Source organism: Hibiscus syriacus, unplaced genomic scaffold (assembly GCF_006381635.1).
Source record: "Hibiscus syriacus cultivar Baekdansim isolate YM2019G1 unplaced genomic scaffold, ASM638163v2 tig00112738_pilon, whole genome shotgun sequence".
Classification (NCBI taxonomy): domain Eukaryota; kingdom Viridiplantae; phylum Streptophyta; class Magnoliopsida; order Malvales; family Malvaceae; genus Hibiscus; species Hibiscus syriacus.
In genome coordinates, this window is record NW_024063392.1 from 2,010,539 (window position 1) to 2,131,872 (window position 121,334).

At 35.4% G+C, this 121,334-nt stretch overlaps 4 protein-coding genes and 2 pseudogenes across 4 annotated transcripts; 5 read left to right on the forward strand and 1 right to left on the reverse strand.

The window, feature by feature from the left end:
• Positions 1-7,515: 7,515 nt before the first annotated feature.
• On the forward strand, positions 7,516-15,093 carry LOC120183143 (annotated as a pseudogene).
• A 21,152-nt stretch (positions 15,094-36,245) lies between these two features.
• Positions 36,246-41,084, forward strand: LOC120183144 (acetolactate synthase small subunit 1, chloroplastic-like). Its single transcript, XM_039187903.1, has 12 exons — positions 36,246-36,503; positions 36,889-37,102; positions 37,176-37,259; positions 37,455-37,523; positions 37,781-37,864; positions 38,297-38,446; positions 39,139-39,225; positions 39,630-39,734; positions 39,813-39,935; positions 40,263-40,415; positions 40,660-40,725; positions 40,857-41,084. The coding sequence occupies exons 1-12, from the start codon at positions 36,259-36,261 to the stop codon at positions 40,938-40,940; spliced, it is 1,464 nt and encodes a 487-aa protein (XP_039043834.1). The 5' UTR covers positions 36,246-36,258; the 3' UTR covers positions 40,941-41,084.
• A 159-nt stretch (positions 41,085-41,243) lies between these two features.
• Positions 41,244-42,934, reverse strand: LOC120182948 (2-alkenal reductase (NADP(+)-dependent)). The gene is made up of 5 exons (XM_039187763.1): positions 42,579-42,934; positions 42,313-42,493; positions 41,980-42,146; positions 41,818-41,900; positions 41,244-41,721 (listed from the first exon to the last, which is right to left on the reverse strand). The coding sequence occupies exons 1-5, from the start codon at positions 42,798-42,800 to the stop codon at positions 41,343-41,345; spliced, it is 1,032 nt and encodes a 343-aa protein (XP_039043694.1). The 5' UTR covers positions 42,801-42,934; the 3' UTR covers positions 41,244-41,342.
• Positions 42,935-49,237: 6,303 nt separating this feature from the next.
• Positions 49,238-99,478, forward strand: LOC120182892 (annotated as a pseudogene).
• A 10,727-nt stretch (positions 99,479-110,205) lies between these two features.
• On the forward strand, positions 110,206-112,333 carry LOC120182893. Its single transcript, XM_039187730.1, has 2 exons — positions 110,206-110,242; positions 111,978-112,333. The coding sequence occupies exons 1-2, from the start codon at positions 110,206-110,208 to the stop codon at positions 112,331-112,333; spliced, it is 393 nt and encodes a 130-aa protein (XP_039043661.1).
• Positions 112,334-112,450: 117 nt separating this feature from the next.
• LOC120182894 (zinc finger BED domain-containing protein RICESLEEPER 2-like) lies at positions 112,451-113,856 on the forward strand. Its single transcript, XM_039187731.1, has 3 exons — positions 112,451-112,608; positions 112,690-112,824; positions 112,899-113,856. The coding sequence occupies exons 1-3, from the start codon at positions 112,451-112,453 to the stop codon at positions 113,854-113,856; spliced, it is 1,251 nt and encodes a 416-aa protein (XP_039043662.1).
• The last annotated feature ends 7,478 nt before the right edge of the window (positions 113,857-121,334 follow it).

Consider the following 121,334-nt stretch of genomic DNA (forward strand, 5'->3'; position numbering starts at 1 on the left):
GAGTGGGGTAATTCCTTTCATGTGGTTTCAACTGTCTCGATGCATACGCTACCACCTTTCCTTCTTGCATTAATACACACCCCAACCCGTTATGGGATGCGTCACTGTATACTACAAAATTCTTGCCAGATTCCGGTTGAACCAATATCGGAGTTTCCGTCAGAATTCTCTTTAAAGCTTCAAAGCTTTCTTGACATTCAGAAGTCCAAACAAATGGTACGTTCTTTCCCATTAGCTTTGTTAGAGGCAACACAATCATCGAAAAATTCTTAACGAATCTTCGATAGTAACCGTCAAGTCCAAGAAAACTCCGAACTTCAGACACATTCTTAGGAACTTCCCAATCCATTATAGCTTTAACCTTCTGAGGGTCTACTCTAATCCCAACTGCCGAGATCACATGCCCTAAGAAAATTACTTCGTCTAGCCAAAATTCACATTTAGACAATTTCGCATAGAGATTTTTATCCCTAAGAATTTGCAAAACTAGCCTCAAATGTGTGCTGTGCTCTTCAATGGACTTCGAGTAAACCAGTATGTCATCAATAAAGACAACAACAAACTGGTCCAGATAGGGCTGAAAAATCCTGTTCATAAGATCCATGAAAGCAGCAGGTGCATTCGTTACTCCGAATGGCATTACGATGAATTCATAATGACCATATCTCGTTCTGAAAGCTATTTTTGGAATATCTTTCTCCTGGATCTTCAATTGATGATAACCCGAACGTAGATCGATCTTCGAAAATACCGAAGCTCCTTTTAGTTGATCAAACAAGTCATCAATGCGCGGAAGGGGATACTTGTTCTTGATGGTCACCTTATTAAGCTGTCGATAATCAATACAGAGACGCATTGATCCATCCTTCTTTTTAACAAATAACACCGGAGCTCCCCATGGTGACACACTTGGTCGAATAAATCCTTTTTCTAACAAATCCCGCAATTGATTCTTTAACTCTTGCAATTCTTTCGGAGCCATCCGATAAGGTGCCATTGCAATTGGAGCGGTTCCTGGCATTACTTCGATTTGAAATTCTACCTCTCTATCCGGAGGTAATCCTGGCAACTCAGCAGGAAAAACATCAGGGAACTCTCGAACTATTGGAATCTCCTCTAACCTTTTCTCTTGAGCTCTTGAATCAATCACATTTGCAAGAAAACCCTGACATCCTTGTAGCAATAATTTCTTGGCAGACATCACTGATATTACATTTGCTAAAGGATTACACATTTCACTGATCACAGTAACTTCTATTCCTTTTGGACTCTTCAGGGTTACCTTTTTCAATCTACAGTCGACATTCCCATAATAATGAAACAACCAATCCATTCCCAGAATCACTTCAAACTCGTCAAAGGGTAATTCCATCAGATTAGCAGGGAATTCAATTCCCTGAACCTTTATGGGACACCCCTTACAGACTTTGTCCACCTGAGTACTATGCCCTAACGGATTAGTTACTATCATCACATTACTCGTAGCTTCTATAGGAATCCTCAACTCCTTTACTAACTTACTTGTAATATAAGAATAATTAGAACCCGGATCAATCAACACCAATACTAATTTATCATACAACTGAAAAGTACCTGCTATAATATAAGGGTCATCACGGTCTTCACTTGTCTTTAGGTTGTATACTCGAGCAGTGGATCGAACTTCAGGTTGAGCAGAGAATTCAGACGGGTTCCTTCCTCTGCCTCTTCCTCGTCCTCTTTGGGAGAAAGAACCAGCTCTTCCAGATGGTGCTGGCTCACCAACAATCAATGGACAATCCCGGACAAAATGTCCGGCATCTCCGCATCGAAAACAAGTCCCAGCAGCCATACGACAAGCTCCATAATGGTTTTTCCCACAATGCTGACACTGTCTCCCTTGACCCGGAGTAGATCTCCCAGCACCAGATTCCACTGACTGCGTCTGTCTAGGTCTTGCCTGACTTGCTCCCCTAGCAGACGATGCAACTGATTCTGATCTAGTTTGCGATCGAAATCCCGAGTCTCTTCCCCTTTTTGTTGGTACTGAGCTAGAAGAATTAGTCGTCCTCTTTGATGTCTGAAATCTTAAGTCTCCAAATCTTTCATTCTGAGCCCTTTCAAGAGCTTTTGCACGATTGATCACCTCCTGGAACGAGGACAAGTTTAATACTATCAACATTTCTTTAAGTCTAGGGCGCAAGCCCTCCACGAACCACTCGCAAGCATCTTTTTCAGTAGGCACAAGCTCAGCTGCAAACCTGCTCAGCTTATTAAACTCACATTCGTACTCATATACAGAGCGGCTCATCTGCTTCAAATTCATAAACTCCTGCTTCATTTGTCGGATAAACTGATCTCCAATATACTTGTTTTTAAATTCTTCTAAAACAAAGACCAAGTCAACTGGTCGGTTGACATTCTCATGGTGACGTTCGTCCACCATATCCTCGCCTGACCCCTCAATAAAGACACAGCTCCATCTAATTTCTCCACTTCGGAACAGTGGAGACCATCTAACATGATTTTCAAATCATTCAACTAAAGATCCGCTGACACTCGACCTTCCTCAGCTTCTCCCTTAAATTCGGGAGCTCCTAAACTTCTCAACTCTTTTGCTACATTAATTCTTTGAGTTAGTGGAGCAGAAGGTTGAAGACGCGTCAGAATAGCGTCTAACGTTCTGAAGAACGTATCTTGATCTTGCACAGGCACTCCTTGAGATGCCTATTCTTCACCTTGCCTGGCCAGAGCAGGTGAATTACTGCTTTCAGCATGCCTATCTTCTCCCGCTTCACTTCGGGAGCTATTATGTCCGGACATCTAATAAGAATAAACACATTGTTCTATTAGCAAAACAACATACTCATACTATACCAGATCAGAAGTTCTCGCTATTTGTTGGCATGTATTCCATTTAAAGACTCTATAGACTCTGGTTTATGCCTAGAATCGGCTAACCATAGCTCTGATACCATTAAATGTAACACCCCCAACCCGTACCCGACCCGGATACGAGTCAGAGATACTACATTGACTTTAAAATACAACTTTTGACAAATAATAGCAAAATATTTGAACTTATATTAAGAAAATACCATAATATACATATTGTAATATAAGTTTATCAAAATATTCAGAGCATACACAACTTAACCCTTTAATTACATGCCAACTGCCATTTACAAAACAAAATGACCTACTGATTAAGTTGCTTCTGATCTGGTGGTTGCAGGAGTAATGTTGTCAAGCTGCTTCACCTGTCTCGTCTATTTTCTCGGATCCTACGTGTGAAACACTCACACGCTAAGTCATCGACTTAGTGAGGCAATAATAATAACAAGGCAATGTAATGTAATAAAAATGTCATGATCATATGAGATGAGATGCAAACATGTACTTAATCAATGTAGTATACATCATCAATATCCATACCTGTAAACGTATGACTGTAACATTCATGAATCTGTATTAATAAGTTTATTGGCCCATGATAGCATATTGAGAACCTAAGGTATCGGAGTAATGTGAGGTTGTGCACTATGCTGTCACCACAGCTCGTATAAATGCACCGAAGTGCCCCGTAGAATTGCACCGTAGTGCCATATAATGATGTCCATAAGGACCACATAGAATTCCTTAAGAATCATACATATACTATGGATCAAGTATGTGTCTTTCAAGACTTCACACATGTTCCAAAGAATATACATATGTCCCAAAGAACCGCGTAGAATTGCACCGTAGTGCCATATAATAATGTCCATAAGGACCACATAGAATTCCTTAAGAATCATATACATATACTATGGATCAAGTATGTGTCTTTCAAGACTTCACACATGTTCCAAAGAATATACATATGTCCCAAAGAACCGCGTAGACCCTCTACCCTTGGCATGCCAACTATACCTATAGTTCTCATCTACATAACATGGGCTTTTACATTTCACGTAGTCTATATCGCGTAGACATGTAATTCCTTACCTTTTCACATAGCTCATAACTTTTCCCACATATTAATGTCATATAATGCATTTTATATGAACTCATGTCATGTCTCATAATACAGAATATGCTCATGTACCAAGATATAAAATCTAGACTTATCACAAGTCTAGAATGGAGTATATTTCTATAATCATGCTATGCATATGCACTCACCTATACTTCTTTGCCTTTTCCTCGATCGATCCTACTTGTAGATTGTTCCCGAACTTGTGTAGGCTCGGTATCTACATAAACATAATTTTCAAGATGATCATCAGATGTCTATGTCTTGAAATTAAGCTTTAATAGCTTACTAATTTAAGAAATTAATAGCTTAGTCTTTCTTTCTTTTCTTCTTTTTTTTTCTTATGGGGGAATCGGTTCCCCCTGGGGGTATCGATTCCCCTCCAACATTCTGGAAATTCATATTCGTTGAGGGGGTATCGGTTCCCATTGAATGGGTACCGATTCCCCTAACCCGAAAATCCTATTTTGAGCTCGAAAATCCTTTCATTTCAGCTCAAATATACATATTTCAATCCCTTTAATACTCTTAGCTCTCATACACTTACTTAAACTAATTATTATCCATTCAATACCTCTAAAACTAAGAAAACTACTCATCCATATAGAATTGAAGAATCTTACTCCAATTCCAACTTGTTATAATTTCAATTCTATTACTTCATACTTCTTAATTAGCTTATTGACAAGTCAAAAATCTTATTCAAACATCAAAAACTCATCCATATCAAAATTTCATCTAAAAACTCATTTTCCAAATCTATCTCTAAAACACTTATCTTGTTGTTTTAATGTCATATAAGCTTTCCTTTAGCTTATATAACATCCAAACTTTCATTTCCAATCTTAAAAATCAAAGAAACTACCAAGGTTCAGCTTCTTACCTTTACTTGCAAGCTCCACGTTTGGAGAAGGAAGAGAAGAAGATAAGAAAGAAGGAAGAAGAAATGAGAGGATTCTGGAAACCTAATGCCCACGTGGGTTCTAATATAATCCCCAAGGAATATTTAATTATTTCATTTACTCAATTACTCTTTTACCCTCTTAATTCCCCTTCTTTATAATTCAATCCTACACCAAATAACTCAAATAGATCATTACACTCTTCCATCATTTTACTTAAATTACCAAATGTTGAAACTTTGCAAATTAATCACTAACCCGGCATGGAGGATGTTACACTTTACATGTCCGTAACAAAAGCGACGCCGAAAACGTCGTTTGCCAGTTGCTTTCGTCGCACATGGATCTGTTCATTCTTGGTTTTCATTTAGTCGAAGCTCGCAATTTACTTGAGCAACATCGACATATTAGTGTCCATTGTATTCACCGTTCGACTGACATTTCGGCTCATGGTTTGGCACAGTATGCATTATCACTTTCTAGGTTAATTTTTCGGCTTGACGTTGTCATCGCCAGTCATGCCTAATATATAAATTATCCTTTTCCTTTAAAGAAAAATAATTAAACAAAACTTTATCTTATTCAGTTTTTCAATTTATATACTTAATTAATCCTTATTCTTTTTAATGTTTAATTCCTTAAAAGCAAAAGACGATGAAGATAGTGATTTAAATCACTCGTATGTTTGACGTGGTTCCGTTCATTTTCTTTAGTAGTCAGTCTTTTATTCTCGTCTTATAATGCGTAGGTACCAGGTCCACCACTTGAGTTGGACTATATGCTTTATTGATATAATTTTGTAGGTGTTTGGTCTAATAAAATAAGATTATAATAAATATTTATAAATAGTGGCGAGTAAGGTCGTATTCATTGAGATCTATAATAATTATATTTATTAAGTGAAACAAATAAAAAAGTGATTATATTTATGGGTTTTAAGATTAAAAAAAACGAATAATTTATTAGATCTTAAAGAATACGATCTTACTCACCACTATCTTAAGATAAAAAAAAAGGTGATTATATATATGCTTGAAATTCTAAACTATTTGTTCTGATTCATCAATTTGATCATTGATGTAAGTATAAATTTTAATGTTTCTTATAGATTTAATATAATTATCGATGAAGCATTTAAAAATTAATTTCTTATTACCTTTCGATTTTAAGGTGAGCACTGTTAGTAAATTAAATAACTAATAGAAGAAAACTTAGATTTCAGGGTGGACACTTTCAGGATGGATACGAAAAATATCAGGGTGGACACTATCAATAAAATAAGTAACTAATCGAATAATTATAGATCCATCATTATTAATATCAACAAAAAACCCTAAACTAAAACACTAAAACTCAATTTGTCAAATAGTATTAAGAATAAGAGAGATCTAAATTTAGATGACAAACACACACAATCAAGATTTACTCAAACTATATCACATTCATAACATGAATTGCAACCTATACCTAGTTATGTTATTTTTCACAAGTATTAGAACAATCAAATAGTTCTGAGTTTAACAAATTATTTGTCTGAGTAACTATATTTAGTGAGTTGATTAAGCTCTTCATCTTTATTCTATCACCCATTAAAAGTACTTCAATTTTTTCTTCTAAGGTCTCTCTTTCTCTCCTAAATTATAATCGTTTAAGGTTTTGATTTTTCCCTAATGATATAATAAATCATTTCTCTTAAATTATCTCTTCAACCTTCCTTTTCTTTAGAGATTTATATTTTTTAAGTGAAAGACAAAATAGTTGGTTAAAGAATATCAACGTGAAAATAGAAGGTTAAAAAATATCAACGTGATCAAATAATGTCAATTTAACCGTCTAACTATGTCACCATCTATGTGATTACAGTAGCAACCGTGTGATTGATTTGTTACAAAACAATAATATTAATTACCATTCCGTTACTTCTGAAAAATTAGTATCAATAACAGAAAGGTACTCCTATCTTAGTGACCATTTATATGTAGTTTACCAATATTTTACCCCTACAATTTTTACTTCTGAGTACTTGGTCAAGTAAAGACCCGTCAACTTCTCCAGTGCTTCAGCCCCTTCTCTTTCTCCCTCTCTGGCTCGGCTACCGCTTTCTTTGTGCCAACAAACTGGTTGCAGATTTTCCAACTTTTCAATTCTTTAAAGGGTATGCTTCATTCATCCTTTCAGTTCTTGATTCATTAAGTTTATGCATATCCTCAGATTTTATGGTTCTCAATCCACGGTTTCAGATATTTCAAATATAGTTTTCATTTCGTTTATGCTATTGGAGATTTTAATCAATGGCTTTCTAAGTTCTTAAAGGGGGATTAAGATTTGTCTCAAATGGTTCAACAAAACTCTACCTAACAAGTGGGAATAATAAGAAGACTATTTGATTGGGCAATACCCTTTCTTTCCCCCAATACCCTTTCTTTCCCCCCCTTTTACTCTGTATTAGTATTATGTTGTGATGTTCTTTGGCTTTGATCTGAGTATTTTTGGTAACTGTGCATTATTATGCTTGTGCAATCTTCCGAGTTACTATTTCAGACAGTAAAGTGTTTTCACGTGTTATTCATTCTATTTCTATCTTTATCTGCAGACTGGCTAAGTCAAATTGCCAGGGTCACTTTTTCTGTATGATAAGGCTGGAATTATTTGATTATGGCTTCGAGAGCAATCTTGCGGAGGAGGAGCTACATTACAATTCCCAACTCGGCTTACTTCCCTGATTTGGGGCTTTTCTAGTTTTGAACATAGACAATCGTTTACATCGAGGATTCACAAGGATCGCCCTGGGTTGCTAGCCGTCCTTATCCTAATTCTGATTTTAAGAAAGCCATTTTACCTTCAGTTCTAAAAAATGAGCTATCGAATAACCTAGCAGCACAACATTGTAGCAATAACTATTCCGGAATCTCAAGCTCGGGTTATCAAGTGGGAAATTTAGAATTTGGATTTCCATTGGGAGGCCGATGGTTTTCACAATCTGTGCGTTCAGCTTCGACTGCCACTGCTGGTAAACCTGATAGTCATGGGAATGAACAACAGGCTTCTAAAAAGGTGAAGGAGGCTTCGCCTGAGGAATGTGATCAAGCAGTGGAAGGCCTGAGTACAGTGAAAGCCAAAGCCAAAGCTAAGCAGGTACAGGACTCCAACAAAAGTGCACAATCATTCATCAAGAAACTATGGGCTCTGATTCTTGGCATTGGACCTGCCTTGAGAGCTGTTGCTTCTATGAGCAGGTTTAAACTTTTATAGTTTGTTTATGGATGAACTGATGTAATTGTTCCGATACTTATTATTAATACCATTCTGCAGAGAAGACTGGGCAAAGAAGCTTCGCCATTGGAAGGATGAATTTAAATCTACAATGCAACACTATTGGTTGGGTACAAAGCTGCTTTGGGCTGATGTTAGGATAAGCTCAAGGTTGTTGGTAAAACTTGCTAGTGGGAAAGGTCTTTCTAGAAGGGAAAGACAACAGCTTACTAGAACGACAGCTGATATTTTTAGGCTAGTTCCTTTTGCCGTCTTTATCATAGTCCCATTTATGGAGTTCTTGCTACCAGTATTTTTGAAATTATTTCCCAACATGTTCCTTCAACCTTTCAGACAAGATGAAGAACAGGTAATTGTTTCTTGCATTTTTCCATTAATGAAGCATTTATCTGGTTTTAGTATCATTTTTTTTGTGGTATCTATGGCTTTAGAGATAGCCAATTTATGCTAACCTGGTGTTCGTGATCGTTCTGATTGTTTATGATAGAAAGGGATATTTTTTATTACTGTGGCTATCTGCTTTTTATAACAGTACTTTGTGAAGTTTCTAATAACAATCCACTGAAGTGGAGTTTATTATACATATAAAATAAGATTGTGGTCTCAGTTGATATGCTTAACATATAGGAAGCATTGAAAAGACGGCTAAATGCCAGGATAGAATATGCAAAGTTTCTTCAAGATACAGTGAAAGAAATGGCAAAAGAAATCCAAAACTCACGGAGTGGAGATGTTAAAAAGACAGCAGAAGATCTTGCTGAGTTTATGAACAAGGTATCCTTTTCTCTTAATTTTACTCTTCATGGCATAAAAGGAAGCTGATTCTCCTGTTTTGTTTTTAGGGGAAATTTATTTTGGTTTTTCATTTAAGTGAAAGATATTGATGTGTGATTCATTATGGTATATGAACAGGTTAGAACTGGTGCAGGTGTATCCAATGATGAAATTTTAGGCTTTGCCAAGTTGTTTAATGACGAACTTACTTTAGACAATATTAGCAGGTTCGTACTATGTCTTAATTATCCCACACTTCATCTCTTCAATGGATGTGTGTGCATGTTCTTTCCTCTTAGATGGAATAAGAAAAGAGGGATTTGTTTTGTTTTTCAGTTTATTGTTTCCATACACTATGATGATTTTAGTTGCTTCCTTTGTTGTTTACAGGCCTCGTTTAGTGAATATGTGCAAATATATGGGTATCAGTCCATATGGTACGGATGCATATTTACGATACATGCTCCGGAGAAGACTGCAAGAGTAAGACTCTGCCTTTTATTTTGGGGATATTTACATGATGCTTAATTGCTTAGCTATCACAGTTTGAGCTAAGTTTCTTTGTCTTTATCATTATTGCTTTATAAAAAACTAATGGTTGTTTTAGAATCAGGAAGGTGACAAGGTGTCATGAATGAGGGAGAAAACTTGCACAATTTCAGTTTTGCTTGATTTTTGAAAATTTGAATTGTTAATATTTGTATGTGTTTTGCAGAATCAAGAATGATGATAAGATGATTCAAGCTGAGGGTGTGGAGTCCCTTTCAGAAGCAGAGCTACGACAAGCTTGCAGAGAGCGGGGGTTACTTGGATTACTCTCAGTGGAGGAAATGAGGCAACAGGTTAGTGTCTATCTTTTCCATCAACTAAAAATTAGGTGGCTTCATTCAGAAGTTTATTGAAAAATTTTTCAAGGATATTACAAAATGTGGCTAATTGGGATTAGTTTGAGGAGCTTCAAACAAAAGAACAACAATTTGTTATTCTTCTTTCCCAATAGTTAACAGCAGTAGGGTTTTATGGCATACCTACATGCATGCATACATACATTCATGTATAAAATTTTGATTACGTAGCAGGATTGTATGTTGATTAAAATATTTGTTTTGGCAACTCATTTCTAATTTTTACCTGGATTACTAATCACTGATACTTACAGGATTTTATGTAATGTCTTATCCTGTTTTGTGAATAACTATTCTCCTTCACAGTTGCGTGACTGGCTGGATTTATCTCTCAATCACTCCCTGCCCTCGTCTCTATTGATTCTGTCTAGGTAACTTTACATGAACACTTTTTTATTATTGTCTTGATTTTATTTGACTTAGGACTGCATACATAAATTTATTCCCTTGTTCTTTTTCTCTACAGAGCATTCGCTGTGTCTGGAAAAGTCAGACCAGAGGAGGCTGTTCAAGCTACACTCTCCTCTCTTCCGGATGAGGTTGTTGATACTGTTGGGGTTACAGCTTTAGCATCTGAAGATTCTGTTTCAGAAAGGAGGAGAAAGTTGGAATTCCTTGAAATGCAGGAAGAACTTATCAAGGTTTTTCCTGCTTTAATGCTTTACGTGATTTTGCAATCTCTTAGAAGAGAGGCAAACAGTTTTTCGTTCCATAGTCACATTCTTTTCCCGAGCCTTGAGATTTGTTGTTTGTCCTTTATATGATTCTCATTTTCTTTGCTCTCTTATATGATGCTGGTAAAGAAAAGAAAAGAAAAGAAAAACACATTTACATTGTGTCGAATGAATTATCATTTTATTTTATGTTAACTATCCAGAAAGAAAAAAAATATCATTTTTTCAAGGTTTAGTTCATGTAATATAGGCTGATGCCAAGGTGGATTACAATGAAAAATAAAAGGTATAAATCTTGAGGGTTTATTGGCAAAAACCTAGCTTTTGGATTGGGATTAGGATTGCAGTGCTTAATTTCCCTGCATGTTTTAAAGCACACAAGTTATTTTTATTTACTATTGGCATTTATATCTGAGAGTGTGAGATCTTAGGTTCTAGTTCTTTTGCATTTGATGTGTGTGGACTTCTTATGTATATTTAAATAACCAAATGTGTAGGAGGAAGAGGAGGAGGAGGAAGAGGAACAAGCCAAGTTGAAAGAATCTATTAGCAAACAAAAGGATGTGGCTCTGGAAGAGATGACTGTTTCCACAGCAAAAGAAGCACACGAATTAGCAAAAGCAAAAACATTGGAGAAACATGAGCAGCTATGCGAGCTCAGCCGAGCATTAGCTGTTTTGGCTTCTGCATCTGTAAGGACCGGCTGTAATAACACATTCTATTTGTATCTTATATTTGATGCCTTGCACTCTGATTCTACACTTTGCTACTACTTTTTCAGTCAGTCAGCTGGGAGCGTGAAGAGTTTTTGAGACTTGTCAAGAAAGAGGTATTTAGTGTGAAATCTTTTTGGAGAATATGCTATTTATTGTTTCATCAAATCTCCGTTCCTTTTTATCAGGGGACATATTAACAAGTTCTTTCCTTAGTATAATTTCATCCATGTGCATGAGGTTTCCAGTAGGTGATCTTTGTGAATTGTTATCAGTTTATTAATCATGCATGCTCATTTTATGAATGCTGATTTTAGTTGCATAGGTCAGAAGCATTAAAGTTTGTAGACTAAATATGCTAACAGAAATGATCTCTTTTTCCTGCTTGCATTTCTTGTCCTGATTGGCCTAGTTCAAGCGGAACTCCTGGTGAGACCATTCAAGAAGGCATTACTACTCAAAATAATGCCTTAGCTCCTCCAGGCCTTTAATCTTTCTACTCACCTCACATGCAAATATCATGATCTTTTGGTAGAGAGTATGCTGAAAACATATAATCCAGTGTCTGCTTATATCAACTTCTTTTTTTGTCCAAGCCCCCCCCCCCCCCCCCCGATTTTCCAGTTCTATTTGAGATTTGAGAAACACTTTCCTTTCCCGCATTCCATATCCTATCTACCATCTATTTTGGATAGACTCAAAAAAGAATTTGAAAGAGAGATTATTTATGAATTGAAAGATGTTTTCTTCTTTCAAACTTCATTTAGTTTATGCTTATTTTGACAAACAACAAGACTTTCTTTTCTTTGTATTTTTTGTTCACCATGTTAATCTATTCATTGAATAAGTGATGAAACCAACAGGTTCTTGGCACTATTTTAAAAACTATTCAGGTTTATATTTTAGTTATATAGATATTATATTGCAATTCAAATTTAGTGCAATCTATTAAGATTCAAAGTTGGAACTAGGTCAGCAATTTTTGACCATATAATCCCCCATAAAATGACCGAGTTGCATTATTTGTTAACCTTTAAATTTGCATGATGTATGTGGCATGAACATGCAATGAAAACTGTGTTAGATTCAAATGGAAGAAATCGTTTTTAGAAACTGTTTATCAAAAGCCTGAATATAATGATCAAAACTCAGTCGTTTAAAACTTGTTCCACATTGTAAATGTGCTTGAAATTTTTATTCGGTTTTTTTAATTCAAGAAATGAGCACAAGCTCTACTTAAACTCATTCTTTAGCTTTGGCAAACTGACTTTGGTCACTTGCACCTTATGAGCTGCAAAGGTGACTTTCACTTAATGCGGAGAAAATTAAATCCCCTTGATCTTTGCTATATATGTACTATAATATAATCCTAAATCCTGTATATAAAATTTCAATAATATCCATGCCTCCTAATATTGTCTTAATATTTCTGATATCATTTAGGATTTTAAACTTACCGAGTTCCTTTCTGTTTTTCTTTTAACAATTTTATGTTGCTTTTGTTATTTTTTTATTCTTGGCACTTACCATTTTCAGGTAGAACTTTACAACAGTATGGTAGAGAAAGAGGGTACAGAAGACGAAGAAGAAGCTAAGAAGGCATACCAAGCTGCCCGAGAGCATAGTGACTATACAGCTCAGAAGGCAATTGGTGACAAAGTTTCCTCTGCACTTATAGACAGGGTAATAATTTCTGTATATTCTTCAGTTAAAACAGTTCAACTTCGATCTTGGTGCTCTAATATGTTAACTATCTCCGTCGTTAATTATCATATGCTCTTTTAAACCTGTAAAATAACACAGTATTTTAACCCCAAAACCCTGTTAACATGATTTTTCACATTTCAGGTTGATGCTATGCTACAAAGCTTGAAAAAGAAATTGATGATGTAGATGCCAAGATTGGAGACCGATGGCGGTTGCTTGATAGGTTTGTCCATTGCAACTGAAAAAAATTGCATGTTTTTGTTTTGCTTGTTGATTCTACATAAAACTATGAATTTCGAGCAGCACCTTGTCTAAGCATTCCTGTTTTGTGAACATGTACGGAATGTTTGTTAAACTAACCGATTAAGAATGTTGCTAAGTTAGAGAAGTAAGAGAGATCAACATAAGAAAGGTGCAACAATAGATGAATGAGTCTGTGCCTTCCTCTATATCTCTGATCACAGCATATATCTTGAATGCCGTATAAAGTGCATCCATAGCTGGAGCAATGTTAGTATGCTATTCTTTTAGCTGTGAATTTTATGGCTGTAAAAATGAACCCACAAGAAAAACCGTAACATCTTTGAAGCGTCTATACCTGGAATCACATCTCTGGGACTGTCTACTCCCCTGATTCAGAGTTGCCAAATATGAAAGTTGCCTCCTTTGGATAAAGCAACATTTGAAGGATCAGCAAATCTATTTAACGCTTTTGATGAAATATAAATTGAAGACATACCTACTAAAATCACTCAGACTAACCTCCTATTATTTAGCTAGATCAGGCTTATAACATGGCATTGTTCAAAAATTGGACATCCTATGTACCCAAGTTTTGATTGAATCCAGGACATGTCTTCACTGCTTGTTTCTCCCTGACTTTTTCCATTGTCTTTCTGGACTTTCCTCGACTCATTCAGTGAAGCATTCTCCTTATCTGAACTTGGCAGGCTTGCTTTCCAGCCTTCTTCAGTTAACTTTCTAGTTCCGCCTGCCTTCATGCTGTGTGAATGAACAAGCACTTTTTTATGCTTTCTCCCTGGGTCTTGGTCTTATTTTTGAAATGGTGACTTTTAGTGCAATAAGATTTTAATATTTTGTTAAAAGAGCTTATATTGGAAGCATATATATATATGTTGCCATGATTTTAACTTTTAAGTCCATGCTTGCAAGAAGAATTTGGGTTTTCTTTCTTTGAAAATTCTTTCCTGTAAAGTTCTCTACTGCCTTCAAGTGCTTTGAGCACAATTAAACAGCCTGGAAAGCACCTTAAATTCTTTAACAGTACTTTTATTATGGACACAATATTGTAGCAAATGGGACCTTAACAATTTTTCACACTTCCCTGAAGTATATACATTGATATGTCACTATCAACAACTATGTTTCACTTTTCTACATAAAATGTGGATCCTTTCTTTCCGTCTTATTCTATTTTTTTACTCTTATGTCACATAATGCATTACTTTCTCAATGGAAGGATTTTGTCAAATTTCTGTGTCCACCATTTGTATGGCAGGGATTATGATGGTAAAGTAACTCCAGAGGAGGTTGCCCATGCTGCTATGTACCTCAAGGACACATTGGGCAAGGAGGGTCTTCAGGAGCTTATTAGCAACCTCTCCATAGATCGAGGTTGGATTTTATTTTTAATTTTTCACTTTTTATTTTGTAGCATTACTTAAAGAACATAATTTCGGACATCTGGGAGCATAGTTAATTTTTTTTCGGCCTATAAACTTAGGTCCTTAAATTTTTCTTTAATATTCATGTGTAATTGCATACCATTACTGTTCAGACCTTAAATTCCCTTTGTTTTGCTTCTTGCCCTGAATTTCTTGCAACAGAAGGAAAAATACTCGTTGAAGATCTCATCAAATTAGGTGGTGAAACAGAAGATGCCGAGGATGACACTGCTGAAGCAGGAAGATCATAAGTTTTGTTGTGAAATCTTTTCGAAAGTATCATCATTAGTACATTTAATACAACATTGTTGTAAACTTAGAAATAAGGTAGCACTTGACTTTAGCATATGGTATGATGGTTTAATGTCACCTACTACAAACTGAATATATAACAAGTCGAACAAACATGAACCCTACAATATTCTTTATCGCAGATGGTTATAGTGAAACACTGGATATAGGAAATCCTCAACAACTGCTATACAAAACGTATCTTTGATTGTCATAGCATTGAACTACCTGAAGTCAATGCCAAGCTTTCTTCTTTCATCAGCAAGCATGGCGATGCTGTTTTAATGGTTGAAGAAGACAACACCGAGGCCATTTTATTCTTTTAACTTCATTGTTTTGATGATGGAGAAATCTGTAACGCCTCAAACTGATAGTCATGAAAGATTTGATTTTGTGTTTGTTTAACTGAAAATTGATCTAAAAAAATAATTTTCGTACAAGGAATTATATTTTATGAAAAATATTGGGTAAATTATTTTATATTTGATAAATTTTTATTTAAAAATTATCTATTATAATTATCAAATATAATAAATAATATTATTCATTATAAAAAAAGAATAATATTATTTTTAATAATAATTTAATTAATATTATTTATAATAAAAGTATTATTAGTTTATTTACGGTGTGAGTTACTTTATTTTTAATAAAAAAGAGAGGCCCAGGCCATTACAAAAGTTTATTAAGTGCGAATGAAGGCTGGATTATGAAGGTCACGATTTGAAATGGGAGGAGATTTCATGAGGTGCTTCCTGGAAGACATAACTCTGAACTTCATTACAAATAGCAAGTTTGGCGAGACCGTCAGTTACAATTGACTTCACGAGGAATGAAAATAAAATCAACCATTCAAGGTTTGGAGATAAAGTTAGCGATAGAACTAACCAGATAAATAGGGAAGAACATAACAGTCTGGCAGGGAAATAGGACATAACAGAGCATTCTGGGAGGCTTCTGCACAGTCAGTTTGACATTGGATCTTCTCAATTCCATAAGACCACGCTAGTTGAAGACCTTCAAAAAATGCCCCATAGTTCAGCTTCTAATGGAGTTGAGATCCCAACCGATTTATGGAAGCCTACTATCCAATCTTCATTGAAATTGTGAATAAGACCACCGACAAAACCATGAGAAGAAGAAATGTGAGCTGCTTCATCAGAATTTAGGGTACACCAATCAGCAGCAGGTGCATCTTTCCATTGGACAGGGTGGGGCAGGAAGTATCAACTGCATTTAGAGAAGGCTGGGTTGCGTTGATGAAATGTTGGGACCAGGATTTACCGAGGCTGATAATCTGATCATTAGAAAGATCGGTTGCCAGTGAAGAGGATGAAATTTCTTCGCTTCCAGATTTGCCATGTTATTGAAGAAAAGAAAACACGCCACGAAATGCTTGTACCATGAAGCAATTTGTAACATCTCAAATTTTGGGCTAATAGTTTCTGGTTTACTCGAGAGGTAAGTGGACCACGTAAAATTCTTAATTAAAGTTGTTGGGCTTAATTAGGTTGTCATTGGGTTCAATTAGCCATAAAAAGAAGATTTTTGGATAGTAGAAAGATGAGGAAGGATCAAATGTGCAAGTTTACCTTTTTAATATATGAAGACTTTTATATCTCTTCATTTCTTATCTCTTCCATTCTTCTTTCATTCTCATTCTCCCTCTCCTTTCTCTCCAAGCTCCATAAATCAAATGTAAGTTCTTTGAGCCATTTTCTACCTCTTTAAGTTTCATTTTTTTCTAAATCCTCCAACTTTGGTATGATAATTCAGTCTTGGGTTATTCTAGCTTAAGAAAAAGTGGGGGGTTTCATCCAATCATAAAGGAAAGGAGTATAGCTAAGCATAGAGCTTCATTTCGGGATTCAAACATCAATAGTGTATTTCTAATCTTTTGGAGTGTTAAGGCTTTTGTAAATATGAAAGAATTGCTAAGATTTGTGTACTCGAGCATTTTAGGGTTCATATTTGATTTCATACTTTAATATCGTTTTAGATGTAAAAAATGTGTTTTTATGACACTTTAAGACCCTAATTAGCTTTAGTACATGATTAGAAACCAACTAAGACCTCTGAGATGAATTTGGGTGTTTCCCAAGCCTAACAAGTCATTTCTAGGTTCAAGTATCGATAATGGATAAAAATATCAATACAGGATGAATTGGGATGAAATTAGGCAATTTTAGCAAGGAGTATCGATACTGAAGAGAGGAGTATTGATATTCCTTGATATCAATACTAGAGTTGTAGTATCGATATCGGATGCTCGGTATTGATACCGCGGGTATCCATACTGAATAAATTGGTATCCATACAGGAGAACTGGTATCCATACCGGATAAGTTGGTATCCATACCAGATGAACTGATATCTATACCGAAGGCTTGATATCAAAGTGGTCGAGTGACTTCAAGATGTCAAATAGACCAAGAGTGAAGAGTTTAATATCGATTGAGATCGAGCATCTAGCTCGGGTGTAGGAGGTTACTAAAATACTATTAGGGGCTAAAATTACCAAATTACCCTTATTGGCCGTAAGAGCTAATGATTATATGTAGTGGTAGAACTTAGCCCGTGAGGGACATAAATGACCAAAGATACGTAAAAACCCTCGCAAGAGTAGGTTACAACCGATGTAATCATAATAAGTGTAATATATCAAAGTATCTTCAATCGAGCACATATTAAATAGTTAAGAACGAGGATCGTACGATGATGTATCTACAAGTGGTACGATAAGTAAGTCAGATTCAGTAATAGCAGAAATCGTGTGCTTCGAGAATGTCAATAAACGAAGAACGTATAACCCTTCCTCTAATTCAAGGGGTATTGGAAAGAAGTACGATAAGAGCGATTACAGTGTCACTACCTAGTAAGAACCTGAGTCAGGTATCGGGCTAGCCAGTGTTATAGACATCAAACAAAAACACAGTAATCGTTTTAAAATCACGAAACGTATAGAGGTCTCTCTAAAGACAGAGAATGAATAAAACACCTTTAAATAACGAATGACCAGAATAGAGTCACTTAATAAAGTAACATAAGTAGAGACTATATCCTTGCATAACGTTTTAGGTAAGAGAACGAGTGAGTTGTAGTGTGTCTAGCTATGCTAGAGTGTAGTCATGCTACCTTAGTTTCCCTAGTGGGGCATCTTAGTGCGTGAGGTACTTTAGGGGCTAACTACGACGTGAGGCCAAACACTCACTAGGAGTGGGTAGTGGTGTCAGTGTTGTGAGGCCTTTGGGCCCTAAGATATGCATATATAGTTGTATTAGTCCAGTACAACATATATTTTTAAAGCTTGACTTGTTGGCTATGTGAGACCGAGCTAATGCTTTAGTTGAACGAGAATTGTACCAATGTTATGTAACACCATGTTCCCCCTCCATGATCTACCTGATGATTTTTTTATGACCATGAGATCATTCAGCAACTTAGTGGGAATTACATTGATGCTATGTGACATCGGGTTCCCTCGGTTAACTAGTGTCTGATGGCTATGTGAGACTAGATACTAGCAGTGTTGCATTCAAATAATGCACAACAAAGTCAGTATTGCATTCAGATAATGCACAACAGAGTCAATGTTACATTCAAATAATGCACAGGAGTGTTAGTGTAGCACTTAGAGGTGTCTCATGAGAGGCCTTTAGAAGAGGATTAAGGAAGCGTGAGACTCAAACTTCAATGATAGAACAATTGAACCTTAAGTAGGTAGCATGATTATGTTTATGAGACCCATAATGCTACTCTAGATTAGCGATTATAATGTTGGGCTTTTTAGGCTCAACGTTCGGATGTTTTCCGCTCGTAAGTCAGTAGCTAAAGTCGTTCGTGGAGCACTGTTGCAGCATGACTTCCAACATCTCCTTTAAAGTATTGTACTGTATCTTTAGTGGGCATATTATTCATAGAACCTTACTCATGTATTTAGATTTATAACTCAGAGTTTGTACTATTTTGATTTTAAATTATGTGTCACGGAGCTTCGATTTTTAAAGTGTTTTATAACTATTATTTGCGTCTTTATGACCATTCAGTATGTTTGAAATGAAATAACCAGGTTTGAAAATCAGGGGTTGCCTCGACGGCCTAATGTGATACTTTAGGCCTATTCAGGTTTAGGGTGTTGCACAATTGATGGGAGTCAAGTTCATCGAGAGCCAACTATTTCGATCAAGACTAAAGAAATTTTGAAGATATTGCTAGTGGATGCCGAGTGTCAAGAGCAGTATCGTTCTTGCAATCACGGAGAATGTGAAGGATAGACTCATCCACTTGGCCACAAATTTCGTAGATAGGGTCGTTAGTAAGGTTCCTCGAACATCTGTTAAGATTCGTGAGCAAGCGATGTTTATAAGCAAACCATAGAAAATATTTAATACGCACCTGAATGAGCAAGCGCAAGAGTTTAGACAACTTAAGGTCCACATCGTCCCAAGAATTCTTAACAGGAGGTTATAAGCAGATTTACAAGAGAACTCATCATGTTTACCATGTGACCAAATGCAACGATTTTCTCCTGAGTTGGAATTACGAGGGAGCACATTCATGAAATGAGGGAGGATAGATGTAACACCCTCAACCCGTATCCGACCCGGATCCGAGTCTGAGGTATCACATTGACATTTCAAAACTTTTGCTTGTACAAAATTAGTGAATAATTTAAAACTTTTTATAACATATAACTTATTCAAAACGTTTATAAAACTATTCAGAGCTTATACAATACATTGTTTTGAATACATGCCAACTAAAACTTTAGTTGTTAACATACATATTATTCATCTTTCTTCTGATCTGACATTCGGTAAGGAGAACTGACTTGTCTTGATCCACATTGCTCTTTACTCTTCTAACTTCTGTAACCTACGTGTGAAACAATCACACGCTAAGTCTATGACTTAGTGAGGCAATAAATATAATGTAAACATTTATAGTAATCATTTCTTACAACTCAATACTGTTATATGTAACAAAAACATACATACATATGTCATTATCATTAATATTCTTATCTCCTGTTCCTATGATCTTTATGTCCATATATATATCTGATAGACTTGTTATTATATCATCATGTCAATCAATTATACTCATTCACATAACCTTAACAGGTACTCACGTACCATATAAACATATATATATCATGTCATGTAAACATATCTATCGTAAATCAAACACACAAGCAACTATATCATCATCTTCATTCTTATCACTATCATTGATTCCTTTTATCGTATAATCTTATAATTACCATTTGTACCATCATATATCGCACATAACATTTCATAAGGACAAACATATCATCATATCCAGTTTATTAATATTATCTCTTTATTAGCCCATGGTAACACATGTGAGAACTGTAGATACGTGAGTCTATTGAGGTTGCACACTATACTGTCACCACAACTCGTATAAATGTCCCGAAGGACCTATCCAGAGGTCACAAAGACCCCGGTAACTATCTAGAGGTCATAAAGAACCTCGGTAACTGTCCATAGGTCCCGACGAACCTAGGTAAACTGTCCATATGTCTCAAAAGACATAGGTAAACCCTCGACTCTTGGCATGCCAACTATACCCTAGTCTCATATCACATAACATGGGCATCATTTAAACATTTCATATCACTGTTATTCTCTTCTGTCCATACCACATGTATGTGTAACCAAATATCTCATATCATATCACATGTATCACAAGTGCATGTATTTACGTAGATCGTTTCATATGACTTATATCATTTCTCATTTGTTCATGTAACTCGCATATCATATCATGTAACATATAACACATATACCCATAACTTCATATCACATACTTATATCAATTCACACTTAGTCACATGGGTCATTTCTCATAACATATACACATCACATATGTTCATGGGTATATCCCATAGCATATAAATAAATATAAACTTATATGTATTCATGTGTATACTTTCATCTAGCCTATATATCAATGTCATATAACTTATCTCATAACTTATTTGATATTCATATATATTCTCATCTTATAACTTATATTACCTATGAGCTATTCTTATATTACCCTATATCAACCATACTTTGTTTATCTCACTTTTCATATCATTCATTTAACACATATATGTCACTTTGCTTATAACACTTCTCTGGTTTTCATATGACGTGTAAATCATTGTCATCTCTTGTTCTCATATAATTCCATATAGTCACTTATCACTTATCACATAGTTTACATCCTATGATCATAGAATCATATCAATAACACATATACTCATGCACACATATAAATCATAGCAAACACATACCTCTATGAATTCATGCATTTTCTATTGGAAATAGACTTATCATAAGTCTTATTTTCCATTTAACATCATATACTAAATAATGTGCACTCACCTTGGCCTCACTAAGTTTCAATCCACTTTATGATTTCCTCTCTTCCGATCGAATCTTAACTTGATACACAACCTGGAACTTGTTTGTGTTCGATATCTACATAATTATACATTGATACATATCAGTATCCCATTTTTATAATCTAATCTATCATCTCTTAGACCAGAAGAAATGTCTATTTCAATTTCCCCTTGAAGTGCATCGATGCATGTTACAGTGCATCGATGCATTCTTTAACATGTGCATCGATGCACTACCCATGCATTGATACACAAATTACCTTCGATGTTTTCATTTTAAAGGGATGCATCGATGCACTCCTTATGCATCGATGCACCATTTGCATTCGATGTTTCTTCTTTAAAGAGTGCATCGATTTACATTCAATGTGCATCGATACACTTTGCCCAGAATTTGTATTTTAAGCCCGAAAATCCATTTAATTCAACTCAAATTCTTCATATTCAACCTTTCATATTCCTTACTTACATATACATATTTTGCCATCATTTCTACTCAATAATCACTTCTTAACCTCTATATCCTATTCTTCTTAAGAAATTCAAGAATCATACCCAAATTTTAACATGTTACAAATCCAATTCTAATACTTTATACATGTTAATTAGATTGATGACAAGTCAAATTCACTCTAAAACCTCATTAAAGAACCCTCTTTCAAGATTTCACTTATTAATCTCTTTTCTTTAATCCCCTATATTCTCTTCATCTTATTGTTTCAAGATAATTTAAGCTCTTCTTATGCTTAATTATAACCTAATAATCAAAACTCAACCTTAAATTTCAGCTAATAATCAACAAATAAAGAAACTCACCTTTGCCTAGCTTGAGCACGTTGGAGAAGAAGAAAGCAAGTGAAGAAGAGAGAGTTTTCATCTTCCTCTCCCCCACGTGTAATCTCCTAATAAGGGGAGAAAATATCTTCCTTGTCAATTGACCATTTTACCCTTTACTTCATTTAATAATTACCAACAACTTTTATGATTTATTTCCAAATAAATCATTGAACTAATCCATGGTTCTACTCTAGTCACCAAATTCTGAAACTTTACAATTTGATCACTAACCCGGTATTGAGGATGTTACAAATCTCCCCTCCTTTAAAGAAAATTTGTCCTCGAATTTTCACTGAACATATCAGTAAGAACATATCTTCTAATGTTCTCATGCTACATCCTTTACTTAATCTTTCCTTCCTTTATTCCATTATTCCTTATTTGTTCCAAATTGAAATCTCCTTATACATAAATATATTTCCTTTCATATTCATATACTCTTGTCTTATCACCTATACTCATCTCTATCTTCTCCTCCAATCTTATAACTCTATCACTTTTACTCTAATATCTAGTCAATAACATCTGTTCAATCTAGGGCACAAACCCTAGTTAACCAATCATATACATCCTACCTTTCATCATTTCTTAATCTTTGTCTGTACTTTAATACACATGATCTTTTCATATTACTTTATACTTCTCTTTCAATCCGTACTTTACCTCAACCATAAGTATCGTTATTTCCTTCACTATATCTCATTCATATGATTAACATATTTTTCAGCATGTAATCTCGTTAGCCAACGCTAACTCTTTCTTCTAGAGTACAAACCCTTATCATATCCACCCTCTTGCTTATACACCATACTATTTCTTTGTTTCAAATCCATAACTCTGATTTCATTCATTTTAAACGTATCATTGATGCACTTATTGTTAAACTCTTCTACATTCTAACCACAACATTTGATCTTTTAACGTTTCTTATGGTGACATTTGTCCACCATACCTAGATTTTCTCATAACTGAACTTCTCAATTTAATCTCCACTTTGGAGAACTAACCATCTAACATCTTCATATCATTTATTCAAATGTCTGTAACAACAGAACCTTTCTCGAATTCACCCTTGAACTTAGGTGCTCTTAACTCTTTTAACTATTTCTATACATTCATTCAACATCATGAAACATTCTCTAATCTTATACACGGCATTCCCTGGTTTTTCGCTCTTCTCCATGCCTGCCAGGGTAAGTGAATGCTATTACCTTCAGGTCTATCGCCTTGTGATTCACTTTGGAAGCTCTCATATATTCATGTGCTCATATTATTTCTTCTATCACATATCACGTGTGCATATGATCATCCAATTCATATCATATAACATATATATCTCCTAAATCATTCTCAAATATTCACTTATCTTATAACATAACAATTTAACTCTATAACAAGACAACACCCTCCTTACCCTATCAGATCAGAAATTTTCACTCTATGTTGGCATGCACACATTTTTAAAACTCATTTGACTTCGGTTTAAGCATAGAATCGGCTAAACATTAGCTCTGATACCATTAAATGTAACACCCCCAACCCGTATCCGACCCAGATCTGAGTCCGAGGTATCACATTGACTTTTCAAAACTTTTACTTGTACAAAATTAGTGAATAATTTAAAACGTTTTATAACATATAACTTATTCAAAACGTTTATAAAACTATTTAGAGCTTATACAATACATTATTTTGAATACATGCCAACTAAAACTTTAGTTGTTAACATACATATTATTCATCTTTCTTCTGATCTGACCTTCGGTAAGGAGAACTGACTTGTCTTGATCCACATTGCTCTTTACTCTTCTCACTTCTGTAACCTACGTGTGAAACAATCACACGCTAAGTCTATGACTTAGTGAGGCAAAAAAATATAATGTAAACATTTACTATAATCATTTCTTACACTCATATACTGTTATATGTAACAAATACATACATACATATATGTCATTATCATTCATATTCTTATCTCCATTCCTATGATCTTTATGTCCATATTATATCTGATAGACTTGTTATTAGCATCATGTCAATCAATTATACTCATTCACATATACCTTAACAGGTACTCACGTATACCATATAACATATATATATCATGTCATGTAACATATATCCTATCGTAAATCAACACACAAGCAACTATATCATCATCTTTATTCTTATCACTATCATTGATTCCTTTTATCGTATAATCTTAATTACCATTTGTACCATCATATATCACACATAACATTTCATAAGGAAACATATCATCATATCCAATTTATTAATATTATCTCTTTATTAGCCCATGGTACACATGTGAGAACTGTAGATACGTGAGTCTATTGAGGTTGTGCACCACTATGTTATCACCAAAGCTCGTATAAATGTCCCGAAGGACCTATCCAGAGGTCAAAGACCCAGGTAACTATCCAGAGGTAATAAAGAACCTCGGCAACTGTTCATAGGTCCCGAAGAACCTAGGTAAACTGTCCATAGGTCCCAAAGAACCTAGGTAAACTGTCCATATATCTCGAAAGACATAGGTAAACCCTCGACTCTTGGCATGCCAACTATACCCCTAGCTCTCATATCACATAACATGGGCATTATCATGTATAACATTTCATATCACTTGTTATTTCTCTTCTGTCACATACCACATGTATGTGTAACCATATATCTCATATCATATCACATGTATCACAAGTGCATGTATTCACGTAGATCGTTTCATATGACTTATATCATTTCTCATTTGTTCATGTAACTCGCATGTCATATCATATAACATATAACATATAACATATATACCCATAACTTCATATCATATACTTATATCAATTCACACTTAGTCACATGAGTCATTTCTCATAACATATATCACATCGCATATGTTCATGGGTATATCCCATAGCAATAACTTATTACCTATGAGCTATTCTTATATTACCCTATATCACCATACTTTGTTTATCTCACTTTTCATATCATTCATTTATCACATATATGTCACATTGCTTATAACACTTCTCTGGTTTTTATATGACATGTAAATCATTGTCATATCTTGTTCTCATATAATTCCATATAGCACTTATCACTTATCACATAGTTTACATCCTGTGATCATAGAATCATATCAATAACACATATACTCATGCACACATATAAATCATAGCAAACACATACCTCTATGTATTCATGCATTTTACTATTGGAAATAGACTTATCATAAGTCTTATTTCCATTTACATCATATACTAAATAATGTGCACTCACCTTGGCCTCACTAAGTTTCAATCCACTTTAATTTCCTCTCTTCCGACGAATCTTAACTTGATACACAACCTGGAACTTGTTTGTGTTCGATATCTACATAATTATACATTGATACATATCAGTATCCCATTGTTATAATCTATCTATCTCTCTTAGACCAGAAGAAATGTCTATTTCAATTCCCCTTGAAGTGCATCGATGCATGCTACAGTGCATCGATGCATTCTTTAACATGTGCATCGATGCACTACCCATGCATCGATACACAAATTACTTCGATGTTTTCATTTTAAAGGGATCATCGATGCACTCCTTATGCATCGATGCACCATTTGCATTCGATGTTTTCTTTTAAAGATGTGAACGATGTGCATCATTCGATGCACATTCAATGTGCATCGATACACCTTGCCCATAATTTTCATTTTAAGCCCGAAAATCCATTTAATTCAATTCAAATGCTTCATATTTCATCCCCTTTCATATTCCTTACTTACATATACATTTTTCCCTCATTTCTACTCAATAATCACTTCTTTAACCTCCATATCCTATTCTTCTTAAGAAATTCAAAAATCATACCCAAATTTTAACATGTTACAAATCCAATTCTAATACTTCATACATGTTAATTAGATTGATGACAAGTCAAATTCACTCTAAAACCTTATTAAAGAACCCTCTTTTAAGATTTCACTATTCCTCTCTTTTCTTTAATCTCCTCTATTCTATTCTCTTCATCTTATTTTTTCAAGATAATTTAAGCTCTTCTTATGCTTAATTATCACCTAATAATCAAAACTCAACCTTAAATTTCAGCTAATAATCAACAAATAAAGAAACTCACCTTTGCCTAGCTTGAGCACGTTAGAGAAGAAGAAAGCAAGTGAAGAAGAAGAGAGTTTTCATCTTTCTCTCCCCTACGTGTTAATCTCCTAATAAAGGGGAGAAAATATCTTTCCTTGTCAATTGACCATTTTACCCTTTACTTCATTTAATAATTACCAACAACTTTTATGATTTTTTCCAAATAAATCATTGAACTAATCCATGGTTCTACTCTAGTCACCAAATTTTGAAACTTTATAATTTGATCACTAACCCGATATTGAGGATGTTACAATAGAGGGTTGAAGGAGTTGCCGAAGCATGTTCCAATTTCAATTACTATTTTGGAGAACCAGATCGATGATAAAAGATTTTCATCAAAAGATGCTTCATTTTTTTCAAATACAGTAAACACCCAAGTTTAGGTACCCAAATATCCTGCCAAAAGCGAACGTTAGACCCATCTCCAACAGACCAAGAGATGAAACCATAAAAATCTTCCCAAACTAGCTATAAAGCTCTCCGTAGATGCGAACAGTTTGGTCTCGCGATAAAAGAGGGTCAAGAGGTGGTCATCTTGTATTTTTGCCAAAGAAGCTTAATATAGTAATTATCAGGGCGATTTGACTAAACTGACACCTTTTCGTCGAAATTCTCCCTTTCTAACATCCTTTGACTAATATTTCCCGAAGTAGTACCATTTCGGCTGAGGTGACACAAAGACGCATCCCCGAGGACACACTTTACCTGTGTTTATCCTGACTGGGATGCCACGCGTGTAAGGCGCATCCCCGGGGATGCGCTTTATATCGGTTCTGCTGAGTCGGATGCCACGATGGTATTTTTTTTAATAATAAAGATTTTAATTTTATTGTTATTATAAATTATTAATATATTATGTAAAGTGTTTCTGTTATAATTTAAGAATTATCGAATATATTTTTTAAATGTGTGTTAATGGTGGAGTGAATTTAGGTTTTAGTGTTATATGTTTCAGGGACTTTGGCATTCACCCATTCCACGCGACATTAATCAGATAGAACAATGGATGAAAACCAGCTTTGATCTTATTGTAGTTATAGGAAAAATGTATGAAATTATAATATTACACGTATGGTTATATATCTAATATTTTTTATTTTGATTATCGATATATTAATTTTATCACTTAATTATTTAAATGTTATCAATCTAGTCATATGTTATCAAAATTTAATGAAAATATTGATGCATAAGTTAATAAAATTAGTATAATTACACATTTAATCTTCAATACTTACATATTTTATCAATTTAGTCTTACTTTTAATTTAATTTAATAAATTTAATCCTCCAATCAGAACATGAAATGTGTCATCGTATACATAATTTTTTTATAACTTTTAATTTGTTTATTTAATATTTTTTCTCTACTTAGAAGGTGGAATTATATATTTAAAATTAATAATTAATTTTTATAAATAATATTAATTATTATATTAAATAAATATCATAAATAATTTTTAAATAAAAATTTTAAAAAAATTATTTAGGTGTACATACATTGAGAAATTATAGAAAATGAAATTACATTTAAATATTATAAACAAAAACATTCATTTAAATATAATATTAATTACATAAGGGTTAACAGTTATATGATGATAACAGAGCTGAACATTTTTTTCTATTGTGCCCGATGTTTCTACAATGCCCACATCGTTTTTGTTCTGTTGACTTCTCCTGAATATCCATATCACAATGTATTCTAGTAGATTTTGGACAAACTAAGTCCCTCAATAGTAATGGATATGGTACAATTGTAAGCCAAGTTTAAATCTCATCTGGGTCTATTTCGTTTCCTATGAGCGGAAACTCAAATTCATATACCTTGAATAATTGTGAAAGTTGGTATACGGGATCAACATAATTTTTGTAGTCCAAATGCGAATGTGAGCAAGCTACAATGACATGAGAGCATGGATATTTGATGCTGAAAGAAACCACAAACGTACCACCTATCTTACAGATTAACTTTGAAAGAGTTAGCTTTAATCCCTTACAACAGATGTGGCATTTCGGTTACACGAAACAATTCACGGGTACAAGAAAAATTTGTAACCAACATCCCATTTGATGTAACCACTTTTTTCTGTATATCAACTACTAGTCTTGGGTGGCAAATATGGCCGTTTTGCATCCAAGTAAGAGCTTGTCCACCGAGCTTTGCAAAGAGTAGACCCAAACGAAAATAAGTCATTTTGACCAACGCCGTGACTGGTAAATGACGCACCCCCTTTAAGGTTGAATGTATTGCTTCAACCAAGTTGGTTGTCATATGACCATATCGATGCCCCCCGTCATACGCATTTGTCCACATTTCTTTGCTGATGTCCATAATGTACTCGCAGCCCTTCTTATTTTTGCCAAACAGCTCTTGTAGCATAGACTCAAACCTTTGAGGTAAGAGTTCGTAACCTAAGCCATTAGGAATATGTAATAGTTAATATGAAATATAAATAAGTAATACAAAAATGATAGAAAAATTGAGAAAAAGTAACATACCATCCGCAATACTAACTGACGTTCATCGTTCTTCTTGTATTTTCCGTAATAGTTTGCAGCAATATGACGGACACAATAACGATGTTGAACATGTGGAGGTCTATACATTGTACCCAAAGACTCCATTACTACTTTTATCCCGGCTCCTCAATATGAAATAATGCATACTCATTCCCTGGTGACAACATGTAAATGTAAATTTTTAAGGAAAAAAGCCCAGGACTCAGTGTCTTCTCCTTGAACGAGGGAAAACGCAACAGGAAGAATATTACGGATTCCATCTTGGACCACAACCAATAATAAAACTTGCTTGTATTTCCCATACAAGAAAGTACTATCAATTTGGACAACTGGTTTACAATACTTGACACATTAATACACTAAGGGTAAGTCCAAAAGACACGGTGGAATTGGTAGCGATCGCGAACCATTCAATCATTCACGTAATGATGTTGAGTTTTGAACTCAACAATTGTCCCGGGATTGAGTCTTTGCACAACATGAAACCAACTGGGTAGTTCATTGTAAGAGGAATCCCATTCACCATGAAGTTTGAAAATGACATTCTGTTTTGCCAACCAAGCTTTTTATAGGAGACGGTGTACCCATATTGTGACTGTATAGAAGAAATCAACACTGTAACAGCTATATGAGAGATTTTCTTCACAATGGGCATGATTGCTTGGCAAATAATGTTGGAGTCCAAGTTGGGATGATCCTGGTTTATACCTCTTGCACAACACGTATGAGGACCGTTGTATCTGGTTAGTTCCCATAAGTTGTTCTTCCTCTTCCTCTTTGATACACGAGCCATCCATTGACATCTGTTGTCACGTTAGACGCAGTAGGAGACATATTTCTCCATGGTAGATCGATAAACTCGAGACTGAACTAAGTTACGAATATTGTAACTCTTTATTGCCATCATTGTTTCCTCCTTCGATGCAAACTCCATTCCAATATGTAAATCACCGTCGTTGACTGATGACTGAAGTCCATAGTTGCCAACATCAAGAAGATCCAGAAATTCAGGCTCGTACATTACGTCATAATCAACCCCGTACATATGTGCAGGAAGTTTGGTTGGTGTTGTATTTATTGGAATGTCATCCTCCTCATCATCAAAATCTACATTAAACTGTGGTGAGTCAGGTTCAACGAATAATCCCGTTTTAGCACCATCTGCACCTGGCTCCCGAAGAGGTTCTTCTAGTGGAGATGAGGGTTCCTCTGATAATCCAATGTTGAGGTCAAATAAGTTCCCTCTTGCGTGTCCTCCCCTTGAACTTGAGGCCATTGTATCATGTGGAATGTGAATAGACTATCGTTTTGATGGCATTTCCATATGTAAGTCGAAAACATTAGCAGATGAATGTCTGCCCCTTGAAGTAGAAGAGATGTTGCCATATGGATTATTGGTAAAGCCACGTGGGTTGAGATCATAAGCAGTTGGTGATGAATGTCTTTCTATTGAACTTGATGGCATAACATCTGGCGTTGGATCCACCAATTAATGATGTGAAATCATTACAGATCAGTTGTGTTGGGCTATCAACTTGATCAGCTTGATATGCAATGCCAAAGTGAGAGGAATATGAGAGACCATGAGAAGCACGAACCTCAATAAAAGTGGCATACATTTTAATAAGAGATTGTGAACTCCCCATATGAGCATCAACCATCATAGAAACATCATCATCATTGGAAAGCTAAAATGATGTATACGTGAGTGGAAAAAGTTCAGTAGGAAATCTATACTGAAGTGAAGATAATCTTCTCTGGCCAGCCACACGAATCTTTAACGAAATTTTTGTGATTAACTCCTCAAGAGTGATGTTTCTCTTCAAGGTTAAGGGGATATAATGATCTGACTCAAAAATAACCCCCTCTTCAGCTTCCTTAATTTCTCCATCATATAAAACAACAGAAGAAAGACAACTCTTTTTCAGAGAAATTTTTGAGAAATTTTTGAGAATTTTTGAGAAATTTTGAGTTTGTGAATATGAAAGCTTGTGAATTGAAGTTTGTTTTGAAAGTCCATAATACGTTGCGTATAATATGTTATCATTGCCCTATTATGTCACTCATGTCCCCCGAAGAACTATTCATGTCAGTACCTATTATTTCTGAAGGGACTTGGCAAAGTGGTGAAAGCGCGTTCCCGGGGGCGCGCCTTCCATTATTTTGTCAGAGAATATGTTATCATTGCCCTATTATGTCACTCATGTCCCCCAGGGAACTATTCATGTTAGTACCTATTATTTCTGAGGGGACTTGGCAAAGTGGTGAAAGCGCGTTCCCGGGGGCGCGTTCCTGGGGGTGCGCCTTCCATTATTTTGTCAGAGAATATGTTATCATTGCCCTATTATGTCACTCATGTCCCCTGGGGAACTATTCATGTCAGTACCTATTATTTCTGAGGGGACTTGGCAAAGTGGTGAAAGCGCGTTCCCGGGGGCGCGCCTTCTATTATTTTGTCAGAGAATATGTTATCATTGCCCTATTTTGTCACTCATGTCCCCCGGGGAACTATAGATGGATGGTAAAATCAGGTAAATTATAACCAAAATTTAAGTTTTTTGGAAGTTCAACAAGTTAAGGAAAAAATTATATATGGATAAATTTAAGTTCATAACTTAAATTAAAACGTTATGTGAAGTTTGAATAAATTGGATAAAATGTTATGAATAAATTGAATAAATGTGAAGTGATCAATTGGTTGTTTGAATATATTGAATAAAATGTTATGGATAAATTGAATAAATGTAAAGTGATAAGTTGGTTGTGACATTGAAATTGTATGGAATGAGCATCGACATGTTTTTACGAATAAATATGAAGTGATAAGTTGGTTTTAATGTGTATATTTTAATGTATATGTTAAGGATAAAATCATACATATGGATAAATTTAATTTAAATTTAAGTAATGTGAACTATAATTGGATTATAACTTTTAATTTTGAATACAATTGGAATATTAAGTTGAATTTAATGTTAAATTTCGAATACCATAATTTGTATTTTAATTTTAAATTTTGAATACTATAATTTGTATATTAAAACATTTAATTTTAAATTTGAATAAAAATAACATTAAAAATATTGTTCTAACAACCATGAAACATTTAAATAACATAACCAAATTACATAAATTTATGAAATATAACTATTTAAATAACAGTAAAATACAACTGGATCACCGATGTCGTCTTCTCAAATGAGTTCCACATGGCGGTGGTTGTCTATTTCGTTGAGGATTTCTTCGTGGAACTTGTTCTTCAGTCTCCTTATCTTCACTATCATCATCATCATCGACATTTTCTTCGGCTGGTGTTGTAGATGACGATGAAGGGCTTGTATAAAATAACGACCCTGGAGGAGTGCTACTAACAATCCCACCGCTCATAGAAAATTGAGAAAAGTGTGAAAACATTGGCATCGATGTCTGTTATCCAGATGGAGATTGAGGTGTTTGTGGAGAAGGACCACCAGCCAAATAAGATGCATATGAACCATATGCTGGATCATTAAACATAGCTGTATATGCACTCCATATGATGTCATAAAACCCTGCGGGCTAGGCATGTAACCTGGAAGGCTAGGAATGTAACCCTGCAGAGATGGCATATAAACTGGTGGGCTTGGCATATACCCCTGAGAAGATGACATCTAAACCGGATGGCTGGGCATCATCATTGGTGGATAGGGATGTTGTGGTGGGACTGATGCAGAACCGGTAGCGCCTTCTCTCCGTCCACGAGTCGGCGGATGATGATATTGAGACGGTGGACGTCTCTCTCGGCGCCTAGGAATGTTAACCCCTCGTGCTACCGCCGAAAGTAGAAACGACTTTCCATTTTCATTAAACAAGTCCATATAGTTATCCGTAACCATACGACTAGTTTCAGCGTAAAATTGTCGAGGGGCCAACTGTGCATACCGGTTCTCCCAAAGCGCAATCCAATCTTTGTGTCTCACCACCCATTTAACCTCTTTCTTGCCTCGTCTATCGATGTTATGCATGTCGTCTAAATTCCTAGGTGTTCCAGGAATATATTACATACAACCAAACTGACAGAGCACGCGATCAACTAGATGCCACTCAATAATAGTATAACAAATAAGAGGTACAATTGACATCCAAACCTCTAATGACCCACTCAGGTGGGGTGGGATGCAAGCCTTTACTTCATTGCTCGCATAAGGTATCCACTAAAACTGAAATATAAATATACAATTCAAATAAATATAATATTCTAATTATATCTAACATTTTAAATTAAAATATTCATATTTAAACAGATTTCAAAACATACCTCAGACCCAGCTTTTGTATCAATAAGTAAACGGATTTCCTCTAGTCCAGTAGATATATCTCTATGGTTCTTTCTTTTCATCGACCACCTATGAAATATAATATAAACTAAATATCATCATATGTAATTAAAAATATTTAAATCAAAATTTAGTTAAAAAATTACCTCAATAATAAGGGGAATACGTATGGTTCATTGACGATCGGGCATAAGAAAGGTATGCGGAACCACGCCCATGATTGCAGAAGCAGGAGACATCCACCGATAGCAGTTTTCTTATAATTTGTCGCACGACACATTTCTCTAAAGAGAAATGCCAAAACTGCAGCGCCCCAATTATATCTTCCAGCTTCATCAAAATCAATCAGATGCCGCAACCACATACAATGCACCTGGTTGCGAGATTTGTCGGGCATCAATATTCCTTCAATGATTCGTAGAATATAAGCCCGAGCACATGCCTTTACTTCATCATCTGAAACATTTTCATTCAGAACTTTAAAATTAGCTTTCAACCGTGATAAAGCTATTCTACCTCCATTAAACTCTGGCGGAGCAGCTCCAAGATACTCCATGCACATTGATTGCCAATCACCATCCGCCATACCACACATAATATTCTCATCGACGAGAAGCACTAGATGCATAGAGATATCATCCAATGTAATTGTAGCATCTCCACATGGAAGATGAATTGTGTGTGTCTTGGGCCTCCACCTCTCAATCAATGCAGAAATTAGGACATGTTTGAGTTTGCAACCACCAATAATTGTTGCAATATACCCGAACAAATATGACAAAATACGTTGCGGTGTCGTTATACGTGGGTTTTTAATAAAAGTCTCTAAAATATGATTAGTTTCCTAAATAATATGCATTATAAAAATTTATAATTAATATAAATTCATTATAAATTTAAATTAAAAATAATAATAAATATTAACATTAATTATAAAAAAATATTATCATATCACTAAAATGTCTGGAGATATGGTTTGCATCCAATCGCAGCAGCATTTCACTTTCTATTATAATTGTAGACAAAAAAATATAATTAGCACAAAAAATAATTAATTAATAAATTTAAATAAATAATAATTATATAAATATTATTTTAATAAAAAAATAATATTTATATAATTATATTACTATAAAATATAAAAACTATTTAAAAAATACTAACTTAAAAATAAATTTCTTACCACTAATAAGAAATTTAAAACTCAAATAGTTGGAGAATTTGAGTTATATAAGAGATGAGAAGATGATTTTGGTATGAAGAATGAGAGGGGGTTGAGGGGGTTTATATAAGGGAGTAGGAGGGGTAGTTGGGGGGAGGGGAACAAATGGGCAATTATAACATTTAATGGAAGGCGCGTCCCCGGGGATGCGCCTTACCCCGTGGCATCTGACTCAGTAGAACCCTGTGAAAGCACGTCCCCGGGGATGCGCCTTACACGCTTGCCATCCCAGTCAGCATAAACTCAGGTAAAGCGCGTTCCCGAGGATACGCCTTTGTGCCACCTCAGCCGAAAAAGTGTTACTCCGAGAAGATTGGTCAAAGGGTGTTACAGAGGAAATATTACGACGAAAAGATATCAGTTTAGTCAAATCGCCAATTATCAGAGTCCAAAGCGATGGCATAGTAATTTTTCATAAGATAGGAGGAATTATGCTGATGGAACTTACAGATATCGAGACCTCCACTTTTCTTGGGTTGAGCTAAGGCAACCCGATTAACAAAAGGTGTACCTCGAGAACTATCAATGGAGTTTCAAATAAATTGGTGAACCAATTTTTCAATGTCATTGCAAATACTTGGAGGAAGACGGCAAGTCTACATAAAATACGAAGGGATAGCCATTAGAACAAAATTGGCTAGAGTGGTTTTCCCAACAAAAGAGAGTGTGCGTGAACACCACCCTTGAAGCTTCTTTCTTATTTTATCAAGAATAAAGTTATAAATCTGAGTGGTTCGCTTGTGCACACCGACATGCCAAGATAGACTCCCAAGTCTGGGACATAGTTAATCTCAAGACGAGAGCTAATAGTAACGAAATTTCATTGTTACAATAAATACTATACAATGGTAACGAACATAATTTTATCACAATATACTTTACATGACACGGTTGTTCTAACAAATATGGTAACAAATAAATTTGGTCAGAATAAATATATCGTGACAAATTTAATACTTTTAGTGATAAATACTTTTGTTGAAACAATCGAAATTTCTTATAGTGCGACTTTATCTTTCCTCATTTTCATGGAATGAATGATCTTCCGATTGATTATTATGTTTTATGTGGTGCTTCTTTCATGAATGAAACCAGTATGGTTTGAGGCAACGAGACGAGACGTGATGTGTTTGAGGCGATTAACAAGAATCTTCGTGACAAGCTTGTACAAGACTGTACAAAGACTTATAGGCTGAAAGGTTGAGGGGCTAGGAACCTTGGGTATAAGCGCAAGAATTGTTTTATTTAATAAAGGATCAATATCATGCCTAGAGAAGATCTTACGGATGGTGCAGCAAACCGAATCACCAACAATGTTCCAGTGCTTTTGATAGAAATGAGCGTGTAAGCCATCCACTCCCAGGGATTTGAGCGGAGCCATATCAAAAAGAGCCTTCTTGTGTAAGTTACCTTCTTTTCAAGCGTTCCTCATTTTTCATAATATATTTACGTTGGTGTAATTAAGTTCGAGGAAGAAAAGATTTATTTACGTCGGTGTTTTCTTCATTTAAATTTATTTAAACAGTTGTATGTTAGAAAAAGTGGTGAACAACGAGTTAAAAATGATTTCTCTAGCTAGTCGTTTTACATAATTTAATATTTTTTTATTAATTTATAATTAGTTTTGGATTACTTTACTTGAATCAAACACTAAAAATAAAGAAAATATGTTTAAGTCTTAAATTAACCACAGAATCTGATAAAATGGGCTGTCTTAATTTTATTTGGCAACCTCATAATTAATATTTGATAAACATTAAATAAATAAAATATAGCGTCACATGGAACTCGTTGCAGCAAACTCTGTTTCTGGTCTCCTCTTCTTTAAACTTAAAAACGTTGCACTCTCCTGCAATCTCCTGACAAACCAAACCACCATACATGGCGGCGGCTTCACTCTCAGCCACCGTTCCGACGAAGAACTCATTTTTATCAAAGGGCACCGGTTTTATTCACTTTACTTCGAGACGAAGCAGCATTATGAATAACGATATCGGGTTCAAAGCTAAGGAGTTAGCTTTTGAATTCTCGAGCTCAAAGGCCTTTTATGTGCCCTTTGCCAATACTGATAAACCCAATGCAGCACCGCCTCTCACGGAGACTTTCTGCCCGGCCTCTGCTTCCAGGTTGGTGCTCACAATTTTCTTCTCAATCCTTTACTGTTTCATTCCATGGCTTTGCTGTTGCTTTTTTTTTTTTTTGGGATAAATCATCAATTTTCATTACCCCAGTAACCAGTCTGTTACAAGAACAGAACCTGCTACAAACAGCAGTGTTCTGTTATAGAAGAGTTGCATTTATTTTGTAATTAGAGCTTGAGCTTGTTTTATCCTTGTTCAATAGCTAGATCTTGTCGCAAGTCTGAAAATTTCAAATTCTCATAAAGTTTATATATTTTCTTTGTTATTTATATTAGTGATCTAATTTTAAAGTTTTTTAATATAACTTTCTAGTTCGGTATTTTTTACATAAATTCATGCATCCGTGTGAAATTGTATTGTGTTGTGTCAGGTTGAAAGGCCATACGATTTCAGTGTTCGTTGGGGACGAGAGTGGAATCATAAACAGGATAGCAGGGGTGTTTGCCCGAAGAGGTTACAACATAGAGTCCCTCGCTGTTGGCCTCAACGAGGACAAGGCTCTGTTTACCATCACCGTCTCCGGGACCGAAAAGGTTCTCAGACAAGTAGTTGAGCAACTTAACAAGCTTGTCAATGTCATCAAGGTCATAAAGTTCAACCTTTTAACTCATTTCAGTATGTTTGTGTTGCTGTAAACATATTTACCTTGTTTATCAGGTAGATGATATCTCAATGGAGCCACATGTAGAACGCGAATTAATGCTCATGAAACTCAACACCGATCCAACCACTCGTGCAGAGGTATTGTGTTGTTTGGAGCATCTGGTTTTTCTTACTATTCGAACATCTAAAATTATCCACTCAAGTCAACTAATTTTTTTGTGGCAACTTGATGGAAACTGTCCCCTTAAAGGGTTATTGGAAACTTTGATTTCAGTTCTACTTCCTTTTTGTACATCTGGGCATTCGGTCTCTAATCTGTACTATGCTTTTTAGATCATGTGGCTAGTAGACATCTTCAGAGCAAGCATTGTCGATACTTCAGAGCACTTCTTGACTATTGAGGTGATTTTTTTATCTTCTAATATTTCATCATTAATTTTATTTGTATATGCATGATTTTGGCAATTAGGCGAATTTACTTTTAAACATCTTTACAAATGTTAAAGTGACATTATGACTTTAAAGATGTAGTTTAAGAGAGAGAGTTCACAGAATATCGAATTTTAGTGTCCATATGGTGCAAGTTGTAGCATTCTATATAGGTAATGCTATATAGCTTTCTTGTTCGTCTATTATTTTATTGCATATGCACATCTCAGGTTACTGGAGACCCTGGAAAGATGGCAGCTGTTCAAAGAAATTTCAGCAGGTTTGGGATAAAAGAACTTTCGAGGACCGGGAAGGTACGAAATTCTTGCAAACTTGTATCATTATTTTCCTTGAAGTACAAAATGGTTTGTGTTTGAGATTCAATAGAAACTTTGATATTAGCATTTTAGAGTATGATTGGAATAAATGGACCTGACCATTGTGATATGTGACATAAGCCCTTGTTGAATTATGCATGAAAGAAACATTAAGTGGCATTATCAACTACTATAAAGTCTTCGGTTTTCTGTGATTTTAAATTCAAGTTGGGTCGTTCCACTATTTCCAATTGATTTTAAGTCCGATGCCTAACACCCAGATTACTCTAGTGTCATTCTTTTCAGTACTTACTGTGGATTTAATGTGAAAGTTCCATTGAATTATACTAATGTACAAAGATGGACCTGAGGTCTACCAAGCTATCAAATCATTATGTTCACTAAGGCTTGAACATGTCATCATGATAGATTGCTCTGAGGCGTGAGAAGATGGGGGAGACTGCTCCTTTTTGGGGATTTTCTGCTGCATCTTATCCAGATCTTGAAGATAGATCAACTAATGGTGCGGTAAGGGATGCAAAACTGCTAGTTAATGGTAATGTCAATACATACTCAAAGGTATGCACTTTTTTCTTCTACTATGAAATTTAATCATTACTTTTTCCAATCAAGTTGGGTTTTGCTCGCCCATCGCGATCGTGCTATCCAAGTTTGGTGTTTACCTTACCCAATGAAAAAGTAGAGAAGTATTTAAACCCTGTAGAATAAGATGATAGGTAAATCTACCCCATAATATGGCATACACATGATAATATATGATAAAAATTATTCTATCCTACTCTTAGATTTGTGCAGTCCAAACATAGGATGGGATGAGATGATATTTATCTCCAATCCACTTTCTTATCTTATTTTATCCTCTCCTCTCCATTTTGTTATGCACCATAGACACTCTAAAGTCAGAGAATGGAACCCTATCCGAGCTTTACCAAAGAATGAATACAGCTTGGAGTTGGATTATGGTTATGTTTTCTTGCACATTGAACAGAAACAAATGAAGTTGGGAAATTGGAGAAGTGACATTTACAAGATGTTGGTTTACTGAATATTTTCTAATTTATGTTTCCTAAGTCCCATCCGTGGATAAATCCAAAAGTTGCAAGCAGATTTGAATAGCATGGTCCATGTCTTTTGCTGAATCTGCATTATGAATGTTCTACACTCTTTATATATGACATTTTTGTACTTCCTCCATGCATCAAGTCTTAGGACATTGGAGAATCTCTCAAGTTTTTATTTGTTGCATGAAGGATGATGTATATCCCGTGGAACCTTTTGACAGCATCCCGGTAAATCAAGTTCTCGATGCTCATTGGGGGGTTCTCTATGATGAAGATGTAAGATACTTTTCTTTTTCTCCGATAGCTCTTTACATTATACCAATAATCTATTCCTCCTAGCCAGTCATTTGTCCTTGGTGATGTGAAGCAGCTTGTGGGTTATACATTTTTTGTACCATGACATGGTTAGTTTTGTTATTGTTTCTTGGTTATTAGCCATATATATGTTCTGTCCATTAGTTGCAAATTAAGCTTTTCATTTATCATTCACGGTGTTATTTCAATATTATAAGCCTGCTTTGTCTCGACCTTATCCTCATTTTTGATATCTAAATGGGTTATTCCATTGATCTTTATTGTTAGTTGATCGTTTTCTTGAACTATATTGGTAGCATTCACTTGCTGCTGTATTGAAATGCTTGTACCTTCATTTCTCATGTGTGTTTCATTCAATGTTTCAGTCAACCGGGCTTCGGTCGCACACTTTATCTATGACCGTGAACGACACTCCCGGAGTTCTAAATGTGGTTACTGGGGTTATTTCCCGAAGAGGCTATAATATTCAGGTCAGCTTGGTTTTGCTTCATGCTGCATTTTCTATGCCTTGTGTTTTTGCCGGGTAGCTCATGCAAGACTTATCGCAGAGTCTAGCTATGGGACCTGCTGAAAAAGACGGTCTTTCTCGCATTACAACTGTTGTTCCAGGAACTGATGAGCAAATAGGAAAATTGGTTCAGCAACTCCAGAAGTTAGTGGATCTTTACGAGGTGAGGGGCATATGATAAGAATTTTAAAATTCAGAGAATTCAGTTCGAGTAATCAAATATATCTGGAATGAATCTTTGAGGTAAAGAAACCAAGAAAAATGGAAAACAAAATAGCATTTAAACAACTCTCCTTTTTGTAAAACTAAATCTTTTATTATCTTTGAGCTTCATGTTGATAATATTTATGGAAAGTGTTAGTCTTGCTAAACTGCAGTTAGATGGTTCATATATAATTATGGATATATTCTAAATTGCAGTACTGGGTTTCTCTAATTCCGACTTTATAATCTGAATCAGCAAATAGCTTATCTCAATAATGTGATTCAGGTGCAGGATATGACACACTTACCATTTGCAGAGCGAGAGTTAATGTTGATAAAAGTTGCTACGAACTCTGCTGCTCGACGGGACGTCCTTGACATTGCAAGCATATTCCGAGCTAAAGTTGTTGATGTGTCTGATCACACAATTACTCTTGAGGTCAAATCTTGTTCTGCCTAAATTCACCTTCATGCATTTGATGAATTGCTGTCTTCACCTGCTATATAAAATGTTCAGAATCTATAGTTTGATGATTATTAGGCTTTTATAAGGATTATGTGTTATTTGGCCTTTTTTCCAGAATCATTGTGTCGATAAAGGAATTTAGGATTATGTTTTATTTGCCTTCTTCCTTTAATTTCTATCACCATCATCTAAGGTAGTCAAGTCCTTCTCTCTGCAGCTGACAGGTGATTTCCACAAGATGGTTGGTCTTCAGGGATTATTAGAGCCCTTTGGAATTTGTGAGGTTTGTTGCTTAAGTTTCTTCACAAGTTCTATAACTAGTTTATATCTATTATGTACAACCAGAGAAGAGGAAATTAGTTATATGGCTCTTCAACATTTGTTTATTTAGTTATTTCGTTTAATGTGTTGAAGGTGGCTCGGACCGGAAGAGTGGCACTGGTGCGAGAGTCGGGTGTGGATTCAATGTATCTCCGTGGATATTCTCTTCCTTTCTAGTTTACATTTCCTCATAGCTGCTGGTCCTGGCAAAGGCAAGTAAGGTCTGGAGTATCATTATACATATATATAAAGATCTTTGATGTAATCTTTACTCTGAGATTTCGATGCAAATCGATCTGTGTTGGTCATCTTTGCTTCTGAGAACAATAATTAAACTGTAAAGCATATCAGATGGATGAAAAGAATGCAGAAACAGTCTAAAACTCAATCATAAAACAAACAACTTTGGGACTGATGACTGATCGTCCCCATGGATCCATGCATGTGTTCTGTAGCTTTCATTTTTCTAGATCGAAACCATTTCCAAGTAAAGATTTATCGATCATCTTTGAAGAAAATGCTTGCAAGCTGATTGATCTATTCTACTAAACTAATACAAACTCATTAAGCAACAACATTTTAGTCTTTGGCTACACATATGACCTGCTTGCCGATATTTCTTCCAGAAAATAGTCCAACAAAAGCAGCTGGAGCTGTTTCTAAACCTTCATTCATATCTTCAATGTACACAATCTTCCCATGTTTAAAGTTCTCGGTGACATGTTCCAAGAACTGTGGGAACTTCTGCAAGTAATCGCTTTGCAAAAATCCTTGCATCCTGATGCGCTTGGGTACAACACAATACAAATTGTGGATTCCTTTCGTATCAGAGATACTATGTAATGACACCATTCCACAGACGGCTATACGTCCATGGATCCGCATGTTGAGCAAAGCAGCGTCCAAAATGGCACCGCCTACATTGTCGAAGTAGATATCGATGCCTTCGGGGAAGTATCTGTGCAGAGTTTTTATCCAACAAATGAATATTGGGCAAATGCAGCAACGCTATTCAAGTGCATCAAATTATAATTCGAGAAGCTGTACTACTGACCTTTTCAGAGCGGCATCTAGGTCTGTCTCCTCTTTGTAGTTAAAGGCTTCATCGAATCCAAGCTTGTTCTTTAGAAGATCAACCTATATGCCGAACTAATTCTTTCTTGTATTAGTTGTTGTATTTTCAAATGCTGCTCGCACTTTCGTACAAGAAACATACCTTTTGGCTACTTCCGGCACTTCCAACTACATAGCAGCCATGTAGCTTGGCAAGTTGTCCAACAAGCTGGCCAACAGCCCCTGAAGCCGCAGATACGAAAACATATTCTCCATTCTTCGGGCTGCAGATTTCGTAAAATCCGGCATAAGCCGTAAAACCTGGCATACCTGCATTCAACCTCTAACTCAGTAACGAATTTAAACATCATTAAGATAAATATGTCATTTGTCTTATAATGACCTACTTGGTTTGCAAGACATAAGTTCCAGGCAACATAACTAAAGTTTTTTTATTAATCTAATTTGTCAATAAAAACGATGAAATAGCAAGTACCAAGAAGTCCGAGATGGTAAGAGAGGGGGATAGAATGGTCGGGTTGGATCTTTCTGAGCTGCCAAGTGCTGCGGATCAAGCTGTACTCTTCCCAACCAGTGAGTCCCGAAATGAAATCTCCAGGCTTGAAATCTGGGTTATCAGAATCCAACACTTTCGCCACTCCAAATCCTTCAATGGCCTTCCACCCATCATCATCAGAAACGAAAACACATCCGTTATTTAGCTAAAAACATAAATATCCGATGGAGTAGGAGAGAGAATACCTGAGAAAGGACAAATGGGGGAATGTAAGAACCGTGAAAATCACGCATGCGACCTCTCATGTAAGGGTCGCAAGAGAGATAGAGATTCTTCACTAGGATGCCACCCGAACCTTTGGGAGCCTTCAGCTCTATTTTCCCCATCTTCATTGCCATGTCCGTCTCTTTGGGTGCTCCCTCTATGTACCTTTCCAGCACCACTTGTTTGTTCTCCGCCGTCACCATCCCCTTGCCGGCGAATCTCCGAATTCAATCGAACTCTCAACTCTGCGAAATGCCCAACTGTGCTTTTAAATGGCAACGATAGGCAATTAACTCCGCCCACCAAACTTTTGCAACCAATCCATCAATACTCACATTTGTTTCTTTGCTTTTGCTTGTATTCGCCTACACCAGTAAATCTACCTACCTCCATCCATCACTGTTACTTTAAAAATTCAATTCCTCCGTTTCAAAGTTGCTATTGTTTCATAAAGGGTAAATTACAAATTTCATCACTTAATTTTAACTCCACTCTTATGTTGGTCAATAAAATTTAGTAATTTTAATTTAATCTCTGAAAGTTTGAATTACTCTCATTTTGATCATTTTATTGATAAAAAATTAAGGAAGTTATGATATAATAGAAGACAATAAAATTACATCATTTTGAAAATATTAATTTACATTAAAACGATATTTTTTGTATCTCTTAAAATCATTTTTTCTCTTTTCTTCTTTATTCTTTTTCTCTATTTTTCTCTTATCTATCTAGATTTTGACTATTGTTCATAGCAACTGGCCATCGACATCGATCAATGGGTTCCAAAATTTTTAACTATCCGTCTTCCTAAATGTGAATTTAATATCTGTTTAATAGAAAAACACCTCAAATTTTATAAATCTAATGTTGAATATTTATGTTTATTATTTTTTCCGTATGTTGTTGGATTGAGTAATGAAAATATACCACTTCGTTTCTCAAGATGATTTTTTATCATTGGAATCTTCAAATAGAAACTCCGACCTTCATAGATCCACCAAAGTCGATAGTTGACTTTTTCTTGATTTATTTACATTTTCTTTCCTAAACCTTCAAATTTAACCCCAAAACTTTGTTTTTACTTAAACCTCATTTGTGTTATAAGCTTTGAAAAGAGTTGGAAAGAAGAGGGGAAACCCTATATTTAATTTTATTTCCACCCTTTAGTAACGCTCTATAAATTCATGTAAGGTCCCCCACCAAGTCTATTTTAGCGCACTTAATGCAAAATCTATGAATTCATAGTCATTGATCCGTTTGACAGACCTTAGAATAAAATTTATTTTAGCTTCTAATGGTTGAGATTGGATGGATGTTTGATGAATGGTAGGTTTGGAATGACAGCGGAAGAATGGGAACAACCCAAACGATGATTCCCATGACAGGGTGATCCATGGAGAATATAATTTAATAAAGAATTAATATTAATAAAATATTAGTTGGTATGTATATAAATATTTAAAATTAATAAAAATATCATGTCATTTTATAATTATAAAGATAACGGTCGAGTAATTAAAAATACTAAAGTTCTGTTTGGTGTGGTTTTCTAAAAGAACTTTTAATTAAAAGGCCCATTTTGTTGGAAATAAAACACTCACACAAATAACTTTTATTGAAACTCAAACAAATATTACAAGAGCACTATCACTCAAAAACAAGAACTACAACTCACTCTTATAAGACTATGCTTCTTCACTCACTTAGAAGCTCTTAATTTTTCTTGATGCTTAAACTAAAATGGGGATGAGTATTTATACTACTCAAGAACAATCCTACACCACACACATAAAATAATTTAAACCATTAAAGTCTACAAATACCTAACTCTCACCTAACTAAATTGATGTAAGCAATGGCATCTTCATCTAATTGATGTAAGCAATGACATCAATTTAGTTTGGGTTTGGGTTTAGGCTCCCATAATGGATCAAGTTTATGATCCAACACCCCCCCTTAAACTTGATCTTGTGATTCATAGTAAGTTCCTTAATCTTGTAAAGTCTTCGCTCGTCAGTGGCTTGGTGAAAATATTGGCAACTTGATCTTGTGACTTCACGTATTCAACTTCCACATCGTTTCTTACAACACACTCCCTTATATAGTGGCAGTGAATATCGATGTGCTTGCTTCGATCATGGAATACTGGATTCTTTGCTAAGGCAATGACTGACTTGTTATCGACACAAACCTTGGTAGGCTCTTTTTGTATCAAACCTATCTCCTTTAATAGATTTCTAAGCCAAATTGCATGAAAAACGCATGAGGTAGCAGCAACATATTCCGCTTCACAAGTGGACAATGTGACAATAGGTTGTTTCTTTGACATTCATGTGAAAATAGTATATCCCATGAAAAATACGAATTCGGTAGTGCTCCTTCGATTATCTATGTCTCCACCCCAATCACTGTCGCTATATCCAATAAGCTTGTAATCATTAGAAACTGAATAGAACAAGCCAAAGTCAATTGTACCTTTCAGATAGCGAAGAATTCTCTTTGCGACTTTAAAATGGGTGGTTGTTGAAGATTCCATATAACGACTAACCAATCCAACTGCGTGAAGAATACCAGGCCTCGTGCAAGTTAGATAGCGTAGACTTCCCACCAAACTTTTGAAGAATGTTGGATCTATACTTCGCCTTCTTCATGTTTGGACATCTTGATCCCGTATTCTGTCGATGTGTTTATTGGCTTACAGTTCTCCATCTTGAACTTCTTCAGGATCTCCTTTGCATAGCTTTCTTGTGAAATGAAAATTTCATCCTTTTGTTGCTTAACTTCAATGCCAAGGTAGTACGCCATGAGCCTCATGTCTGTCATCTCGAATTCCTTCATCATCACATCATTGAATTCATTATACATGCTTGGGTTGCTTCCGGTGAAGATCAAATCATCCACGTAGAGGTACATGATCAAAATATCTCCATATTTGATCTTGATATATAGAGCGTGCTCGTAAGGACACTTGTTGAAGCCATTCTCTTGGAAGTACTTGTTGATTCGGCTATTCCATGCCCTTGGTGCTTGTTTTAGCCCGTAAATAGCCTTCTTCAACTTCAACACCTTGTCTTCGTGCCCTTTGACTTCGTAGCCTGATGGTTGCTGAATGTAGACTTCCTCTTCAAGAACTCTATTTAGGAAGGTAGACTTTACATCCATTTGCTGTATCTTCCACTTGTTTTGAGCTGCCAAAGAAATGATTAGTCTGATAGTCTCCAATCGAGCAACAGGAGAAAATACCTCATCATAGTCAATTCTAGCATTTTGACTATAGCCTTTAGCAACTAGCCTCGCCTTGAGCCTTTCAATCTCTCCTTTGGCGTTTTTCTTTGTTTTGTACACCCATTTGACACCTATCACCTTATGTATCTTGGGAAGTAAGGTAAGTTCCCATGTGTCATTCTTCTCGATGGCCTTGATTTCTTCGTCCATCGCATCTCTCCATTTCTTTTCTTGTACCGCTTTTTGAAAGCTCTCTGGTTCACAATCGGCAAATAAACAAAATAATGTAAGATTATCTTGTCGTTCAGTTACCTCATCGAGATCTCTAAGGCTTCTTGTACGTTGCACAACTCTTTCACTTTGACTTCTACTTGACGATGACGAAGGTGATGAGTCTCCTTGAGTGGCTGATGTTGGTGAAGTGGGTGGAGTTTCAAGCTCTTGTTGAGGTTCACCTAGTTGTTCCCTCATTGTCTGCTCATCTTCTTCAAACCGAGGAAAGAAATTTAAGTCATCTGTATGAGAGTTAAAATCTCATTCTCATTCTTTGTTAAAAACCACATCTTGACTAATCACAATCTTCTTATTGTCTGGATTGTACAGCTTGTAGCCTTTAGAATTTGCATCATAGCCAATAAAGATAAAACTCTCGCTTTTATCATCAAGCTTCGTTCTTTTCTCGTCTGGTACGTGAACATGGGCTATACTTCCAAATGTTCTCAAGTGGGAAATGCCAGGCTTTCTTCCACTCCATGCCTCTTGTGGTGTCTTTCCCCATACACTTCTTGTTGGAGACCGGCTTGTCAAGTAGACTGCACACGCTACTGCTTCCGCCTAAAATTCTGTGGGTAGTTTCTTGCTTTTGAGCATGCTTCGTGCCATGTCGATGATTATTCTGTTCTTTCTTTCTTCCATACCATTTTGCTGAGAGGATCTAGGAACTGTCATTGGTCGACGAATTCCATTTGCTTCACAAAACTCTTGAAACTCACTGGAAGTAAATTCTCCTCCTCGGTCGGATCTCATGGCTTTGATCTTTCTACCACTTTCTCTCTCCACTGCTGCTTTGAACTTCTTGAAGACTTCGAAAACTTCTGACTTCTGTTTCAAGAAATATACCTAGGTTTTTCTTGAAAATCATCAATGAAGAGAATAAAATAGTTACTGTTACCGAGAGAGCTTGGCTTGATCGGTCCAGACACATCGGTATGGATGAGCTCAAGTGGCTTCTTGGCTCTTGGCTCTGACTCCTTTGGAAAACTTTTCCTGAATTGTTTCCCTACTAGACACCCTTCACAAAGCTGGTCAGGATGGTTGATACGAGGTAGTCCCTTCACCTTCTCCTTCTTAGATAGCAGCTCTAGACCTCTAAAATTGAGATGCCAAAATCGAAGATGCCAAAGCCATGATGCACCTTTGTAGCAAGCTTTTAGGAACTTTGCAACATCATTTTGTATGTTGATCAATAACATTCTATTATTTGACATCGACACTTTAGCAATGAAGTTATTCTTATCATCTTTTATAGAAATATTATAATTATTCATATGAATATTATAACCTTTCTCTACCAGTTGCCCTAAACTTAAGATGTTACTTTTCATATTGGGTAAATAGTAGACATTTGAAATAAATTGATGTCTCTCATCTTTTAAACGGATAAGAATGTTACCTCTCTTTTTCACTGTTATTGTGGAATCATCTCCAAACGAAACATTTCCGCTTACTGACTCGTCTAGCTCCACGAACATGTCTTTCCTTCCACACATGTGATTGCTTGTACCACTGTCAAGATACCAGGAATTTGTTTTTCCACCATCAGTTTCCTTTCGTTCTAGAAGAAGAGTTTCTTTGCCATCTGTATTTTCCTCCACATAGTTGGCCTTCTCCTCAAATTTGTTGTTAGGAGATCTATATTCTGAAGCATAATGCCCAAACTTTTGACAATTATAACATCGAACTTGAGATTTATCATACTTTGAGTTCGGATTGATTCTTCCATGGCCTCGTGTTGAGCTTTCTCCTTTCTCATAGTTGTTGTTGGAATTGTTGTTGCTGTAATTCCAACCTCGTCCACGACCTCGACTTCTACCTCGTCCATGGCCTCTGCCTTGACCACGTTGGTTTCTATCATTGCGTTGAATTTCATGCATATCCTTGAGTTACAGCTTGAGGAGTTGCTCAGTAAACTTATGCTTCTCTTCGTATGCTTGCAATGATCCTTGGAGTTGCTCGATCGTCATTTCTTCCAAGTCTTTAGTTTCTTCAATCGTCACGACTATGTGCTCAAATTTGGGATCCAACGAACGGAGTATCTTCTCTATTATCCTCACATCTTCTAACTTTTCACCATTTCTTTTCAATTGATTAGAAATAACTACTACTCTTGAGAAATAATATAAAATAGACTCAGATGCTTTCATGTGTAAGAATTCAAATTCACCTCTTAATGTTTGGAGACAGACCTTCTTCACTTGCTCGGATCCTTTGTAAGAGGTTTACAGCTTCTCCCACGCTTCCTTGCTAGAGCTTGCACTAGAAATATTTTCAAAACCATCATCATCTAATGCTTGATAGATGAGGTAGAGAGCCTTCTTGTCTCTCTTTCTTGAATCCTTCAAAGTTGTCTTTTGATCTGGTGTAAGAGTAGAAAAAGCATAATCATTTGTAGGCTCGTTATAGTCTTTCTCTATGATATCCCACATATCTTGTGATTCAAGAAATGCCTTCATTTTGATACTCTAATTTTCGTAGTTGTTGCTGTTGAGTGTCGGAACTTGGAATGATGCCATACCATTTGTCATATCTCTCAATATAATGAGAATTTGCAAAATCCAATTGCACGGATGAATCCGAAATGCCGAAAAACCTTGGGAGGGACTTGGATAACTCGGTCAAGGGGCTCCAACTCGGCTGACTCGGCTCAACATGATGAGTTAACTTGATTTTCTGGTAGCAGTCTTCCGGCGGTGCGTGGTAGTTCGTCAGAACTCAGATTGAGAAAATTCTGGCGGCGTAAGATTCCTCTCGTCGAGACATTCGATCTTTCCAACTCGCTCTGATGCCACTTTGTTGGAAATAAAACACTCGCACAAGCAACTTTTATTGAAACTCAAACAAATATTACAAGAGCACTCTCACTCAAAAACAAGAACTACAACTCACTCTTATAAGACTTTGCTTCTTCACTCACTTAGAAGCTCTTAATTTTTTTTGATGCTTAAACTAAAATGAGAATGAGTATTTATACTATTCAAGAACAATCCTACACCACACAAATAAAATAATTTAAACCATTAAAGTCTATAAATGCCTAACTCTCACCTAACTAAATTGATGTAAGTAATGACATCTTCATCTAATTGATGTAAGCAATGACATCAATTTAGTTTGGGTTTGGGTTTAGGCTCCCATAATGGATCAAGTTTATGATCCAACACATTTTGGTCGTAAAATTAATGTCAAAGAGATAAAAAACAAAAATTACGGTGGAAACGGTAGTTTCAAACTAATCGCAAAAGCTAGGGTAACTTAAAAGTACCTATATTATCCTTCATTTGCAGAATTGGTCTCATGTAAGGTATGCTGATTGCAGAATGATGAATTCGCTGTCTAGAAAAGATCCATCTCGCATTGTTAGTACTACTAAAGAGTGGTGGTCGTCTCTTTATTATTTTTTGCTTGTGATATGGCTGTTTACAAATACGAAGCTCTTACTAATTTACTTATTAAATTAGATCAAGATTAGACTTCTAGCTGCTCTTGCCTCTCTCAAGTGTTATGCATTTTTGCGGAGACACCAAGCTGTGGTTCCTGATGAGTATCTAGCACTATTACCATTGTTTTCACGAAGTTCAAGCATTCTGGGGAAGCACTGGGTCTCACTTTTGAAGGATTATAGTTGTGTGTGCTTGCACCTAAATCTCAAAAGAAATGTAACCTGAAGTGGTTGTGAACCTGTTAATTTGGCAGATGTAGAGTACATAAACATGCACACACTGGCATTTTTACTTTAAATATAATTTTTTATAAGAAATGGAGATCTCATTAAAAATATAATAAATATAGCTTTTTTAACAATTCATTTTCTGGCTTACTTGTAGTGGAATTCGTTCTTTGATGCCATTCAATCACGTCTGCTCTCATCACAGCTGCAGTCTTGTTTGGAAGAAGCCTGGCCCGTTATTTTGCAAGCACTTGCTCTAGATGCAGTTCCTGTGAATGTTGATAGGAATGGAAACTCCGAAACTGCTGCTGAAAGTATGTCAACAGATAACTTAGTATCTGGATACAGCATGGTTGAACTGGAATCTGAAGAATACCAGTTTCTGTGGGGCTTTGCGTTGCTTGTTCTATTCCAGGGAAAACATCCTGCCCTTTGTAAACAAGTTATACCATTAACCTCAGCTAAGGCAAAACATGATGTAGATCCTCCAGTTGAAGATGATTTCTCCAGGCTTGAAATTTTATGAAATTGTTTTTTGCCAGTGTTCCAGTTTCTTTTGACACAGAAGTTTTTTGCAGCTGGATTTCTTACTGTAAATATCTGTGAAGAGCTGCTCCAGGTGGTGATCTCTCTCACACACACACTTTTCATTTCCTGTTTCTTTTTCTTAGGGTTTACTGTGTGCCTTGTTTCATTATGCTTTCATAGTTTTTTTGTCAGTTTCTAGATTATATAAAAGGAGTTAAGGGGATGCATATATTTGTTTTCCCACTTCAAATTCTTAGAAAACATATTAAATTTACCTAAGACATTCTTTTATTCTATAATCTTGCTTTCAAGTGGTAATATTTGTGATTGAAATTGGTTTGGGTACCAATGCAACTAGTTTAATCTATACTCTTTTGAGTTCATTATTTGCTGAGAGTTATTACTATCCTAAGCAGAAATTGTGTAATTATTTGACCTATTTTTGTGGACACCTAAGGTGGTGGTATTCGGTTTTGTTAATTTTGATGAAAGTAAGGATCTGGCATTAGGTAATTTTGTTAATCTATACCTAAGGACCTGGCATTGGGTAAATTTGTATGTTGTTGTTTGGCTGGGCAGGTTGTGGCTATTTTAGTGAGTAGTGTTTAGTTTAGTCGGGTTCCAGCCTATCTTGAGTTTTGATCTTTGGTGTAATTTGAATCATTTAATAAAATTTTGATGTATTCTTTACCTCTTTCCAATGTCCGTCGAGATACTTTTCGTTTTTCAACAGATATAAAAGGAGTTTTAATGAGACCTCATTGAAAATAAAAATAAAAATGAAGGACTTTGATAGTTGTTTACCAATAAGGGCACCTTCTAGATGGTGACTACAGAATCCGTTGAGATTGATTGAATGGCTTGATTTATAATTTTGACTACAGAATCCGTTGAGATTAATTTAGTGAGAAAAGGAGAAGGCTAACTGTATAACCCTGACAAAAAGAAAAGGAAAAACCAAATGAAAAGAATGTACAATTTTACTGAGATTGTCTGATGAAATTAGCCTCATTAGGACAACTAATAGACATCTAAATGTTTAATCAAATTAATCCAATGGTGAAGATTTAAGGACCAAATAAAAAATGCAAACTGCATTAGACTGCAATAGTTTTGATGTCCCTTAACTTTTTCCACGTTGCAAAAAATAAATATGTGCATGTGTGTGCGTGCCCATGAGAGAGAGTATTTGTTTATATATGAATGCAGAAGGTGTAAAATATTCTCTTCTAAATCTGCATTGCAAAGTAAAATCTTTTTTTTTGGGTTGCTCTAATCTCAGTTTAACAATGACAATTGTGGTATGATGGTTCCTTCTATTAAGTTTGGCAAATATTTTGGACTTAATTTTGTCATGTTCAATCCATGCAGGTCTTCTCTTATTCGATCTACATGAATAATTCATGGAACAGCCTTGCGATATCTGTTCAATCTCAGGCATCCCTTGGTTCAAGTGAAAGCAATTCCTGTTCTGGCTTCAAATTTTATGATCATAATGGCCCTTCTCCTTTATTTATTTATTTATTAGTTCTTGTGGGAGTAAAGCATTCACCAAACTGAAATAACCTGTGATCATTTCATGCAAGTGGCCAACTACATTACTGTTTCTGGACGAGAATATGTTTCCTTACTAAATTTCCATCTCTTTACCATCATGCCTGCCCTTTGATGTAGCATTTTGCTATCCCATTTAGTCTGCATTTAGTTACCTGAATTACTGTTTTCCTTCCAGTTAATCCAATAATTCCCTCATATTATCTGGTTTCAGAGTTTTGATCCTTTTTAGCAAAATGGACCAATTGTAGATTTTTGTTTTTCAAAATTTAGTTGTATATGCTGAAAATTCTGAATTATTATAGAGCTGGTGCTGAGAGTTCTATTTTTTGTTTGCTTTTGCAGGTTGTGCACAACTGCCCTGAAGATTTCCTTGAAGCAAAAAATTTTGCTTGTCTGGTTGCGAAACTTTGTTTGGGTTGCCTTTATAGGGTTTTTCACTGGTATAAAATTCACCATGACATTTAAGTAATTTCAGTAAACGTGCTAGTGAAATTAATTGACAATTGTAACCTTAGGCAATAATTATCTTTTTTTTTGCATTAAGTGTTGGTGCAGTTTCACCTGATCAAGCTTGCTGGGAAGATTTATCATTTCCACTATTTCTCGCTGCAAAGACAATAATGAGGCGTTTTCACCCAAAAGTGTTGAAAAATTAGAAAGTGGACAAGCCACTTTTCGGTGCAAATGGTGACTTTTCGATGGATGCACCGAAATTATGGAAAAATAAAAGGGGGCAGAAGCTATTGTTGAAATTTGGTAAGGGTAAATTATCAAATTTAGCCCTCTAGACTTTAGAGTATTTACAAGATTAATCCTTAAGCTTCAATTATAAATACCCTAGCTCATTTTGCTTCAAAACCATCCCAAATCATTCTAGCTTTCTCCCAATACCAGAGAATTTAGAGAGTTTCTTGAGAGTTGTTTTCTCCTTTTTATCAAGAGAGAATTATCATTGTTTTCTCCTTGGTAGATTGAGAGAAGTTGTAGTTCCTATTTTCTCATAGTGAAATTCTTCTAACGTTTCCCGTGATTTTTACCCTATATTGTTTAGGGGTTTTCCACGTAAATTTTGTGTCTCTTTTATATTCATTTTTTATTTTCCCAAATTATCAGTTATGATTTTTCTCTATCCGATAGCCGTCTTCCGCAACAATTGATATCAGAGCCAGATTTGAGTGTGTCACATCTACTTATTGTCTTTGTGGTTGTCACCAAAAGGTGGATCCTTCAACATAAGAAAGTAAGAATGTATTACCCATTCTTTGAAGGTTCCAGAGAACTATTCACGATAGTGAAATAGTGGGAGCTATCCGTAATATAAGCTATGTCAACAAAATTTGATATTGAAAAATTCAATGGGAGAAATTTCTCATTGTGAAAATTGAAGATGAAGGCCATCCCGAGGAAAGATGGTTGTCTAGCAACTATCATTGAAAGGCCGGTAGATTTCACAGATGACAAAAAATGGATCGAAATGGACGGGAATGCTATGGAAAACTTTCATCTGGCATTAGCAGATGAAGTATTATCAAGCATTGAGGAGAAGAAGATAACTAAGGAGATATGAGATCATCTCACCAAATTGTACGAGGCCACATCGTTGCACAATAAAATTTTCCTTAAGAAGAAATTGTACACTCTCCGTATGTCAGAATCTACTTCAGTGACGAAACACTTAAACAAACTGAACACGCTATTTTCTCAGCTTACATCCTTAAGATGTACAATAGGAGAACAAGGACGTGCTGAACTTCTACTTCAAAGTCTACCTGATTCGTATGATTAACTCATCATCAACTTGACAAACAACAATGTCACCAGTCTAGTCTTCGATGACGTTGCAGTTGTTGTTATACAAGAAGAAAATCGACGCAAGAACAACGAAGACAGACAAGTAAATCTACAACAACCAGAAGCGTTGACAACGATGAGAGGGAGATCAATACAACGTGGCCAAAGCAGCAGTCACAAACATGGTAGATCAAAGTCGAGAAGCAAGAAGAATTTAAAGTGCTACAACTGTGGAAAGAAAGGTCACTTGAAGAAGGATTGTTGGAGTCTAAATAAAAACTCCAATCAACAAAGCAATACCACAAACACTTCAGATGATGGAGATGTTCTATGCTGTGAAGCGTCAACCACCATGGAAGGCAGAAAAAGATTTACATATATATGACTTATTGATTCAGGAGTAGAATATCACATGACCTCAAGAAGAGAATGGTTCCATCATTATGAACATGTCTCAGGAGGATATGTGTATAGTTGCAATGATCATGCATTAGAGATCGTTGGTGTGGGAACCATCAAATTAAAGATGCATGATGAAACAATTAAAGTTCTTCGAGATGTGCGACACTGGCTAAAGAAAAATTTATTATCCTATGGATTGTTGGATAATAATGCAAGCAAGATTGAAACAAGGAAAGGAATCATGAAGGGTTCTGCGGAGAGCTTCTGGTGCTGAAAGGCAAAAAGATAGCTGCAAACTTGTACATGCTGAAGGGAGAAATTTTGCTAGAAGCAGAAGCCTCTGTTGCCTCATGTAGTTCAGATTCTGCAATGCTATGGCATCAGAAACTTGGACACATGTCAGAATAAGGAATGAAAATCCTTGTGGAGAAAAAGCTACTTTCAGGCTTAACAAATGCATCACTTACTTTGTGTGAGCATTGCATAACAAGTAAGCAGCACCGATTGAAATTCAACACATCAAATTCTAGAGGTAAAAGTGTTATAGAATTGGTTTACTCTAACGTATGGAAAGCACCAGTTACATCCCTAGGCGGAGCAAAATATTTTGTCTCATTTATTGATGACTACTCCATGAGATGTTGGGTGTACCCTATTAAGAAGAAGTCAGATGTGTTTTTCACTTTCAAAAACTTCAAAGCACGGGAAGAACTTGATTCTGGAAATAAGATCAAGTGTTTCATAACATATAATGAAGGAGAATACACAAGTGAAGAATTTGATAACTGTCGAAACGATTTTTTTTAAAGGTGAAAATGTGAGATTTTAAAAACCACATTAATTTTTAATTTACCTCTTTCAATTGATTTTTAATTTAAAAACAAATGTGATTTAAAAACCTCTCGTTTCGAAAAATTTTGGATTTCCTTTACGATCGGAAAAAAATACAGTTCAAAGAGTCGCCACCAATCTTTGATTAGGGTGTGATTGGGCACCCAAAATTGTTTGTTATTTTAAATAAAAATTAATTTTTATTAAAATAACAAATTAAGGTCTGCGTTACCAAAATCCGAGTTCGGGAGTCGGTTACGTGCAGGGAAGGATTAGCACCCCCACAACGCCCTAAAATGGTACCTAGTCGATTAATTAACGTCTTTGCAATGAACTTTACAAATTCGAATTTATTTTGATTTTTGATCCCATAAAATAAAAATGTAAATTTAAAACATTCAAAAGCACTCAAATAAATTAAATTAAAATTACCGAGTCATTTTAGAAAGATAAAGAATGTTCGATTATTTACAAATATCGAGACCAGATCTTAAAAGATATAACAACCTTTTCTCGATATATTTAAATAAACGAACATTTCTTTTTCTCTCGTTCCCAAATTTTAGGTGACGAATCAATTTTTTTGTTTCACTTTCGGGATACACTTTTATTTTAAAATCATTAAAAGCGAACCTCAAATCAGTTATGACTGCCCACTTCAACAATTTTAAATTAAAAGGATATCACCCTTAGTTAAATTATGTAATAATGTCGAGTTATGCACATGAGGATATCATACAAATTATGCAAAAAGAATGTCATACCAAAATTAATTAAACAAAATTAAAAATATCGTACAACGTGACATAAAAAAAATTACACACTTGAATGAATGATGGAACCTAAATTAATATATTCGAAAGGATACATGAACACTCAACTACAACTATATTTTACATATATATATTATGAACATGTTAATGATCCATAAAATTTGAAATTTGGTTAAGCCAATATATACATGCTATAATTACCCCTAAAATGACTTATAACAAAAGTTTTTAATGCTTGCGTGTAATAATTTAAAAAAAGGCTCACCATGTTATATTTGACACACATAAAATATATTATGGAGAGGATTAAAACATATTTACAGTGTATATATATATATATACAGTCGATATAGAATACATATTTTAAATATATGAGTACCTATCGGCGAAGCAAAATGTATCAAACAAGGACCATATTACGCATAATCACGCTCATATATTTATCGATATCACGAAGGATTGAAGCAGCAAATGTTAAAGACAAACAAACAAATTACAAAGCAACAAACAAATAAAATAATATACCAAGAGATTAAAATACAATTTAATAGAATTGCAAGTATTGGAATCCAGATAAACCCAATCACACAAAAATGAAATACAATGGACTCCAATTGAACTACACCGTTTCAAAAAATATTAAATTAAGATATAACATTATAACTAAACCCCTCCCCGCTTCTACTAAATCTAACCATTCTTAGGGCCATTCTTTTCTCCTCTGCCATACTCTCTTCCTCTTCTCAAACATGCTAACTTACTCTTTCTCTCGGTGATAACCATAAGGCTTCACTCGCGCCACCATAGGATTCAACCAGGTTAGTTCTCTCGGGCCATCACTCTAGCCTTCACTCTTTTTTATTTTAAAAATCCCCAACCTAGAAATTAAACAGTAGCGAACACTCTTCAACAAAATAGAGTGGCAGAGCAGATGAACATAATCTTGTTAGAAAGAACAAGAGAAATGTTGAGGGATGCATGCCTAGAAAAATCATTCTGGGCAGAAGCAATCAATATCGCCTGTTATTTGGTAAATCGAGCTCCATCAACTGCAATAGAGCTGAAGATACCAACGAAGATGTGGACTGGTAAACCAACTGATTATTCAAACCTCCATGTATTTGGAAGTATTGTGTACGTAATGTACAACTCCCAAGAAATCTCAAAGCTGGATCCAAAATCCAGGAAATGCAAATTCTTGGGGTATGCTGATGGAGTCAAGGGGTATCATTTGTGGGATCTCATTTCCCGCAAAGTGATCATCAACAGGAATATTATCTTTGTAGAAGATAAAATACAAAGAAAAGAAGATGATGATAGCGCTGAAAAGTCAGAGACTACACAGATACATGTGGAAAAGGAGGTTGAACAAGGAGATTTTTCAGAAGCAGAACCAACACATGATGAACAAGAACCAGAGAGTTCTGAAGCTCCAACAACTCGTCAATCAGATCGTGTGAGAAGACGTCCCAATTGGTATTTAGATTATGTTATAGAAGGAAATATTGCATACTACCTTTTAACAGAGGACAGTAAGCCATCAACATACCAGGAGGTAATAAACAACTCAGATGCTTCATTATGGATGATGGCGATGCAAGAAGAAATTGAAGCCCTTCATAAAAATAATACATGGGACCTTGTACCACTATCACAAGGAAGGAAGCCAATTGGTAACAAATGAGTCTTCAAAATCAAGAGAAATGGTGACGATCAAGTGGAGAGGTATCGTGCAAGAATGGTGGTAAAAGGATATGCTAAAAAAGAAGGTATTGATTTCAATGAAATATTTTCTCCTGTGGTTCGACTAACTACAGTTCGAGTAGTCTTGGCAATGTGTGCTACATTGAACTTACATCTAGAGCAGCTAGATGTTAAAACAAACTTTTCTTCATGGAAATCTTGAAGAAGAGATTTACATGCTCCAGCCTGAAGGTTTTGAAGAAGACGAAAAGAAGAACTTTGTTTGCAGGTTGAACTAATCTCAATATGGTCTAAAACAAGCACCTAGGTATTGGTATAAGAGATTTGATTCCTTCATTATGTGCATTGGATATAACAGACTTAATGCAGACCCTTGTGCTTATTTTAAGAGGTCTGCTGATAACGATTTTGTTATATTGTTGTTGTATGTGGATGACATGTTGGTTGCAGGACCCAATAAAGATCATATTGAAGAATTGAAGGCACAAATGGCTAGGGAATTTGAAATGAAGAACTTGAGATCAGCAAACAAAATTCTAGGGATGCAAATTCACCGAGACAGAAGTAATAGGAAGATTTGGCTTTCACAAAAGAATTACTTGAAGAAGATCTTGTTAATATTCAACATGCAAGATTGTAAGCCAATTTCTACCCCTCTTCCTATTAACTTCAAATTATCCTCCAGTATGAGTCCTAGCAGTGAAGAATAGAGGATGGAGATGTCTCGAGTACCGTATGCATCAGTAGTAGGAAGTTTAATGTTCGCTATGATATGCACAAGACCAGACATTGCACAAGCAGTGGGAGTGGTTAGTCGGTACATGGCGAATCCAGGCAAAGAGCATTGGAATACAATAAAGAGGATCCTGAGATACATCAAAGGGACCTCAAATATTGCATTATGTTACAGAGGATCAAATTTACTTATCAATGGGTATGTTGATTCTGACTATGTAGGGGATTTGGATAAAAGCTAATCTACTACAGGATATGTGTTTAAAGCTGCTGGTGGTGCTGTAAGCTGGTTTCAAAATTGTAGTCAGTTGTGGCTACATCCACAACAGAGGTAGAATATGTAGCAGCTTCATAAGCCAGTAAAGAAGCAATTTGGTTGAAGATGCTATTGGAGGAGCTTGGGCACAATCAAGAGTATGTCTCTCTGTTTTGTGACAGTCAAAGCGCCTTGCATCTAGCAAGGAATCCAACATTTCATTCAAGGACAAAGCACATTCTAGTTCAGTACCATTTCATTCGTGAAAAGGTGGAAGAAGGGATGGTAGATATGCAGAAGATCCATACCAAAGACAACATAACAGATTTCATGACGAAGGCGATCAAAGCTGATAAATTTACTTGGTGTCGATTCTCTTGTGGCCTGTCAGAGACATAAGCAACATAATGGTACAAGGTAGAAAGAATAGTGTGAAGATAGGTTTGTTCCAATCAAATCTTCAAGTGGGAGATTGTTGAAAAATCAGAAAATGGACAAGCCACTTTTCGATGCAAATGGTGGCTTTTTGGTGGATGCACCGAAATTATGGAAAATAAAAGGGGGCAGCAGCTATTGTTGAAATTTGGTAAGGGTAAATTACCAAATTTATCCCCCTAAACTTTAGGGTATTTACAAGATTAGTCCTTAAGCTTCAACTATAAATACCCTAGCTCATTTAGCTTCAAAACCATCCCAAGTCATTCTAGCTTTCTCCCACTACTAGAGAATTTAGAGAGTTTCTTGAGAGTTACTTTCTCCTTTTTATCAAGAGAGAATTATCATTGTCTTCTCTTTGGTAGATTGAGAGAAGTTGTAATTCCTATTTTCGCATAGTGAAATTCTTTTACCGTTGCCCGTGGTTTTTACCATATATTATTTAGGGGTTTTCCACGTAAATTTTGTCTCTTTTATCTTCATTTTTTTATTTTTCTCAAATTATCAGTTGCTATTTTGCTCTATCCGATAGCTGTCTTCCGCAACAAAAAGTGTGTTTGGTTTACTTGTTCTGAATTCTATTATGGTACATGTTTTTTACTTTTGATTCTACATCGAGATTTAAATTGGGATTATTGCACTCATTGGCTATTTTATTTTTAATTGTTTGCTCATCGCACAACTGAACCACATTTGTGTCAAAAGATGCAGAAACAACTGAATTCAGTGGCACTGACATTTATGTTGATTGTGTAGACACTCATTTTCGTCCGGATTTTTTTTATTTTTATTATATATATATATATATATATATTTATCTTAATATAGTATATTTTTTGAAAATATTTTTTTAGAAAAAGATTTTTGAAACTGTATATATTATATAGTTTTGAAATCATTTTGAAAAACTTATATAATATAGTGTTTTGAAATCATTTTTAAGAACTTATATAATATATAGTTTTGAAAACATTTTTGAAAACATATATAATATATAGTTTTAAAAACATTTTTTGAAAATGTATATATTATATAGTTTTTGAAAAACATTTTTGACAACTATATAATATATGGTTTTGAAAACATTTTTTAAATATATAATATATAGTTTTAAAATATTTTTGAAATATATATATTATATAACTTATATTATTATTATTATTATTATTATTATTTTTTATTTTTTTTATTTTTTTATGATTTGTTTTTATTTTTTTATATACATTTTTTATTTTTGTTTTTGGGTCTAGGTCCAACTCCAGGTCCAGCAAGGGTATGGACTGTCCAACTGAGTAGGCTGGCCTGATCCAGAAGGCCCACCCGGATTAGGGTTTCATTATCAAGTCCAACACCGCACGAGACACCGCACGAGTCACAACCGTTAGATCGAAAGGAAGATCAATGACCAAAATTGAAAAAAGTTAGGGTTTTGTTTAACCCTTAAATCTCATCACTTGCGCAGCTAGATTTAGACCGTTGGGTCTGACCTAATCTAACGGCTAGGAAGGCCCCAGAATATTCTAGAGCGCAGACTCTTAAGATTCGGGTTTGGCTCGACCAAAGTTCGGGCTCTATGTTCACTATATGCTTGGTTCGATTCTAAAGTAATAGGTTCTCGAATTGTCCTTGTCGGTGCCCCCTTGGGCTGCCGAACCCTCAATCCTGACCCATCATAGGCTTTAGGGGATCGAGTTCAATTTCGAGGGAACACACCTCCTTATGTCCGTACGGAGGTGAATACCATCACGAGGACCATAAGACGTGAGCTCCAGGAGCGATCCACTATCCCATGCGGAGGTGAAAACGACACGAGGGCATAGTCTTTCACTCCTACTTAATTAGGATGGAGCGGGGTTTTAGCTCATGTCATGATAATGCAACTGTGCATTGTGTGTGAGGAAAAGCAAAAAAAAAAACACACAATAAAAACACTCAAAATCAATTCCCAAAACACACAATTATTCTGAAATCATTAGCAAACAAATCAGTACAACTATTTAATTGTTAATCGAATTAAATCAAAATTCAAACAAAACTTATTAAAAACCAAACAAGAGATCAAAAATCAAATTAAGGCGAATTTATAATTTTCAATTGCAAAGACAATTAATTAATCGACTATCGGCCTGACTCTCTAAAAAAAGGTCCCCAGCGGAGTCGCCAAGCTGTCGAAATGATTTTTTTTAAAGGTGAAAATTTGAGATTTTAAAAACCACATTAATCTTTAATTTACCTCTTTCAATTGATTTTTAATTTAAAAACAAATGCGATTTAAAAACCTCTCGTTTCGAAAAATTTTGGATTTCCTTTACGATCGGAAAAAAATACAGTTCAAAGAGTCGCCACCAATCTTTGATTAGGGTGTGATTGGGCACCCAAAATTGTTTGTTATTTTAAATAAAAATTAATTTTTATTAAAATAACAAATTAAGGTATGCGTTACCAAAATCCGAGTTCGAGAGTCGGTTACGTGCAGGGAAGGATTAGCACCCCCACAACGCCCTAAAATGGTACCTAGTCGATTAATTAACGTCTTTGCAATGAACTTTACAAATTCGAATTTATTTTGATTTTTGATCCCATAAAATAAAAATGTAAATTTAAAACATTCAAAAGCACTCAAATAAATTATATTAAAATTACCCAGTCATTTTAGAAAGATAAAGAATGTTCGATTATTTACAAATATCGAGACCAGGTCTTAAAAGATATATCAACCTTTTCTCGATATATTTAAATAAACGAACATTTCTTTTTCTCTCGTTCCCAAATTTTAGGTGACGAATCAATTTTTTTGTTTCACTTTCGGGATACACTTTTATTTTAAAATCATTAAAAGCGAACCTCAAATCAGTTATGACTGCCCACTTCAACAATTTTATATTAAAAGGATATCACCCTTAGTTAAATTATGTAATAATGTCGAGTTATGCACATGAGGATATCATACAAATTATGCAAAAAGAATGTCATACCAAAATTAATTAAACAAAATTAAAAATATCGTACAACGTGACATAAAAAAAATCACACACTTGAATGAATGATGGAACCTAAATTAATATATTCGAAAGGATACATGAACACTCAACTACAGCTATATTTTACATATATATATTATGAACATGTTAATGATCCATAAAATTTGAAATTTGGTTAAGCCAATATATACATGCTATAATTACCCCTAAAATGACTTATAACAAAAGTTTTTAATGCTTGCGTGTAATAATTTAAAAAAAGGCTCACCATGTTATATTTGACACACATAAAATATATTATGGAGAGGATTAAAACATATTTACAGTGTATATATATATATACAGCCGATATAGAATACGTATTTTAAATATATGAGTACCTATCGGCGAAGCAAAATGTATCAAACAAGGAGCATATTACACATAATCACGCTCATATATTTATCGATATCACGAAGGATTGAAGCAGCAAATGTTAAAGACAAACAAACAAATTACAAAGCAACAAATAAATAAAATAATATACCAAGAGATTAAAATACAATTTAATAGAATTGCAAGTATTGGAATCCAGATAAACCCAATCACACAAAAATGAAATACAATGGACTCCAATTGAACTACACCGTTTCAAAAAATATTAAATTAAGATATAACATTATAACTAAACCCCTCCCCGCTTCTACTAAATCTAACCATTCTTAGGGCCATTCTTTTCTCCTCTGCCATACTCTCTTCCTCTTCTCAAACAGGCTAACTTACTCTTTCTCTCGGTGATAACCATAAGGCTTCACTCGCGCCACCATAGGATTCAACCAGGTTAGTTCTCTCGGGCCATCACTCTAGCCTTCACTCTTTTTTATTTTAAAAATCCCCAACCTAGAAATTAAACCCTAAATCATGTACAAGGCTTCTTGAGCAATTCCCAACGCTCCAGTTTTAATCCAGGTGACTCAAATAGGTAATCTTCTAACCTTTATTTTCTTCCTAAATAAATACCACACATACGAATAATTACTAAAAATAAACAAAATAAGATGAAATACCTCCTTGTCAATGCTTGCTGTTTTTTTGTTGTTTTTGCTTGAGAGAATGCTACTGCCTTTTTGTGAATGGTTGAAATCCTTGATATTGTGAGAGTGGAATCAAAAGAGAAAAAAAAATTGTTTCCTTTTTATTGCTTTCAAAATGTTGAACCCGAAACTTTTACAAAATTCCCCTCTTTCCCTTTCGTTCTGTCTCTGTAATATTTTTGCTCCTCTCCCCCCTTCTCCTCTTTTTTTGCTGTGTGATGGTTAATAAACCCCCACTTACAAAACAATTTACTAAGGCAGTTTTCCTAATTAATTAAAAAACTGACCCGATAACTACTTTTATTCTTCTAGGAAGTATTCACGTGGACTTGAGTTGGGCCTTCAATTGCTCAGCTTTGAGTCTGCTCCAATCTAACCTCGGACAAAACGAGTATCTACAGCTGCCCCTCTTTGTTCATTATCGTGTAACGAGAAAAGAACAAAGATCAAAAGATAATCGAGTTTGTCCGGTTCTACAAACTTCAAAAGATTAAAGCACTCTATTGTTACTTCGGGATAAATGAAACTTGAAAAATCTTCAAATGATAAGTCTGCTCCCTATTCCTTTAGGGAGTATAAGACTCGATCAATCTTCAATAAACGGGTCCGCTCCCTATCCGTTCAGGGAGTATGAACTCGAACAATCTTCATAAAACGGGTCCGCTCTCTATTCCTTCAGAGAGTATAGAACTCGAACAATCTTCAACAAACGAGTCCGCTCTCTATTCCTTCAGAGAGTATAGAACTCGAACAATCTTCAACAAACAGGTTCGCTCTCTATTCCTTCAGAGAGTATAGAACTCGAACAATCTTCAACAAATGGGTCCGCTCCCTATTCCTTCAGAGAGTATAAGACTCGATCTTCAATAAACGTGTCCGCTCCCTATTCCTTCAGAGAGTATAGGACTCGATCTTCAACAAACGTGTCCGCTCCCTATTCCTTCAGTGTATGGAACTCAAACATCTTCTTCTTACGGGTTCGCTCCCTCTTTATCTAGGGAGTATGGAACTCGAACATCTTCTTCTTACGGATTTGCTCCCTCTTTCTCTATGGAGTATGGAACTCGAGCATCTTCTTCTTACGGGTTCGCTCCCTCTTTCTCTAGGGAGTATGGAACTCAAACATATTCTTCTTACGGGTTCGCTCCCTCTTTCTCTAGGGAGTATGGAACTCGAATATCTTTTTCTTACGGGTTCGCTCCCTCTTTCTCTAGGGAGTATGGAACTCGAATATCTTTTTCTGCTTTACTACTTTCTTGTGAAGACTTCTAGATGATTTGCTTCACTACTCTCTCGTGAAGACTTAAGTTTGATTTGCTTCGAAGGTCGAACCTGAAAATCAAACATTATCAATCATTAATGTGTGCTTGAAAATTTGAAAATCATTATACTAAAAAATTTAGAATTTAAGAGAATCTTTTCGAATTCATTTCTCTTGTGAGAGCTTGTCTCGCCGCAACTAAATGCGAGAGTCTTCCTTGACTTGACTGCCATTTATACCCCTCCCTTCCTGGGACATTGAATCGGTTAACAACTCCTCGCGCGCATTTCCTTTTCTTTGTACTCAAGAAATTTTGCTTTTTCTCCTACATCTGATAGTCTGATGGTTTGCTCCAACACTCTTCTGAGAAGGCTTAAAAAGGATATGCTTCACTACTCTTCGGTAAAGGCTTAAGATGGTTTACTTCACTACTCTTTGGTGAAGGCTCAAAATGGATTTGCTTCACTACTCTTTGGTGAAGGCTCAAAATGGATTTGCTTCACTACTCTTTGGTGAAGACTTGACTTTGCCCCAATCTCCTGTGTACAAGTTACTTTAATCGAGTGATTCCTCTCTTCATACGCGAACATCTCTGTTTTTCTTCTATATCTGATGGTTATCACTTTAGAGTAATTCTTCTTTCATGGATTAGACCTCTCAATTATTCAGGGTATGCCTCTCTAAATGTGATTTCTTGCGTTTGAGGTTTGAAATCTTTCTTTCAACTTGTTGGCCTTTTGACATCCTGCATCTTCTCTTTTCCCTGGAAGATCTGTTAAAACCATGTGTTTATGCATGAAACACGAACACAAATGCAATTAAATGTATTAGTGTAATGCATTTTCTTTTATACAAATGATGTTCTCATGAATTCATAAATGTTGAATCAATCTTCACTTGGCTCCAGAATGGTAAGCTCGATCTTCTTCTACTTGATCATTCTTTCAAGGGTTTGCTTTAGACGCTCATGCAACAACTCATAGTTTCCAACTTGCATTTTTGACGAGCCCTAAGATCTTCTTCTATCTCCTTCTCGTCTTTGTTATCTATCTTTATTTCGGAGAAAGTGTTTTTTTTTCTCTCAACTTCTTGCTATGGTCAGAAGCATGATTGTGTTGCCCCGTTTTTGGAGACTATGTACATGACTACCAAACTCCACCAAGATTAAAGGGATAGCTGCGTCTGTTCTGATTTGACTCTTGAAACATGACGCCAAGAGGACCTATCCAAATTTCATTTTCATCACATCATTTCTCATTTTAACCTTGGAGTTGCGTAAGACAACCTTCATCTTGGATAATGGAAACAACATGATCTCAACATTGATTCAGCATCATATTTACTGGCTCGTAAAATATTTAACACATTCATCTTTACCTGTTCTGCCCATATCTTTCAATTGGAGAAGCTTTTTACAAAGCGCTTAGAGTTTTTTTGCATGGTATTACAAGGATACCAAAACTCAATGGAGATTAAGATGGGATATTTTGGCTCGCCAACATTAATGCATGTGAAATCACTGGAATAATGCAATTGATGATGGACAAATGATCATATATGGTAAACTCCACTGTCACTGTTTCACCATTTTCATTCTTCATACCTTTTTATCCCCTTGGAACCATTTTTCAATTCAATGATCGTTTCACAGGTCTTTATTGGCTTCCAAAGATGCCCCACAATAATACCTTTAGCTGGAACAAGCCTTCACTAATGCCGCAACATTATCTTATTCAGATACGAGCCTTCAAAATGCTCCAATACCTGAAATTATAAGGCTCATTTTCAATGACTTCTTGGTCTGAACCTTATCATCTCAACATGATGTGGGTTCAGTCGTGCCCCGACATTATCTCATACTGGTACGGGCCTTCAAAATGCCCCATCATCTCAATTTGTAAGGCTCATTCTTCATGACTCCTTGGTCCAAATCTTGTCATCTCAATATGATGTGGGTTTAGTCATGCCCCAATGTGGGTATTCATGGTTCCTTTCGTACCAAAATCTCTTGACTTTGAATGCTCAAATTATCATGCCGCTACACAACAATGTTGTCAAATAGCTTGAGGGCTTTTCTTCACGCTGTCATTGACACTTAAGAAATGATCAACCCTTCTAACGCAATGTCTTGCTTTTTGTTATGAGCTGGGATATATGTGCCCCTCTCTTCAAATAAAGTGATCATCTTATTCTTGACTGGTCACACTCTTGCATTTTTACTATGCTCTAGGATATATGCCCCTTTCCCATATGGTGATCATTTGCTTGACTGGTTACTGACAACGTCACAAAGGAGTGTTACAAGCTCCATTCCTCAGTCTTTCTGATCTCTCGGACTATTTGCTTTCAACACTGTGGAATGCTTCATGTTCTAGCATCGCTTATTCTTTCTTCAATAGAGGCAAAAAGAGCCTCACCAGTCTCAAGGACCTTTCACATTTGAACTGTCATGTTTGAAAATGTTTTTCCCCTTTCTTTTATTTTAGGGATAAAAGAATGAATTTTTTTATAAAATATTACCCCTTAATTTAGGCTCACAATCGAATCAAATCATAAACATGAGTTCACAAAATATCAAAAGAATCAATAGCTCTTTAATATTTCCAGGGTTATAGTTCTTTGAAAAGTGTCAAAATTGATGGGTTGGCTTCAGGTTGGCTTCCTATTTTCTAAGGTTTCAACCACCGAAATATCATTTCCTTCTCAGTCATCATGAATATTGCAACATGCCCTTCTTTTTTTTTGGCTTGGTATTTTAATCGGATGCGGACAAAATGACGCAACTAGCATAATTCATTACTAGACTTTCTAGAACACTTCCATTTCAGTTCTCTGAAATCTTCCATTTGTTCAAGCCTCGTAGACTCCTCTAACCAAGGCAGCGTAGAAATATCAATCTAAAAATGAAATTTCTGAGTGCACGTGTGAAATTGACTATAACAGGTGTTCCTTAACTCCCTTAGTCCATTTTTGTTGCAACTCCTTATTTATGAAATTGATTTAATTTGCCATTGTCTGGCTAGCTGAAATCAGCTTTATTGTAATTTGCCTTTATCGGGCTAGCTGAAGGATTCATCTCATCACAAAGTCTTTGACTTGACAATCACAGTGGAGCATACACCAAATTGCCAGGTACCCGATCAAGGTCATGGTTTGAATATAATCTATTCATAAAGCCAGGGCTTTCGAGTTTCCTCTATAACCAATTGCTTTAGCGGAATAGCTCAGCTTTATTGTATATATATAATATCATCACCTTTATTAGGCTAGCTAAATTATGTCCATAAAGCCGGGGCGTTTAACCAATTGCTCTAGAGGGACAACTCAAGCTTTATTGTATACATATAATATTATAATTTGGGTATACGGGTCCAATTTCTTAAGCTTGTCAAGAAGAACCTGTCATAGTCTAGGTGTTGTTGAAAGTCAGAAAATCTCATCGTTAGAGTTCAATTTCTAAACAACTGACCTAAACTAGATTCACCTACTCGACTATTCCATCTATAAGGATCATAATCATCATTGAACGTCATCAACAGAAGTGTAATCTAGTCGGTTTTGTAACATCATACACAAAAGATGCCCCATGTTGTCCGCTCCTATACATACCTGAATACCAAGCCTATGGTTCATTCCATTGTGATAGAAGAAGGCTATATCGGTCCCTACAATAAAAAGGTATGGTGTTCGATTGTATCTTCTGGGGATAAAGTCAAGGTCCTTGTTTTATCATGTTTCAACCTTGTCATTTTGTCAAAAACTTATAACTCTAACCATTAAAGAGCTTTTAATTCAATTGATATTCAAAGAATTTCAAATCATGAATTTGATTCAATGATCACCATTCTTAAAGTAACATGAGTTCATTTAAATATCATAAAAAAAACTGAGAAATAATGAAAAACAAGTTCAAACATGACGTTGCAAATGGGAAATGCGATTGTGGTGGAGCACAACCTTCACTTGTTCAACCAAAAGGCCCTACTTTCCCTAGAATGGCGGGTACCCCATTGGATTAGGGTTTTTACCCTCACTTACTCCCCATTTCTCGATCATTTCTCTTGTCAGGACTCCCTTGTCAATGAGCCTTTCTATCTCTTCCATCAATGGTATGCACTTGTCAGTGTGATGGCCCAATGCCCCTAGATGAAAATCACAAGCACTATTCGGGTCATAGCCATAAGCGGATGGGCTAGTCTTCATTCTTAATGGCCTTGTAGTGAGGTACTGATTCTTGATTAAAGGGGATAACAAGTCGGAAATGGGCACTTGAAAAACCTTGAGGGTCGTATTTTCCCAAGACATCTTCTGCGGCCAGTCTCGGACTACCTCTCCTTTGACTTTCTTCTTGTCGCTTCCCACTTCTATCTTCTTTTTTAGCGTCAAAGAGGTCTCAAGAGTTGAGTCATTTATCTCTGCTTCACATATCTTGCTTTCCTTGATTTTATTTTTCTCCTTTTCAACACTCTCTTTGGCATGTACTTCACTTGTTTCAACCCCATCAACTTCATTCTGGCGATTAATTTTCAACTGCTGAGCATCCACCTCTATAACTCCATGAGCCAAAAGATCTTGAACCTGTCGCTTGAAGTTGCTACAATTCTCGATGGAGTGTCCTCGGGCTCCAGTATGATATTCACAAGTAACATCCTCATTATACCAACTCGGATAAGGGGGCAGCAAAGGCTTGGCCAGACGTGGGACAATCAGTTGGGCTTGGAGCAACTTTGGATATATCTGGCTATATGAAAACTCTTTTGATCCCACTTTCTCCTTGCCGTTATTATGATCATATTGAAGACCTTGTGACTGACCACTGGAACATTCACTTTGAAGGTTTAACGTTTGACCAACATCTTGGGAGAGACATTGATTTGCAAATCTCCCTTCATCGATAAGTTTTAAGCTTCCGGGGAGCTTAGGTTTTCCATTTTCAAAGCATAACAACCCTTCCGTGATGAAGTTTTGAACTTTAAATCTCAGGATCGTACAATCTTCTGTAGAGTGGCTTAACTCATGAGAATGATAACCGCATGATTTCTTGACACCTTGCCAGTCTGGACGCAAATAAGTATTGTACCTCGGAGGAAAAGGCTTTAGAAGCCCGCTTTCAAAGAGAAAGGGTAACAAGTCTGAATATGAGATCGGAATCGAAACCATAGGTGTCCTCTTCTTTTTCTTTCTATTCTTTTTGGCCTTCTTTACTGACACTTGAACCTCCTCTATGCCTCTTTTCTTTGAGTCCGGCTTTACTTTCATATTAGAAGTTTCACCCTTAACTTCTGCTTTTCCCAGTATGATCTCCGTAGCATCTTCTGGAATCTTACTTGATTTTTGGAGTTGACTTAAATTACCACATCCCCTAACAGGTTCTTGATCAGTTGCTATCATCACATTGGCTGCACCACTAACATTCAGATTCTCACCCGAAGTCTTCATTTGTTCTTGATCATTTGCTATCATCACATTGGTTGCACCACTAACATTCAGATTCTCACCCGAAGTCTTCATATTTTCTTGTGTAATAGGGTCTGATGATTTCTCCCCATATATCACTGTAATCATCATGCTCATCAACTTGGACATCTGTCCCATGGATTCAACTTGGAACTTCCTTGCTTCATCAATCATTTCTTGTTGGGTCCTTACGAGCTGTTCTTGAATTCTCTCGATCTTACTAACTCGTGCTAAGATCTCATTCATTGTTGTCTATCTTTCCAGAAACACGTCTCAGGGTAACTTCAATTTAATTTCAGAGCTTCTGTCATAGTATCCTTCACAAGTTACTCTCATGTTTTCATGATTGATGCGTGTAAAAATGCTTAAATTAAAGCGATGCGAATGCAAATGTGGGTGCAAAATGCAAATGCAAAAGGTGTTAATTCCAAAAGTGACCACTATAGAACAACCTTCATTAGGACAACAAGATTTCATTACACCATGTAATCAAAATACAATTGTTATTCTTCATTTCCTTGAACCGTACTCTTCATGGAATCTGACATTGCATCTCCAAAATGGTCGTCGTATTTTAACACATTTGATGAAATCGGTTGTCCTTGAATTGAATCTTCGGATCTCCATCTCCACTTTCAATGGAAAGTGCTCTTCACGTCTTTGTGAAGGGTCTTCTCATCCTTGGCATTACTGCATCTATCTCCTGAGGGAACATCTTCAGGATGTCTTTCTTTGTGGATCGGTCTTCAATCAAGTTCAAATTTCTTCATTCATCGGATGTCCTTCTTCATGAATTATTCTTCAGTCAGGTTCAAATTTCTTCATTCATCGGATGTCATTCTTCATGAATTATTCTTCATTCAGGTTCAAATTTCTTCATTCATCGGATGTCCTTCTTCATGAATCATCTGAACGCCTCTGGATCTCCCGATTTTGATTACATGGTTAAGAATTTCTTGTCTCATTATGACCAGCATTCTTATTAGTCAATCACTTGTGAATTAACACCTTGTGATGACATGAAGATGTGAATGCAATAAAATCAAAATAAAATAGACATAGAACAAAAATGGGTCAGTGCACATAATATAAACAACAAAATAAGTACCATAAACATCAAATAAAACCTACCCTCATATGCTGGCTTCCCAATCATGCTTTAGTAGATCCTACCCAACATGATATCTACCCCCATGCTTTGTTTGAACATTAAAACCCTAACCGCATGATATCTAATTCGCATGCTTGCTTGACAAATAAACCTAACCGCATGATATCTAGTTCACATGCATTTATTCGAAAAAACGAAAATGAATGACTCAAAAAGCTTTTCCTTGTGTACCCTCCTCACGGGACTCTTAAGATTCAGGTTTGGCTCGACCAAAGTTCGGGCTCTATGTTCACTATATGCTTGGTTCGGTTCTAAAGTAATAGGTTCTCGAATTGTCCTTGTCGGTGCCCCCTTGGGCTGCCGAACCCTCAATCCTGACCCATCACAGGCTTTAGGGGATCGAGTTCAATTTTGAGGGAACACACCTCCTTATGTCTGTGCGGAGGTGAATACTATCACGAGGACCATAAGACGTGAGCTCCAGGAGCGATCCACTATCCCATGCGGAGGTGAAAACGACACGAGGGCATAGTCTTTCACTCCTACTTAATTAGGATGGAGCGGGGTTTTAGCTCATGTCATGATAATGCAACTGTGCATTGTGTGTGAGAAAAAGCAAAAAAAAAAAAAACACACACAATAAAAACACTCAAAATCAATTCCCAAAACACACAATTATTCTGAAATCATTAGCAAACAAATCAGTACAACTATTTAATTGTTAATCGAATTAAATCAAAATTCAAACAAAACTTATTAAAAACCAAACAAGGGATCAAAAACCAAATTAAGGCGAATTTATAATTTTCAATTGCAAAGACAATTAATTAATCGACTATCGGCCTGACTCTCTAAAAAAAGGGTCCCCAGCGGTGTTGCCAAGCTGTCGAAACGATTTTTTTAAAGGTGAAAATGTGAGATTTTAAAAACCACATTAATCTTTAATTTACCTCTTTCAATTGATTTTTAATTTAAAAACAAATGCGATTTAAAAACCTCTCATTTCGAAAAATTTTGGATTTCCTTTACGATCGGAAAAAAATACAGTTCAAAGAGTCGCCGCCAATCTTTGATTAGGGTGTGATTGGGCACCCAAAATTGTTTGTTATTTTAAATAAAAATTAATTTTTATTAAAATAACAAATTAAGGTCTGCGTTACCAAAATCCGAGTTCGAGAGTCGGTTACGTGCAGGGAAGGATTAGCACCCCCACAACGCCCTAAAATGGTACCTAGTCGATTAATTAACGTCTTTGCAATGAACTTTACAAATTCGAATTTATTTTGATTTTTGATCCCATAAAATAAAAATGTAAATTTAAAACATTCAAAAGCACTCAAATAAATTAAATTAAAATTACCGAGTCATTTTAGAAAGATAAAGAATGTTCGATTATTTATAAATATCGAGACCAGATCTTAAAAGATATAACAACCTTTTCTCGATATATTTAAATAAACGAACATTTCTTTTTCTCTCGTTCCCAAATTTTAGGTGACGAATCAATTTTTTTGTTTCACTTTCGGGATACACTTTTATTTTAAAATCATTAAAAGCGAACCTCAAATCAGTTATGACTGCCCACTTCAACAATTTTAAATTAAAAGGATATCACCCTTAGTTAAATTATGTAATAATGTCGAGTTATGCACATGAGGATATCATACAAATTATGCAAAAAGAATGTCATACCAAAATTAATTAAACAAAATTAAAAATATCGTACAACGTGACATAAAAAAAAATCACACACTTGAATGAATGATGGAACCTAAATTAATATATTCGAAAGGATACATGAACACTCAACTACAGCTATATTTTACATATATATATTATGAACATGTTAATGATCCATAAAATTTGAAATTTGGTTAAGCCAATATATACATGCTATAATTACCCCTAAAATGACTTATAACAAAAATTTTTAATGCTTGCGTGTAATAATTTAAAAAAAGGCTCACCATGTTATATTTGACACACATAAAATATATTATGGAGAGGATTAAAACATATTTACATTGTATATATATATATATATACAGCCGATATAGAATACGTATTTTAAATATATGAGTACCTATCGACGAAGCAAAATGTATCAAACAAGGACCATATTACGCATAATCACGCTCATATATTTATCGATATCACGAAGGATTGAAGCAGCAAATGTTAAAGACAAACAAACAAATTACAAAGCAACAAACAAATAAAATAATATACCAAGAGATTAAAATACAATTTAATAGAATTGCAATTATTGGAATCCAGATAAACCCAATCACACAAAAATGAAATACAATGGACTCCAATTGAACTACACCGTTTCAAAAAATATTAAATTAAGATATAACATTATAACTAAACCCCTCCCCGCTTCTACTAAATCTAACCATTCTTAGGGCCATTCTTTTCTCCTCTGCCATACTCTCTTCCTCTTCTCAAACAGGCTAACTTACTCTTTCTCTCGGTGATAACCATAAGGCTTCACTCGCGCCACCATAGGATTCAACCAGGTTAGTTCTCTCGGGCCATCACTCTAGCCTTCACTCTTTTTTATTTTAAAAATCCCCAACCTAGAAATTAAACCCTAAATCATGTACAAGGCTTCTTGAGCAATTCCCAACGCTCCAGTTTTAATCCAGGTGACTCAAATAGGTAATCTTCTAACCTTTATTTTCTTCCTAAATAAATACCACACATACGAATAATTACTAAAAATAAACAAAATAAGATGAAATACCTCCTTGTCAATGCTTGCTGTTTTTTTGTTGTTTTTGCTTGAGAGAATGCTACTGCCTTTTTGTGAATGATTGATATCCTTGCGATTGTGAGAGTGGAATCAAAAGAGAAAAAAAAATTGTTTCCTTTTTATTGCTTTCAAAATGTTGAACTCGAAACTTTTACAAAATTCCCCTCTTTCCCTTTCGTTCTGTCTCTGTAATATTTTTGCTCATCTCCCCCTTCTCCTTTTTTTTGCTGTGTGATGGTTAATAAACCCCCACTTACAAAACAGTTTACTAAGGCAGTTTTCCTAATTAATTAAAAAACTGACCCGATAACTACTTTTATTCTTCTAGGGAGTATTCACGTGGACTTGAGTTGGGCCTTCAATTGCTCAGCTTTGAGTATGCTCCAATCTAACCTCGGACAAAACGAGTATCTACAATAACTTTTACAGGAAAGAAGGCATCAAAAGACAGTTCACAGTAGCGAACACTCTTCAACAAAATAGAGTGGCAGAGCAGATGAACATAATCTTGTTAGAAAGAACAAGAGAAATGTTGAGGGATGCATGCCTAGAAAAATCATTCCGGGCAGAAGCAATCAATATCGCCTGTTATTTGGTAAATCGAGCTCCATCAACTGCAATAGAGCTGAAGATACCAACGAAGATGTGGACTGGTAAACCAACTGATTATTCAAACCTCCATGTATTTGGAAGTATTGTGTACGTAATGTACAACTCCCAAGAAATCTCAAAGCTGGATCCAAAATCCAGGAAATGCAAATTCTTGGGGTATGCTGATGGAGTCAAGGGGTATCATTTGTGGGATCTCATTTCCCGCAAAGTGATCATCAACAGGAATATTATCTTTGTAGAAGATAAAATACAAAGAAAAGAAGATGATGATAGCGCTGAAAAGTCAGAGACTACACAGATACATGTGGAAAATGAGGTTGAACAAGGAGATTTTTCAGAAGCAGAACCAACACATGATGAACAAGAACCAGAGAGTTCTGAAGCTCCAACAACTCGTCAATCAGATCGTGTGAGAAGACGTCCCAATTGGTATTTAGATTATGTTATAGAAGGAAATATTGCATACTACCTTTTAACAGAGGACAGTAAGCCATCAACATACCAGGAGGTAATAAACAACTCAGATGCTTCATTATGGATGATGGCGATGCAAGAAGAAATTGAAGCCCTTCATAAAAATAATACATGGGACCTTGTACCACTATCATAAGGAAGGAAGCCAATTGGTAACAAATGAGTCTTCAAAATCAAGAGAAATGGTGACGATCAAGTGGAGAGGTATCGTACAAGAATGGTGGTAAAAGGATATGCTAAAAAAGAAGGTATTGATTTCAATGAAATATTTTCTCCTGTGGTTCGACTAACTACAGTTCGAGTAGTCTTGGCAATGTGTGCTGCATTGAATTTACATCTAGAGCAGCTAGATGTTAAAACAAACTTTTCTTCATGGAAATCTTGAAGAAGAGATTTACATGCTCCAGCCTGAAGGTTTTGAAGAAGACGAAAAGAAGAACTTTGTTTGCAGGTTGAACGAATCTCAGTATGGTCTAAAACAAGCACCTAGGTGTTGGTATAAGAGATTTGATTCCTTCATTATGTGCATTGGATATAATAGACTTAATGCATACCCTTGTGCTTATTTTAAGAGGTCTGCTGATAACGATTTTGTTATATTGTTGTTGTATGTGGATGACATGTTGGTTGCAGGACCCAATAAAGATCATATTGAAGAATTGAAGGCACAAATGGCTAGGGAATTTGAAATGAAGGACTTGAGATCAGCAAACAAAATTCTAGGGATACAAATTCACCGAGACAGAAGTAATAGGAAGATTTGGCTTTCACAAAAGAATTACTTGAAGAAGATCTTGTTAATATTCAACATGCAAGATTGTAAGCCAATTTTTACCCCTCTTCCTATTAACTTCAAATTATCCTCCAGTATGAGTCCTAGCAGTGAAGAATAGAGGATGGAGATGTCTCGAGTACCGTATGCATCAGTAGTAGGAAGTTTAATGTTCGCTATGATATGCACAAGACCAGACATTGCACAAGCAGTGGGAGTGGTTAGTCGGTACATGGCGAATCCAGGCAAAGAGCATTGGAATACAATAAAGAGGATCCTGAGATACATCAAAGGGACCTCAAATATTGCATTATGTTACAGAGGATCAAATTTACTTATCAATGGGTATGTTGATTCTGACTATGTAGGGGATTTGGATAAAAGCTAATCTACTACAGGATATGTGTTTAAAGCTGCTGGTGGTGCTGTAAGCTGGTTTCAAAATTGTAGTCAGTTGTGGCTACATCCACAACAGAGGTAGAATATGTAGCAGCTACATAAGCCAGTAAAGAAGCAATTTGGTTGAAGATGCTATTGGAGGAGCTTGGGCACAATCAAGAGTATGTCTCTCTGTTTTGTGACAGTCAAAGCGCCTTGCATCTAGCAAGGAATCTAACATTTCATTCAAGGACAAAGCACATTCGAGTTCAGTACCATTTCATTCGTGAAAAGGTGGAAGAAGGGACGGTAGATATGCAGAAGATCCATACCAAAGACAACATAACAGATTTCATGACGAAGGCGATCAAAGCTGATAAATTTACTTGGTGTCGATTCTCTTGTGGCCTGTCAGAGACATAAGCAACATAATGGTACAAGGTAGAAAGAATAGTGTGAAGATAGGTTTGTTCCAATCAAATCTTCAAGTGGGAGATTGTTGAAAAATCAGAAAATGGACAAGCCACTTTTCGATGCAAATGGTGGCTTTTTGGTGGATGCACCGAAATTATGGAAAATAAAAGGGGGCATCAGCTATTGTTGAAATTTGGTAAGGGTAAATTACAAAATTTAGCCCCCTAAACTTTAGGGTATTTACAAGATTAGTCCTTAAGCTTCAACTATAAATACCCTAGCTCATTTAGCTTCAAAACCATCCCAAGTCATTCTAGCTTTCTCCCACTACTAGAGAATTTAGAGAGTTTCTTGAGAGTTTGTAACACCCCAATTTAGGGGCTAAATTTAAGAAATTATAAAATGGTGAATTTAATTAGTATTTGGAAGAAATTTGGGGATTAAATTGTAAGATTTCAAAGATGGCAGACCGTTTTAAGAAGTGCAGGAAGTTCAGTGGCTAAACTCTTGGTTTAGCCATTTTTAATTATGAGATGTTATAAACCCCCAGACTCCCGTATGTTTCTGGAAAATTTTCCAGTTTTCCTCTCCCGTTCTCCCTACTTCGAACTCCGATCTACTCGTCGTCCGACCTCCAAACGACGAGCCAAAACCACCATCGTGTTCGTTGTCAACCGAGGAACAAAACCCCTCAAACCTTTCGTCGTGAATCATCGCCGTTCGTCGTGAATTTCAGTCGGAAGTATCGTCGGTAATAACTCGGTTTTAGTTGGTTTTTCATCGATTCACGACGATCGGGTCATCTGTTTACGACACCTCCCGCACCATCGTGTTCCTTGTGCCGTTCCGAGTCCACCGGTGTTCTCCTTTTTCTCCGGCGGCGGCAGCGCGTGTGGAGGTGAAGCGGTCAAAGTTTCCGACATTTCAAAATCGAGCTCTCCGCCGTTCAAAATTGTGAACCGAGCTTTGTAAGTATCTCGAAATCGCTCAAAATAATTTTTAGAAATTTTTCTGTGAATTTTACACTGCCGGAACAGTGCCCACGCGCCCCCACGCGCCGCCACTGCGCGTGGGGAAGACAAAAGTGACCGGTTTGACCGGTTTTAGTGGATAGTTGACCGGTTTGACCGGTCATAACCCGACCCGTTTACCCGACCCGCTTACCCGACCAGTTGACCCGACCCGACCCGACCCGTTGACCCGACCCGTTGACCGTTGACCCGTTGACCGTTGACCCACGTTGACCACTGTTGACCAAAACTTTGACCGGCTTTGATCGAGCATTAAACGACCTTTGACTTCGACCGAATATACCTATCCTGACATTTTTCGACGTTCCAAATCCGATTCCGCTATCCGTTTTTCGAAATTCGAACCCGAAGGCCTCAAAATTGTCAGTCAAACCCGTTGACTTTGATTTTGACCGAAAATTCCAAATTTCCAAAAAGTCATATTTTATGCTTTCGACGTCCTGAATCCGAATCCGAAGTCCGTTTTGCCAAATTCGAACCCGGTAAGCCGTCTTTCACTAATTTATCACCCGATTCGATCCGTTTATCGTAATTAAGCTCCGTTTCTGATATAATTTATGTTGATATGTATCTGAGGAATTATTGGAAGTTGAATTGAAGATCAAAGGCGTTCGAATGGAATTTTTATGGTCGATCAGTATTGCACGAAAATCAAGGTAATACTTTACTACCTCTTTATGCTTTATGGAACATGTTGATATTGGTAAATGCATGAATAAGATAATGTTGGTCACTTTTGTGGAGTTGAATAATTTATTCACTCGATATGAATGTGGTAGAAATTCTGTAACTGAATACGGATCGAATGCCTAATATATGAGATTGAAAGATTGTTAGAATTAAATTACAATTTTGTGAATAGTGATAAAGAAATCAGACATGGATTTGTAAATTATATTTTATATCATCAAAGGATTAAATGTTAAAGGTACTTGGATGGGAAATTATGAGAATACTTCGGTATGGTAAAAATAGGAAATTACCCTTATATTGGAAAATGATAAGAATTGTCCCTGGAAGTGGACTAATAAATCTGAAAAGACATAATGATACGATAAATATATTGATGTGCATAAGAAATGATAGTTATACTTAGAAATTATGGATAACCGGTTTTTAACCCCAAGAGGGTTTATACAAGATACTAGAAGTGTGTTAAGGGAATTATTTCAAGATCAGAGAGTGCTCAAGAAAGCAATTAATCATAGGATCTCTAAATTATATTATTTTCGTTAAGAGCTAATATCGAACTTATCTGGTTAAGAAATTACGGAAATGCCCTTAAGAGGTAGAATAGTCTGAGATGACTCTGAATGAGAAAATACTTAGAGGATTCGTACTTAACTCAATTAAGTACGGATTTAATTGTTAAGATCCCGACTTAGTGTAGGAAAATTTATGATATTCCGTTTGTAAAGTCTGAGAAGACACTTGACCTGAAAATATTCAAATAATGAGTAAATACTTGAAGAGTAATTTATCGGGGGTATTCTGCTATCAGAATTGTTCGAACGGACTGGAATAGATAATAAATTGGAATTAAATAATAAGACCGGATTGAGGAAAAAGGTTGAAATACCGTGAATCTGTAAAATGACCAAAATACCCCTGTAATAGAAATGACCCAAGAATATCCCCAAGCTCAGGAATGATTGAATATCCTCGAGCTCTGAAATGAATGGAATAAAACTGAACATCAAAATTACCAAAATACCCTTATGGCCTAAATTAAGTAAATGTCTTGGATTAATTAAGGAATCCAAGTAAGATAAGTATTGGACTACCTTTAAAGGTAATGGAAAACAATTCAAGTGAATAGATCAACCCTAAAGCTATGTCAATACCTGAATGACATAAATATTACTGGAACATGTGTTCATCTTCTCAAGTTTGGCTCGATGATAAATTTTGGAAGTATTCAACTCAGCTCTAGATTGTATTCAGTACTAAGAATTGAACGTTTGTTCGACAATCAACCACGAAGACCAAATTGAATGGAATGGAAGTACAACATGTATCTGAAATTCAGGAACGTTTGAATTACTCTGGAAAATCCTGAAGTAACTGGAATAGAGATGACTGCTAAATGAAATAGGTAACTTCAATGACTGAGGATTTAGTAAGTGACTTGGATAAGTCTGGAAACTCTGATGAGTTTACGTAGTGTACAATTACAATGAGTTTGAACAAATTAATCAAGTACGTCAGCATTTCATGATATTGTAGAAGTGTGGAAATGAAATAAAGACATTGGAATATCTATTCAACGATGATTCCGAAAATGGTCTATGGATAAGAATTGTGGTATTAAAGAGTAAATACCCTGGAAGAACAATGAATTGACCAATCGACAGGCATTAGTTCTGAAAACTATTCATCTAAGAGTTGTCTGATAATTCGATCAATCGATAGATAATATAAATGTCATGAACCTTCATTTCTTCCTTATCAGCTCAAGTCACTTTCTGAATAACTGATTATTCTGTCAGTTATTGAACTCTTTCAATAGTGATTCTGAATTCCGATATTCTATCGGTATACTAAAGATCCGTGTTCCCCTACTTGTTAAGATTATCCAATATCTTTGAATACTATCTGTAAATTCTGGTGTGTTCCCTACTCACATGAATATTTTACCTGATTTTCGATTTGATTTCTGATCTGATACTTGACATGGATTCTGATCTGATATCTGACATGGATTCTGATCTGATACTTGACTTGGATTCTGATCTGTTACTTGACCTGATTTCTGATATGATACTTGACCTGATTTATGTTTTGATTTTTGATATATCCGTTTACGGACGGACATATCTTACTTGGGGGGGTAATGTTGGAGGAAGTATACCTGGAGGCTCCTCGGCTGTGTGCTCAGGGCCTTATTTACCGGTTCCTCGGCTGTGTGCTCAGGGCCAACTGGACTTGATGGTGGGTGTATGGTTCCGGGGAACCTACACAACTTGGACTTGTTGGATGGGGGTATATATATATATGTTTTTAAAAAAAAAGATCTGAAAAGTTACATGATTTTTGGGAACACACTAGAAAACCTGTTCTGATCTCCTGAACCTAGACATCCGAAATATTTCCATCTGAAATGAATATTATTTGTTACTACATGCGATATCAATGGACCTCAGCTCAATATAAAGATCTGTAAATATCTGAACCAATAAGGAAAATATGTTTATCTGTATCTGCACATTTTTCAGCATCATCTGGTAGTTCTGTATTACTGAGCTTTTCGAAGCTCACTCTATTACTCACCTTTTCAGGTTAAAAGAATTGTACCAGTGCATCTATCGACTTCAGTAAGGGAGTTCTTCCGGCGTTGTTGCAGAGTATGGTACATGTGATTAGGGGGCATGTAATTGTATTTTGATTTATATACGAGTCTGGAAATATGTTTTATTTTTAAATAGTGACAAATGATTTTATAAGTTTACATGTTCTGATAAAAAGATTTAAATTTTCCGCTATTTTTACAATGGGTCGCTCCGGTGGCCCTAATGTGACTTCCCGGATCGGATCGGGTTACCCGCATCGGTCTGGGGGGTTACATTTAGTGGTATCAGAGCTATGGTTTGAGTCAAAATTTTTCAAGATAGACCGGCCGGTCGAATGTCAAAATATGTATGATCAGTACATGTCCCTAGACTGCAATCGTACCTCTCTGAGCCGGAACTCCTGGGCTGAGTCCCTATCTGTAACGAATAAACCGAAGTTTCTATCCGTTAAGGCTATACTTGTACAAAAAGGAATACCAGTAACATCTGTCTAAACGCTGTAAAGTATCTCATGAGCCATGTGAGAGTTATTTATCTGAAAAATTCTGACTCGACTCCGGAAATGAAATTGGATATGCATGAGCCTATTCTCGTAACTAAGGCTGAATTGATTCCACAAGGATAAAGTTGTTTTGATTATTTACTTGGAATGAGAGAGATTTCTGATAAGAATGTATACTCAACTGGTTAAGGATTAGTGAAGGATTTGTATTTCTATAAAAGATACATGAAAGATATGAAAGAACTGATGGAAGTTTCATTTCTGCAATTATGTGACATGAATGAATTTCGAGGACGAAATTCTTTTAAGGAGGGGAGAATTGTAACACCCCAATTTAGGGGCTAAATTTAAGAAATTATAAAATGGTGAATTTAATTAGTATTTGGAAGAAATTTGGGGATTAAATTGTAAGATTTCAAAGATGGCAGACCGTTTTAAGAAGTGCAGGAAGTTCAGTGGCTAAACTCTTGGTTTAGCCATTTTTAATTATGAGATGTTATAAACCCCCAGACTCCCGTATGTTTCTGGAAAATTTTCCAGTTTTCCTCTCCCGTTCTCCCTACTTCGAACTCCGATCTACTCGTCGTCCGACCTCCAAACGACGAGCCAAAACCACCATCGTGTTCGTTGTCAACCGAGGAACAAAACCCCTCAAACCTTTCGTCGTGAATCATCGCCGTTCGTCGTGAATTTCAGTCGGAAGTATCGTCGGTAATAACTCGGTTTTAGTTGGTTTTTCATCGATTCACGACGATCGGGTCATCTGTTTACGACACCTCCCGCACCATCGTGTTCCTTGTGCCGTTCCGAGTCCACCGGTGTTCTCCTTTTTCTCCGGCGGCGGCAGCGCGTGTGGAGGTGAAGCGGTCAAAGTTTCCGACATTTCAAAATCGAGCTCTCCGCCGTTCAAAATTGTGAACCGAGCTTTGTAAGTATCTCGAAATCGCTCAAAATAATTTTTAGAAATTTTTCTGTGAATTTTACACTGCCGGAACAGTGCCCACGCGCCCCCACGCGCCGCCACTGCGCGTGGGGAAGACAAAAGTGACCGGTTTGACCGGTTTTAGTGGATAGTTGACCGGTTTGACCGGTCATAACCCGACCCGTTTACCCGACCCGCTTACCCGACCAGTTGACCCGACCCGACCCGACCCGTTGACCCGACCCGTTGACCGTTGACCCGTTGACCGTTGACCCACGTTGACCACTGTTGACCAAAACTTTGACCGGCTTTGATCGAGCATTAAACGACCTTTGACTTCGACCGAATATACCTATCCTGACATTTTTCGACGTTCCAAATCCGATTCCGCTATCCGTTTTTCGAAATTCGAACCCGAAGGCCTCAAAATTGTCAGTCAAACCCGTTGACTTTGATTTTGACCGAAAATTCCAAATTTCCAAAAAGTCATATTTTATGCTTTCGACGTCCTGAATCCGAATCCGAAGTCCGTTTTGCCAAATTCGAACCCGGTAAGCCGTCTTTCACTAATTTATCACCCGATTCGATCCGTTTATCGTAATTAAGCTCCGTTTCTGATATAATTTATGTTGATATGTATCTGAGGAATTATTGGAAGTTGAATTGAAGATCAAAGGCGTTCGAATGGAATTTTTATGGTCGATCAGTATTGCACGAAAATCAAGGTAATACTTTACTACCTCTTTATGCTTTATGGAACATGTTGATATTGGTAAATGCATGAATAAGATAATGTTGGTCACTTTTGTGGAGTTGAATAATTTATTCACTCGATATGAATGTGGTAGAAATTCTGTAACTGAATACGGATCGAATGCCTAATATATGAGATTGAAAGATTGTTAGAATTAAATTACAATTTTGTGAATAGTGATAAAGAAATCAGACATGGATTTGTAAATTATATTTTATATCATCAAAGGATTAAATGTTAAAGGTACTTGGATGGGAAATTATGAGAATACTTCGGTATGGTAAAAATAGGAAATTACCCTTATATTGGAAAATGATAAGAATTGTCCCTGGAAGTGGACTAATAAATCTGAAAAGACATAATGATACGATAAATATATTGATGTGCATAAGAAATGATAGTTATACTTAGAAATTATGGATAACCGGTTTTTAACCCCAAGAGGGTTTATACAAGATACTAGAAGTGTGTTAAGGGAATTATTTCAAGATCAGAGAGTGCTCAAGAAAGCAATTAATCATAGGATCTCTAAATTATATTATTTTCGTTAAGAGCTAATATCGAACTTATCTGGTTAAGAAATTACGGAAGTGCCCTTAAGAGGTAGAATAGTCTGAGATGACTCTGAATGAGAAAATACTTAGAGGATTCGTACTTAACTCAATTAAGTACGGATTTAATTGTTAAGATCCCGACTTAGTGTAGGAAAATTTATGATATTCCGTTTGTAAAGTCTGAGAAGACACTTGACCTGAAAATATTCAAATAATGAGTAAATACTTGAAGAGTAATTTATCGGGGGTATTCTGCTATCAGAATTGTTCGAACGGACTGGAATAGATAATAAATTGGAATTAAATAATAAGACCGGATTGAGGAAAAAGGTTGAAATACCGTGAATCTGTAAAATGACCAAAATACCCCTGTAATAGAAATGACCCAAGAATATCCCCAAGCTCAGGAATGATTGAATATCCTCGAGCTCTGAAATGAATGGAATAAAACTGAACATCAAAATTACCAAAATACCCTTATGGCCTAAATTAAGTAAATGTCTTGGATTAATTAAGGAATCCAAGTAAGATAAGTATTGGACTACCTTTAAAGGTAATGGAAAACAATTCAAGTGAATAGATCAACCCTAAAGCTATGTCAATACCTGAATGACATAAATATTACTGGAACATGTGTTCATCTTCTCAAGTTTGGCTCGATGATAAATTTTGGAAGTATTCAACTCAGCTCTAGATTGTATTCAGTACTAAGAATTGAACGTTTGTTCGACAATCAACCACGAAGACCAAATTGAATGGAATGGAAGTACAACATGTATCTGAAATTCAGGAACGTTTGAATTACTCTGGAAAATCCTGAAGTAACTGGAATAGAGATGACTGCTAAATGAAATAGGTAACTTCAATGACTGAGGATTTAGTAAGTGACTTGGATAAGTCTGGAAACTCTGATGAGTTTACGTAGTGTACAATTACAATGAGTTTGAACAAATTAATCAAGTACGTCAGCATTTCATGATATTGTAGAAGTGTGGAAATGAAATAAAGACATTGGAATATCTATTCAACGATGATTCCGAAAATGGTCTATGGATAAGAATTGTGGTATTAAAGAGTAAATACCCTGGAAGAACAATGAATTGACCAATCGACAGGCATTAGTTCTGAAAACTATTCATCTAAGAGTTGTCTGATAATTCGATCAATCGATAGATAATATAAATGTCATGAACCTTCATTTCTTCCTTATCAGCTCAAGTCACTTTCTGAATAACTGATTATTCTGTCAGTTATTGAACTCTTTCAATAGTGATTCTGAATTCCGATATTCTATCGGTATACTAAAGATCCGTGTTCCCCTACTTGTTAAGATTATCCAATATCTTTGAATACTATCTGTAAATTCTGGTGTGTTCCCTACTCACATGAATATTTTACCTGATTTTCGATTTGATTTCTGATCTGATACTTGACATGGATTCTGATCTGATATCTGACATGGATTCTGATCTGATACTTGACTTGGATTCTGATCTGTTACTTGACCTGATTTCTGATATGATACTTGACCTGATTTATGTTTTGATTTTTGATATATCCGTTTACGGATGGACATATCTTACTTGGGGGGGTAATGTTGGAGGAAGTATACCTGGAGGCTCCTCGGCTGTGTGCTCAGGGCCTTATTTACCGGTTCCTCGGCTGTGTGCTCAGGGCCAACTGGACTTGATGGTGGGTGTATGGTTCCGGGGAACCTACACAACTTGGACTTGTTGGATGGGGGTATATATATATATGTTTTTAAAAAAAAAGATCTGAAAAGTTACATGATTTTTGGGAACACACTAGAAAACCTGTTCTGATCTCCTGAACCTAGACATCCGAAATATTTCCATCTGAAATGAATATTATTTGTTACTACATGCGATATCAATGGACCTCAGCTCAATATAAAGATCTGTAAATATCTGAACCAATAAGGAAAATATGTTTATCTGTATCTGCACATTTTTCAGCATCATCTGGTAGTTCTGTATTACTGAGCTTTTCGAAGCTCACTCTATTACTCACCTTTTCAGGTTAAAAGAATTGTACCAGTGCATCTATCGACTTCAGTAAGGGAGTTCTTCCGGCGTTGTTGCAGAGTATGGTACATGTGATTAGGGGGCATGTAATTGTATTTTGATTTATATACGAGTCTGGAAATATGTTTTATTTTTAAATAGTGACAAATGATTTTATAAGTTTACATGTTCTGATAAAAAGATTTAAATTTTCCGCTATTTTTACAATGGGTCGCTCCGGTGGCCCTAATGTGACTTCCCGGATCGGATCGGGTTACCCGCATCGGTCTGGGGGGTTACAGAGTTACTTTCTCCTTTTTATCAAGAGAGAATTATCATTGTCTTCTCTTTGGTAGATTGAGAGAAGTTGTAATTCCTATTTTCGCATAGTGAAATTCTTTTACCGTTGCCCGTGGTTTTTACCATATATTATTTAGGGGTTTTCCACGTAAATTTTGTCTCTTTTATCTTCATTTTTTATTTTTCTCAAATTATCAGTTGCTATTTTGCTCTATCTGATAGCTGTCTTCCGCAACAAAAAGTGTGTTTGGTTTACTTGTTCTGAATTCTATTATGCTACATGTTTTTTACTTTTGATTCTACATCGAGATTTAAATTGGGATTATTGCACTCATTGGCTATTTTATTTTTAATTGTTTGCTCATCGCACAACTGAACCACATTTGTGTCAAAAGATGCAGAAACAACTGAATTCAGTGGCACTGACATTTATGTTGATTGTGTAGACACTCATTTTCGTCCGGATTTTTTTATTTTTATTATATATATATATATATTTATTTATCTTAATATAGTATATTTTTTGAAAATATTTTTTTAGAAAAAGATTTTTGAAACTGTATATATTATATAGTTTTGAAATCATTTTGAAAAACTTATATAATATAGTGTTTTGAAATCATTTATAAGAACTTATATAATATATAGTTTTGAAAACATTTTTGAAAACATATATAATATATAGTTTTAAAAACATTTTTTGAAAATGTATATATTATATAGTTTTTGAAAAACATTTTTGACAACTATATAATATATGGTTTTGAAAACATTTTTTAAATATATAATATATAGTTTTAAAATATTTTTGAAATATATATATTATATAACTTATATTATTATTATTAATATTATTTTTTAATTTTTTTTATTGTTTTTATGATTTGTTTTTATTTTTTTATACATTTTTTATTTTTGTTTTTGGGTCTAGGTCCAACTCCAGGTCCAGCAAGGGTATGGACTGTCCAACTGAGTAGGCTGGCCTGATCCAGCAAGCCCACCCGGATTAGGGTTTCATTATCAAGTCCAACACCGCACGAGACACCGCACGAGTCACAACCGTTAGATCGAAAGGAATATCAATGACCAAAATTGAAAAAAGTTAGGGTTTTGTTTAACCCTCAAATCTCATCACTTGCGCAGCTAGATTTAGACCGTTGGGTCTGACCTAATCTAACGGCTAGGAAGGCCCCAGAATATTCTAGAGCGCAGACTCCCATAACGAGCACGTGCCTGCAAAATCGTCCACCGACTGAGATCCTCGGTACCCGAAGCCAGAAATCTCGTAAAAATCAAGTTAAAATAATCTCGGAGAATGAGTATCCCATAGATCGAAAAGCGTGCCACGAATACTGAACGGGACTGACCATCCCATGATGTTCTACAACGATTATCGACCGAGAGGGTATAAATACCCCAACTTAGATACAACGGAGAAACAATCATCGAACCACAGAAAACAACAACAGTCGAAAAAACACCACAGAGAGTATCAAAGCAACACAAACAGTGAATACCAACAACACTAAACGACAAATATCACTAAAAAAATATGAAGGTCGCAAGGAAAAACATTAAAAGTGAGGGGAAAACCATCGGTCGCCATCGAACGAAGGTAAGACTCGAGGTGTTTTTTTAGATCTACTTCGATAGGGGTTTAGTTTGGGTGTTTAGAGGCCGATTTTGGGTTCACGGGGTTGTGAGGGTTATTTTGGTGAGATTCGGTTTTTTTGTGGCCACCGGAGCGGCGGCAGATGGCGGATTGACCACTGTGGCAGTGGTTGGCCATTCTTTCCGGTGGGGTTTCTCTAGAGAGGCGAGAGAGAAGGGAAAATGGAAAATGAGAGGCATGGGGGGCATTTGGGCTGAATTTCGATTATAAATACCCCTCCCTGAACGATGTCGTTTTGGGGAGGGGACTCTACGTAATTTTGAGAATGGATAAACCTCGTCTGTAATCCCTATAATTTATAACTTTTACATTTTAGTCACTGAATTTAATTTTCAATATTTTAATTTAGATTTTGAATTTATTATGTTTACATTTTAGTCCTTAATTTATGTTTTATTTGAAAATGGCCTAGGAATTTATGCATGTTTTAATTTAGCCACTATTTTTTGATTTAGCCACTGTTATTTTAATTTTTGCATTTTGATCCTTTTTTTATTTATTTGTTGGTTTTTTAATATTTATTTTGTTAACATTTTTCCATTTTTATTTCAAAATTTAACCTTTTTTATTTTATTTCGTCTTTTTTTATTTTTTTTTCTTGTTAGTAATTTTTTTTATCTCTATTTATCTATGTTATTTATTTTATTATTATTATATTTTTTCCTTTTTTCATATTTATTTTTATTTTACAATCTAATAATATTCTTGAACTTTTAGGGGATTTTATTTCAATCGAAGGTAAGTAATTTGAATCAGGTTTTTAATTTTAATTTTAATTTTAATTTTCGCAATTAAGATAACTGACAAATTAATTGGTACAGAAAGGGTGGTTCAAGAGTCCTAATCCTTCATTGACCGTAACCGACTCCCGAACCTGACACATTTCTGGTAAAACGAAGATCAAGTAAGATGTTATACGATCAACCTAAATATTTCTTTAAAATGATCGGTGGTGACTCTAACCCAGTTATTCAAGTCAAAGCCCAATTCCGGACCCAACTGAAAGATGACCGCGACAGCTTAGCAACTCTGCTGGGGGCAGGTAAGTGAGTCAGGTCATAATTAATTTCGGTTATTTTTTTGAGCGAAAATTATAAGTTTAAATTCTAATTCATTTATTCGATTCTAATTATTTATCTTTGATTATTTTTCAAATAAATAGTTGTACTGATATTTTCTTTCAATGATTTCATATTTTAAAAAATTCATCTTTGGCTCTATACCTGAGCTCCAAACCCTTTTTAATGGGGGTGAAAGTGATGCCTTCGTGGGAATTTATTCTCCGTATGGGCCTAGCAAGTAACCTTCAAGATTCATATACCTTATGTCTTCGTGTGAATTTATTCTCCGTATGGGCATAAGGGAATGTATCCTCTCAAGATTAACTTAGTCCACATAATCTTGTAATGGGCTTAGGACTAAGGATCTGACAAGCCCAAGGGGGCACCAGCAAGAAGAACTCGGGTACCTTCTTTAGAACCTAAATCGGGAGACTACAAGGAATTAGAGATCATGTCAGGGTAGGAATAATAAGCATGTGGGGTAGACATCATGTGGGGTATGACTTTTATTTTCATTATTATTTTGATTATTATCCTTACCTCACTAACTCTTTTCATTTTTTTCTCTTTCATTATTTGCATCATTCAAAAGAGGTGTTGATCCACTAAAAACTTGTTCGTTAAAAATAATAATTTGCATTAATGGACAAAGGGGTTGTAATAAAATAGATGAAAAGTTCTAAGGTTCGACTATGGTTAGAAAAGACTCAGAAGGGACTGGGATTTATACCGAGCACATCAAAAGTCAACTTTTTGAGTTGACAGAGGTTGTAGGGGTAAGACGAGAAAAAAGCTACTGACCTAGAGAATCCCCTCGATGACAATGAGAACAAGATGACAAAGCGATAGCTGAAACTGGAGGTCATTGTTGACAGATTCAAGAGACAAGCAAATGAACTACGGATAGTTCTCATCGATGGAGGGCTCCAGTGGTATTATTGTTAGGGAACAGGTTCAACAAAGGATGAAAACCAGAGATGCAATCATTCGAGACTTATTGGGACAAGTAAAAAAAGAAACTCAGAGAGACCAGAACGGTTTGAGAGGGTATTCAACCGTTGACAAACGAAAGCAGAAGATGAGTCAACATGTCAGAAGTTGTTCGAGGTCTAGAAAACTTAACGGTTTTTGTCTCTTACGAAATAACATTTTTTCCCAATAAAGGTTATTTATAATAACAGACACGTTTTTGGATCAATGCCTTGAACATTTCATACATCATGCATTTAGACATATTTTGCATTTTTTTCTTCTTCATTACATTCACATTAACTAACAAGAGATTGCTTGACTTGAAGAGAACATGCTAAGGTTACGGAATGAACTAGAAGAAAAGATAAATCAAAATCAACAAAAGACCTTGGATTCCATCACTAGGAACCAAGACTTATTTGTTGACCATATTATTTGAAGGATGTCCGGCCTGAATCGAATGAATGCCCCTAGGGTAGGGACATCTGAGGGGGTAGCTGCACCACTTACTCTACAGTTGGTAATTTATCTTGGAATCTTACCATGACGTCAAGGGGATTCATCTGCCACGAAAGCACAGGCCTTTGTAACCAGCTTTCAAAATAATTCAGATTATCACCACATTCTGAGATTTGGTGAGGAAGTTAAAACAAAGATGGTAGAAACAACCATTAAATAAGGAGGTAGGTCAATTAGAAAACCTCCCATAAAGAAGAAAGAATAAGAGATCATAAGCATTTTCAACGCTATCAAAGGCGTTACAATCTCCAAATCAAAATCAATTACAGCTGTACCGTCGGGTATTTCTAGGAAAGATTCGAGAGAACCATTGAGAGAAAATGAAAAGGAGCATTTTAATCCCATTCCCGTGACATATAAGGAGCTTTACCAATAGTTGTTTGACGCACATGTGGTGTCACCATATCCAGAGAAACCTCTTAAGCCCCCATACCCCAGATGGTATGACAAAAATGTGCACTGTGAATATCATGGCGGTGTTTCGGGGCATGCTATTGAAAACTACCTTGCCTTCAAGAGGATTATCCAAAGAATGCACAACAGGAGCTGGATTCATTTCAATAATTTAGAATCACCCAACGTTGCACAAAACCCTCATTCTAATCATCAAGAGAATGAGAAAAATGCAATCACCAAGGATAATGGTAAAAAGATCAAAACCAGAGTCTCCAAAGTGAAGTCGCTTCTTTCTTGGGTATAGAGGCAAATGATAAATGCGGGGTTTCTTGTACCACATCCTAGCACATCAGATTCCAAGGTGGCAGTCATTGATGTTATCACAATGAAGATGGACATGATGTACAAGAATGTGACGAATTTAGAGCCTTGATCCAGCTAATGATGGACAGAAAAGAGTTGGAATTTTACGATGAAAACAAGGAACTCCCGAATCAGAAATTTGTGCATCCGAGGGTACATCAAAAGGAGCCCCGACAAGTGAAACGGTTGAGAGATGGGGAGCAAGTGCAGGTAAAAGCCTTAATCCAACTAATGGGGCATCCTAATGAGGCTTTATTCCATTTTGCAGCATCCTGTTTGAACTTTATTTTTTACTTTCTCATATTTCTTTTTGTAACTTGATTTTTAACTTTCTCATATTTCATTTTATAAGGATATTTCAATGAAGTTATGTTGAACATTGAATCAAATTTACAATTTGAAATTCTTTGAATATCATATGAGTTAAGAAACTTTGTAAATGATCGGAGTTATAGATATTTGATAAAGTGACATGATCAAATAATGACCCTTGGTTTTACCCAAAAGACACACTAGAACACGATATCCTTCTCTTGCAGGGACCGATATAGCCTTTTCCTTTCATAAGGTAATGAACAAGAGGCTTATATTAGGTATGCATAGGAGCATACAACATGGGGCATCTCTTGTGTGTGATATTATTCTACCTTTATTGAAGACGTTCAATGATGATAATGATCATTACAGATGGAATACTCGAGTAAGTGAATCTAGTTTAGGTCATTTGCTTGGAAATTGAACTCTAAAGATGAGATTCCTTAACTCTTAACAACACCTAGACTATAACAGGTTCTTCTTGACAAACTTAAGATATTTGATCCGTATACCCAGATTATAATATTATATATACAATAAAGCTTGAGTTATCCCTCTAGAGCAATTGGTTAAACGCCCTGGCTTTATAGATAAGATTCATATAGCCTGATGAAGGCGATTATAATATATATACAATAAAGCTTGAGTTGTCCCTCTAAAGCAATTGGTTAAACACCCTAGATTATGGATATGATTCAGCTAGCCTGATGAAGGCGATTATAATATTGAGTTGTCCCTCTAGAGCAATTGGTTAAACTCCCCGGCTTTATGGATTCAGCTAGCCAGACAATGGCAAATTAAATCAAATTTATCTAAATAAGGAGTTTCGGTAAAGATTGACTAAGGGAGTTAAGGAGCACCTGTTATAGTAAATTTCACACGAGCACTCAGGAATTCCATTTTTAGACCGATTATTTCTGCACTGCCTTTGTTAGAGGAGCCTACGAAGCTTGAACAAATGGATGATTTCAAAGGACCAAAATAGAAGGTCTGATAATTGATTATGCTAGTTGCAACATTTTGTTCGCATCCGATTAAAATGCCAAGATGAGAAAGAGGGGTATGTCGTGATGTTAAAAATAAATGACATTTTGGTGGCCGAAACCTTAGAAATTAGGAAGCCAACATGAAGCCAACTCATCATTTTGGATATTTGTCAAAGAGTTATAACTCTGAAAGCAGTAAATAGCTATTGATTCTTTTGATATTCTTTGAACTCATGTTTATGATTTGATTCGATTGCGAGCCTGAATAGGGGAGAAATGTTTTACAGAATTCTTATATTCTCATATTTTTCCCTCCTAAAATAAGAGAAAAGAGAAAAAAATTTTCAAACAGGACAGTCTCAAATGTGAAAGGTCCGTGAAACTGCAACCCGAGAAGAAAATGGGGCATGGTCGATTCTGAGTACAAGACAAACAAACAAAATGAGGCTCCATCCAAGAGATAAAATAGAACTAATTCATGTTGCATGCATCTTAGACATACTTAAGAGCATCACATTTTTCATTTTTTTAGCATACATAATTTATTTTGTAGCTTTTAGAGTCAAGTTTCAACTTCAAGATGAAAGATACTCGATTCAAAAGCACCTTCAAGAAAGATCGATGATGGTTGCTTAACTCAGCAGCAAAAAGTTACACCTCAATTAACTTAACATATTGAAAAGATCTCAGAATCAACTTCAGACGGGTTCGAGAGCCAATTCTGAACGAATCCAGTTTAGCTTGACTCAATGACGAGCGGCTATTTTCCAGTTAAAAACCAGATTTCAACTCCACGACGGATGATATCCGACTAACTGACTACCTCACTTGTCTTTCTCACAAAGAGGAGTCACTCGAGGAACGTCTCACATGACTTTCCCGTGAAGGAGAGTTATCCAAAGATCATCTCACCTGGTTCAGACCCGCTATGGGGAACCACCTGAGGAGTATACCACATGGTTTTCCCGTGAATGGGAGTCATCCAAAGATCATCTCACCTGGTTCAGACCCGCTAAGGGCAACCACCTGAGGAAATACCACATGGCTTTCCCGTGAAGGGGAGTCATCCAAAGATCATCTCACCTGGTTCAGACCCGCTAATAGGAACCACCTGAGGAATATACCACATGGCTTTCCCATGAAGGGGAGTCATCCAAAGATCATATCACCTGGTTTAGACCCGCTATGGGGAAACACCTGAGGAATATACCACATGGCTTTCTCGTGAAGGGGAGTCATCCAAAGATCATCTCACCTGGTTCAGACCCAATAAGGGGAACCACCAGAGGAATATACCACATGGCTTTCCCGTGAAGGGGAGTCATCCAAAGATCATCTCACCTGGTTCAGACCTGCTAAGGGGAACCACCTGAGGAATATTCCACATGGATTTCCCCTGAAGGGGAGTCATCCAAAGATTATATCACTTGGTTCAGACCCGCTAAGGGGAACCACCTAAGGAATATACCACATAGCTTTCTCGTAAAGGGGAGTCATCCAAAGATCATCTCACTTGGTTCAGACCCGCTAAGGGGAACCACCTGAGGAGCATACAACTTGGCTTTCCCGTGAAGGGGAGTCATCCAAAGATCATCTCACTTAGTTTAGACCCACTAAGGGGAACCACTTAAGGAATATACCACATTGCTTTCCCGTGAAGGGGATTCATCCAAAGATCATCTCACTTGGTTCATACCCGTTAAGGGGAACCACCTGAAGAATTATAATCGGCTTAGACCCGTGAAGGGGAGCCATTTTTCACTTAAAGGAACTATTTGCAGCATAACTCAAAACGAGAATGGATATATCTCAATAAAGACCTTCGAGTTCGATTAGATTCAGCTCAAAGGCATATCAAATTCACAGCATAGCTCAAGGCGAGAGGGGCTATCTGTCAACAAATACCTTCGAGTTCGATTCCATTCAGCTAAAGGGCATGTCAAATTTACAGCATAGTTTAAGTCAAGAAAGGCTATCTGTCAACAACAACTGCCGAGTTCGATTCTTTTCAGCTTGATGACACATCAACAACATGGTAGCATCGAGAAACTACTTTCTGGTTGAAGCTGAGGTCTTTAAGTCAATAAGAAGATCTGGGGCAACCTCTCAGCTTAGTACAACATAACTCATGGCGAGAAGGGTTATCTGTCAATGAAAACTTTCAAGTTCGATTCCGTTCAGCTCGATGACGTATCAAGTACTTTCCGGTTAAAGTTTAAACCTAGGTTTTTAAGTCAAGAAAAAGACCTGGGTTAGTTGTGCTTTAGTGACAATGAACCATTTTCCAATCGAATTTTCAAACCAATATCTTTAAACCGAGAAGAAGATCGAAGTTGACTACAATTTGGCAACGAGAAGCCGCATTCCGATTCAAATTTTGAACTACGACTCCAATTTCACATCGTTTCAAGATAGACTCGACTTCGCGACGGATGAGTCATCCGCAACTCAATTTAACAGGAAATTATTCTTAATTGCAATATCAGAGCTAATTTCAACTCCACAAAGGAGAATATTAGACTTAGGGACCCCTTCATACCAAACAAAAATTTGTGTCATTTTATCTTTGTCCTATTTTTCGCTACACGAAAAAAGACAAAGAGCGACAGCTGTAGACACTCATTTTCGTCTGGATTATTTTATTATTTTATTATTTTATTTATATATATATATTAATATAGTATAATTTTTCAAAAATATTTTTTTTAGAAAACGATTTTTGAAAATGTATATATTATATAGTTTTTGAAAAATATTTTGAAAATATATATAATATATAATTTTTTAGAACATTTTAAAAACTTATATAATATATAGTTTTGAAATCATTTTGAAAAACTTATATAATATATAGTTTTGAAATCATTTTAAGAACTTATATAATATATAGTTTTGAAAACATTTTTCGAAAACATATATAATATATAGTTTTAAATTTTTTTTGAAAATGTATATATTATATAGTTTTTGAAAAACATTTTTGACAACTATTTAATATATGGTTTTGAAAACATTTTTTAAATATACAATATATAGTTTTAAAATATTTTTGAAATATATATATTATATAGCTTATATTATTATTATTATTATTATTATTATTTTTTGATTTATTTATTTATTTATTCATTTTTTATTTTGGGTCCAGGTCCAACTCCAGGTCCAACAAGGGTATGGGATGCCCAACCGGGTAGGCAGGCCTGACCCAACAAGCCCACTCGGATTAGGGTTTCATCATCAAGTCCAGCGTCGCACGAGTCATAACCGTTAGATCGAGAGGAAGATCAACGACCAAAATCGCAAAAAGTTAGGGTTTTGTTTAACCCTCATATCTCATCACTTACGTAGACAGATCTGGATCGTTGGGTCTGACCCAATCCAACGGCCAGGAAGGCCCCAGAATGTTCTAGAGGAAAGACTCCTACAACGAGCACACGGACGGCGCATGATTCTCACGCGCCTGCAAAATCGTCCACCGACCGAGATCCTCGGTACCCGTAGCCAGAAATCTCGTAAAAATCAAGTCAAAACAACCCCGGAGTATGGGTATCCCACATATCGAAAAGCGTGCCACGAACATCAAACGGGACTGACCCATCCCGTGATGTTTAACAACGATTACCGACTGATAGGGTATAAATACCCCCACTCAGATACAACGGAGAAACAATCATCGAACCACAGAAAACAAAAAACAGTCGAAAAAACACCACAGAGAGTATCGAAGCAACACAAACAGTGAATACCAACAACACCAAACATCAAATATCATTAAACAAGTAAGAAGATCGCAAGGAACAAACATTAAAAGTGGGAAAAACCATCGGTCGCTGTCGAATGAAGGAAAAACCCGAGGAGTTTTTTAGATCTACTTCGATAAGGGTTTGGTTTGGGCATTTAGAGGTCGGGTTTGTGTTCACAGGGTTGTGAAGGTTATTTTGGTGAGATTCGGTTTTTTTCCGGCCGCCGCCTTGCGGATTGGTCACTGGGGCGGTGGCTGACCATTCCCTCCGGTGGGGTTTCTCTAGAGAGAGGCAAAAGATAAGGGAAAATAGAAAATGGGACTTCGTTTTGGGCCGAATTTCGGGTATAAATACTCCTCCCTGATCGACTTCGTTTTGGGGAGGGACTTCTGCGTAATTTTAAGAATGGACAAACCTCATCCGCAGTCCCTGTAATTTGTAACTTTTACATTTTAGCCACTGATTTTAATTTTTAGTATTTTAATTTGGATTTCAAATTTATTATGTTTAAATTTTAGTCCCTAATTTATGTTTTATTCGAAAATAGCCTAGGAATTTATGCATATTTTAATTTAGCCACTTTTTTTATTTAGCCACTGTTATTTTAATTTTTGTATTTTGATCATTTTTTATTTATTTTTCGTTTTTTTGTTAATATTTATTTTCTTAAAATTTTTCCATTTTTATTTCAAAATTTAACATTTTTTATTTTATTTCATTTTTTTTCTTGTTACTAAATTTTATTTATCTCTATTTATTTATTTATTTTATTATTATTATATTTTTCCTTTTTTTCATATTTATTTTTATTTTACATTCTAACAATATTCTTGACCTTTTAGGGGATTTTTTTTCAATCGAAGGTAAGTAATTTGAATCGGGTTTTTAATTTAAATTTTAATTTTCGCGATTAAGACAACCGGCAAATTAATTAGTACCGAAAGGGAGGTTCAAGGGTGCTAATCCTTCCTTGACCGTAACCGACTCTCGAACCCGACATATTTCTGGTAAAACGTAGATCATGTAAGATGGTGTCCGATCAGCCTAAATATTTCTTTAAAATGATCGGTGGCGACTCTAACCTAGTTATTCAAGTCAAAGCCCAATTTTGGGTCCAATCGTAAGACGGCCTCGACAGATTGTTTACAAATTCATTAGACAAGCTTCGACTGAGCTATCACTATCAAAAGTTATTGATTTTGTGAAGAGTGTGAATTCCTTGTTGAAGAAACTCATTGACGGTGAGCATTTTTCCTGTTTCTTCACATCTATATTTTAAACATGTAATCTCTGTTTCTTCAATAGATCATTAAGATGATTTAGTTGAGGTATCTGAAACTAATATCTAATATTCATTAGTTTTGTTGGTGAATATTTCTGTTATTTCGTTGAAATTTAACATTAGTTTTCTTATTAAACCTACTTAGGCTAAGATCTATGTTTCAAATCATATTACGTCAAAAAATGATTCTTTCTGCTTCAATATTTGAATTTTTATTGTATCACAATCAATGTACCAGGAAATGTCCATGCCTTCCATGTTGGAAAGGGTTACTTTTCTTGTTTCTCTTCTTTATTTAATTATTTATTTACTTTTTGTTGGGTGAGGGGGAGGGTGGTTGGAGGATCTTATTCTGGGGTTTCTTAGGTTACTGGCAATTAAATTGTCTTTATTAAAGTTCTCATATGGGATTCTACAAAGTCTCGAGATTGAGATTGGAAAATTATATTGCAACAAAGTAGCACCTAACTATGCTGTCTATAAAGTTTTTAGGTAAAAGGGAAAATTGTTTAGAAGTAGGATGAACGATCCAAATGACATTCAGGAATCATGTTGAATATGTAAGCCCATGAAATCAAGAATAATTAAAAGAATAAAAAATCTCTTCTGTGCTTATGATGCTGACATTAATTATCTGGTTGATTTTTTAATACCACATTTTATTTGATGCTTCTCAAAATGGAGTACATGATCGGATTTACTTTTTTTTTTTTTTGGAAGGGGGTTGAATGACGATGGGAAAATACGCCATTCAAGAGTGAGAATTTGGTTAGATTAATTGATTTGTCATGTATATTAGAGATTTTCGTGTTTTGGCTGTATACTCGTATTTTGGTGAATGGAGGCTAATTGAAATTTATATTGCAGACGCTCCTAATCTTGGTGATGATGCCATTTACCACCTGAGAAATATTTTATGCACTTCTCTAGATGAACTTGCGGATTTGACCAAGGATTGTGTTGAAGGAATTCATCTACTGCATAATAAGAGATCCGACTTGCGCAAACTACTACTATTGAATCTTGCGTTCTCTATTGAACAGATAGTTATGTTGCTCAAGATAATGCATGAAATTCAATGTCTAGAAGGCAACAAAGACAGTGATCCTGTCTATTTTTCGGTGTTTAAATTTTGCACTGTTTGTATGCTTACTATACTAACCGACTCAAATTTACAGGTGATTTAAACTTTTATGTGTTCAGTGTCCAGGTCTAGATGCCTGCTTTTATTTACAAAAGGGTGTGAGACTGATAATTAAACACTTTTGGGGCACAGGTACAGGCTATCGGGTTGCAGGTTCTGAAAACAGCTCTATGGAAGACAACAGTCACATTATATTCATTATTGGAGAGCTGGTTGGGGGCATTCTCACCATAATCCAAGACATGTTAATGGTGCACCTTCTATTCTGTTCCACAATTGAAACCTAATTTGTCCAAGAGTGATTATTCTGAGAATTTGTGTTATTTTTGGTTACAGAAATCCATGACTAAAGAATCAGTTGCTATTGTGGGGGAATGCTTACAAGTTTTAATGCTCCTCCAAACAGTTTCAAAAGGGAGCGACTGCCAGAGAGGGTTCATGAATCTCTTCCTGGAAGCTATTGTTATGGTCTTCTCGGTGTCAGTAGATAGTCGTTCTCAGGTAAGCTGTTCAAGATGCTTCAACACTTGAAATTAGAACAAGTATTTCCATTGTTTTGAACAATCTTTCGTTTATGATTATGACGAGGATGACCATCCAGCTCAGTTGGTAGAGCACAAGGTTATTAGCCTTGAGGTCGTGGGATTGAGTCCCACGGAGGGCATTTCATAATTTGGAGGTCTCGAAGCTGTTTTCAACCTTGCGTTGGTGGCAGTCTACTATCTTACCTCCCCTTACCCCATTACATGTGGGAATAAAGGTCAGCTAATTTTTTTTTTCGTTTATGATTATGCTGGCAGGAAGTCGATGACTTAAGAAACACTGCCATCAGGCTTGTTTTTCATCCAGCTCAGATTCCTTCATCTGCTGGTCATCTCAAGGATGTCTTGTTATCGATGCCTGAGATGCACAGACAGCAACTTCAGGTGTTTTTCTCTCTATTTTCTTCTACATAAATGACAATCGTGTCTACTGCAATAGAAAGAAATGGAAAACTCTGACATTTAGCTGAAATGAAAGTTCAGTGAACTTCATTAACTGTCTTGCTAGATCGAACCTGATGACTTTTTGTGCTTCAAGAAACATAGATCAGGTTTTACCAATAGTTTTTCTTGATATGGTTATGGTAGGGCAATGGATTCTCAATACTAAAATATTACCTCATGTCTAAATTACATTGTTGACAGAAATATGCAATGAAAGTCTTTATTGCCCTAAAGTTTTCTTTGATTTTTCAATCTTCTGTTTTCTTCTGCTGCATTGTTCAGAAATAATAACAACCATTCTTGTTTCAGGGTGTTATTCGTGCTTCAGTAACACTGGATCACAGTGCTGCAGAAACGAAGTCTGTAGCACGGCCATTAGGGATTAAACTACCAGTTCCGGTGGAAGGGAGAAGAGAGGACAATGCCCCATCATCAGCCACCAATATAGGCACCACTAGTGATGACATGGAAGAATATGAAGATGATTGGGATGCCTTCCAATCTTTCCCATCCTCGAACCCTGCAGCTGAAACTGATTCCGCTGTTAGGAATACTGTTAAAGAATCGGAGCCAGATGATCACCATTGCTGATGACATTCAACATTATTCGTCTTCAGAAAATGTCAAATCTTCAGAAGATCACCATAGTATAGATATTTCTAATACAGAGCAATCAGAGGTTGAAACAGAATCACTCAATACTCTATCAACGCCTTCTACCGACCCTCATGAAAATCAACAAGGAGAAGGGGAACTACAATCTAGATCGGAAAACATAGGTGGTCTGATTAACGACAGGGAGAAGACATCTTCCAATCTTCAAGTTGAAGAGGTGAAAGAATTATCTGCAGAGATAGAGGAGCATGAGCAAACAAGGGACAACCGGGTGGCATCAACTGAACCTGGACATAATGAAGATGCTGAAGGGTCAGTGGATGTGGTAGAGGATGATGAGCAGCTAAAGGAGAGACTCGGTAACAAGGATGATGCTCATTTAGTATCAGATTCTCCGCCTCATGAAGGGCTTTCCAGTGATGAAACCAAAGAGGAAGCTGAACGTAAAATGGATCCGTAACATCTTATGAAAGCTGGTGAAGATGAAGAAATGACTGCAAGAACTTGGAATTTGCTGAACAGAGAGAAGGCGAGTGGACTGGAGGGGAGTTGATGATAGAAGATAAGTTATTTATTTTGCTTTTCATGACGTTTGTGACAAATATGAGTGTTTTGTTTTGTATGTTGAGGCTGACAACTTATATAAGAGAGACAGAGAGTTGCTGATAGCCACATAAAGGTTTGAAATCACACAGAAAGCCTTTGTAACTGCAGGATCTGCCATTATCAGGGAACCATGAATCATTTTTTGTAATTTTGGATTGATGATTAATTATGAAACCGATAGACTGTCGGGCGGCTAATCTTAATGCAAAGAGGGGGGAAAACTCATTTAAAAGTAGGGCCGGGTTCGGACCGGGTATTGGTCCCCCGTCCCTGTCCCCGTTTAAAAAACTCATACCCGTCCCCGCTTAAAAAACCGCAGGGATTTAAACGGGGATCCCCATCGAGTAATCGGGTAAAACCGCGGGGAAACGATATCCCCGTTTAGCATAAACAGTTATTTAAACTGGTAATTTAATACTTCAAAATTGTATCAAATTAAAATAATTTAATATTTCAGTAAATTTAAAATAAGTTAAACGGAATCGAAACACAAACCAAAATTGGGTGAGTAGTATATTACAGGGAGCTAATAATCTTCTTTATTGGTTGTCATGATTTCCAGTGACGGGTACAAGGCCAGCTGATATTATGAATAATTCTCCATCATATTTGGCACATATCTGATTGTTCAACAATGTATAGACAATTGAAAAATTGATTGATATTGGAGACACTGAACAAATATTCCAGAAAACAATTCAGGAGCAGGGACGAGGTCGGGTTTGTCTTAAGTTTCATTTTTCTTAATTAATAGAATTTTCTTATGTGATTTCAGGAATCTTATAGTAAAATAATGGAAGAATGGTTGGGAAATTAAATGCAGAAAACATCAAACTCAAATCAAAATATAAAAACAAAGGGAAATGTAGTCTTAATATGAAGAAAACCAAACTGAAATAACAAAGAGCAATTCGCTGTTGTGACCCCAAATGATTGAAATAAAATTAACAATAAATCATGATAAATGTGAATCACTCCTCCGACTCAGACTCGACATTCTAGAGCCACTCAATGAAGGGCTTGACGCCACCACCATCATCAAACAGTTGTGACCCCCAATTGCTACAATTAGACAAAAAATTATAAACCACCAAAATTTATATAAAAAAGTTAATGATATCACGTATAACTTGTATATCAATTTAGTACCTCATCACCATCATCACGATCATATTTGATGTTTTTACAATATGCTTCGGACTCTTGTGAACAAGTTATTGTATTTATTAATTTATATAACATATCATATCAATAATACAATTGAAAAAAATAAACTTATAAGTAAAAGAAATGATTGATTACCTCTTATTTCGTTTATTAACCAAATTTGGTCACACATTAGCGCTTCCAACGTCTTTGGATGAAGACGACTCCGATGAGGACTCACCAATCTACCACTTGTACTAAAGGCAGACTCAGATGCAACAGTGGATATTGTAATTGCTAATATGTCTCGGACAATTTTTTGTAATGTTGGATACTTGAAACCATTTGTTTTCCACCAAGACAAAATATCAAGCTCTGAATTTTGTGTCCTTACTTTCTCTTGAAGATAATGATCAAGCTCCGACATGATACCTACAATAATAATTTTATACATTTAAAACATAAATAAAACAATCAAAAGATAAATAAAACAAACTCATATAGTTATACCTATATGATTATCATCTTCAATGAATGTAAAATAGTCGTTGAAAACTCCCCCTCCACCTGAACCTCCATGTCACTAGTGTTGCGACTTGAATCAACATCCCGATTCCGTGAACTTTCATAATTACAAGTTTCATAATCTTAAAACAAACGAGACACAAGCACCTTTAGTTTTAAAATTTCAACATCAGACTTTTCAAAACCATAAATCTTTGGGAAAGCATACTCCATCATTTTGAACTTGTATCTTGGATCTAATACAACTGCAACTCCCATAAATCCATGTATAACTAACCAGTATTTATCAAACTTAACAAGCATCCTCTCCCCCAGTGCTTTTATCACTTCATCTCGATCTTCACTCCACTTACTTAATGTAATTCTTATCTCACATATGGATGGGAAAAATACATTAGCCGTAGGATACTTGGTACCCGAAAACATCAAAGTCACCTTATAAAACAGTTGCAATTTTCCACAAATACTTGAAGCTAACTCCCAATCTCTATCTGTAGGTAAACTTCTATATAGTGCTTCTCGTTGCTTTAAACGTTTGAAAACATCCTTGTACACTATAGCAACACTCAACATCAAATATGTCGAGTTCCAACGTGTTTTACAATCAAGAGACAATTTTTTTGAGCAATCAATTGTCAAGTGACGAGCCGCTTCCTCAAACTTTTCTTTTCTTTTTTGTGTTGCGCTCCAAAAATAAACACTATCCCTAATTCTATCAATTCCATCCCCAATAACAGATAAACCATCTTGAACTATCAAGTTCAAGATGTGTGCACAACATCTCATATGAAATAATTCTCCTCCTAAAATCAACGGGTTCAAAGACAACTTGTCTAATAATAAATGAATCATCAGATCATTTGTGCTACAATTATCAACTGTAACTGTTGATATTTTTCTATCAATGTTCCAATCACATAGAGATTCATACAACACATCAGCAAGAACTTCAGCAGTATGAGGACAAGGCACGTATATAAACCTAGTAAATAAGTAATTAGAATCAATTTAGTTCTTATATTTAGTACCTAGCTAGCAAAGGTAAGTTTAAAGTACCTCATTATTCGGCTTTGCATCTCCCAGTTATCATCGATCAAATGCGATGTGATTGACATGAAACCTTTTTTTTGATTACTTGATGTCCACATATCTGTCGTAATGGAAATCTTGCTTCGATTCTTCTCCAATAGACTGAAATAAATACAACATACAAATTAGAAACCAAATAAATACAAGATACAAATTAGAAACCGATTAAACAAATAAACATACCGCATTGTTTTTCTTTCTTAAAGTCATAAATCTTGAGAATATCATTTTTTAAGGTATTCCTAGATGGAATCTTAAATAAAGGTTGAAGACCAACCACAAACTTTCGAAACCCATGATGTTCCACCATTACAAGTGGATATTCATGCACTATTACCATCTCTGCAAGATCTTTTCTTGATTTTTCGGGGTCAAAATTTAAGCATGATAGATTTGTTTGTCCATCCATTGTTTTTTGCCCCATCCCAATCACTTGTTGACGTATATCTCTACACATGCAAGTGTCGTGTCCCATTCTTACTATTTGCTCCTAATTTTTTCTTGCAATAACGACACTCTGCCTTATCCTCACCATTAACATTCACCTTCTCAAAGTGATTCCATACAACTGAAGTAAGTTTTCGCTTTCTACTATTTGTACCAACATTGCTATCATCGATTTGTATTTGTTCTTCTTCTATGGGTGAAATGGATGGGCCTTGGTTATTTGGCATCGGAGATGATTGAGTCATATTATTGCTTTCAGCTTGTGATTTTGTTTGTGCCCATGCATTAGAATTATCATCTATGGATCGTTGACCTTCCATTATTGCTATGAAACAACCTTCATTAAGAAAAGTAGCTATTAATGATCAGAAATGATATTAACCATTTAGTAACACTAATTTCACATTTAGTAACAAATCTAAATTCATGAATTTGAATGTAATCAAGAAAGTGTCTTCTTTCTCCTAAATTTGTACTAAATAGAAATACAAATCACTTCTTTCAAATTTACAAAGATGATATAATTCATACTAAATTACGCTTTAATAATTTATTTTTATAAATCTGGCAATAGAATCTGGAACTTAATATTAAATAAAGCATCGAATTTTCTCTCATTCTAAAAAAACTAAACAAAATCTACGAACTCAAGAGTGTCAAATATAATTAAACACTGGAAACAACAAACTTAAAAGAGTAAAAAATGAAAAGTTATTAACTTTAGATCAGTCTTTAAAGCCCCAAATCTCTCTCTCTCTCTCAATCGGTCTCACCTTTTCTCTCTAGTGTAAAAAATAGCTTGGCTGCTTGCTAGGCCTTGTTAGAGAAAAATGAGAGAATCTCATCTGCTTTTCTCACTGACACTTCTTTTAGCTCTTTACTCCCTTCATTTCCAAGCTCATGCTTCCCCTGCTGGTAACATTTGTTTTCTAAATGATTTTAGATTCTATTCGTCTTTCTATTTAAGGGGTATTTTTCAAATTCAGGTTTACATCTTTTTGCTTTTATTTTAGAATGCTACTTTTGTTTTCTGTGATTATTTTTCTTTATTTCTCGTTCTTCTTGGTTTAAATACTATTACCTTTTAATTATTCTTTTATCTATTCTTTTGCTCAAATGGGTTTCCTTTTTCATTTTTAAAAAACCCTTTTTTGGATTTGTTTATGGTTTCTAATATTTCACATCAAATGTTAATATGTTGTGTGATTTACAAAGACACCATTTGCTTGAACAAGGGTAGAACAAAGACTTTAACTTCAATAAAGAGTTTGGTGGTATTTACATTTGGGTTACTGATTTTGGCATTCATTGGGGTTTCCTCTGCAACTCTTCATTAGAGGAGTTACTATACCAGATTTGAAATGAAAAAGAGCTAACAGCCTAACAGACATTAATTAAGAGTTGATTAAAAGTATGAACATTATTTATCATCCACCAAGAATGCATGAATTATAACAATAACAATATCAAAACAATGATGAATAAGAAAATCTGAAAAGAGAAAACGCACCATAAACAAAAGTTGCGGCAGAGTGAAACCCTAAAAAGATCTCGAGAAAATGTGAAAGATAGAAGAAAAGGTGATGACTGATGGTGCTGAGAGCCTTAACCCGGGTTTGATATTATTGGGTTGTTTGAGTTTGACCCTTTAAATTTGAATTACCTTGCAGCCCAAGTTCAAAAATAAATAACAAAATATTTCACATTATTGGGCTGTTTGAGTGAAACAAATTAAGTTTGAATACCCGGGTATCGGGCCAGGTATTCGGGTAATCGGGGCGGGGATTGCCAAACCCGTCCCCGTCCCCGTCCCCGTCCCCGTTTAAAAAAATCGGTTTTCCCCCGTCCCCGTCCCGTTTATCATCCCCGAACCCGACCCGTTTAATTCGATTTTCGATTTTCCCCGTCTGGTTCGGTTTTTTTGCCATCCCTATTTAAAAGTATATAACATTATATTTTGGGTAATTTACATTTTGGATCATTGAACTTAATTTCAATTTCCATTTAGATTATAAAATTTTAAGTCACTGTATACTAACTTTAAATTGACACTTGCTATCTACTTTAATTTAATCCCAGATTTTTAAAACAAATAATGAATTCACTTAACTTGTGACCCATATTTTAGGGCGTGACTTAAGAGGTTGCAACATCATCTGCAAAATCATAATTTCTAAAAATAAAGCTTCTCATGCCTATTATTATCTCTCCGACTAAGTTAACATTCATCTTTAGAGACAGATCTAAGATAACATTCCGATTTCCCAATAAACCTTTCATGATCAAAAACAAGGGCCACGTCTATCAAACTGACCTTACAAAACTTATCATAATGTCTCATGGATATTTATTTGAAAATATAACAAAAAATGGGATTTAGGGATTCCTCATGTTATGGAATAATGTGTGCTCTCTCTATGCTTGTTAGTGGAGAGCGAAGAGGTAATATCCAAACGAAGCACAAACTCGTCAGATTGATCCTTTTATCACTACCTCTTCAACTTTGTTGCCAACGGTGGAGTCGATGCTAAGTTTTTAGAGCTAAGGAGACCCATACTTTTGCAAAAATATAGTTTAGAGTTACAAGTCCGATTTAAATCCTCGATCTTCCCTTCTTATACTGCTTAAAATATGTTGGACTCACCATTTTTGATATATTCAAAACTAGTTTAAGTGGGTCGAGCAGATCAGACACCCATGTAACTTTAGCGATATCCTTTATTTATATTAGGAAGGTAAATTTTTAAAATTTTATAAATTCACTTTTCTTAAAATTTTAAGAGAAGTAAATTTATAAAATTTTATTTGACAAAAATATTCTATTAATAAAAAATAAAAAAGTATTTAAAATATATGATAATTTGAGGTTAGAAATCATATTAACAAGAGATGTCGTCGTTTCTCTCCTCTCTTATTTGTTGACACGGCAAATGCCGCGAACACCAATTCTATACTTCATGGTCTTGGTTAAATCCGAGAAGCCTTGGTTCAGATTTTCTTAACCTCAACAAATCGACTATTTTCTTCTCTTAATTTGAATCGACAGACAAGGACTTTGCCTCTCTTGGGAATTCACATAGACCATTCTTCATAGTACCTTAGCCACCCATCCATATGAGGTAGACGAAGGAAAATTGTTTTCATGTCATATGAATTAAGTGAAACATTTTATTAGTAAAATATTAGACATAGTTAACATATTATACATTTTCCTTTTGTTATAGTTAAGAATGATATGGGGTAAATATAAGATAATATAGTTTTAAGACTCAACTATTTAATTATAAACCTTTATAACCCCTTGACATAAATGGTACTCGAACCCAGAACCTCAATAACAAATCTTTAACTACTAGAGTAGCTTGGTTCATAGCATAAAACATTAACTAAACCGCAGCATATAATACATATATCTAAGGCATTAATCCAACAAAACAAACATTGATATCGATTACTAAACTTCCGTTCGCTTGCATTGGATGGAACAAGAACCTATTAAGATGTTGCATATGAAGTCCCTGATAAATGTTTCACACCCTAACTGCAACAAAGTTGTTGAGACAGCGCGTTGAACTAGTTGACATTTGCAAACCTTACAACACCAACAAATGCAATCTTAAAATCGATAGTTCCACCGATATACAAGTGCAATATATATATATATATATGAGTTAGGATATACTTAAAACTTTTAATTTTACACCTTTTTATGATTGATGGATGAGCGAAAATAGAAGACTAAGATTATCTCATTTTTTTCCATTGAATATCTTTTCATTTCCTATCGTGATTCCCAGCCATCTATTTTCACTCATTCAACAATCCTAGAAAGATGCAAAACTAAAAAATTTTACACGATGTTAACAGATCCTGCCTCTATATATATAGACATACATCAACTCCTAGTTGTCTTCATTTGCATTTTATCTTTGAAAATCTTTTATGATTCTCCTATTAGAAAGAATAGCTGCATTCTAAGGCTAGATTTTATGTTGATTCAAATAAAACCAGGGGTTTGAACAACACCTGCTAGTTTATACACACACAAACACTCATATATGTGTGTATGTATGTATTCTCTTGCAATGGAACTACACATGTGATTAAATGTATTAATGCTTCTGATCCTATTGGACCGAATCTGAAAAAAGGACAGAAATTAGAGTCTGATAGAGATGACAAAAAGTGTAGAATTTACACCAAGTAGAACCTTTTGGCTGTGTTTAAATTTCAAGTGACCTATCTCAATCAGGTTCCAAAATCAACTCAGATTTGAACAGTACCAAGTGACCTTCAAATGAAAACTTCTTATTTTCTTTCAAGTTTGTACCCCAAAAGATAAGATTATTGAAACGAACAGCTACCATTTCAGAAAATAAAACACTTCATATTATAAAACTCTTGCTACATAAGTCTATTAAACAGTTGTTTTGCAGTAATGCATTTGTACCTAAAGACAACGCTCTAGACTCTATAAGACAGACAAAAGAAAACAGTCAGATAACAACAAGAACAACTATAATACACTGAAACATAAGAGGTTTTCTTCTAAAGCTTTTTGGTTTTATCGTCGTTCTTAAAGTCCCATAGGGCATCATCCCAAACAGGCTCAAAATTGACGTCTTCAAAGGGTTCCCAAAACCCATTCGTTGGCTCGCAATAGGTATAACAATCCCAGCCATACCCAACACTGAAACACGGCCATCCCTCCTCATAGTTACATATCATTGGCAAGTCATCCAAGAACAACATCTCCTCGTCGTTTCCCTTATTCTGAACAGGTGCCACCTTGTTCACAGGCTGCTGCACCTGCTCCGTAGGCTTGTTATCATCATTCATTTCCTCTACCGGAGCCTGAGAGATCTCAACCTTGTACAACGTTCCTTCACCTTCCAGCTCCATCGTTTGTGTCACCATCGACCGGTTATCGGGAACAATTGAAAGAGCTTTCATAGTCCTAACTCCGTTTCTTCTTCCCTTGGCAATCATTCTCTCACTCTTTGACGAGTTCCCTTTGCTTCTCTCCCTTCCTCTCCCTTCGTACACAGGGTGTACCTTAGCTTTCTTCATTGAGAAAGATATATAGAGAGAGAGGCTGAAATGAAAGGTTTTTCTCAGAAAAAGGAAGAAGATACGAAAGAAAAGAGAGAGAGAGAGAGTGTGTTTCGTGAGAAAGACAGTGCAAGTGTGGGTTGGATTATATAGGACCTTACAAGTAAAACGTAGTGTCGTAACCGGTTTTCGCCCGAGCACGAAATTTCTTTGACGAAAAAAGTAATGTGAATGAATAAATAATTTTTATTAAAGAAATAATTTGGGAGTCGCCATCGACTTTTTTGGTCGAATACCTAAAAATCATCTTTTAAAAGAGTTTTTAAAACATCAGTTAAAAGATAAACCGGTTTGTATTTTAACCAAAAATTTGATTTTTTAATAATAAAAAGGGATTAGTGGTCGGTTACGTTTGGGGAAGGATTAAAACCCTCATAACGCCCAAAATTGGCTCCCGTCGATTATAAATTGTCTCTAATAATAGAATTTAAGAATTTAAATATAAATTTAATTTATGATCATCTTATTCCCTATTCAATTGAGTAAATTTTAAAGAAAAATAATTTTTATAAAACTAAAGTAAATATATATTTTTAGGGTTTTATAAATAGGGTATTTATTTATTTAAAAATATCAGAAAAGAATATCTAGTTACTTTAAGATAACCTTTTTCTTTAATATTAAAAAATAAATAAATACTAATAATAATATGATAATTTTTTTCTAAAAAATAATGTAAATAAAATTATAGTATATATATATATATTTTTATAAGCATAATATTTATTTATTTTAAAAATATTAGAATAAGACCTCTAGTTGTTTTAAGACAATCCCTTTCTTAACATTAAAAAATAAATAAATATCATTATTTAATTAATTAATCATATAATACTTATGAATTTTTCATATATATGTATATATATATATATAATAAAGATAAAATAAAGGACTATAAGTATTGAAATATAAAATGCAATAATAAAAATAAATAAAAAAAGTGACCAAAATAAAAGGAATTAAAAGTTATAAGACTAACACGTAAAGTATATAAATTAAAGACTCTAATTCAAATTATTAAAATCTATGTACGAATAGTGTAATTTATCCTTAATTATTAATTAGTGATTAAAATATAAAATATTATAATCTGAGGGACTAAATATAGTATTTACCCTAAATATATAAATATACTGGAAAGGACTAAAATAAAAAAATAAAATTAGAAGACAAAAATTAAAATGTCCAGAAAATCAATTCCAGTAACTAAATTGCACATGCTACAAACTGGGATGACTGCGGAAAGGGTTTTTCCACGCGCGAAATTACTAACACACCCCTCCCCAAAACGACGTCGTTCGGGGAGGGGTATAAATACCCTAAAACCGACCCTCTTGGGACATTTTCTTCTTCTTCTCCGTTTTGCAAGCTCTGGATATCAGGCCGCCAGAGGAAAATCGACCATCGTTTCTGGCACCGATCGCCACCGTCGGCCATCGCCGTTGGTGGCCAGAAATTCTCAATTTACCCAAAAATATAGATCTCGTCATCCTAAAGCCTGATCTAAGGTTATTTTAACATAAAACCCCACAATATGTCGTAAATCTACGATTTTCACCTTCGACGTTTCAGTTCTCCAGAGGCGAGTGAAGGCCCCGATGGTCGCGTAGTCCTCTCGGTAAGGCTCTTTTCCTTTTTTTGGTTCACTGCTTGGTTGTTGTTGTGTTTTTGCTCTATGTCGTTGGGCGTCGTCCTCGTACTTTCCCTTTCTCCGTTCGGTATCTTCTCTCCGTCCTCTTCTCTTTGTAGGTGGTCAATGGCTTTTATAGCCATCGACGATGTCCTCCTTGGACCGAGTAAAGAATGGCCCTCGAGGTGAGTCACCGAACTATGGTGGTGACTCACCATAGAGCTTCGATGTGTGGAGGGGCAGTTGGCTTCTGGAGCATTCTGGCGAGGCGTCGGCGTCGATAGTGTAGTGTGCAGGCGGCGGCCGCTAGGGATAGCAAAAAAACCCGAACCCGACGGGGAAAACCGAAAACCGAATTAAACGGGTCGGGTTCGGGGATGATAAACGGGGACAGGGATGGAGAAAAACTGATTTTTTAAACGGGGACGGGGACGGGTTTGGCAATCCCCACCCCGATTACCCGAATACTAGACCCGGTACCCGACCCGATACTCGGTCCGATACCCAGGTATTCAAACTTAATTTGTTTCACTCAAATAGCCTAATAATGTGAAATATTTTGTTATTTATTTTTGAACTTGGGCTGTAAGGTAATTCAAATTTAAAGGGTCAAACTCAAACAACCCAATAATGTCAAACCCGGGTTAAGGCTCTCAGCACCATCAGTCATCACCTTTTCTTCTATCTTTCACATTTTCTCGAGATCTTTTTAGGGTTTCACTCTGCCGTAACTTTTGTTTATGGTGCGTTTTCTCTTCTTAGATTTTCTTATTCATCACTGTTTTGATATTGTTATTGTTATAATTCATGCATTCTTGGTGGATGTTAAATAATGTTCATACTTTTAATCAACTCTTAATTAATGTCTGTTAGGCTATTAGCTCTTTTTCATTTCAAATCTGGTATAGTAACTCCTCTAATGAAGAGTTGCAGAGGAAACCCCAATGAATGCCAAAATCAGTAACCCAAATGTAAATACCACCAAACTCTTTATTGAAGCTAAAGTCTTTGTTCTACCCTTGTTCAAGAAAATGGTGTCTCTGTAAATCACACAACATATTAACATTTGATGTGAAATATTAGAAACCATAAACAAATCCAAAAAAGGGTTTTTTAAAAACGAAAAAGGAAACCCATTTGAACAAAAGAATAGATCAAAGAATAACTAAAAGGTAACAGAATTTAAACCAAGAAGAACGAGAAATAAAGAAAAATAATCACAGAAAAGAAAAAGTAGCATTCTAAAATGAAAGCAAAAAGATGCAAACCTGAATTTGAAAAATACCCCTTAAATAGAAAGACGAATAGAACCTAAAATCATTTAGAAAAAAAATGTTACCAGCAGGGGAAGCATGAGCTTGGAAATGAAGGGAGTAAAGAGCTAAAAGAAGTATCAGTGAGAAAAGCAAATGAGATTCTCTCATTTTTCTCTAACAAGGCCTAGCAAGCAGCCAAGCTATTTTTTACACTAGAGAGAAAAGGTGAGATCGATTGAGAGAGAGAGAGAGTGATTTGGGGCTTTAAAGACTGATCTAAAGAAAATAACTTTTCATTTTTTTACTATTTTAAGTTTGTTGTTTCCAGTGTTTAATTATATTTGACACTCTTGAGTTCGTAGATTTTGTTTAGTTTTTTTAGAATGAGAGAAAATTCGATGCTTTATTTAATATTAAGTTCCAGATTCTATTGCCAGTTTTATAAAAATAAATTATTAAAGCGTAATTTAGTATGAATTATATCATCTTTGTAAATTTGAAAGAAGTGATTTGTATTTCTATTTAGTACAAATTTAGGAGAAAGAAGACACTTTCTTGATTACATTCAAATTCATGAATTTAGATTTATTACTAAATGTGAAATTAGTGTTACTAAATGGTTAATATCATTTCTGATCATTAATAACTACTTTTCTTAATGAAGGTTGTTTCACAGCAATAATGGAAGGTCAACGATCCATAGATGATAATTCTAATGCACGAGCACAAGCACAATCACAAACTGAAAGCAATAATATAACTCAATCATCTCCGATGCCAAATAACCAAGGCCCATCCATTTCACCCATAGAAGAAGAACAAACACAAATCGATGATAGAAATGTTGGTACAAATTGTAGAAAGCGAAAACTTACTTCAGTTGTATGGAATCACTTTGAGAAGGTGAATGTTAATGGTGAGGATAAGGTAGAGTGTCGTGATTGCAAGAAAAAATTAGGAGCAAATAGTAAGAATGGGACACGACACTTGCATGATCATTTCAAGAGTTGTCCATGGTGAACTTGTAGAGATATACGTCAACAAGTGATTGGGATGGGGCAAAAAACAACAGATGGACAAACAAATCTATCATGCTTAAATTTTGACCCCGAAAAATCAAGAAAAGATCTTGCAGAGATGGTAATAGTGCATGAATATCCACTTGTAATGGTGGAACATCATGGGTTTCAAAAGTTTGTGGTTGGTCTTCAACCTTTATTTAAGATTCCATCTAGGAATACCTTAAAAAATGATATTCTCAAGATTTATGACTTTAAGAAAGAAAAAACAATGCGGTATGTTTATTTGTTTAATCGGTTTCTAATTTGTATCTTGTATTTATTTGGTTTCTAATTTGTATGTTGTATTTATTTCAGTCTATTGGAGAAGAATCGAAGCAAGATTGCCATTACGATAGATATGTGGACATCAAGTAATCAAAAAAAAGGTTTCATGTCAATCACATCTCATTTGATCGATGATAACTGGGAGATGCAAAGCCGAATAATGAGGTACTTTAAACTTACCTTTGCTAGCTAGGTACTAAATATAAGAACTAAATTGATTCTAATTACTTATTTACTAGGTTTATATATGTGCCTTGTCCTCATACTGCTGAAGTTCTTGCTGATGTGTTGTATGAATCTCTATGTGATTGGAACATTGATAGAAAAATATCAACAGTTACAGTTGATAATTGTAGCACAAATGATCTTATGATTCATTTATTATTAGACAAGTTGTCTTTGAACTCGTTGATTTTAGGAGGAGAGTTATTTCATATTGGGGATGGAATTGAGAGAATTAGGGATAATGTTTATTTTTGGAGCGCAACACAAAAAAGAATAGAAAAGTTTGAAGAAGTGGCTCGTCACTTGACAATTGATTGCTCAAAAAAATTGTCTCTTGATTGTAAAACATGTTGGAACTTGACATATTTGATGTTTAGTGTTGCTATAGTGTACAAGGATGTTTTCAAACGTTTAAAGCAACGAGAAGCACAATATAGAAGTTTACCTACAGATAGAGATTGGGAGTTAGCTTCAAGTATTTGTGGAAAATTGCAACTGTTTTATAAGGTGACTTTGATGTTTTCGGGTAGCAAGTATCCTACGGCTAATGTATTTTTCCCATCCATATGTGAGATAAGAATTGCATTAAGTAAGTGGAGTGAAGATCGAGATGAAGTGATAAAAGCAATGGGGGAGAGGATGCTTGTTAAGTTTGATAAATACTGGTCAGTTATACATGGAGTTATGGGAGTTGCAGTTGTATTAGATCCAAGATACAAGTTCAAAATGATGGAGTATGTTTTCCCAAAGATTTATGGTTTTGAAAAGTCTGATGTTGAAATTGTAAAACTAAAGGTGCTTGTGTCTCGTTTGTTTCAAGATTATGAAACTTGTAATTATGAAAGTTCGCGGAATCGGGATATTGATTCAAGTCGCAACACTAGTGACATGGAGGTTCAGGTGGAGGGGTTTTTTTTCAATGACTATGTTACATTCATTGAAGATGATAATCATACAGGGATCACTATATAAGTTTGTTTTATTTATCTTTTGATTGTTTTATTTATGTTTTAAATGTATAAAATTATTATTGTAGGTATCATGTCGGAGCTTGATCATTATCTTCAAGAGAAAGTAAGGACACAAAATTCAGAGCTTGATATTTTGTCTTGGTGGAAAACAAATGGTTTCAAGTATCCAACATTACAAAAAATTATCCGAGACATATTAGCAATTCCAATATCCACTATTGCGTCTGAGTCTGCCTTTAGTACAAGTGGTAGATTGGTGAGTCCTCATCGGAGTCGTCTTCATCCAGAGAAGTTGGAAGCGCTAATGTGTGCCCAAAGTTGGTTAATAAACGAAATAAGAGGTAATCAATCATTTCTTTTACTTATAAGTTTATTTTTTTCAATTGTATTGTTGATATGATATGTTATATAAATTAATAAATACAACAACTTGTTCACAAGAGTTCAAAGCATATTGTAAAAGCATCGAATATGATCGTGATGATGGTGACGAGGTACTAAATTGATATACAAGTTATACGTGATATCATTAACTTTTTTATATAAATTTTGGTGGCTTATAATTTTTTGTTTAATTGTAGCAATTGGGGGTCACAACTGTTTGATGACGGTAGTGGCGTCAAGCCCTTCATTGAGTGGCTCTAGAATGTCGAGTCTGAGTCAGAGGAGTGATTCACATTTATCATGATTTATTGTTAATTTTATTTCAATCATTTGGGGTCATAACAGCGAAGTGCTCTTTGTTATTTCAGTTTGGTTTTCTTCATATTAAGACTACATTTCCCTTTGTTTTTATATTTTGATTTGAGTTTGATGTTTTCTGCATTTAATTTCCCAACCATTCTTCCATTATTTTACTATAAGATTCCTGAAATCACATAAGAAAATTCTATTAATTAAGAAAAAGGAAACTTAAGACAAACCCGACCTCGTCCCTGCTCCTGAATTGCTTTCTGGAATATTTGTTCACTATCTCCAATATCAATCAATTTTTTAATTGTCTGTACATTGCTGAACAATCAGATATGTGCCAAATATGATGGAGAATTATTCATAATATCAGTTGGCCTTGTACCCATCAATGGAAATCATGACAACCAGTTAAGAAGATTATTAGCTCCCTGTAATATACTACTCACCCAATTTTGGTTTGTGTTTCGATTCCGTTTAACTTATTTTAAATTTACTGAAATATTAAATTATTTTAATTTGATACAATTTTGAAGTATTAAATTACCAATTTAAATAACCGTTTATGTTAAACGGGGACGGGGGACCAATACCCGGCCCGAACCCGGCCCGTTGCCATCCCTAGCGGCCGCATGGTCCTAGGGTTATGATACCTTAGGGTTTGCTGCTGGGACCATTTGGATCGTTGGATCAAGGCTAGATCCAAAGGTTGAAAGAGCTGTTGGCGGCTGAAAATGATACAAACCGTAATCGGATTTAAGGTTAGTCTTGGGCTTGGGCTGGGTTTGTATCTCTTTGGGCTTCGGGATATGTAAATGGGCCTCAGGTTGTTGTATTTTGGGCCTGTAATATAAATTTAATAATAATAATAATAATAATAATAATAATAATAATAATAATAATAATAAAATCATAAATAAAAATAAATGGGCAAAAAAACTAGTGTCTACAGCTGCCCCTCTTTGCTCATTATTGTGTTAACAAGAATAGGGAAAAGACGAAAAAGACAATAAATTTTTTTGTCCATTTGACTTTTTTTATTAAGATGGAAATGTTGATGTTGTTCTATCTCTTTCTGTGATAACGTCAAGCAAAATGTTGAATAAGTTCTTCAAACTATGAAATTCTTCTTCCTCTTCAAATGAGTTCTTCAGATCATGAACTCCTTCTTCCTCTTCATATGAGTTCTTCAGACTATGAACTCCTTCTTCCTCTTTAGACGAGTTCTTCAGACTATGAACCCCTTCTTCCTCTTTAGATGAGTTCTTCAGATTATGAACTCCTTCTTCCTCTTCATATGATTTCTTCATACTATAAACTTCTTCTTACTCTTCAGACAAGTTCTTCAGACTATGAACTCATTCTTTCTCTTCAGACGAGTTCTTCAGATTATGAACTCATTCTTCCTCTTCAGACGAGTTCTTCAGACTATGAACTCCTTCTTCCTCTTCAGACGAGTTCTTCAGATTATGAACTCCTTCTTCCTCTTCATATGAGTTCTTCAGACTATGAACTCATTCTGGAAATGTTTTAAGAAAAACAATCTCAAGTGAGATAAATTGCTATTTCAAGTGAAATTTTCTCCAGCGAGAAACAGTTTGTTTTAAAAAAACAATCTCATGTGAGATAAATTGCTATTTCAAGTGAAACTTTCTCAAGGGAGAAACATTTTGTTTTAAGAAAAATAATTTCAAGTGAGATAAATTGCTATTTGAAAACATTCTGCATTGAAGGTCTTATGGATTGCCCGTAGGACTTACAAAATTTGGGAAATAGTTTACTAAGTAAGAAACTTTGGAAATCGTTTTCTTACTAGTCAACAATTTCATTATCAGAAAAAATTAAATGAAAAACTTTGGAAATTGTTTTCTCATTTTTTGAAATAACTTTTTAGTTGGGAACATGCCCCATTTCAAAATAATACTTCTTTTGTGGATTGCGACCATCTATTATTTATATGTTTACTTCTCCTGAAGTGATTCCTGTACTTGAAGTTTGAATTCTACCTTACACTTGTAAGGTATTTTTTTATCATGAATCTTTTTTTTTCATTTGAAAACTTGTAAAACTTCATATTTGAATGCAATCAAATGTATTAATGTAATGCAGTTTCTATTATGCAAATGATGTTCTTATGAATGCATAAATGTTGATGCAATCTTCATTAGACTTCAAAGTGGTAAACTTAGTCTTCATTTACTTAGTCAAAATGTCATTTCAAGTGGCATTTCTGATGAACCATCTGATCCACTTGCATATTTGTGTCTTCTTTGTTTTATTAAAGTCTCATTTATAGAACTCTTGTCGTAATCAGAATTATGACCTTGATGCCCCATTTTGTCTTTGATAAAATTGGTTTTCTTCGTCTGAACTTGTATAGAATGTAGATGTAGATATGTCCTATTCAGCAGAGATTAATTAGCAACGTCTGTTCTGATTTGACTCTTGAAACACATCATAAGGAGGATTTATCCTAATTCCTTTCATGTCTTCACATCTAATCGGATCTAGAACTAAGCAACTTGAACCATATTATGTTGAGATGTTTAACAACAACCTATTGTTCAATCTTAGTTGGCTCCACTAGTTTCTTGTTGTTAAAATTCCAATACTTCTTTTGTGGAAAGAAATCTTCATCATATCTCACTTCTAACATTGGGGGTTGAAGAAGTCAAAATTCATCTTGGGTCCATAAATGGAAATACCATATGATTACAACATTGGTTCAGCATCATAATCACTGGTTCATAAAAAATTTGGCAACACATTCATCCTTTCCTGTGGCTTCTTCTTAGATGTTCGTAAAACATTTGACAACATATTCATCATTTCCCGTGGCTTCTGCTCAGATGTTCATAAATCATTTGACAATACATTCATCCTTTCCTGTGGCTTCTGCCCAAATGTTCGCCAGTGAATCTCTTTGCATAGTGTTCAAAGCTTTTGTATGATGTCACAAGACCACTTGAGAACAAAACTCAGTGGGAATACAAATGGGACGCTTTGACTGGCCAACATCAAATTACTAGAATAATGCATCTGTATGATGAACAAAGTAAATATGTATAATTAGTTCCACTATCATTGTTTCACCATTTTCATTCTTCATAGCTTTCTGTCTCATTGGAAATATTTGCTCAAGTTAATGATCCTAACACATGATGATTTGGGCCTTCAGTATGCCCCATTATTTGCTGATATGAATGTTCAAAATGCCTTCAAAATTGTTTATTGCTGATTTGAGCCTTCAAAATACCCCACATGGGTCATTTTTGTCTGAAATGGGCCTTCAAAATGCCTCAAATTTTCATATTGATGTGAGCCTTCAAAATGCTTCACATGGATAATTTCTAGTTGAAATAGGCTTTCAGCATGCCCCAACATTTACTTCTTGCTAAAAATACCTAAATATTCATACTGATGTGGGCCTTCAAAATACCCCATCATTTGTTGATACAGATGTTAAAAATGCGTTCAACATTAGCTGATATGAGCCTCCAAGAATGCCCAAATATTCATATTGTTGTGAGCCTTGAAAATTCCCCACATGGATCATTTTTTTTTGAATTAGACATTCAAAATGCCTCAATATTCTATTTCTGGTTGAAATGGGCCTTCGAGATGTCCCACGTTGATCTGTCTAAATTGGGCCTTCAAAATGCCCCAATATTATAAACTGTAAGGCTTACTCTCAATGTTTGTTTGATTTGAATCTCATGGTCCCCGCGAGGTCCAATTTTGCTAATACCCCATTGAGGGTACTGGTGGCTTTATTCGTGACCCAAACTTGTTTATCTTGAATACTCTTATTCTAGTGTCACTAAACAACAATGTTGTTAAGTAATTTGAGGAATTCTCTTCATGTTTTCACAGACTTAAGAAGTGATTAATCTTTCTGAAAGAAATGTCTTAGATATGTGCATCTTCTTAATGACGTGATCATCTTCTTTTTATCAGGTTGTTGCTAATGTCATAAGAGAGCGTTACAAGTTTAGTTCTCCAGGTTTCTGGCTTCTTAGATCACTTGCTTTCAAGAATGTGAAATGCTTCATCATTCTGGCCTCGTTTATTCTTTTTCTACAATAGAGGTAGAATAGGCAACAACTTGCTTCAAAAACCTTTCTCATTTGAGACTGTCCTGTTTGAAAATGTTTTTCCTCCTTCCTTTTTCGAAGAATGAAAGAATTTTGTAAAATATTACCTATTATAGGTTCACAATATAATCAAATCATAAGCATGAATTCAAAGAATATCAAAAGAATCAACAACCCTTTAATGTTTGAAAATTATAGCTCTTTGATAAGTATCAAAATTTTGTTTGGTTTCAGGATGGTTTTCCTATTTTCTATGGTTACATCTATTTAAGATGTCACTCATCTCTCTCTCTCTCTCTCTCTCTCTCTCTCTCTCTCTCTCTTTGTGAACTTTTCCACATGCCTCATTTTAAGGACTTGGTATTTTAACCGGATGCGTAAAAAATGATGCAACTTGTATAACCAATTACTAGAATACTTTTATTTCAATTCTCTGAAATTTTCTATTTGTGTAAGCTTTGTAAACTCTAGAAAAAGTAGTACGAAAATATCAGTCTAAAAATGAAATTTCTAAGTGCTCATGTGAGGTTAACTATAACAGGTGTTCCTTAACCCCCTTTATCCATCTTTATATAGTAACTTTTTATCATTTTGGCTAGTTGAATTCAGCTTTATTGTATATAATAATATAATAACCTTTATCAGGCTAGTTGAAACTTATCCATAAAGCCGGGGCGATTAACCAATTGCTCTAGAGGGATAGTTTTATTACATATAATAGTATAACAAGCTAGCTGAATATTATCCATAAAGTTGGGGCGATTAACCAATTGCTTTAGGGGGACAACTCAAGCATAACAGGCTAGCTGAATATTATCCATAAAGTCGGGGCTATTAACCAATTGCTTTAGGGGGATAACTCAAGCTTTATTGTATATATAATATAATATGAGTATAATGCACCAGGTTGTTAAGGAGAACCTGTTATAGTCTAGGTGTTTTGGTGGAAATCAGAAAAAATCTCTTCGTTAGAGTTCAATTCCCAAGCAACTGACTTAAACTAGATTTACCTTTGTGAAGATTATGTTCATCATCGAACGTCACCAATAGAAAAATACTCTAGTCAGTTTTGTAATGTAATACACCAACGATGCCCCATGTTGTACGCTCCTATATATAAATACCAAGCCTTTTTGTAATTCCTTTCAATAGGATAAGGCTGTCTCATATTTGTAATATGATAGTGTTTGGGTATATTTCATCTGAGGTAAGGTCAAGGGTCTTTGTTTTTCTGGTTTTCAATCCTGATATTTGTTCAAAGATTATAACTCTAATCATTTAAAGAATTTTTTAATACATATGATATTCAAAGAACTGCAAGATTTCAAAATTGATTCAATGCTCATAACCTTAAAAGCAACACAAATTTATTTATTGCACAAAAGGAGGAGAAATGAACAAAAAACATGTTCAAACAAGATGCTGAAAATAAAAAGTACTACAGTGGTAGATAACAACTTCCACTTGTTTATTTAGCCTGCTACATCATTCCTCGAATGTCCATGCCCCTGATTCAATTAAATTTTAAACCTTGCTCTTTAATGCCCCACAATTCTCAGTAGTATGCATCGAACTTCCTATGTGGTAGCTACATATTGCATTAACATCATATCCTTCAGGAAATAGGGGTTTTTTCGGTTTAGATAGAATTGGAGTCACGAGATTCTACTGAACTAGTAATGGGAGCAGTTCATCGTATGTCATTAGAATTTCACCAATAGGAGTCTTCTCTTAGGTCATTCTGTATGGTTTGGTCCCATGATTAGCTGAATAAGACCTCAATGTATTAATCTCATCTTCTTTCTCGATGTCAGTACTGTCAGAGCCTCTTATCCTGCCATTCTTGATAGTTGTTTCGATCATTTCTCCATACATGACGATGTCAGAGAAATTATTAGTCGCAACCCCTATCATGTGAATAATATAGGCAGATTTTAATGTATTGATGAACAAAGTAGTGAACTCCCTTTTAGTCAATAGGGATACACTTGAGGAACAACGTTCCTCCATCGTTATGAATATTGTCGAAAGCTTTCATTGCACTTCATATTCATGTTTTGCAATATTGTTCGATCAGGGGCCATATCAGCCATGTGCTTGTATTGGCCAAAAAAGGCTTGAGCTAAGTCTTTCCAAGAATGTATTTGAGTACGTTTTAGCTGATTATACCATTTATAATCATGTCTAAATAAACTATCTTGAAAACAGTGGATCAACAACTCCTCATTCTTTACATAGCCAGTCATGCGACGACAATACATGGTGATATGAGATGAAGGGCATGTGGTCCCATTATATTTCTCTAAATCTGGAACCTTGAACTTTGGTGGGATAACCAGGTCAAGGACAAAACTTAGCTCTTTGGCGTCAAACCCATAAAATGACTCAGCAGTCTCTCTAGATTTTATCACATCTTCTATATTTTTCAATCGTTGGATGAGTTTTTTCTTCTCAACTAATTCATTTGGGTAAGAGATCTCATTATCAGTACAAAATTAATATGGCTTCAACCCAGAAGCAGTATGGAAATCAATGGGGAACAAAGCTTCAGCTTGATATTGTGGGTTCTTAACAGTGAAGTGAACTGGTGGTTGGATTTCCTGATGTACAGAGGTGTGCTCAGGAATGTGAACAAGTGTAACACCCAGAGGATTTGTGGGGTTTTCAACAAGACTCTTTCCAGCGGTTAAATGCT

What these genes read in the sequence shown, in the direction of transcription:
- LOC120182948 (XM_039187763.1), bottom strand. Translation starts at nt 42,800, where the DNA reads ATGGTGACGGCGGAGAACAAACAAGTGGTGCTGGAAAGGTACATAGAG. An exon ending in TTACCATCTCGGACTTCTTG is followed by an intron (nt 42,147 to 42,312) that starts GTACTTGCTATT and finishes GGTTGAATGCAG; the next exon opens with GTATGCCAGGTTTTACGGCT. An exon ending in CTAGATGCCGCTCTGAAAAG is followed by an intron (nt 41,722 to 41,817) that starts GTCAGTAGTACA and finishes AACTCTGCACAG; the next exon opens with ATACTTCCCCGAAGGCATCG.
- LOC120182893 (XM_039187730.1), top strand. Translation starts at nt 110,206, where the DNA reads ATGTCCTCCTTGGACCGAGTAAAGAATGGCCCTCGAG. An exon ending in AGTAAAGAATGGCCCTCGAG is followed by an intron (nt 110,243 to 111,977) that starts GTGAGTCACCGA and finishes TTCTTAATGAAG; the next exon opens with GTTGTTTCACAGCAATAATG.
- LOC120183144 (XM_039187903.1), top strand. Translation starts at nt 36,259, where the DNA reads ATGGCGGCGGCTTCACTCTCAGCCACCGTTCCGACGAAGAACTCATTT. An exon ending in GAAGAGGCTATAATATTCAG is followed by an intron (nt 39,735 to 39,812) that starts GTCAGCTTGGTT and finishes GACTTATCGCAG; the next exon opens with AGTCTAGCTATGGGACCTGC. An exon ending in AGCCCTTTGGAATTTGTGAG is followed by an intron (nt 40,726 to 40,856) that starts GTTTGTTGCTTA and finishes AATGTGTTGAAG; the next exon opens with GTGGCTCGGACCGGAAGAGT.
- LOC120182894 (XM_039187731.1), top strand. Translation starts at nt 112,451, where the DNA reads ATGGTAATAGTGCATGAATATCCACTTGTAATGGTGGAACATCATGGG. An exon ending in AAGAAAGAAAAAACAATGCG is followed by an intron (nt 112,609 to 112,689) that starts GTATGTTTATTT and finishes TATTTATTTCAG; the next exon opens with TCTATTGGAGAAGAATCGAA. An exon ending in ATGCAAAGCCGAATAATGAG is followed by an intron (nt 112,825 to 112,898) that starts GTACTTTAAACT and finishes CTTATTTACTAG; the next exon opens with GTTTATATATGTGCCTTGTC.